Consider the following 144,179-nt stretch of genomic DNA (forward strand, 5'->3'; position numbering starts at 1 on the left):
CTTTATACTCATCTGTCACCCTGTACTCTGTTAATGGCCGGGAATAGGACTTTCTCTTACACACGGTGGCAGGGACACGTTTTCTCTCCTTCTATTTCCCTTCTAAAGGACGATCTCAAGAATCTGCCCGGGCCAGGTCAGAGAACGTTACATCAGAGATACTGCTGCTGTATTTACCCCCGCTTGCCTTCCAAGCAAAGCCATTATGTGATGAAAAACAGCGGAGGCAAACTGTCCTGAGTATCTTAAGAGAAGGAAAACATTAAATTTTAAAGCTGTGTATGATTTTACATTGTGGTAAATTTGTCTGGGGGCTAAACTTCCTTTTCCTCGTTCTTTATACTTTTAAAATTTTCTCTCAGGAGAGAGTTAAAGAAAAGTATGACTTCATCCCAGGCCCAGAGCACTGCAGTTGCTATTCAGGGTTTAATCCAGTTGAGGCTGTCACCATAGCCTTAAGACAAGAGACACTAAACAGACAGGAGAATGACAAGCAGAGTCATCACTGGTTTTGTTTTGGTCTGGAAGTTTCCAAATCAGCTTCTGTTGCATCCCCCATCCTCAACCGCTTCTGGACCAATTATGTTTATTCCCCAGGCCTCAGTTTCCTGCTCAGTAAAATAGGAAGAATCAATTCTGTTTCACTTGGAAAGGTATTGATAGGAGAATAAATATGAATAAGGTCTTGAGGGGGAAGGAAGGTTATTCAGCTCTGATTCAATTCAACAATCACTTTTCTTTGTTTGTTTTTGAGGAAGATTAGCCCTGAGCTAACTGCTGCCAATCCTCCTCCTTTCACTGAAGAAGACTGGCCCTGAGCTAACATCCATGCCCGTCTTCCTCTACTTTATACGTGGGACGCCTACCACAGCATGGCTTGCCAAGCTGTGCCATGTCTGCACCCGGGATCCGAACTGGCGAACCCCGGGCCGCTGAAGCCGAATGTGCAAACTTAACCCCTGTGCCACGGGGCTGGCTCCCAATAATCACTTCTTGAGTGCTACATATTAAGTGCTGGCAGAGGGTACCATCCAGAGTAAGACATTGTGCCTACCCTGAAGGAGTTAATCTGATAAGTGGTAAACCCCCAAATTTACAGAGAACCTTAACCTCAGGCAGTAACTGATAAGAGCCCCAAATTTCAGATGAGGGAATCCTCGGGGAATTCAGATAAGATTAGGGGAAGCTTCTAAGGGAGGAGTGGCATTTGAGATGGGAGGGAACAAGAGGACATTCCAGATAAGAGAGTAAAGAATAAAGAAAGGTAAGAGGAGCCAAAGCTCGGGATGTGTTCAGGGGACAATGAGGAGAGCAATCTGGTGCCTATCAGGGAGCAACGGGGGATAAATTGGTTTCGCCTTGGAGAAGCTAAGAAGTCTATGCTTAATTCCATAGGTGTCACAAATGTTTAGTTGAAGAGCAGCACGATTAAAGTACTGCTTTAGGGCAATTACTATAGGCAGCTGTGGTGATGGGGGGACAAATTTGAGGGATAAAAGGAATAGGTGCTTCAGTGAGGGTGATGGCACGGTGTCCCTTGACCTATCCCTCCCCATGAATCTCTGCTTCCAATGCCTTTAAAGGAAGAACTTCTTTCCTGGCACTTACATGTTAATAGTTATACAAATCTGTTTTTGGTGGGTCTCTTTCTGTCCCAAGCATGACTCCTGGCTCCCTGAGAACGGGGTCTTTATTTATTCTTTTCCTCTCCTCCTCTCTGTGCCAGCAGCCCAAATTCCCTCTGTGCTGTGACCAGCCTGGCAGTAGCCTCACTCAGGGTGAAAAGATTGGCACACACCCTTCGGACCCGGGCTACACTTTCCCTCTGCTTTTGTTTCAGGCATTTTTCAACATCATCCAAAACATCCAATTAATTCAGAGGGTGCAAAAAGGATAATAATTGGTAGAAAGATGGGGGAGGAGGAGATGTGCCTGTGTCATAGTGAAAAACTTAGTGTTATGCTTCTTTAAAAAATTTTAAGACAGCATTTGTTGAGCAGTTATTATATGTCAGGCATCTTGCACTTCTTTTTTTTTTTTTTTTTTTGAGGAAGATTAGTCCTGAGCTAACATCTGCTGCCCATCCTCTTCTTACTGAGGAAGACTGGCCCTGAGCTAACATCCGTGCCCATCTTCCTCTACTTTATATGTGGGATGCCTGCCACAGCATGGCTGGATAAGTGGTGCATAGGTCCGAACCCGGGATCACGAACCGGTAAATCCCGGGCCACTGAAGAAGGTGTGAACTTAACCACTGTGCCACTGGGCCAGCCCCCCTTTTTGCACTTCAAATACATTATCTCATTGCATCCAGTTGGCAATCCTATGAGACAGTTACTATTATTTCACAAAGAAGAAAACTGATGCACAGAGAAATTCAGTAGTTTGGTCAATAACCCATAACAAGTGACAGAGCTGGGATTTGAAGGGTGTCTTGCTGCTGTCCAAGCCCATTGTCTTACCCATTGTAGTCTGTTGGTGCTTCTGCATTCTGGACCTAGATATCAAGATCAACATATCTTCAACCCTTCAATCCACACTCTTCTCCTCCAACACAATGGTACTGTTGTTTGAATGTTTACTGAAAGAGTTGATCTCTTTGGATTAAGACGTTGTTACTGGAGATTAAATTTCAAAACCCTAACTTTTTCACTGCTAAGTAGCTCTCAGGGGTGGATCTCAATGCTTCAAGAAAGATTTTAGCCTGCAGGGCAAATTCATTTATTAGTTAACTCCATTTCCCATAAGACAACCAGGCCTAATACACTGAGTTGATGGACCTCCAGACAAAAACAAAAGAATCTGAGTAGCCTGAAAAGAATGGACAATTTCTATTATGCTCCTTTGAAATGGAGAGAACACCACTCAGACCTCCTTGGAGCTTCCAGGGAGCTCGTGGTAGGAGGCAGTGAAAGTCCTGGAGCGCCGTTGGAAATTTCCTGCTCCGACCTTTGATGTGAGACTGCTTGAGTGTCTGGCATTTTAGAGACTTCCATTTAGGAAGGCAGCTCAGAAAGGGAAGAGAGCAAGGCAGCTGGGGAATGAGGGAGAGAGGAAGGGATAGTGAGCGAAAGGGAAGGAGAAATTGAGGGGAAGAGAGCTGCTCTGGGTATTCTCCTACCTTGAGGATGATGCTTGTAGCTTTTAGCCAATTAACTAAATTAGAACCTGCTTTGATTCAGTTGAGAAGACAGTGTGCTAGGACAGAAAGATCATGGATTCTGAAGACAGGCACGTTTGGATTTCAATTGCTGCTTTTTCTCACTCCCTGCATAACTTCCGAATCTCATGGAATAAAATCGTTATTTCTTAGGATTGTTATATATGAGATACGATATGTAAAAAAAAAAAAAAAAAAAAAAAGACCCTGGTATTAATAGGCATTGAATGAAGGTCATTTATTAAAAGTCTTGAGAAATACCATTTTTTGTTGACTTAAGAGGCCTCAGAATTAGACAACTCGCATAATTCACACTTTCTTATGAGTTTCAAGTCTGTTGTCTCTAGGAAGTAATGGTTGAAATAAACTAGAAAGACCTCAGATATTTTAAGTAGACGATAGTGGACAGGCAAGCAAGAGCATGACCTTAATGAATCTGCTGATCCTTAGGGAAGATAGAATGTTGATGAAGGCACCAAATTGTCTGTCAGAATTTTTCATTTGGCTTTTCTAACATCATCTTGATCAGTTTTAGAAGTAATTATTTTCAACATAAAGATCACAAAGGACATACTAAATGGCATTATTTCAAATTGGATCTTGAGACATAATTTTTGTTTATTTCTGTTTTTAGAGCCCTCCTTCCAAGATCTACTAAGTTGGAGGCTTGATATTTCAAGGGTCTAGTTTTAGCTTCCAAGCTTCTTCCTGTTTTTTTTTTGTTTTGTTTTCTTGCTTGAGCCCAGATACTGTGCCCTAGCCCCAGAGTCTTATCCAAACCAATGGCCCATGTCTGCCATCTCTTCAGGAGATATGGGGGTGAGGGTAGAGGCTGGTTCTCTTAGCACTACTGTACGTGCCTCCTAAGCGAGGCTGGAGTGTGTGTGTGTGTGCGTGCGTGTGTCTGTGTGCGTGTGTGTGTCTTAAGCATCCTCAAGTGATTCAAGGATATTCTTGCTGGATTTCTGTGTCCCTTAATTTCAGAGAGTGTAAAATAAAATAAAACAAACTACCTCCGTTGTAACCAATTCTAAAATTCCAAGAATGAGCAAGGTGGCTGTATGTTGTCTCTCCTCACTGCCCCACAGGGAGCTGTCCCCTTGGAAACCGGTTTGGTTGGGTGGGAGAGGCTGGAGACTTCTTTCTCCAGTTCAAGGGTATTCCAGAGACGGGAGTTGAAAATCAGTGAATATTTGGCAGATTTCCCTAAAATTAGTTAGAAGCTCTATGAAACAGCCAGACCATCACATGGGCAGGCGAGTGCTGTGCCTGAGACATCCCTCCCTTTCTTCACTGGGCTGGAGTCAGCTCAGCCAACCCCTCCTCAGGGATGCCTTTCCTGTCGCTTCTTCCCGCATCCGTCTGGGTTGGGTGCAAGCTTAAAACTTCTTTCTCACGCTGCCTTAACCTCTTGTGTAGCATCGCAACGGACAGATTACAAGTTGATTACTTTGCCAGAGCATGTATTTTGCAAGAGATTTTTTTCACCCTATCTATAGAAATAGCGGAAAACCTGGAATATAATAGGTATTTAATACCAGTTTGCTTGCAGTAGGAAGGAAGGGCAAAGAAATCCCTTTCACTCCCTCACCACCCCCTCCAACACCAGCATAACAAAAAAGAAAGCAAATGCATTTGGAGTTCCCCATTCATCAAAATTTCTCCGTTTACTAAATCTCAACAATCTGGCACCAAATAATTGAGAGTGGCAGAGAGCCCACACAAAAACAGACAAAATGTTTATGCACCAAAATAGGAGGCTTAAAAACTTCTCCCATTCCGGTCAAAGCTTTTGTTCCGAGTTGAATCTAGCTCCATGAAGGAAGAGCTGAGAGTTCTAGCTCTGTTTGTTTTTTTTTATTGAGGTATAATTGATATATAACATTATATTAGTTTCAGGTGTACGACATAATGATTTGATATTTGTATACACTGAGAAATCATCATCACAATAAGTCTAGTTAACGTCAATCACCGTACATAGCTACAAAATTTTTTTGTCTTGTGATAAGAGCTTTTAAGATCTACTCACTTAGCAACTTTCAAATATGCAATACAGTATTAGTAACTATAGTCACCAGGCTGTACATTACATCCCCAGGACTTATTTATTTTGTAACTGGAAGTTTGTACCTTTTGATCCATTTTGCCCACCCCTCAACCCCTGCCTCTGCCAACCACCAATCTGGTCTCTGTATCTTCGAGCTCGGTTTGTTTGTTTTGTTTTTTAGATTCCACGTATATGGTGTTTGTCTTTCTCTGTCTGACTTATTTCACTTAGCATAATGCCCTCAAGATCCATCCACATTATCACAAATGGCAAGGTTTCCTTCTTTTTTATGGCTAAATAATATTCCATTGTGTGTGTGTGTGTGTGTGTGTGTGTGTGTGTGTGTGTATGTGTGTATATCTTCTTTATCCATTCATCTATTGATGGACACAGGTCATTTCCATACCTTGGTGGTTGTAAATAATGCTACAATGATCATGGGGGTGCACATATCTTTTCAAATTAGTGTTCTTGTTTTCTTTGGATAAGTACCCAAAAGTGGAATTTCTGGATCATATGGTAGTTCTAGTTCTAATTTTTTGAGGCCCTTCCATACTATTTTCCATAGTGGCTGCAGCAATTTGCATTCCCACCAACAGTGCACAAGGGTTCCCTATCATCCACATCCTCACCAAGACTTGTTATTTCTTGTGTTTTTGATAATAGCCATTTGAACAGGTGTGCGGTGGTATCTCCTTATGGTTTTGATTTGCATTTCCTTGATGATTAGTGACGTTGAGCATGCTTTCCTGTACCTGTTGGCCATCTGCACGTCTTCTTTGGAAAAATGTCTATTCAAATCCTCTGTCCATTTTTTTAATCATATTGTTTATTGTTTTGCTGTTGAATTGTATGAGTTCTTTATATATTAGGGATATTAATCTCTTATCAGATAAATGATTTATGAATATTTTCTCCCACTCAGTAGGTTGCCTTTTCATTCTGTTGATGGTTCTAGCTCCGTTTTTGATGCTGGTATTGACTTTGGGACTTTCCTTTTGCTTCAATTTCTTCATCTATAAAATGAGTCTGTGTTTAAAAATGTGAGTTGTGATCCATTAGTAGGCTGTATTATCAATATAGTGGGTTGCAACTGGCATTTTAAAATTGAAATCAGGGGCTGGCTTGGTGGCACAGCAGTTAAGTGCGCACTTTCTGCTTCGGCAGCCCGGGGTTCGCCAGTTCAGATCCCAGGTGCGGACATGGCACCACTTGGCACACCATGTTGTGGTAGGCATCCCACATATAAAGTAGAGGGAGATGAGCACGGATGTTAGCTCAGGGCCAGTCTTCCTCAGCAAAAAGGGGAGGATTGGTGGCAGATGTTAGCTCAGGGCTAATCTTCCTTAAAAAAAAAAATTAAAATTGAAATCAGACTGTATGTTTTGTAGGAAGGTAAGTATTGTTTCATGAAACTTAGTTTTGGTTATACTTACACAGATACTGAGTCATGGTATAAAATGTACTTCTTACTGTGTTATCACAGTCAAAAATTTTAAATTTGAACTGGATGATAAATGAGGCCCCTCTAATCTTAATTTGTGTGAATTTGGCAGGACTGCAGTGTGAGCATCTAAAACAGAGGAGAAAGAGAGACTGGCAAGAATTAAAGAGAGATCAATTAGAATAGCTGGAAATAGTAAGCAAACTACAGAATAGGAGAAACTGACAGAAGAGCACCAGAAAGATACAAAATAGAAATTCTTAAGAGAATTGTTCAGTTTGGCCCTTCCCCACCATCAGGGCCTTAAATCTCTGACCTGTCCCTTGCCTTTATTTCTCTGAATTGGGAAGAACATTGGCATTTTTATGGGTTGTTCCCTGCAGCCCACCCTGACTCTTCTCCTCCTCTGGTTACACATAACCCCTCTTCCTGCCCCTTTGCAACTCTTCCCCACCCCCATCCCGGTGCACCCACATATGTGTGCAGGTGTTGGGCCTAATTACTGCTGGGTGTCTGGCTCACACCTCTTTCTATTCATCTTTGGTGGTCTGCCGAATGTGCTCCATACACCCTTGGAGCCAAGAAGTGTGTGTAGAAATGTGGGGTCTTGGGAGGGGGAAAATGGGGGGAATGATTCTCTGCAGGCACCCAAACCTTCCCAAGGAGGTAGATCGAGGTAAATTGAAAACATATATTTTAATCCCAAACATTGTTTCAATTCACATTAAAGGAAGGTGTAAGACTTTATCATTATTATTACTATTATTATTTTGCTGAGGAAGATTAGCCCTGAGCTAACATCTGTGCCAATCTATCTTCCCCCACTTTATATGTGGGTCGCAGCACCTGCGAAGCTGCGAACCTGGGTTGCTAAAGTGGAGCGTGCCGAATTTAACCACTACGTCAAGGGGCCAACCCCTATTATTATTATTTTCGATCAAAAGGGATCACAACAACAGCAAACAAACATATAGATACAGAGAACAGATTAGTGGTTACCAAAAGGGAAAGGGGGTGTAGGGAAAGTGAAAGGTGTAAAGGTGCACATGTGTATGGTGACAGAAACTAGACTTTTGATGGTGAACAGGATGCAGTCTATAGAGAAGTCGAAATATACTCATGTACACCTGAAATTTATGTAATATTATAAACCAATGTTACCTCAATACAAAGAAGCATAACTAAATACATAAATGGATCATGAGTTTTAAAAGTTTGAAAAGCACTAGTGAATAGAGTCAGAAGTGCCTCCCATTACCCACCCACTCCAATCACCTGTCTTTGTTGCAGGGTGACTAGGCCAGCCAGGATGGAGGAGATCCACCTAGAGAGAGATGGAAATGCATCTCTGAAACTCTGGGGCAGAATGGCTGATGGGAAGGGGTTGGGGCTCAAAGCAAGGGCAGTCTGATTTCTAAAGTCCTTTCTAGTTACCAGATTCTTAAAAACTAAGATTTTTAGGATTTAATGAACAAATGAGAAGCAATAGGAGATTTTAGTAGGTACCTACTTTGTCCCGTTATCATCAGAGGAGCCCAGCCTCAGGACAAGGAGACAAGAGACCTTAGTGTATGAGCCTATGCCCCCTGCTCCAGCTGTGGATGCTTCTGGCCAGTGCTTAGTGGAAATCCATGAAAGAATGGACTATTCTCAATGCCAGTGTCAGGAAAAGATGTTATGGACCGTATCTCTTAATTCTTCGACAGAGTCACTGCTCAGAAATTAAAGGTGAATGGGCTAGATGCTAGCATTCCAGGGTTCTAGTCCTTTGCAACTGACCAATCAAATGAACTTTGACATCTGGCTTGACCTCTCTGTTTCTCATTTTTTCTCTTCTGTTAAGTGAATATTCAAGTAAACAATAATGGCTTCTATTGCCAAGCACTTTTTAAGGTAGCTTAGACAAATTAAAAAGTAGTGGTAGTAGAAGAAATAGAAGAAGCAGTAAATATTATTCTTATTTTATGTTAGAAAACTGAGGCACAGATAGGCCAAAAGCACCTTGCCCAGGGGCGTCCAGATATTTGTGTAAGTGGCTGAGTGAGCAATCACCCAAGGTGGTATGACTCCAAGGTGAGTAATCGGTGTTGGTTGCTGGGAATGGGGGTGGAAGTGGCGACAAGGAAGCTGAAGACTGGTCTAGCCCTGCCCTGGAAGAGTCTTACAGTGGTGCTGAGTCACAGTTCTGTTTCCACCTCTGGAAATGACGTTGGCCTTGAGCTGTGGTCTTCAACTGGTTTTGCTCCTGTGCCTTTCTAAGAGTTTTGAAAAACCATGAACCCATTTATAGATTTTAAAGTTGACAGCTAACATTTTTCATCATAAGCTTATGGAGTTGTAAGAGCAGTAAAACACTATTATTGGTCTTTTATAAATATTGATACAGTAAAACTATGAAATCACTCTTTTAATGAATCCAGAAGAATATAAATATCATGGTAATTTGATATTAGCATCATCAATTTAACTAATTCATGACTAAACTCTCTAAATTGGAAATTTTACATTGTTTCTTTTTTCTTTGAAATCATATTTCAATTCCCCTTCCTTGTAATCTTGTCTTAGTATAATGTAGTGATTGAAAGCATTTTATTGATCATTGTATTATACATACTTTTCAGTAACAAAAATACATAAATTCATTTAAAAAATATCTTCAAGGGGCTGGCCCAGTGGTGCAGTAGTTAAGTGCACGCATTCCTCTTTGGCGGCCCTGGGTTCACTGGTTTGGCTCCCGGGTGCGGACATGGCACCGTTTGGCAAGCCATGCTGTGGCAGGCGTCCCACATACAAAGTAGAGGAAGATGGGCATGGATGTTAGCTCTAGGCCAGTCTTCCTCAGCAAAAAGAGGAGAATTGGCAGCAGATGTTAGCTCAGGGCTAATCTTCTCCAAAAAAAATAAAGTTTAAAAAAATAGAAAAACATTTTCAGTGACAGATTCTAATTGTTTAAAAAATATTACTGTTATTAGTAGCATTCATCAAAACAGCAGATATAACAAATTTATATAATTACTAAGCATTGTTTCACTTCTTAAAAAGTGAAATTTTATTGAGAACTTGTCTCTTAAGGAGACGGAAAGAGTGGGGAGGTGTTTACGGTACCTTCATTAAAACAATTATGGAATCGTCCCTTTGATGTCCCAGAAGTTTTTATACCCTAAAGCAATGCATCATTTGGCAGGATTAGAGAAGAATGACAGGTAAACTTTTTTATTTTTTATTTTTGTAAAGTGGGAAGAGGGCAATCGAGAAAAAGAGATGGGAAAAGAAAATCGGGGCTGCAGATGACCCCTGAGCCACATCAGTTTTAGGGAAGAACACGACTGGAAACTGAGCGTCTGGAGGTGGATTCCTTTGAAAGGATCCACGTTGCTGCACCCCGCCTAGGGGAAGAAACTGGGTCATAGTAGCAGTAACCAAGCAATTCTCTTTGTTCCCTACTCCAGAGGATTTGCGCAACCTCCAGCCCTTTCAAGGTCCTCCTGAGTCATTCTGGAGTCCCTGGGGTGGCTTTCCTGTGCTCACAAACTGGGTTCCTTATCCCTTTTGTGGTTTCTGCCCATTCTGTCCATCCTCTGTAGCTTGGCGCAGCAAAGCTGCTAGCCCCTTAGCTGCCAGAGGCGAGCAGACTGTTCCAGATGAAGAAATCAAGCTTCAGACCCACGGGACCCTTCGGGCTCAAACTCTCCAGAAGGAAAGGTGTCCCCATCCCCACCTGGTGTCATTCCCTGGGATGAGGGGGATTTAGCAGGAAGAGCACGTCCTGCTGACAGTTCTCACAGGTCTTCTCATTTGGTCGCCCCTTCGGTTTAGGAGTAGTGATAATGCTCCAAGTGGGCCGAAGTACCAGTCGTTATGAGAGGGGCCTTGATCCCACACTGCACTTTGTATTTCAGCTTTACCTCAGTTTCCTTCACACCCCAGCACTCAAGGGGCTCATTCCCTTGTCCTTGCCCTTTTGTCCCCTTGGCGAACTCATATTCACCCTTCAAATCTCAGTGCAATCCCTTCTTTCAGGATGCCTCCCCTTCCCTCCCTCTGGTGGCCTTGCGGGTTTTTTGCTATTCTGCATGCTCTTACTACATGTTGGCACATTTGCTCTTACATATTTGTTAGTCTTTGTCTGCAATTAACTATGGGCTCCTTGAAGGCTAGGATTAAGTTTATCAGACTATTCATCCCTGGTATCTAACATGGGGTGTGGACAGAGTAGGTGCTCAAAGGATGTTTGTTGAATTGAATGTCGTGCCATTTGGAGAAACTTAGAGTGAAAAAAGATGATAGAAGCATCCCACTGATTTTGGCCTGTGTCATAATTGGGGTTGGGGAGGGGATAAGAAGTGTCCATTGAGAGTTTGCTCCCTCTTATTATCTTCTGGTGCATAAACTGAAGTGAGCTGCTCTCCTTAAGTCAGTCTAAGTGCGTTTGGGTGCTCAACTCTCTTGAAGATCCAGCTCACTTCCCTGGCCTCTGTGACTCTGGAGATTCTAGCGGTTAGAGGGTGCTGAGGAGGGGACAGAGGCCGCTAGGCACGAGCTGTTGAGCATAGCCCAGTTGTGAAGGTAGAATCTTTAATCTCCTGCCCAAAGGGTGAAGGAGGAGCCTATTGTGATTCTCTTGCCAACTGGGATGAAAGAAACAGTCCATGGAGAACCAGCCTATTATCTGAACTCAGCCCCCTCCAAACAATGCTCTGGTTGATACATTCTCTGCTCCTATTCCAAGAGGAGAGAACAGCACTAGGCTGATCTATGAAATCTTCTGGCCTGGACTTAGAAGGATCTGGACTGACTGTTCTTGAGGAGTTCATCTTATCAGGATTTTATTGAAGCAAGCCCCTGACCTAGATCAATTCACTTCATTTGGTGTACAGCAGTGCTTGCTCAAAGTGTGGTCTACCACCGGCAGCATTAGAATATCTTGGGAGTGTTAAGAATGCAAATTCTTGGGCCCCACTCCAGACCTAGTAAATCAGAATTCCTGGGTGACGCCCAGGGAGCTGTTTTTTAACATGTACTTCAGGTGATTTTTGTGTATACTGAAGTTTGGAAAGTACTGCTGTATTAGATACACACATTCTCTCTCCCTTTCTCTCTCTCTCTCTCTCTCTCTCTCACACACACACACACACACACACACACACACACACACACAGCTGCCTACAAGCTCCTGCAGCTGCTAGTGCCACTTGGTTGTTTCCCTGTGGTTTCCCTCAGCAGGGCCCTAGGATTTGTTTTTCTCCACTGTGGACCTTGTTCATTTCCTGCTGCTTCCAAGAGGTTGGGAGAGGAAAGAGAGCGAGAATGAAGGCAGCAGGGAGGGCGACTGGGGTTAGCTCAGGCAGTGCGGCTTTCAAGAATGAAAAGGAAAATCCTTAGTGACAATGTTCCTTTGTGAAGAGTTAGCTTTATGCTGATGGAGCTGCAAGTCATTAGCAATCCCGGCACACGGCTCGAGTTGACCAGGTCATTCTCCAGGGCCGAGATCGCCCTCTGCTGCCGACTGATGAATAATACTCTGGACTCGGGAATTGCCAGGAAAAAGAGGAAGAGTCCCTGGGGCTGGGGTGGGAGAGAGGACGTGACTAAGACCAAGAGGTCACAAAGTCACCGCTTCAGCCGGTAGAATAATCTCGTTATGTTCTTATTTGTAGGAGGAAGAAGTGGCCGGTTCAGTGGGTGTTTCCAGGAGCCTTCCAACAAACAATGAGGTTCTGCCAAGACCTCCACTGGCTCGCATGAGTCCAAGCTCCCAGCTTGATTTGACTCTGCAGCCATTCTTTCCCCTTCTTGCTCACCCTTACTTCACCTTGAAAAGAAGGGTTGTTTAAAATTGGAAAGGGGATAAAAAAAAAAGATGGATTTTTTTTGGTGTGGAGGCATCTAGGGGCAGTTAGTCAAGGCTCAGACTTTTTAAAAATCTCATTTCTCAGAGTCTCTTTTGTTTCTTTTGTCTCCTTGAAAGCACTATGTCTTTCTATCTTTCTTCTCTTGCCAGGGAGGTCTTATCCCACAGATGTGGAGTCAGTCCTTCTTTATTGCCTCTCTTTATTGCTGTTGGGAATTATGGTTCACGTGGGTCACTGGTGAAGAGAGCAAAGTTTTTTTCCAGAATAAAAGCTCAGGCACAGCAGTTGCTTCTGCCAGCTATGGGGCGGTGACCCATTTCCTCCTGGTTCTTGCTTTTGCCTCTTCCCAGCTCTCACTGGAGCTGGCCATGGTGGGTCATCACCCCTGCACCCCCGCCTGGGACTTCCGCCGAGTGTAGGACTCCTGCTGGGGAGATATCCGCATGGTCAAGTCTGGAAAATTACTTAAACTGCCCAAAAGGGGCTAGGATGGAGTGGAGGAAGGGAAGAGAAGGAGAGGAGGAGAGACTGGAGAGATGAAGAGTGGGGGATAGAAACGGGAGTGTAGGTGGGAGGACATAAGAGCAGCAGCCACATTTTTCCGAATGTTCTGGTGTCACAAAACCCTCTGGCCTCTCCCCCAAACATCCTCATGTACACAGTAGTCTATCTATGTGAACCAAAACAGATATCTTTAGATTAAAATGTGGTTGTTTCCTTGGTTTTTGGTCTACTTGGAACCAAATATCTGGATCTGTAGATAACCACATTTGGCTAATTTTATCTATATGACCCGAGATATATGCTGGTTAGCTATTGGTATTAAAATTGAAGCACCTTATACACTGCCTTGTGGTTACGATACTTGAAGGACAATTTCATCTCTTGTAAGTAATCTGCTTGGTTGTCTTCATTGTGAGCAGGCTTGTATCTCTGTAGCAATTTTGTGCCTAGAGTTGGACTAGAACTCAAAGTAGAAGAGGCATAATCGTAGCCACTTTGGCTGGTGAGAGTGATACAGCCTTTACAAACACAGGCAGGTAGGGGGTTAAGGAAAAGAATGGCTAATAGAGGGTGTGATTGTAACAATGTTTGGTGATGGATGTTAACTAGATTTATTGTGATCATTTCACAATATATACAAATATCAAATCGTTATATTGTACAACTGAAACTAATATAATGTTATATGTTAATTACATCTCAATAAAAAAAGTAGAGGGTGTGAGTAGCTACACAATTTGCAGGGCTCAGTGCAAAAGGAAAATACAAGGCCTCTTCAAAAATTATTAAGAATTTCCAGATGACAATAGCAGAACATTGTGTGGGACCCTTGTAAGTGTGGGGGCCAGTGTGATTGCACCGGTCGAAGGCCCATGGAGCCGGCTCTGGTAGGAGGTCCCCTAGGGAGGATGTGGACTAACGAATGCAAGGAGCTGTGACATGTCCCCTCCATTTAGGGTTCCCTCCATTTCAGTGTCATTCCTTCTGCAGTTGTCAAGACTTCTGTCAGGTTTTTATCAACACTCACTTCTGGTCTTAGCTGTATTTGGGGAGAGAAGGGTAGAGCCTGTGTCTAGGTTAGGGAGACACACCTGGGGGAGAGCAACAGCAGTATCAGGGAGGAGCCAGTCCCCAGATGGCGTCAGGTGGCTTTGGAGCTGTGGAGCGGCCGGGGGGTGGGGGTGGGGGCAAACGTACTTGGGGAGGAAACCTGCAAATGACAGGCTCATGTTGGCTTTTTTCCAGAATTCCTGCCACAATTGAACAAGAAAGAAGAGGGGAGGGATCCAATGAAAAGCAGCTTCTCATAGTCTAGAGAAGATGGCTTGGAGTCACTGAAATGTGCATATTAAAGAAATGTGACCTGATTCCGTAGTCTTGGGTGAATGAAGTCTTGGGACACTTGTGGTTGCATAGTCAGGTGTAACTGGCGTGACATGCTTTGTAGCTTGGAGTATAAATGTAGTCTCATCTTTTAATTATCCATTAATCACTTGAGTCCCTAAAATACCTTTAATGGCGGGAAGTGCAAGGTCTCCTTGGAGACCTTCCCATCACCCTTCTGAATTGTCCAGGAACAGGGGGCTTCTGCAGGTCTGGCCTTGTTTGGAAGGGGAAATGGCAGCAGGGAGTGGCTCAGAGAGTGGAGGAGACGATGCCTAAGCATCCACGGAGGTTCAGCAGCACCCCCCAAGTTCTACTTTATTTCCTTCCTCTCCTGGGCAGAATCAGTGCTGTATTGTGGGTGAATAACTACTGCACACTTCCTGACTTCTTTCTCAGAATTAGGAAACCTTGGTTAGCATTCAAAACCTCGCTTTCATAGACATTAGTAATTAAAATATCAAGACCTAGGCAACACACTGATCAAATTTGATATGAAGGAAGATGGTAAAATTTAAATATATTTAAAATATGTTTAAAATATGTATTTAAAATGTTTGTTTATAAGTCTCAATAATTGAAATTGCCATTTAAAGCAATAATTGATTGTTGCTGTTTCTTCTAGTGAATTATTGTGTGTGTATTTTTTTTGTTTTTGTTTTTGAGGAAGATTAGCCCTGAGCTAACTGCTGCCAGTCCTCCTCTTTTCACTGAGGAAGACTGACCCTGAGCTAACATCCATGCCCATCTCCCTCTACTTTATATGTGGGACGCCTACCACAGCATGGCTTGCCAAACGGTGCCATGTCTGCACCCGGATCCAAGCCGGCGGACCCCGGGCCGCTGAGAAGCAGAACGTGCAAACTTAACCACTGTGCCACCAGGCTGGCCCCTGTTTCTTCCTTCTAAAGAAGGTAACAAAATGCATGTTGATAGGGGAATAAATCTCTGTCTTGGTCCCCATCCTCCCAGCAGCTATTGGGGAAGGAGAAAGGAAAAGAGATTTCTAAGTGGTCCTGAGGGCTTGGCTCTGGGAAAATGCTCACAGGTTAGCAGAGCACAGCCGCAAGTCTAGCTCAGCAGAGGAGGCCTGGGGTTGAGCAAGGGATGGAGAGGTCAGTTGTTTTGCGTAACAGAGTGAGGAGAACCCAGTTTCTGGGAGATCAAATGAAGGAGGGCCTGAAAACTGGATTACCAAGAAGGCTTTGGGGAAGAAATGATGATCAAATTGAGTTTGTGTTGTTTGTGTTTCTATAATGTAAATTCCTTCCTCTCCCCAGATCTTCAGTAAAGTCTACCACACACACACAAATGCCTTGGGCTAACAATTAATAGAACAACACATAATACTTGCTGTTTATCACATGCTATTCTGAGTACTCTACACATGCAAACTTATTTAATCCTCATAATAATCTATGAAGTCAGTACTATTATTCCATTTCTATGGATGAAGAAACTGAGACACAGAGAAGGTAAGTAATTTGCATAAAGTCACTCATGGTTAATATATTTTGAAATGTCACTAGATATTAACATGCTATTACTTATTTGAATGCCAGTAATTAAAAAGTTTTAAAAAATTATACATCAAATACCTGATGAATAAATTTTAAGGTATCAAGTTTAAAATTAATGGAGAGATATAGCAAGGAGGAGTGTGGGCCAGGACTGATTTTTGTTTATTTGTTTGTTTTCTACTTTTCCTTCCCAAACTAAAGAGACACTGAGGCCAAAATTCTAGGCACTGCAGACATTACAGGGTAAAAAACGACTAGCAGAACAAGTGCAAATGAAGAACAATGCTGAGAGGAAACTGGAGTCGGAGAGAGTAGGCAGATGGGAAATGAGCTTTTTAGAAAATGCCTCCAAAAATCTCTGGGCCCAGAGAATGATATTCCATAGAAGTAAAATGATTTGTTGATGGGATCATGGATCTACCAGCAAATTTCTACCTTTGAGCATAAAGTTACCCATATTTTCACTTAAAAAAATCCTTGAGAAGTTGTGGTAAAAATAAAAGGGTGTCAGAAGGCTGGAAACATGAAAACATTATAAATTTCATAAAGGAGAAAAGGGCAGATTTCAGAACCTTATATCAGGAAGTCGGATGCTGATCACAGGAAAAAAAACCAGAATAGTGTATTAAATAGTCGTTTTGTGGAAACTTCATAAAGAAAGATGTTGACACTTGGAATGAGTATGAGTTTTCTGGAATACTTCATGTCAAATTATCTTTATTTTATTTTGTAATAAAGTTACTAGATGTGTAAATTAGGGGGATGCAATAGTTACACGCTATCTTGATTTTAGAAGGACATTTAAAGAGTCCTTTGGAAATCATTTCCATATCATAATGGAAAAGATGAAAAATGTGACAAGATTCTAACATAGTTTGCTGGATTGTATCAGTTAAACAGCTCATGTCACTGTAAACTGATACAGGGCCTTTGATCCTGGTCTGCTTGGTGTTTTTATTAAGGACTTAGGAAAGCATTTTTATTAAATTTATAGATGACAAATTTGGAAGCAATATTTAATGAATTGGATAAGAGAGTCAAGATCCAAAAAGATCTTGTTATTTTGGATAATTACCCTAAACCAATAAGAATATTATTGCATCCTGCAATTAAGTATAGAAACAGTGGCCGGCCTGGTGGCGTAGAGGTTAAGTTCACATGCTCTACCTTGGTGCCCAGGGTTCGTAGGTTCAGATCTTGAGCACGGACATAGTACCGCTAGTCAAGTCATACTCTGATGGCATCTCACATAAAATAGAGGAAGATTGGCACAAATGTTAGCTCAGTGACAATCTTCTTGACAAAAAAGAAAAATGAGCTTTTGCATGAATGTTTCAAAAGTAAATCCTATGAAAACTCCCGGGTGGGGTGGGTCTTCATTATTTTTAGTATAACTGCTAAATAAACAAATATATAAAAAACAAAAGAATTCTTCCCTGGGTGGCCACATCAGGAGCTCTGGATATGGTTCAGTATGCTATTCTTTAGGAGGATCCTAAAAAACTGGGGGATAGTCAATGATGATAACACTGTGCAAGAGGCTTTAGTAAACATTTTCTCATTTAATTCTTGCAACAATCTTGTGTAATAGCTATTACTGTCCTCATTTCACAAACAAACAAACTGGGTCATAGTAAGATTAAATATTTGCCCCAAATCATACAGCTGTAATTAAGATATGAACACAGACCTGGCAGACTTTCCCGCCCAAATGCTTCGTTACTGTGCACCCTACCTTTCAGAAGAATGATCGGGCAAGTATGGTCTTAAGTTAAACTGTGCCTTAACACAAATGGTTAAAGAGCCTGGGCTTGCGTCGTAGCTATTTTCAAATATTTTGAAAGTTTCATGTGGAAGATATGGCTCCAGAGGGCATAATTAGGACCAAAAGGTAGATCAGTATCTGCTCCACGTGACGAAAGACTTTCTAATTATTAGAACTGTCCACAAAGGGAATGAGCTGCTTAGAAAAAAATATTTGTGTGTGTGTGTGTCCAGGCTCCTGGTGCTGGTACATGGTAGTGACCAACGGTCCTGCTCTCAGGGCGTTTCTTGCCAGTGTTTCAAAGTATTCAAGATGTCTGGCAACTGACTCTGGATTCCTCCTAGAAGTGATGACATTTGAGTTAGATCTACACTAAGTGGGAACTTGGGCTGATGAAATCTAAGTTTACAAGCAATTCAATGATTCCTATTTGAAATATTTGGATTATTTGATGTTTAAGATTTTATGCAAATGTTAGCTACATGTACTAAAAAGGAATAGCTCACAGTACCACTATTGTTCTTTCCACGTCTCCTCCTCAGTCACTCACAGCTGTCGCTATTGCTCTTTTAACAGTTATTTAAATCAGACTGGTTTATATGCCTATACAGACTTGTACACAAACATTCACAGCAGTTTTGTTTGTAATACACAAAAACTGGAAATGGCTCAAATGTTCATTGATAATGATGGATAAACATATAGAGGAATATCCATACCATGGAATAATTACTCAGCAACAAAAACGAAGGAAATATTGATACACACAATAACATGATGACTCTTAAAATAATTATATTGCGTGGAAGAAGCCAGACAAAAAAAAGAGTACATGTTATGCTATCTCATTTATGTAAAATTCTAGAATACATAAACTAATCTATGGTAACAGAGGCAGGCCAGTGGTTGCCTGTGGACAGGCTTGGTGGGTCGGGGAGTGAGGGGTGGATTACAAATGAGCACTAGGAAACTTTGGGGAGTGATGGCTAGGGCATTATCTTGATCATGGTTATGGTTTCACAGGTGTATACATGTATCAAAACTCACCAAGTTGTATACTTTAAATACAGGCAGTTTATGATATGTCAGTTACACCTCAATAAAGCTGAAACGAGAAAATGTGTGAAAGGAGATACAGGTAACTATAAGCAGTAAACACCTCTAAGTTAGGAGGGGGGAAGGGATGACAATTTTCCCTTATTGTGTTCTTTGAATTTTTGTGAAAAAAACAATAAAAGGAAAACAAAATGTTTTAAAAATAAAACTATTCACATGAGCAAGAAAATTAGGCTGTTTTGAGCCCAGAAATTAATGGATTTGGAAAAACTTTTCAAAATGGCTGCATATAGAACAAAAAAGGCAGCCATACGGAAGAGTGTTCAGAGGTGGCTTCGTTCCTGAGAACTGCACAGGCTGACCTGAAGCTCTCTCAGAGTTTTCCTCGCGTTCCTCTTCCCGTGAGGTCAAATTACTTACTAAGCAGTAATCAGAGAATAGCATTCTGCCTCTCTGGGATTAAATTAGAGGTCTTTAGGTTAAGAAGTCGGGTCATTGTTCCCTTTCAACAACGTGTACTAGTACTTAGAACATACAAGGCACTAGGATGGGTCTTTGTTGTCAGTTATAATCATCACGGTCATAGCCATAGCCGACCTGTGCAGAGCTTTCTGCTAGAGGACTTGAGATGCAGTATCTTGTTTAATCCCAACAGTCATCTAATATAGATATTATTTTTAATTGCCATTTTACAGTTGAGGAAATTGAGGCGAAGAGAAGTTAAGTACCTTACCCAAGGTTATAGAGCTCATAAGTGGTAGAGCTGGGATTTTAATCTAGACAGCCTTCCTCCAGAACCGGTTTACTTAACCATCACTTTATACTGCCTCTCGAGGGATACTGAAATGAGAAAGACAGAGGCCCTGGTCTTGAGGCACCCATGGTTTGGTGGGTGAGACTGGCACAGAAACACATTCTCCCTACCACGTGATAAACACTAATGAAGCTGTGTACACTGTACCATGAAAGGACTGAGGAAGCACCCTCTGCCCTGCCTCAGGAAAATGGGGAAAGTGACGTTTGAGCTGGACCTTGAAGGATAGGTGGGATTTGCCATGTAGTGAGGGAGGAAGGGTATGGCAGGCAAATGGAACTGCATATACAGAAGGCACTGGAGGATGAAACATGAAAGCAGATCAGATTTGGAGAAAAGCAAATAGTTTGAAGAGAGAATAGAGTGGTGCAGCAGGAGATGAGAATGGATCCAGCTTGTGGGAACCCCTGATGGGTGTTGAGGAGCCACAGAAAGTGTGGAGCAGACTAACAAGGTCAGAGCTGCGGTGATGATCCTGGTGTAATTCCACCTCAACAACATAACAAGCAGAACCTAAGACTTTTGCCACAAGTTCAAGAGACTCTGAGCTCAAGCTGGTTATGACTTTGAAAGAAGAGGAGTTACTGCTCTGTTTATTTATTGTTTATTTGCTTCTGCTTAGGGAAGTCAGTCTTGGGCTGTTGGTTCTAGAAGGGGCAGGAAGAGCCTCTAGCAAAATACTTGCTATTTTCCTGTGAAATAGAAAGAAACACCAGGTATGCATCCTTGTCCATTGTTATTGATACTTGCATAAGGAATACCCTATCTGGATGCTCTCAGTTGCACCAAAAGAAAAATAGCCTTGAATGGAATTTATCAGCTCGTGAAGCTAAAGTCCAGAGGCAGCTAACTTTAGATGAGGCTTGATCCAGCAGCAAAACAGTGCTTTCTTTCTTCTCTACTGTCTTCTTACTGAAGCTGACTCCCTCTGGGGTCCCAAGATGGCTGAAAACAGCTCCCAGGGCTACTGCTTCCTCATTCACATTCAGCAGGAAAGACAGCATCTTTGTCCCAGTATTCTCAGCAGCAGTTCCGAGAGTCACCCTGATTACAACAGCTTTGGCTACATGCACACTTTATTGATATGATTATTATTTATTATTTTTTCTTTGAGGAAGATTAGCCCTGAGCTAACATCTCAATCCTCCTCCTTTTGCTGAGGAAGACCGGACTTGAGCTCACATCCGTGCCCATCTTCCTCTGCTTTATATGTGGGACGCCTACCACAGCATGGCTTGACAAGCGGTGCCATGTCCACACCTGGGATCCGAACTGGCGAACCCCAGGCCGCCAAAGCGGAACGTGCGCACTTAACTGCTGCGCCACCGGGCCGGCCCCACATGCATGCTTTAAATCAATCATAGTGGCGGTGGATAAAATACAATAATTTCCTTAGCCTTCAGGGGCGTCCTGCTTGACCCCTTAAGTCAAGGAAGGAGTCGGTGTTCCCAGGACTACGTGCATCAACTACTGGGAAAATGGGAAAGGACCCACCAACAGCCACCCTCTACAGCCGGGTGCCAGAGACTCAGAGGACTCGTTCCGTTAAAAAGCCTTGAATTTCACATGACCGCGTGCCGTGATTCTTAGGAGCCCTCAGAACTTCACCCTCATGGCAGCCTCTATTTCATCCAGAGATTCTCAGCACCTTCTGAGATTCTGATTTCATTGGCCTAGACATCAGTATTTTGTTTTCAGCTTCCCAGATGATTCCAGCGGGCAGCCAGGGCTGGTAACCAGTGCTTTAATCTTTCGTTGTTGCCACTTCTTCAGTCATACACTTGGTTTTATGCACAGCTGAACTCGGTTGATCCAACCAAAAGAACATAGACAAACACAAAATAAAAATTAATAACTAATACTTATGAGAGTTATATGTTCCAGGCACATTGCAAGGTATTTTACATGCATTATCTCATTTCATCCATCCAATAATCTCATGAGATAGAGAGTATTATCTCTTTTTCACAGATGAGAAAACCGAGGCTGGGAGAACTTAACTTAGTTGTCCAAGTTCATGTATCTAGTGTGTGGTTACGACAGGACTTGAACCCGGGTGTATCTAACTCCACATTTCCATGCACTTAACCCCTGTTACGCATTGGCCCAGAACCGTGACAATAAGACATCTCATTTATGGTTCACTTAACCCCTGTTACGCATTGGCCCAGAACCGTGACTATAAGACATCTCATTTATGGTTCATTTCCCCACCCTTTTTAGTCCCTGACACACGTTTGTTAGAGCTTTGTTGGAACCTGCCAGGGGACATTTAGGTGGGGTTTTGTTTTCAAACCACTTCTTAGTGTGTCTTGCTCATCTACCACCTTTTATATACGTTGTACCATACACACAGAGATTACACCTAGTATATCTCTATAGGTATAAAATGGGATGGGATCTAAATATGTGTTCACAAATTATATCTTGTGCACTTAGCCTTTATATCTATATACACACACACCCCCCTATATTTTACACACATATAAAAGTTATGGGAGTATAAAAGTATAAGGGAGAGAATACAAGATTACGAATTTAGAGTCCCACTTTTGATTAGCACTGTGACTTTAGGCAAATCACCTGAATTTGTTAGTCTCCTTTTTATCACCTCTAAAGTGGGGAGATAATGCTTGCTTTTTCGAATTGCATGATTATCTGAGGATCAAATGAGATCCCAAACCTAGTAAAGAATCTTGACCACACATTTTTTGCCAGCTAACAAGCTGTTCAAATGAACTCTAGCACATATATAGGGTTGGTTGGCATCACCTTTTACAAAGTAATGTTGCATCTCTGTGTATCCCAGTTGATGAGCCATAAACTCCCCCTCTCCTTGTTTTCTCATCTACTAATAAACCTTTGGAATTCTGTATATCGTGCATGTGTCAGAGGTTGTGAATTTAACAGAGAGCAGGGGAAAGGACAGAAGAAAAGGGAAGGAGTGGGAGACACATTTTTGCAATTTACATACCAGCACGGTTTTTTTTTTTTTTTACTAGAAAACAAGTCACTGTTGACTAGGATAGGAGGAAATGGGCTCTTTTATACACTGTTGGTGGGAGTGTAAACTGACATAAAACTTTAGAGAGTTAGTTATCAAATTGAAGATCAGCATATCAATCCCATTTTGTATAGATAATAAAAAATAAAAAATGTAAGCTCTTGGGGCCAGCCCAGTGGCTCAGTGGTTAAGTGCACACATTCTGCTTCAGTGGCCTGGGGTTCGCCAGTTTGGATCCCAGGTGCAGACATGGCACCGCTTGGCACGCCATGCTGTGGTAGGTGTCCCACATATAAAGTAGAGGAAGATGGGCATGGATGTTAGCTCAGGGCTAATCTTCCTCAAAAAAAAAAAATGTAAGCTCATATTTATACCAAGATTTAGCAGAAAAAGATATGAAAATATAGACAACAAATAGTTAGCAGCGGCTATCCCTAGTGGGCGGGAATGTCTGGGACAGGATGCTTCACTTTTTGCTTTATATTCTTCTGGATGATTTGAACTTGTGTACAAGCATTTATTATTTTTTGCAAAATACAAAGGAAACCCAGAGCAGAGAATAGCTCGATATACACACGTCCGCAGTGCTACTGTGTCCTTTGGCTCCACTTGGCAAGGCAGTCCCAGAGTCCCAGGAGGGCGCTGACCCCTGCCTGCCAGGCCCTCCTCGTGCTGTTTTGCAGTCCTTTACCAGCTGCTTAAGCAGCAGGTTCCCGGTGGCTGGTCAGCTGGAACTGCTTTAGGAGGACAAACAGGAAGGACACAGCTGCCAGTGCAGATTACCCCGTTGGCCTCATTGATAGGAAAAAGATTTAAATCTTAAAATGTTGAGGAAAATTTCATGCTCTCCACAACTCCCTCGAGCCTCTGCCTTGCAAAGCGGGTGAGCCGAATCTAGACTGCCTTGAAGGAATCCTTGCATTTGCCTGCATTACAAGCCTCCAGCCCCAGGTCCTGGTGACTTGTCCTCCACGCTTGGTTAGGGCTTCTGTTCCACAGGCTAAATCTCCCGGCAATCCTGATCCCCTATGTCAAACTGGAGCTTTTTCTATAGCAAAATAAAATGTCTCACCATTCCTGCAGCTAGCCCTGTCTTGTGCAAGATGCCTGCAGGAGCTCAGGGCAGAGAGATTAAGGGAGGCAATGAAGTAAGGTAAGAACTCAGGTAGATGGATAGCAGACCCCTGCTCTGACTCTTCCTAAGTGTGTGGCCTTAGGCAAATTACTTCACCACTCTGAGCCTAGATTTCCTCATCTGTAAAATAGGGCAAATAAACCTACCTGCCTTATAGGTTTGGAGGTGCTGCGACCTATAAAGGGCTTAGCACCTTTTGCCTGAAATAGAGGAATGCTCAGTAAGAGCGACATTTATTTATGCTTGGATCCTTGTTTCCTGTTACACCCTCAAATGGCAGTGGTTAAGAGTCTGGGCTCTGTTGTTTATTACAAGTGCGACTTTGAGCAAACCCTTTTGAGTCTCAATTTTCTCATAGGCAAAATGAATATAAAGATTCCCATCTCGTATGGGTCTTGTGAAGATTAACTGAGATAATGCACATAAAGCAGTAAAGTGCTTGGGACGTAGCATTCAGGAAATGGGGCTGTTACAATTTGCTGATGAAAAGTTAGCATGTTTTCTATAAAAAATAGGAGTTTCGTAAAACTGATACTAGCCCTGATATTGGTCCCCCTACATTAAACCCAGCATATATGGGGTTAAAACCAAAGCATTCATTCCCTGTTTACTCCCTGGCTTCCTGGCTCCAGAATCCACTATTCACAATGGAGACAGACAGCCAAGGACAGCCACCTGGATTCCTTATCATCTCCTCCTCCTCCCTGAAAGCAGTGTCCCAAGGCTGAACACAGGCTGATGGGAAAGCTCTGACCAGCAAGGCCACTGACTCCCCCCACTCTACAAGCAGCCACATTCCTCATCAACCTTTAAAAGCCCTCATGTCCCATCTTTTGGGGAGACAAGAAGAGACAAGACAAATCTGAAGGCTCACTCTTATCTCTTGGCTGATATCATCTGAAATAAAAATGTTTTCCTTGCCATAAGCCTGGCGTGCCAGTTTTTATTTGGCCCCTCTTGTGTCATGGGTAAGGAACCTATGTTTGTAGGCACTAACAAAACCATCTTCTGATCTGCCCACTCCCCAAACACTCAGGAAGTGAGCTGCTGGTTCCAATCTGAACTCTACTCCTGAACTCCTGTGCTGTAGGATATTCCTGTCTTCATCTCCTTCTTTCTCGCTCTTCCAGCTTATCGTTCACTCTTTCCTAGGCCTCTCATTAGTCCAATTAATAAACTGTTGCTGTCATTTCAGTTCAGCCCCAGGAGCAGGGTCCCTTGGGGATGTGTGTTATGCTAGGGAAGTAAGGCAGTGGGGGAAGTACAGGGACATCCTTATTTCTACAGGGGAGTGGAACAAGGAACCAGGGTTGGCAGCAGATGGACCTCCCTAGGCCTTGTCTCTTGGGACATCATCAGGATAATCAGTGAGAACTTCATTATACAGAGTGAAAGTCTGGCTATTTGGCAGAGCACCAGGGTCTCATTCAGGTTCTGGCCTAGAGATAATGACCAGCCAGAGGCCTCTAGCTTTCTTCTGTGCACTGGCCTTCAACTCTCCCTTGGGCATGTGCGCGCGCACACACACACACACACACACACACACACAGACGCATGCAGGCATGCACGCAAGTTCCCTGGGCTTTTAGTCAACTAAAGAGTTTGTGGATACATTCCAGGCCTGGAAGGCCAGTAAACAGGGTGAAGCTGGAGGGCCCAGAAACGCACGACTGCTCCTGCTGATTGCTGGGAATATCCAAACCCTGAGGTTCCCAAGAACCCATTAAACCATCACAAGTGCCTCATCCGGGGTGAGGGCAGGTTCCTTCCCAATCTTGAAAGGATAAAGGAGCAGCCCTGGAGAATGGCCCAGCTAGCTGAAAACAAGAAAATGGGACTAACAAGTTAGCTCAGAGGCTCAAGCGGCCCAGGGACAAGTTGGTTTGTTGGGTACACAATGGAGTCAGCATTTTCAACCCCCTCCCCCCCACACCATCAGTATGTGAAACTAGAGTTTATGCTGTGTGGGGTGGGGGGCCCCCTGCGGTGAAGGAGCATTGTTTGATAGGAAGTCAGCCCAGTTATTTCCTCAGCCAGTTACATCATACATACCTGTTCAAGCATATATTTAGGAAAAAAGGGGTTCATATCAAACGCATTCCACTGACACCTGACTCCTACCTGCGGCACTGTCAGCACTCTTACTCGCCACCTAGAATTATGAACTTCTATGCTGGCCTCAGCCCAAGGCGAATGTGGAGAATGTCACATTTTCTTTCACTGCTTTGTCTCCTAATTCCCACAACCACCAAAACATTTGTGCTGCGTATAATAGACTTGATGGTAGGTCTCAAAGTGTGATCCATGGACCAGCTGCTTCAGCGTCACCTGGGAACTTGCTAGAAATGCAAATTCTCAAGTATCACCCTAGACCTACTGGATCAGAAACTGGGGGCCAACCCAACAATTTGCGCTAACAAGCCCTTCAAGTGATTCTGATACATTCTGAAATTTAAGAACCATTGTTGTATATTTGGGAATAATGAAAAAACTGCAAGGTAGGGAAGGAGACTAAATTAAAACACAATTGTAAATAGGACTGTTTGCAAGTTTACAGGAATATAAAAAAGGGCCTTTCAAGGAGTTTTGCTTCCCTCCCTGGATGCGCACATGCAGAGGCTGATTTCTTCCCATATGAAGACAATCCAAAGCATGTGCTCTCTCTCTCTCTCTCACACACACACACATGCACACGAACCCATTTTTTATCCACAGAGGCCACAACATTCTTGAATTGGTGTTTATCCTTCACAAGCATATTTTTACCATATATTATTTTTTGCATATTTTTAACTTTGTGTATTTTGATCATACCATACCCATCTGTTGGCAATTTGCTTTTTTCCGCTTGTCATTAAGTTTTGAGATTTATCTTTGGTGCTGTTACATCTATCTATTTTCTTGCTGATGGACATTTAGGTTGATTCCAACTTTTAGCTGTTATAGATAATGCTGCAATTAATACTCATGTACACATATGCCCCCTTGCACCAATGTATAACAGTGTCCTTAGGATCTATACCTAGCAATGGAATTTTACTGGATCACAGTAATGTGCATCTTTAACTTTCCTAGATCTTTGCAAGTTATTCTCCAAAGTGCTTATATTGATTTAAGCTGCTACAAAAACAGGGTACAAGAGTTCCTGTTGCTCACCGCAAATATTTGATAGTTAGACTTTCATATTTTTGTTAATTTGTCAATTGTTGGATTTGAATGGTTTTTTTTGTTTGTTTTATTTTGCGTTTATCTGATTACTGTTAAAGTTGAACATTTTTTATATGTTTATTTGGCCATTTGGTTTCTTTTGTGATTTCATGTTTATTTATTTTGTCTATTTTTCTATTGGGTTTCTATCTTTTCTCCACTGATCTGAGGAATTTCTAATACACTCTGGTTAGGCATTATAAATATCATCTTTCAATCATGGCTGCATTTTCACATTATTTTCCATCTGGTTGGTGCTCTTTGAGTCATGGTTACAAAATATTTCTATGTTAGTGAAGACTGAGATGCTGTAATAAAGAACTCCCAAAATTCAGTGGTTTCAAAAAAAGAGACATTTATTTTTCTCTCACAAAACAGAACCTGATGAACAGTCTTGATTGCTGAGGTGGCTTTGCTGAACATAGGCATCTGGGTCGCAGGTTCACGGCATCTTGCAGCATCCTCTTGGGCATATCACCATCTCGTATAGTCAAAGCTGCGTCACTGCCGTATTCAAATTCCAACCAGCAAGAAAGAGAAGGAGAGCCTGGAGGAAGCATACCTAACGTCAAGTCCCAGAGCTGAAAGTGGCACCCATCATTTCTGCTCACAGCCCACGGTGAGAAGTTAATTTCATTACCAGACCCAACTGCAGGGCAGGCTGGGAAACGTGTCCAGCTACAATGCGATTATTACGGAAGAATGGGAGAATGGATTTCATGGGCAAGGAGTAGTCTCTGTCATGCCTTCTCTCCCCTGAGGTTTTTATTCTAGTAGGGTTTTTTTTTCATTATAGTGTGAATTAGGGGTCTAATTTTATTTTTTCTTATGTTCCAGCATATTTGTTGATTAATCCATCCATTTCTTCTTGCTTTGTAATGTGAGCTGTGTCTTACATCAAGTTTCCTTGTGTGCATGACTCGATTTCTGAACTCTCTGTTCTGTTCTATTTGTTTACCTTTATACCTCTTCCCCAGTTTCTTAATTTCTAGAGTATTACTATAAGCCTTATTATCTGAAGAGTAGGTTCCTTGACTTAGTTATTTTTTAATAAAATTAGTCTTGGTTCTTTTTGGTCCTTTGCTCTGCTCTACAATTTTAGAATCAACTTGTTACGTTTTGTAGAAGACTTTATTAGAATTGCATTGCACTTATGGATTCATTTTGGCAGACTTGTCATTCTTAACTTTTCTATTATAAAATACAACGTACAGAAAAGTGTAAAAAAAAAAACCCTACATTTTGGTTGTAAAGCAAAACCCATATAACCACCACCCAGGTCAAGAAACAGAATACTACTGGAACTCCAGACGTCCTGTGTATATTCCTTGCCAAACACAATCGTGCTCTTCCCCTGTGGGGGTAACTACTCTTAACTTTTATAGGACTTATTTTCTTTATAGTTTTACTGTCTGTGATTGCATCTTTAAATAAAATAATTTTCCTTGCTTTTAAGCTTTGTATGAGAAGAACAATACAGTACGCACTGTTTTGTCATTTAGATTTGGGTTCAACATTATGCTCAGGTTGTTTCCAGTCTGGGGCAATTATAATAATGCTGCTATCAACATTTTGTTACACATATCGAGTTGCGCAAGCATGCCTATTGCTAAGGTATACATCTGGAAGAGAAGTGCTGAATCGTGACATATGTACATCCTCACCTTTATTAGATAATGCCATGCTGTTTTCCAAAGTGGTTATGCTAATTCCCACCCCCGCCAGACTTGTTTTTGAAAGATTGGCCCTGAGCTAACGTCTACTGCCAATCTTTTCTTTTTTTCTTCTTCTTCTCCCCAAAGCCCCCCAGTACATAGTTGTCTATTCTAGTTGCAGGTTCTTCTAGTTGTGCTATGTTTGACTGGCCTAAGCACGGCTTGACGAGTGGCTAGGTCCACGTCCAGGATGCTAACCAATGAAACCTGGGGCACCGAAGTGGAGCGTGAAAACTTAATCAGTCCACCGCAGAGCCGGCCCCTCCCACCAGATTTTGATGAGACACTTCATTGCTCCATTGTCATACCAACACTCCGGATTCTATGATTTTTGTTACTTTGGTCAGGTTTTATAATTTTTTGTCAATCTGATTGTGTAGTGGTATTTCATTGTAGTTTTAATAGTCCATTTCCCTGACAAATAATGAGATTGAGCAATGTTTCAAGTGCTTTTGGGCTATTTACATATATATATCTTTTTCTTTTGAAGTGCCTGTTAAAAGCTGATGACCATTTATCTTTTGGGTTGTTTGCCTTTATCTCATTGATTTATAGGAATTCTTTGGGGCCAGCCCAGTGGCGCAGTGGTTAAGTTGGCAGTTTCCACTTCAGCCGCCTGGGGTTTGCCAATTCGGATCCTAGGTGCAGACATGGCACCGCTTGGCAAGCCATGCTGTGACAGGCGTCCCACATATAGGGTAGAGGAAGATTCGCGTGGATGTTAACTCAGGGCCAGTCTTCCTCAGCAAAAGGAGGAGGATTGGCAGCAGATGTTAGCTCAGGGCTAATCTTCCTCAAAAATAAAAAAAAGGGAATTCTTTGCAAATTCTGAATACTTTATTGGTTATGTGTGTTACGAATATCTTCTTTGGTATCTTTGGTGAATGAAATTTTATTTTAATGTATTCAAATTTAATGTTCTTTTCTTTTACGATTAACGATTTTTTCCCTTTCAAGATGTCCTATTCTACTCCAAAGTGAAAAAGATAGTCTTGACTATTCTCTTCTAAAAGCTTCATGGCTTTACCCTTCATTTTTAGGTCTTGAATTAATTTTCGTATATGGTGTGAGAAAGGATCAAATTTCATTTTTTCCCATACGATTGTCTAACAATCTCAGCCCCATTTATTGAAAAGTCTATCCTTTCTCCACTGAGAAGGACTCCTGTGTCATAAATCAAATGTCCAATTAAGTCTCTGTAGATATCAAAAGACTATTTAACTTTCTATGTGGCAATACTACACTTTTTAATTACTATAGCTTTAAAAACTATCTTGGTATATGATAAAGCAGGTTCTTTTAGATTTTTTCTCCCAAGAGGATGTTTGCTATTATTTTCCCCTTGTGATATCATGCACATTTAGGATTTTTATTGAGATTGCTTTAAATCTACAAACTAACCTGGGAGAATAATAACGATTCTTTTTTTTTTCTGGGAAAGATTCACCCTGAACTAACATCTGTTGCCAATCTTCTTCTCTTTTTTTCTCTCCAAAGCCCCAGTACATAGTTGTAAGTCCTTCTAGTTCTTCTATGTGAGCCACTGCCACAGCATGTCTACTGACAGATGAGTGGTGTGGTTCCACACCCGGGACCAAGCACAGGCCACCGAAGCACAGAGCACCAATCTTTAACTGCTAGGCCTTGAGGGCTGGCTCAATAATGATTCTTTCAGTCTAACAGCATAGTATAACTCTCCATCTACTTAGGTCTTTTTTTAATGCTTTTCAATAATGTTTTATAATGTTCTCTGTATACTTTTTCTCTTGCACTTCTTTATTTGACCTAGGTAACTCTAAGTTTTATTTTATGTATCTTTTGTTCTAGATATCTTTTAGCTTTTTTGCTATTGCATATGCTATATTTTAAACAATTATATTTTAAAATTGCTAATTTATTAGAATAATATAGATTTAGTATGTCACATACTATGTTTAGTAGTCACAATCTTATTGAACATTTTTACTAGTTCCAATAGTTTACTTGAACATTCTTTTGGATTTTTCCTTTAGATAAGCATATCCTGTGTGAATAAGGGTAATTTTATTCTTCCTTTAAAATCATTATACCATTTAATATCTTTGCTTTCACTGGTTAGGACTTCTTGCTGCACTAGTACAGTGTCGAATAGAAGCAATGATAAGCATCTTGTCTTGATTCCAATGTAAAATGAGAATTTTTAATGTTTCTCTATTAAGTTTGAAGTTTGCTGCAGGTTTTGGTAAATACCCTTTATCAGCTTAAAGAAGTTCATTGTATTCCAAGTTGGCAAAGAGTTTTTATAATGAGTAAGTCTGGAATATTATGTTTTACACACATATATATTAGATCTCATATGGTAGATAGTTACACATATCTTATTTGGTATGTGACCTATATTATATATCATATAGTACATATATATGTTAAAGAAGAAAAACCATACAATTATTTTAGTATATGAAAAAATATATATGATATATATTTTATATGATATATGTAATATGTATAACACACATGTACTATATCTGATAAAGTAGTGAGTTTCTGGCACTCTCTGATTTACCTCTTAAAGAGTTCATTTATGCTGTTTACTGTGTGGATAATTTTGAGGGGAACAAGATTGGAAAAACGAGTTCAGTTAGGAGGCTACTGAAGTGGTAGAGGTGAGAGGTAACTGTGGCTTCAGCTGATATGGTGGTAATGGAGATAGAAAGAAACAATCAATTTTAAGATACATTTTGGATTTGCTGATGGATTGGTGTGGAGAGCTAACAGTAGAGAGCTGATGGAGAATAAGGAGAAAGGAATGACTCAAAGTTGAGTTCCAGATTTCTGGTTTTATATTTTTAAAAAAATTTTGGTAAATTATACATAACATAAAATTTACCATTTCAACCATGTACAGTTCAGTGGCATTAAGTACATTTACATTGTTGTGCAACCGTCACCACCACCCATCTCCAGAACTTTTTTGTCATCCAAAACTGAAGCTCGGTGTCTATTAAACAATAGCTCTCCATTCCCTCCCCCTAGGTCCTGGCAACAACCATTCTATATTGTGTCTCTATGAATTTGACTACTCTAGGTACATCATGTAAGTGGAACTAACAATATTTGTCCTTTGGTGACTGGTTTATTTCACTTAATACAACGTCTTCAAATTTCACCCATGTTGTAGCATGTGTGAGAATCTCTTCCTTTTAAAGAGTGAATAATATTCCTTTGTATGTACCACATTTTCTTTATCCATTCATCTGTAGATGGACACTTAAGTTGATTTCACCTTTTGGCTATTGTGAACAACATTGCTACGAACATGGGTGTGCAAATGTCTCTTCAACTCCTTGCTTTCAATTCTTTTGGGTATATACCCAGAAGAGGAATTGCTGGATCATATGATAATTCTATGTTTAATTTTTTGAGGACATGCCATACTATTTTCCACATAGCTGCACCATTTTACATTCCCACTAGCAAAGCACAAGAGTTCCAAATTCTCCATATTCTTGCCAATTCTTGTGATTTTGAGTTTGTTCATTTGTTTGGTTTTTTTGATAATAGCCATCCTGATGGGGGTACAGTGGTATCTCATTGTGGTTTTGATTTACATTGCCTTAATGATTAGGGATGTTGAGCATTGTTTCATGTGCTTATTGGCCATTGCATATCTTACTTGGAGAAATGTCTATACAAGTCCTTTACCCATTTTCAATTTGTTTGTTTGTTTTTTTGTTATGGCATTATAGGAGTTCTTTATACATTCTGGATATTAATCCCTTATCAGACGTATGATTTGTAAATCTTTTCTCCCATTCCATGGTTGCTTTTTCACTTGTTGATTGTGTCCTTTGGTACACAAAAGTTTTTCATTTTGATGAAGTCCAATTTATCTATTTTTTTGGCTTTAGATTTTGCTTCAGTGAATAGTAATTATTATTATTACTCCTTCTTTGCTTTTGTGGGAAAAGGAGATGGAGGAAGGAAGAGACGGAAGGAGTCAAAGTTATTCTAAGAACACTTAGGCTTATTCAATAGAGAAGCCGTGAAGTTAACAACAATTTATTCAATAACAAATATTCATTTATTATCTCTTATATTCCAGACTCTGTCTGCATTTAGCACAGGGATATAAAACAAGTATGTAGATTTTTTACCTCGTGGGAGGCCAACCAGAAAAAGGTATTTTCAACACAATAAGATGGCATGGAAGTGATATTTATATGAATGCCATAAACGGTGGTTGTAGAGTTGAAGTGGAAGCCACTAAATGCCTGGAATAGTCAGAGAAATCATTATAAAGGAAGAACCTAGGGCCGGCCCTGTGGCCGAGTGGTGAAGTTCGTGCGTTCTGCTTTGGCAGCCCAGGGTTTCGCCAGTTTGAATCCTAGGCACGGACCTAGTACCGGTCATCAAGCCATGCTGAGGCAGCGTCCCACATACCAGAACTAGAAGGATTTAAAATTAGGACACACAACTGTGTACTGGAGGACTTTGGGGAGAAGAAGAAGAAAAAAAAAGGAAGAACTAGAGGGAGAGTAGGAAATGCCTGGCCATAGAAGGTGGAGAATGGCAGCCAGTAGAAGCAAAACATGTACAAATAAGTATAGACATGCACGGCCCAATTTCGAAGGGCAAATTGTTTCCTGTGACTGGAATACGGAGAAAATGATGAGGAGATACAGGAAATGTGGGAGGTAGTTAGGCTGGGGCCTGACTGTGGAGCCTTAAATGGTAGGACAAAGAATTTGGAATTTGATATTATAGGCAATGGGGAGTCATTAACTAAAAAAAAATTTCTATTTTCCAAAATAATCCATGTTCATTATAAAACATTCGGGAAAACACAAAGAATAAAATAAAAGCCACTGGAACACCAAATATTTTTATATAGGGAGAAGCTAACAACATACCTATATCATTATGCTTTGGAAAAACAATTCTAGTGATACTGGGAGAGGGGAGAGACTGGAGGACAGGAAATGAGTTCAGAGATTATTGCGTTAATACCCACGAGAGATGGAGATCTAAATAAAGACAGTGGCAGTGGGAATGGAGAAATGGGAAAAGATCTGGGACATCCTTGAGTGGAAATCAATAGAGCCTAGTGACTGACTGGATGCAGGAGGAAAGAAAGATGAGAAAGCATGGGTGACCCTGAGATTTCTAGTTTAGGAGAATGGAATTGACTAGATTAGTTAGCTATGACTTAGCAAAGAGTAAAGTCCTGAGATAATGGGATAATATGGGGTAGCTAAATTTTAAAGGGATGGTGTTATATGAAGGTCTAGAACAGGGAATCCAAAGTGAGCAGTTTTCTTTAGGAGTCTGGAGCTGCGCTATTCTCTGTTTTTGGGTTATGCTGAACTCTAAAAACTCTGCCCATGTACTTTGGTACCCAAGGATTTTTAGACAATTCTAGGGCAATGAATATAAAACTCTTTGCTCCATTGTTAATGAGAAATAGATCACTAAACTCTTTATTAAAAATGTGTATTAGCTAAATCAACTTAGATATATGAGTGCTTATTGTATTATATGGGTGCTCTTTATTTCTATGTATATTCACATTTTTCACAATAAAAAAGTTTTAACAGTAGAATGTAAGATAATATCTCATTATCTATTCATTTATCAAATATTTATTGAGTGTCTATTATTTGCCAGATGCTGTGCTAGCCCATAAGGAAAATACAAAGATATATAAGGTGCATATATGTGCTATCAGAATGGGAAAAATAATGTGCCGAAGGAATTAAGAGCTGGGAGGGACTCCTAGCTGGTATGATCTGCACTACTCATTGGAAAGGACACAGGGTAGAGAGTGTGAATTTCTAATGGGTTATAAAACTATAATACAGAGAGATACATACTAAAATGCCCCTTTTTTTTGTGGGGCTCCTGCCTATGCCCAGTTTCTTAGAGTAGGTGTTAAGCATGCTCAGCAGCCAGGGAAAGGAGGCTAATAGTAAGTTTAACTCTGCTCCCTTGGCTTTAAAAGTTTGGTTTAGATTGGAGAATTGTATTTGGCCTTGATTCCAAGAAATATTTCATTATTAAAAAATGGAAGAAGAATTTTAAAAGTATAATTGTGACTCCAAACCAGTCATGGAAAGATTGATTTCAGTTACTTTCTAGGACAACTCTATGACTTAGCATTATCGTTTTTAACCTGCTCAGGTTTCTAATTTACAAGACTCAGAAAACCCACAATAATGCCAGCCTGCCTCTGCCTCTGGGTAACTTATTTTAACCTCTAAACTTGTTTCCTTGCCAGCAATAACTGTCTTGCCAATTTCACAGTCATTGAGGGACCAAACAAGGTAACAGATGCAAAGGTTCTTTGAAAAGTATAAAAGCACTACATATAAGTGAACCATCACTATTATTCTTGTTAAAATTGACTATAGTGGAGTAATTTTAAAATGGAGTCAGAGCTGTCTTTCCAGAGAAGCTTCCTTGGTGTCTTGAACCTTGGACTGGGCCAAACTTTTGGACTGGGCCAAAATAGCAATTGTTTACAAGCAATTGTTTGAGAAGTTAGCAGGAGAATGAACATCTTGATCACAAAGACTGAGGATTAAGGACTTTCTGAAGATAGAATCAATAATTGACCAATGTTTTGCCAAGACTAGTGCTCTGCCTCTAACTCCAATTAAAATTCTTGGTAATACAACCTCTTTTCTTTGTCTTTAAAACCCCCTCACTTTTACTCTCTAGCAGAACACTATTTGGGTTCCTATCCAAATCTGTGTGCCTCAAATTGCAACTCTTCGACCAGAACATAAATGTCTCTTTGCCTTTCATTTTGGCTCTTTATTTTTAGGTTAACATTCTCAAAGTCTTATTTATAATCTTGGATATACATGGCTGAGTGAGCATAAAGTGGCCAGACTTCACCTTTTCTAGTAGGTTTTCCATAACCTTTGCTTCAGGATAAATAAAAAATTTCCTCAGACCCAGCCTTCACTTTGTTGACTGTTCAACACCCTCTTTCTCTACATGTCCCGCTTGCCTTTCTGAGAGTGACTATTGTATCTAGAACACCATTCTCCAAAACAGAGAAAAGAAGAGTATTTTCCTTAGAGACATGCCTAGCAGGTGCAGTCCCATCAACACGTACTGAACTCCGAGCTAGAAGAGAAGCTGGAGGTACAAAGATGAATAAACAGGGCCTCGGTCTACGTGAGATTAGGTGGCCATCAATTGATAGTGATGGATGTTTCCTGTCAGGAGAGTGAGACTTGCTGCCTATTTGTAGGACACCACGAGCTGCAGACAAGCAGAAGCGGGCGGAGGAGGGCCCAGCTCGGCTCAGGAGACCAACCGGTCCAGATGGAAGCTCCCGCGCCCCATTCGCATCTGCGACTTGGAAGGCAGCCCTTCTGCCATTCTCTTTTCTTGGAGCCTCTAGAGAAGAGAAAAGGTCCTTTCCTATCGCCCTAATAGATATACCCCAAGTCAGCACATTGGACTCTGCAGCACTACAGCACCTACTCCCTCTGAAGGAGCCACGGCGCCCTCCAGCGGAGGAACGGCGGCGGAACCCCGGAGGGACGCCGGAAAGCGCAGGACACCTTAAAGGCTTCCTCCTTAAGGAGCTCGCTATCTCCGGCCCCGCCCCCTCACGGAGTCCCGCCCCCATGCGATCTCGTCCTCTGGCACCGATTGGCTGGTTCCTGTGCGTGAAGACGTTGCGTCGCGGGGCGGGGCGGAGGAGCGTTGTCCGTGGGGCCTCAGCCGTGTGTCCTCGGCCGCCGCCCCCACTGCCGCGCCGTATCCGCCCCTCGCCTGCCTTTAGAGGGTGCGGGCGACAGTGGGGCCTCGGGTGGTCGCGCAGCCGCCAAGCGTCTCCGCCGAGCCGCCTTTTGTAGCCGGCGGCTCTTCTCTGCCGGGGCCGGGTCGGGGAAGAAAATGGCGCCGGCGCCCCGAGGCGTCCGGGAGGAGCCGCTGCTGGAGTGTGCGTCGGGACCGCTTTCCCGGCTCCTCTTCCTCGCCCAGGCGGTGCTCTTCCTGCTGCCGGCCGCCCGGGCAGGTGTCTGCCCCGCGCTCTGCTCCTGCCGCATCCCTCTGCTGGACTGCAGTCGCAGGAAACTGCCCGCCCCGAGCTGGAGGGCGCTGTCGAGCCCGCTGCCCCCTGACGCCGCCAGCCTGTGAGTAGCGTTGCCGGGCGCGGGGACCGAGGGAAAGGGGAGCTCCCCCTCCACGGGGGACCGGAGGGAGACAGGTCTGGGTGGAGGGGGCCTAAGTTCTCAAGGAAAAGGACTTTACGATGTCGTGAACTTTCGAGGCTGGCGGTGGTGGAAGCCTGAAAGCCTGGTGTTCAGGTTTTGGAGGCTTGTGTGAAGACCAGGATTAAGATTCTTAGGACCGGGGAGTCTGATTCCTGGGCTGGGGAGGAGTTGGGGCGGGGATGTTGTTAAGGGCTCACTGGTCCTGGGCAGCGGCATTGACTTTGCGTGTTTGGGGCTCCTTGCCCGCTTTGGGCTATATCATCCAGTGTATACCCAGTGGAATGGTCCCCGGGCACGTGATTTTATAACCAGGTTCGCCAAAGACATATGAACAGTCTTTTGTGCCCAGTTAGCGTTTTGGCTCATTTCGTGCTATAGTTTTGATACTTAACAAGGTTAAAATCTGTGTTAGGAGCTGCAGCGTTAGGAGATCCAGTACTACCGCGAACAAATGTCTTTATAAGTAGCATTCTTGTTCTAGTTTAAGATTCACTGTAAAGAAGGGAAGGAATAGTCTTTTCCAAAATCACGTGATGCTTTGATTGTTTTCGGTGCAATTCTGTGTGTCGAAGAACCTAAAAATCAGTCCTCTGTGTTTATGTATGAGAAGCAAGTACAATGTTTGGATGCATTCTTCGGGAGACTCCACTGCTGAGTGCTCATCTTGACAGGCCTGTGTTAGACAGTGGCCCTGGAGAGCTCATTAGTCTGAGTCAACCTGGTGGCATTAGGAGCAACAGTGGGTATTATATGCTGCAATTATGGAGCTGCTTAACCACCATCGTACAGTTATTTCTTTGCTGCTAACTGAGGGACGCATTTATTAATTGACAGATTTCTAGTCGTCACAAAAAAGAATAGCTTGAGGTGCAATTAAAATATGAGGGGCTCTTTGGATTTTCGTTGGAAGTAGAACACAAACAGAAGGCTCTGCTGCAGAGATTAAAGGATTAATACATTTGCAAATAGGATAGATGGGAAAGACAGCTACGTCATAAATCATTGAGAAAGTTAAGGTAACCAAGTGTTGCAGTAGCTTAGATGTGCAATATAATAAGACGCTTTCTGTCATTTTGTGATCGTGACACTTGTAGCTCATTCCAGTTCTGTTGACACAAATGCAATTTAAAAATTCACGTCAGTGTGCAGCATAGTCTAAATTAAACCTACTACAGCTGTCTTTGTTATGCAGCAGGTGCCTTTTTCTAAGAAATTCTTCGAATAGTTACCTGATTATGACAGCATAAATCTGGTGCAGGTTTAAAAACAACACAGCTTCATTAGCTGTAATTGAAGTAAATATGGCCTACTTTAAAAAAATTTTTTATTGAGGTTATGATAGTTTATAACCTTGTGAAATTTCAGTTGTACATTCTTATTTGTGACTCATAGGTGCACCACTTCACCCTTTGTGCCCCCCCTCCAGCCCCCCCTTTCCCCTGGTAACTACTAATCTATTCTCTTTGTCTACGTGTTTATCTTCCACATATGAGTGGAGTCATACAGACATTGTCTGTGTCTATCTGGCTTATTTCGCTTAACATAATACCCTCAAGGTCCATCCATGTTGCTGTGACTGGGATGATTTTATCCTTTTTTATGGCTGAGTGGTATTCCATTGTGTATGTATAAATATATATACTATATCTTCTTTACCCAGTCGTCAGTCCATGGGCACTTAGGTTGCTTCCGTGTTTTGGCTATTGTAAATAATGCTGTGATGAACATAGAGGTGCATGGGTCTCTTTGAATTGCTGATTTCAAGTTCTTTGGATAGATACCCAGTATTGGGATGGCTGGGTCGTATGGTATTTCTAGTTTTAATTTTTTGAGAAATCTCCATACTGTTTTTCATAGTGGCTGCACCAGTTTGCATTCCCACCAGTAGTGTATGAGGATTCCTTTTTCTCCACAACCTCTCCAACATTTGTTATTTTTTGTTTTGGTTATTTTAGCCATTCTCATGGGTGTAAGGTGATAGCTTAGTGTAGTTTTGATTTGCATTTCCCTGATGCTCAGTGATGATGAGCATCTTTTCATGTGCCTATTGGCCATCTGTGTATCTTTGGAGAAATGTCTGTTCATATCCCCTGCCCATTTTTTGATCGGGTTGTTTGATTTTTTGTTGTTGAGTTGTATGAGTCCTTTATATATTATGGAGATTAACCCTCTGTCAGATACATATGATTTGCCAAAATTTTTTCCAGTTGGTGGGTTGTGTTTTTGTTTCAGTCCTATTTTCCCTTGCCTCGTAGAAGCTCTTTAGTCTGATGAAGTCCCATTTGTTTATTCTTTCTATTGTTTCCCTTCTCTGAGAAGACATGGTGTCCAAAAAGATCCTTTTAAGACTGATGGCAAAGAGTGTACTGCCTATATTTTCTTCCAGAAGTCTTATGGTTTCAGGTCTTACCTTTAAGTCTTTGATCCATTTTGAGTTTGTTTTTGTGAATAGCATAAAAGAATGGTGTATTTTCATTTGTTTGCATGTGGCTGTCCAGTTTTCCCAGCACCATTTGTTGAGGAGACTTTCTTTTCTCCATTGTATGTTCTCGGCTCCTTTGTCAAAGATTAGCTGTCCATAGATGTGTGGTTTTATTTCTGAGCTTTCAATTCTGTTCCGTTAATCTGTGTGCCTGTTTTGGACCAGTACCATGCTGTTTTGATTATGATAGCTTTGTAGTATATTTTGAAGTCAGGATTGTGATGCCTCCAGCTTTGTTCTTTTTTCTCAGGATTGCTTTAGCAATTTGGGATCTTTTGTTGCCCTATATGAATTTTAGGATTCTTTGGTCTATTTCCATGAAGAATGTCATTGGGATTCTGATTTGGATTGTGTTGAATCTGTAGATTACTTTAGGTAGTAGGCACATTTTAGCTATGTTTATTCTTCCAATCCATGTGCATGGAATGTCTTTCCATCTCTTTATGTTGTCATCAATTTCTTTCAGGAAAGTCTTGAAGTTTTCATTGTATAGGTCTTTCACTTCCTTGGTTAAATTTATTCCAAGATATTTTATTATTTTTGTTGGGATTGTGAGTGGGATTGTGTTCTTGAGTTCTCTGCTAGTTCGTTATTAGAGTATACAAATGCTACTGATTTCTGTAAGTTGATTTTGTGCCCTGCAACTTTGCTGTAATTGTTGATTACTTCTAGTAGCTTTCTGATGGATTTTTTAGGGTTTTCTGTATATAAGATCATGTCATCTGCAAACAGTGAGAGTTTCACTTCTTCATTGTTCATTTGGATTCCTTTTATTTCTTTTTCCTGCCTAATTGCTCTAGCCAAAACTTTCAGTAAGATGTTGAATAAGAGTGGTGAGAGTGGGCATCTTTGTCTTGTTCCTGTTCTTAGAGGGGTGGTTTTCAGTTTTTCCCCATTGAGTATGATATTGGCTTTGTCATATATGGCCTTTATTATGTTGAGGTACTTTCCTTCTATTCCCATTTTATTGAGAGTTTTTATAAATGGATGTTGGATTTTTTTTTTTAGATTTTTTTTTATTTTTTTCATTTTTCTCCCCAAAGCCCCCCAGTACCTAGTTGTATATTTTTAGTTGTGGGTCCTTCTAGTTGTGGCATGTGGGACGCCACCTCGGCGTGGCTTCATGAGCAGTGCCATGTCGGTGCCCAGGATTCGAACCAACGAAACACTGGGCTGCCTGCAGCAGAGCTTGCAAACTTAACCACTCGGCCATGGGGCCGGCCCCTGGATGTTGGATCTTGTCGAATCCTTTCTCTGCATCTATTGAGATGATCATGTGGTTTTTCTTCCTCATTTTGTTACTGTGGTATATTACATTGATTGATTTGTGGATGTTGAACTGTCCCTGTGTCCCTGGTATAAATCCCACTTGATCATGGTGTATGATCTTTTTACTGTGTTGCTGTATTCGGTTTGCCAATATTTTGTTGAGGATTTTTGTGTCTATGTTCACTAGTGATATTGGCCTGTAGTTTTTCTTCTTTGTGTTGTCCTTGTCTGGTTTTGGGATCAGGGTGATGTTGGCCTCGTAGAATGTGTTAGGAAGTGCTCCATCTTCCTCAATTTTCTGGAATAGTTTGAGAAGGCTAGGTATTAAGTCTTCTTTGAACGTTTGGTAGAATTCTCCAGAGAAGCTGTCTGGTCCTGGACATTTATTTTTGGGGAGGTTTTTGATTGCTGTTTCAATCTCTTTACTTGTGATTGGTCTATTCACATTCTCTATTTCTTCCTGATTCAGTTTTGGGAGAGTGTAAGAGTCTAAGAATTTATCCATTTCTTCTAGGTTGTCCAATTCGTTGGCATATAGTTTTTCATAGTATTCTCTGATAACCTTTTGTATTTCAGTGGCATCCGTTGTGATTTCTCCTCTTTCATTTCTGATTTTATTTATTTGAGTCCCCTCTTTTTTTTTAGTGAGCCTTGCTAAGACACTGTCAATTTTGTTTATTTCTCGAAGATCCAGCTCTTTGTTTCATTGATCCTTTGTACTGTCTTTTTGGTTTTGATTTCATTTATTTCTGCTCTAATTTTTATTATTTCCCTCCTTCTGCTGACTTTGGGCTTTGTTTGTTTTTCTTTTTCTAATTCTGTTAGGTGTAGTTTGAGATTGGTTATTTGAGATTTTTCTTGTTTATTGAGGTAAGCCTGTATTACGATGAATTTCCCTCTTAATATGGCTTTTGCTGCATCCCAAATGAATTGGTATGGTATGTTTTCATTTTCATTTTTCTCCAGATAATATTTGATTTCTCCTTTGATCCATTGGTCATTCAGTAGCATGTTGTTTAATCTCCACATCTTTGCCCCTTTCTCAACTTTATTCTGGTAATTTATTTCTAGTTTCATAGCATTATGGTTGGAAAAGATGCTTGATATTATTTCAGTGCTCTTAAGTTTGTTGAGGCTTGCTTTGTTTCCCAACACATGGTCTATCCTTGAGAATGTTCCATGCGCACTTGAGAAGAATGTGTAACTTGCTGTCTTTGGATGGAGTGTTATATATCTATATCTATTAAGTCAATCTAGTCTAGTTTTTAATTTAATTGTACAATTTCCTTGTTGACTTTCTGTCTGGATGATCTATCCATTGGTGTTAGGGGGTGTTGAGGTCCCCTACTATTATCATATTGTTGTTCATATCTCCTTTTAGTTTTGTTAATAGTTGCTTTTCGTACTTTGGTGCTCCTGTGTTGGGCGCATATATATTTATAAGTGTTATGTCTTCTTGGTGGAGAGTCCCTTTTATCATTATAAACTTCCCCTCTTAGTCTTTCTTTACCTGTTTTGCCTTGAAGTCTACTTTGTCTGATATAAATATGGCAGCACCTGCCTTCTTATGTTCACTATTAGCTTGGAGTATCATCTTCCATCCCTTCACTCTGAGTCTGTGTTTGTCTTTGGGGCTGAGGTGTTTCCTGGAGGCAGCATGTTCTTGGGTCTTGTTTTTAATCCATCCTGCCACTCTGTGTCTTTTGATTGGAGAATTCAATGCATTTACATTTAGAGTGATTATTGAAATGTGGGGTCCTAATGCTGCCATTTTATTGCTCGTTTTCTGGTTCTCCTGCATTTCTTTTGTTTCTCATCCCATGCATTTTGGACTACCAATTCAGTTAGGTGGTTTTCTGTGTTGGTTTTCTTCTTATTTCTAATTTGTGTCTCCATTCTAATTATTTGTTTAGTGGTTACCATGTGGTTTGTATAAAACATCTCGTAGATGAGATAGTCCATTTTCTGATAGTCTGTTATTTCCTTAGACTAAGCTAGTTCCCTTTCCTCTTCCCCTTCTAGGTTGTTATTGTCACATCTTTTTGTCTTCTTGTGTTGTGAGTTTGTGTTTAAAATGACAAGGTTATATTTATTCTTGGTGTTTCCCTTCCCTTTTTTTCTTTTTTTCTTTGTTTGAGGAAGATTAGCCCTGAGCTAACATCTGCTGCCAATCCTCCTCTTTTTGCTGAGGAAGACTGGCCCTGAGCTAACATCCGTGCCCATCTTCCTCTACTTTCTATGTGGGATGCCTACCACAGCATGGGTTGCCAGGTGGTGCCATGTCTGCACCCAGGATCCAAACTGTCGAACCCCGGGCTGCCGAAGCGGAACATGCGCACTTAACCGCTGCACCACCAGGCCGCTCCTTCCCCCACACCCTTTTTTGAAGATTTTATTTATTTTTTATTTTTCCTTCTCCCCAAAGCCCCCCAATACTCAGTTGTATATTTTTAGTTGTGGGTCCTTCTAGTTGTGGCATGTGGGACGCCACCTCAGCGTGGCTTGATGAGTGGTGCTAGGTCCGTGCCCAGAATCCGAACTGGCAAAACCCTGGGCTGCCAAAGTGGAGCCTGCAAACTCAACCACTCAGCCCCCAGCCCCATCTTCCCTTTATCTTTAATGTTATCCTTTAGCATTTGCTAACCTGTTCTGATGGAGAGCTGCAATTTTCTGATTTTGTCTTTCTACTTATCTCCTTTGCTCAGGGTTTTGTAACCCCCTTTTTTTTGGTTTTTTTACATTGGTAAAGTTTGGAGATCTATTAACTTTTTTTTTTTTTAAGATTTAAAAATTTTTCCTTTTTCTCCCCAGAGCCCCCTAGTACATAGTTGTATATATTTTAGTTGTGGATCCTTCTAGTTGTGGTACGTGGGATGCCGCCTCTGCATGGCCTGATGAGCGATGCCATGTCTGTGCCCAGGATTTGAACCACTGAAACCCTGGGCCACCGCAGCGGAACACGCGAACTTAACCACTCGGCCACGGGGCCAGCCCCTGTTAGCTTCTGTCACGTGGATTTCCAACTGTCTCCTCAGGTTTGGGACGTTTTCGGCTATTATTACTTTGAACAAGCTTTCTGCTCCATTCTCCTTCTCTTCTCCCTCTGGGATACCTATAATCCTTATGTTGTGTTTCCTAATTGAGTTGGATATTTCTTGGAAAGTTCCTTCATTTCTTTTTAGTCTTAGTTCTCTCTCCTCCTCTATCTGAAGCATTTCTATATTCCTGTCCTCCAGACTGCTAATTCTGTCCTCCATATTATCAGCCTTACTGTTCAGGGAGTCCAGATTTTTCTTAATCTCCTCCATTGTGTTTTTCATTTCCAACATTTCTGATTGGTTCTTCTTTACAGTATCAAGCTCTTTTGTGATGTAGCTCCTGAACTCATTGAATTGTCTATCTGTATTCTCTTTTAACTCATTGAGTTTTTTAATGATAGATATTTTGAATTCTTTGTCATTTGGGTTATAGATTTCTGTGTCTTTGGGATTGTTTTCTTGGTACTTGTCATTTTCCTTCTGTTCTGGAGATTTAATATTTTTTTTGTACTGCTTGGTGGCATGGATTTGTGCCTCCACATAGAGATAGAGTTTGGTTACTGCTTCCAGTTGGGGGGAGGGGGCAGCAGCTGTGTAATCTGCACTGACCAGGATCCCTGTCAGCTGTCCTGACTGAGCCTGGGCCCCTCCTGGGATCGCAGTGGCCATGTGGGGTCTTCTGTCAGCTGTGGGAATAATCACATGGGGGCTTTGGGTTGCTGGTGCCTGCTCCCACAACCCGCCTGGACATGCTCCCTCCTTAGGGTCTGCAGTGGTGTTATGGGCTTTTGCGGCAGCCGTGAGCTGGTTCACCCAGACTTGCAGCTCTGCTCCCATCTGATACTGCTGGATCTCACTTTCCCACTCTGGGCTGCAGCAGAGCTACGGGCATCTAATGCAGCCAGTGGTTAGCTTGCCTGGCTGTGAAGTGTGGCCTACTTTTGAAGGTCCTTCATTGTTAGGTAAACAGTAATTAGAAATAGTTTTATGTAAGATACATTAATTTTGTGTCTAGGTTTTTGTTTAGTCAAGACAAATTGCCAAAAGCCAAATGGCATTCAAGAATTTTAAATGTCCTATAATAAAATTGACATTTTCAGTTGAAGTGAAATGCCTTGGAGATTAATTCTGTTGTAGAAATGTAATTGGATAGAAGCCTTATATTAGCAGAATAACTCTTAGAATATTAAAAGATGGGATTGTGCTGTATGAAACTGAGAAATCTAACATTCATCAGCAGTTGGCTTGAACTATAAAACCACTAGATACACATGGCTTTCTTTATGCAATTTTGAATTTTTAAAACACATGCAATGTTTTAAATATACTGGTAATTCAAACTCAGATAATTAAACTTGTGGCCTTTATCAAAAAGATCGTAGACAATATTCATTAATCCTGGTTTTTGAAATATTTATATCTGCCCTTGTTTCCTGGCACAGAGCTCTTGGAACCCTTCTAGTTTCCTAAGTGATAAGAGCACTAGGAGCATCTTTTGTTCTTATATTTGGTCTTTACCCTGATTTCTGATACAGAGCTTCTAAATCTCTTGGAATTTCCTGGGGGATAGGAGTGCTGTTGGATCTACAGAGGTGACTCTTGGTGGGCTGCTGGATAGCTTCAGGATAGGGGCTGGTCACCGGAAAGACCAAGCTATGATTAGAAGCTTGGATCTTTCAGCCGCACGCCCCCACCCTCCTGGAAAGGGAGAGGGGCTGGAGATTGAGTTAACAATTGATCATTCCTCTGTGAAGAAGCCTCCGTAAAAATCCCCAAAGTATGGGTTTTGGAGAGCTTCTGGGTTGGTGAGCACATCTGCGTGCTGGGAGGGTGGTGCACCCCAAGTCTGCAGGGACAGAAGCTCCTGCACTGGAACCTTCTGGATCTCGCCCGATGTCTCTCTTCATCTGGCTATTCATCTGTGTCCTTTATCACATCTTTTATTATATAATAAACTTGTAAATGTAAGTAAGTGTTTCCCTGAGCTGTAGGAAGTGATTGACTCCAAGGAGGGGGTCGTAGGAACCTCTGATTTGTAGCCAAGTTGGACCGAAGTTGTGCGTATCGTGGGGACCTACTATTTATGATTGGTGTCTGAAGTGAGGAACAGTCTTGTGGGACTGAGCCCTTATCTTGTGGGGTCTGCACTAACTCCAGGTAGTGTCAGAATTGAATTGAATTGAATTGAATTGTAGGACATCCAGCTGGTGTTGGAGAATTGGTTGGTGTTGGGGAAAAAGCACATGCGTCTGGTGTGAGAAATATTATGTGTGTGAGTAAAGGAAGAAACAAGTGGCAAACATTTTTTGCTTTACCAAACTTTAGTCAGACTCCTGAACCTTCTCCTAGGCCCATTTGTGCACATCCTCATAAAATGCAGTTTTAGCAAGACCCTGCCAAGTCAGTTTAGCAAGAAACCCCATCCTCGATATCTGAACACTCTCAACATCTGATTGGGTTTCTCATCCTCCACAATCCCCCAGGTGATGTCTGATCACCCTGGCCCGTCTTCAGCAAGAATCCTGTCAGATGTGTTTAATCGGAGCCCCCCTACCCCTGATATTTCCTCTTAGTAATTTTCCGTCTACTGACCCCATCCTGCTCCTTAGCTATAAATTCCCACTTACCAGTATTTGGAGTTGAGTCCAATCTCTTTCTCTCACTGCAAAATTTCATCGCAGTGGTCCCTATACCTATTGAGATAGGCCTCCCCCCTCAAAGTCTTCCTTACCATGTTTTAACGAGTGTCATTGAATATTTTTTTCCTTTTAACAGTTATGGTGCCACAACTCGGATAGGATCAGATTCATCACTGGACCCCCGGACCTCTCACCCAGGACCCTAAGTGTGTACCTTTGAAGCCTTTATCTTCACTCCTGACTGATTGATCGGGGATCCATTGGTGAGTCCGACTCCTGAACCATTGCTCCGGACAAACGTCCGTGGAAGCTGGTAAGGATAGATTTTGATTCTTAAGAGTCTGAGTGTACTCCAGAAGATGGGATAGAGTCCCAGATAAACACAGACTGGGTTAGAGTCCCAGGTTTCTCTGTTTATAAGAAGCTCAGTTAGAGTCCCAGGCAAGCAGCTGTTTGTAAGAAGCTGGGATAGAGTCCTAGGCTTCTTTGTTTGAAAGGTACCTACTGGGCTGGAAGTCTCTTTTTTTGATTATTCCTTGACTCTTTGTGCTGGAAGTCTTTCTTCCTTGCTCTCTGTGACACCTCTCAGTTTTTTCTACTGGATCCTGCTTCTCCCATGAGAACTTCTTCGTTGACTCAAACTAAGGGTTTTTGAACCCCTGCTGACTATATTCTCTGCCAGCTGTGTCTACCTCCACTCTTGTAGGCATGATGTTGCTGAGAATAATATGGAACTTCATTGGCCTCTTTGTCAAACTTGAGATCTCCCCGAACTGGCTCCTCTAATACTTTTCCCTTCCCATTGCCTCTGCTTCTCCTTCCTCCTCTTACCACCTTCGGTCTTCCCTCCAATTCCTTTGAATCATTTGGTATGTCCCCCTCCAAATGCCTTCCTCCTCTATCCCTCTACCCCTGCCAGACCTTTTTCCACCTCAGTCTGTCTAGCCACTTGGCTTTGGGCTCCCTGTCCTCCATTTGGGGCTGTCAAGGGCCTTAGGGACCCCTAAAAGCGACCACTTGAGGCTAAAAAGGAAAAAGCCTAATTGGAAATGGACTGGATGTTTTGGCCAGTTGGATGGGCTTTGGAGACATCAGGTAGCTGCTAGATGTCTCCTCGGTGACTCACCTAAAATTTGGTCCACAGCCTCCATAAGATTACATATCATGGCAAGGGAAGGTCTTGAAGGTGGTCTCTACAAAATTGGTAAACAGGTAACCTTAATTTGTCCCATTTTCCAGAAACAATTTGCATAAAAATATGAAGTGGAGAAAAGACAAGAGCTAATTATTTTGTATACACCAGTGAGTTTATATTACTATGTTTTGTTAACTCATGGCTAAAATTTTAGAATGAAAACCATAAGATCTCTATTTATGTCTGTATGTTTATTTATGTTAATATATATGTATGTTATAGATGTGTGATATTTTTGTACCTCTGGATGGTATTACCAAGTTAATTTATAAAATTCCTTAAATCGGTTCCATTCAAGTTGGCTTAGAGATAAACGAGCGCTTATATGAATTAAATATTGCTGAAACTCTCAGAAATAAAGAAACTAACCCAATGTTTTAAGTTCACATGATCAGGGGTAATTTTTCATAAATATAATTTTAAAATTGTTGGTGAAATAAAAACAGGTGTGTCTTCTGAGTTGTCAGCATTAAATATAATGCAGACATACACAGGCATACCTCTGAGATACTGTGAGTTCAGTTCCAGACCGCCACAATAAAATGAGTCGTGAATTTTTTGGTTTCCCAGTGCATATAAAAATTACGTATATATTATACTGTAGTCTATTGTGTTCAATAGCATTATGCCTTGAAAAACAATTTATGTACCTTAATTAAAAAATGCTTTATTGCTAAAAAATGCTAACCATCATCTGAGCCTTCAGCGAGTCATAATCTTTTTGCTGGTGGAGGGTCTTGCCTCAGTGTTGATGGCTGCTGACTGATTAGGGTGGTGGTTGCTGAAGGTTGGGGTGGCTGTGGCAGTTTCCTTTTTTTTTTCCTTCTTTATCTCCCCAAATCCCCCCGGTACATAGTTGTGTATCTTATCTGCAGGTCCTTCTAGTTGCGTAGTGGCAATTTGTTAAAGTAAGACAGCAATGAAGTTTGCTGCATTGATTGAATTTTCCTTTCACGAACAATTTCTCTGAGGCCTCTGATGCCGTTTGATAACATTTTACTCACTGTAGAACTTCTTTCAAAATTGGACTCAATCCTCTCACCCCTGCCATTGCTTTATCAACTAAGTTTATGTAATATTCTAGATCCTTTGTTGTCGTTTAAACAATTTTCACAGCATCTTCACCAGGAGTAGATTCCATCTCAAGAAACCACTTTCTTTGCTCATCAATAAGAAGCAACTTTTCATCCATTAAAGTTTTATCATGAGATTGCAGCAATTCAGTCACATCTTTAGGCCCCGCTTCTAATTCTAGTTCTCTTGCTATTTCCGCCACATCTGCAGTTGCTTGCTGTACTGAAGTCTTGAAACCCTCAAAGTCATCCATGAGTGTTGGAACCAGCTTCTTCCAAACTCCTGTTATGTTGATATTTTGACCTATTCCCGTGAATCACAAATGTTCTTAATGGTATCTAGAATGGTTAATCCTTTCCAGAAGGTTTTCACTTTAGTTTGCCAAGATCCATTAGAGGAATCACTGTCTGTGGCAGCTGTGGCCTTACGAAATGTGTTTCTTAAATAATAAGACTTGCAAGTTGAAATTACTCCTTGATCCATGGGCTGCAGAATGGATGTTGTGTTAGCAGGCATGAAAACAACATTAATCTTGTACATCTCCATCAGTCAGAGCTCTTGGGTGACCAGCTGTGTTGTCACTGAGCAGTAATATTTTGAAAGGAATCTTTTTTTCTGAGCAGTAGGTCTCAACAGTGGGATTGAACTATTCAGTAAACAATGTAAACAGATGTGCTGTCATCCAGGCTCTTCTAAAATTGAGAAGACTCAGCTTTTTTTTTAAATAATCAAAGACCTGATAAAGGTAACGTGAAACACAGGAAATTATTTTGATAAGACACAAAATCTTTGTTTCTGAGGCAGATTACTTAATAGGTAAAGAAAAACCTTTTTATAATTTCCTAATAAGAGCAGACCAAGAACCCAAGAAAACTTTGGCATTATAGTTTTGATTTAGTGCACTTTTGATATTAAAGTTCTGTGTTTTTTTTTTTTAAAATAGTGTTTCAGTATTTTTTTTTTTTTTTTAAAGATTGGCACCTGGGCTAACAACTGTTGCCAGTCTTTTTTTTTTTTCTGCTTTATTCCCCAAACCCCCCCCCCCCCCCCCCCCCCCCCCCGCCCTGGGTACATAGTTGTATATCTTAGTTGCAGGTCCTTCTAGTTGTGGGATGTGGGACGCCGCCTCAACGTGGCCTGATGAGTGGTGCCATGTCCATGCCCAGGATCCGAACCCTGGGCCGCTGCAGTGGAGCGCGCGAACTTAACCACTCAGCCACGGAGCCGGCCCCTCCATTCAGTTTTTTGTCCTATATTTTTCTTCTTTCTCATCCTGGAACAACCAGTAAGTCTACCTTAGAATGAAATTACTTTTTTTCTTTGAACAAAAACACATCTTTCATACCTTGCATACTTAGCATACAAAGTTGCTTCTCTTCATTCTTAGAATTTTTAGTAGTTTCATTTACACATATTTATATGATTTTTAACCATTAATAACCTTTCTTTTACAGAGAAAACTAGGAAGTAAACATCTGTGGTCTGTCATAGATCAGTATTCTGGAGTAGATTAGTAAATTTATGAATACAGCACTCCCTCAACTTATGATGAGGTTACATCTTGATAAACCCAATGTAAGTGAAAATGTAAGTCAAAAATGCGTTTAATACACCTAACCTACCGAACATCATAGCTTAGCCGAGCCTACCTGAAACATGCTCGAAACACTTACATTAGCCTACAGTTGGGTAAAATCATCTAACACAAAGCTGTTTTATAATAAAGTGTTGAATATCTCATGTAATTAATTGTATACAGTAGTGAAAGTAAAAAACAGAATGGTTCTGTGGGTACAAAATGATTGTAAGTGTGTTGGTTGTTTGCTCTTGTGATCACGTGGCTGACTGGGAGCTGTGGCTCACTACCGCTGTGGCTGCCGCTACCCAGCGTCACAAGAGTATATAGTACTGCATATCGCTAGCCCAGGAAAAGATCAAAATTCAAAATATAAAGTATGGTTCCCACTGAATGTGTATCGCTTTTACACCAACATAAAGTCAAAAAATCATAAGTCAAACCGTTGTAAGTTGGGGACCGTCTGTATACAATTTCACAATTTCTGGGGGCACGTGATTCCTCATAGTACAGTTTCTCAGTGTAGCAAACGACATGTTTACTAGCAAATCCAAGTATCTTTAGCTTCTTTATACCATGTAAAAACAAGATGCCAAAAATATATAAACTTAAACTTAGGTTCGATAATGAATGTTTCAGTAGTTTATTTTACTTAGAAATGACTTAGATTCTTATTTTAGGCAGACGTAAGACTAAACAGAGTTAGCCATCGTCTCAAATTATTTCCCTACTAATTATTTTTACAAAACACACATTAGGCAAACATCACAAAAGCAAAAACCTAAAAAGATTAAATACATGTTCCCCGCCCCTTTTTTCATAGTGCCGTGCTTGACATATATGAAGCAATTCATTTTTATTATACATTTTATTCGTAGTTTGGTTTTATAGTTTTATAATCTTAAACATCTTATAGAGATAGCATAAGCTTGTTCAACTAGTAAATCTAGGTAGAAAAAAAATTAAGGCATACACCCTTTTATTGTACTTTGCTTTATTGCACTTTGCAGATACCACATTTTTTACAAATTGATGGTTTGTGGTAAACCCACATTGAGCAAGTCTATTGACACTTTTTCCTACAGCATTTGCTCACTTTTTGTCTCTGTCACATTTTGGTAATTCTTTTACAATATTTCAAACTTTTCCATTGTTATTATATTTGTTATAGTAATCTGTGATCAGTGATCTTTGATGTTACTATTATAATTGTTTTAGGGCACCATGAACTGCACCCATTTAAGACAGCAAACTTAGGGGCTGGCTTGGTAGCATAGTGGTTACGTTTGCATGGTCCACTTTCACGGCCCAGGGTTTGCCAGTTCAGATGCCTGGTGCAGACCTACACACCACTCATCAAGCCATGCTGTGGCGGTGTCCCACATACAAAACAGTGGGAGATTGGCACAGATGTTAGCTCAGCAACAGTCTTCATCAAGCAAAAAGAAGAAGACTGGCAACAGATGTTAGCTCAGGGCCAGTTTTCCTCACCAAAAAAAAAAAAAAAAAGTGAACTTAATCTGTAAATGTTGTGTGTTTTCCAACTGTTCCACTGACCAGTGTTCCCCTCTCTCCCTTCCTCTCCTCAGGCCTCCCTTTTCCCTGAGACACAATATTGAAATAAGGCCAGTTAATAACCCTACACTGGCCTCTTAAGTATTCAAGTAAAAGGAAGAGTCACACATCTCTCACTGTAAGTCAAAAGCTAGAAATGATGAAGCTTAGTGAGGAAGGCATTTGGAAAGCTAAGATAAACCTAAAGCTAGCCTCTTGTTCCAAACAGTTAGCCAAGCTGTGAATGCAAAAGAAAAGTTCTTGGAAGAAATTAAAAGTGCTACTCCAGTGAACACACCAATGATAAGAAAACGAAACAGCCTTATTGCTGATATGGAGAAAGTTTTAGTGGTCTGGATAGAAGATGACATCAGCCGCAACACAACATTCCCTTAAGCCAAAGCCTAATGCAGAGCAAGGCCCTAACTCTCTCCAATTCTATCAAGGCTGAGAGGTGAGGAAGCTGCAGAAGAAAAGTCTGAAGCTAGTGGAGGTCGGTTCATGAGGTTCAAAGAAAGAAGCTGTCTCCATAACATAAAAGTGCAAGTGAAGCATCAAGTGCTGGTGTAGCAGCTGCAGCAGGTTGTCCGGAACAGCTAGCTAAGAGAAGTAACGAAGGTGGATACACTAAACAACATATTGTCAGTGTAGATGAGACAGCCTTGGATTGGAAGAAGATGCCACCTAGGACTTTCACAGCAGAAGAGGAGAAGTCAGTGCTTGGCTTCAAAGGACAGGCTGACTCTCTTGCTGGGGGCTAACACAACTGGTGACTTTAAGCTGAAGCTAGTGCTCATTTCTCATTCCAAAAATCCTAGGGCCCTTAAGAATTAGGCTAAATCTACTCTGCCTGTGCTCTGTAACAACTATGTAACTTTCTATATTTGCCTTTGAAATCTTTTGTTTGTCACTTTATTTAAATAGATAGCTAAGTATTGTTTCACAGTGACTTGTGATCTTAGTCAAGTGTTTAAATCTTTTGACATTTTTGTCACCTCCTCCAAATCAAATTCTAAAAGGAGTCTTTTTGACTACAAACTGACTTTGGGATATTCCAGAGGGCCTCTGGAAAATCTCAAAGGATTTGTCTCATCTTGTAAAAGAGATGTTAAACTAATTAGGTTTGTTTGGTATGTTAAATTATGTGGGAAGCATTGTCAAATAAGAAATGATAACAAACCTTCTTAGGTTATATGTGTATGGATATATGTATGTTACTAATATAGGTATTCCAGAAATATATGAGGTTGATAGAAATTTGTCAATACTGTTGTCCGGTTATTATGTTAAAATATTGTTTGCCACACAAATAACTAATTTTCCTTATCAAATGAACTCTCATCAGAACCTTAACCATGGCCATTTTAAGTCTGTCATTCACAGACAAATTGTTTTACTCTCATTCTTCTCTGAAAGCATTTACAATTAGCTACAGGCAAGAAGGCTCCATGATGGCATCAGTCAAATAACTTTTGACCATGCCATTGGACTGAGTAAGAATTTCCAGAACTAATGAAGAAGCTCATGGATTCATAAAACTGTTAACCCAAGGTCAAGCAGAACAAGAACTAACTAATTACATGGGACTGAATGAACTAATGAGGATGATTATAATTTTTTTATGATTCTGTGTTTGAAACATTGCAGGTTCTTTAATGTTTTGTTTTCCAGATTTAAAGAACCCTTTTTACTTTTCTCTTAAGCTGTCTATAGCTTACAGTAGTCTGGTAGATTATACCTTTATGAACAAAGATGAAACAATTACTTTTTCTCTCTACCTCATCTCTCCAGAATTCGGAAACTCCTAGTATTTTTATTGTCTTGACAATATAGTTATTTGCATAAGTTCAATAAGAATCTCTTTTTGTAACAGGATACAATTGGAAACATTGTTTCTATCACCAAGGCTTTGTCTGGAATGTTATATTTGAGAATGATGTGCAGAGAATCTGGTTTAAGGGACTAAGGTTGACTTCATGGAGCCAGTACTCTTGGAAAAACTGGCCTGGTAACCTGGCTTATAGGGTTTCCCAGCCTTATAGGTGAGTAAGGAAGGTCACTTTCTGGCAGGCTCCGGACCTCAGGATATCTTAGGGAACTCAAAAAGAGAGGAATTCACTCAAATCTATAGGTGTGGGAGGTGAAGTCTGGTGGCTAGTTCCTGGATTGGCTTCCTGTGTTTGAGAGGCTTTTTTAAAAGTCTAATCTGAGGGCCCAGCCCATGGCTGAGTGGTTAAGTTTGTGCGCTCTGTTTCGGCGGCCGAGGGTTTCGCTGGTTCCATCCTGGGTGCAGACCTAGCACTGCTCATCAAGCCATGCTGAGGCGGTGTCCCACATAGCAGAACTGGAAGGACCTACAACTAGAATTTACAACTATGTACTGGGGGGACTTTGGGGAGAAGAAGGGAAAAAAAAGAAGAAAAAGTCTAATCTGACATTCCTTGTGAAAAGGTCCAGCAAAGCAAACTCAAAAAGAGGCTATATGGTCAGTTACTATTCTTGCTGCACATATGTAAATAATCTGGGCAAATATAATAAGACCAGAATTATTTTGTAAACAAGAATCATAAAGTTGACTGAAGAGAGAAATTTTTTTGTTTCAATGCAAAACTTTAGTGCACCCTTTTGGGTTCTGTCTTGCACATTTTACCAGTCTTTACCACATTCTCAATTTTAGTTCCCTCTGTATCTGGTTATAACTCTCCAAACTAATGTTTCCAATTTTTTCCCCACCCTTCTGACTTGGTGCTGAGAACTAAAACTGTACTTTTCCTGAAACCCCGCAAGCTGAAGCTGGATGACTTGATATAAACGTAAAAAAAAATTACTACAACAGATCATGTATGGCAACCTTTGTGCCTTCTGCTCTGTGGACCACTCATGGAGTTCATCAGAACACCCACTGCCATCATCAGAGACATTCACACTGCAAACGAGGAAAATTCTTCAGATAACCACTTGCTGTCCTCACTCTGCCATCTCAATATGCTTCAAGCTCAAGTCTAAAAATCTTGAAACTGGCTGTCCTCTGGACTCAGAAACTGGATTTCTATCTATTAATTCTTGCTTGTCTTTTATTTTCATAGAAACTCCCTCATTAAATGCCTGACTGCTGGCACTATTGAGCAAATATCCTCTAATACCAAGCCCCAACAGAAGGTTCGCCTGGTCCTTCATAAGAAGAAAGTCTCTTCTTTCGTGAACAAGGGTGGGAACTCACAAAGATTCTCTGCTTGACCAAATTTTAGTCAGACTCCTGAACCTTCTTCCTAGACCCATCTGTATACTTCCTTGAAAATGCAGTTTTAGCAAGAACCCTGCTAAGTTTAGCAAGAAGCCGCCACCCCCTTAATGTATGATCAATTCCTCATCCTCCACCATTCCTTAGGTGATGTCTGATCACCCTGGCCTGTCTTCAGCAGGGATCCACTAAGGTCTGTTTAGCTGGATCCCCCCTACCCCTGATGTTTCCTCTTAGTAATTTTATGTTCACTCACCTTGGCTGACCTTAGCTGTAGGAGTAAGGCTCCTTCTTATAAGGTGTAAGGAGTAAGGCTACTTTTTAGCTATAAATTCCCACTTGCCCATGCAGTATTCGGAGTTGAGCCCAATCTCTTTCCCTCACTGTAGAATTTCACTGCACTGGTCCCTATACCTGTAGAGATAACCTGCACCACCTTGAATAAAGCCTTCCTTTCCGTGTTTTAACAAATGTCATTGAATATTTTTTTTTCTTTGAACACAGGGAGTTTTTCTTAGATATTTGGTGTCACAGGAGTGAGATTTGCTAGAATGGCCCTGGCTCAGGGAAACACGTGATTTGGGAAGAGAACAGATAAAAGGGTGGAGTATATAGAACCTTTGGTTCCTGGGTGGCCATGTGGTCACCCGTGGTATGGAACAGCACTTGTGCTGCTCTCAGTTACTAAAGGTAAAAGTTACCAGTGGGATTTAGAGATGGTTTGGTTTGGTTCAGCACTTTGGTTCACTGGATGCATAAGGAAATGGAAACTAATAAGAAAAAGGTGAAATGTTCAATCCCTTGGTTATTGTTACCTGTAATAGCTAAAATGAAATTAAAAGAGAGCGCTGAGTTGGAGTTTGATGTTAGCAAGTTCAGATTTCAGTGAGTCAGCTTAGGCCACTAGCCTCAAAGCTGCTCCCCAAGGGAAAAATTACACAAGGACAACAGAAAGCACCTCTAAGACCTGGTCACCAAGAAGGTAGTTGGTGTAGAGGAAGGCAAAACCGAAAAACTCTTGAAACCAAGGAGTATAGTGTGAAGGAGTTGTTTCATTTTGTGGATTGCTAATATCAACTTCCTGAAGAACCCTTACTAAAATGGGTTGTGAAAGTAACTAATTTAGGAGCAGTATCTGGTTTTAAATGCTGCAGTGGGGAAGAGCATGTTTGGGTTGATGTAAGATCCACAGCTCACTATGGAACAACCGCAGATGGCCATATGTGATCCAGACACAAAGCAGGTTATTCCTGAGGGAACAGTCAGCCTGGTGGACAGGGCAAAAGCCGCTGTAAGGTCTGTGTACCCTGAGAAAGGGGACTGCCTGCCGCTCCCTATGAATGCCAAGTGGAACTCTCCTGATGAAGTGATGATTTCTTTCCTATATAAACCATATGGGATTATCTTTATGTTAATGGGGGATATTCACCTAATGAATATGCCTGTTACCCAGTTCATGGTAAATGCTGTGGTTAAGGGGGACTCTTTTACATGAACACCCCATATGACCTCACTGCTGCCAAACCAGGGGGCAATTGGGAAAGCCTTATATATTTGCTGTCTCAGCTTCCCCTCCTGAATTTTACAAATGTTAATAAAAACTTTAGGTTAACAAGAGAATGAGGAAAAGCAAAGTAGAGGGTCAAGGGACTGGTCTTAACAAGGTGGAAATTTTTAAATGGTTATTAAGAAGGTATGAATAAAACAGATATTGCTAGGACCAAAGAAAAGGAAGAATCACAGGACTTGACCTAGCATAATGGAAAACTTTACATGGTTATTAAGGAATAGGATGAATAAAACAGACATTGATGGGATTAAAACAAAGGTTTTAGTTCAGCACTACCCAAGGTTGGGCTGGCCAAAGGGACCTCTTTGTGGCCGCCAACATTAGAGGGCCTCAAACAAGTCCACTCTGTTTACCCTAGCTTAGAGAAATTTAAAAATCTGAAGGCAGAGTGCCAGCCCTGATGGTCTAGTGGTTAAAGTTCAGTGTGCTCTGATTTGGCAGCCCGGGTTCAATTCCCAGGCATGGAACCACACCACTTATCTGTCATGCAGTGGTGGTGGCTCACATGAAAGAACTAGAAGGACCTACAAATAGAATATACAACTATGTACTGGGACTTTGGGGAGGTTTTAGGGAAAAAAAAAAGAGAGGAAGATTGGCAACAGATGTTAGCTCAGGGCAAATCTTTCCCAGCAAAAAAATAATGAAAATGAAAAATCCCAAGGCGGAGATTACAGTGAGAAACCTGACCAGCAATCCCTTGGGGCATTGGTTAGGCAGATTAAATGAGATCAAGATTGACAAAAAGGCCAGAGTCCCTTGGCTTAACCCCTAGGGAGGACCCAAAGCCTTTTGTGCATGAGTGGGTAAAATGGTCAGGAGGTGGCGAGAAGTTTTTAGCACTCCTTTATGTGGGAGCCCTTTGCACTGTGGTACCAAAAACCATTGGTGAAGCCCTGATGCAACTGTGAGAGAACTTCAAACTATTTAAGGTTTGACAGGATTATGAAAGTTGGAATGTTTCAACAGGCTTTATGTAAAGAGGTTGTGTCTCCTTTACCTGAATCTTTTGTGGGAATGGATGTTATGTCTGGCTGAGGAGCACTTCCCCTACCTAGTATTATAAAACCAAAACCTGTTAATGAAGTCCTAATGGAGGCTACAGTTAGGAATGTAAGGTAAAAGTTTGTAGGAGAACTGCTATATTTGAACAGGCTTTTACCTAACTATTATGGAGATGGATGTTGTATCTGACTGGGGAATGTTTCCTCTACCTAGTATAAAACAGAAGGCATGTAAATCCACCCTTCAAGCAGTGTTAATTGGACATGCTAAATGGGAACCAGTAAAATTGCGCAAGCCCACACAGTATAGAATAGAAATTGGAGTGCTGGTATGGACAAATTCTCTGTGTGATAGCCATGTGTGTACTGTGGACTGGGGCTTATGGCAAAAGCCGGCAATGACTACTCGGACTTTGGACTAGAGAAGTTCCATTTGAAAGGCAGTTATTGGCTTGCTATTGGACATTAATTGAAACTGCCACTATGACTAAAAGTCATAAAATAATCTTGAAACCTGAAATACTCATAATGTCTTGTATAATGACAGATAAACACTCAAATGGGGAGGGCAGTGCCCATAAGAGTTCCATAATAGGTGTGTACAGGATCATGCTGCCTGGGGAATGCAAGGAGGAGAAACTTGAGCAGGGAACCCCTTTTCCCCAGGGCTGACTCTGGAACTGTGTGAGGAGCTGCTGATTTCTTTTGTCACTTGGGTAGTGTCCTCTGTACAGCTCATAACTGACTAAAAAAGAGCTGCTTGGTTTGTGGATGGGAGTTCCAAGGTGAATGGGCAGAATCCTATTTGGAAGGCCACTACTCTGATTGATAAATATAAAGACAAATTAGCTTGGTAGGCTGAGTTGCATGCTGTTTTCTTAGCAATGATGGAAGAATTGAACATTGGAAAAAGCCCATATGTTTGGAGTTTTACTGATTCATAGGCAGTGGCCAGTGGTCTGGCCATAGGTCAGGCAGAAGAGCAGTGGAAACCTCGCCTATTAAAGGGATGCCCATATGGGACACAGTACTCTGGAAATCACTGTGGGAATTTGAGGGTTGCATTAAAGTAGGACATGTCAATGCCCATCGGAAGAACCCTCTTCCAAGTTTGGAAGGTGATTGGAATCAACCAGCAAATATCCTTGTGTGCGCATTTGTGGTGGCCACCTGGGTCCATGAAATGAGTGGATACAGGGGCACTGCAGCAATGCAGAGATGGGCTGAATCTAGACATATTCCTTTTGCACTCTCTGAGGCACAAAATGCCAGTAAGAACTGTTCTGTCTGTAAGCAAAAGAGACAGAGACTGCAGATGGCTTTGTGGGAGATACCCTGGTGGGAAGGCCCTGAGCATAGCTGGCAGGTGAGACTGATGCTTGTAGCCCTTGGGGGCTACAGATGGGTCCTGACAGGGATAGACACTGACTGTGGACTGAGCTTTGCTTATCTGATGGTAGATGCAAATGCTCACAGTGCTATAAAAGAACCGGAACAAAAGATAACATATGCCACTTTGGATGGCTGGCCATTATTTCTTCAGACCAGGGAATATACTTTACAGCCCATAATGTCCAACAATGGGCAGAGAGATATCCTCCTTAGAGTACTAGTTTGAGAACTGGAACAGGCAGTTAAAACATTGGTTGTCTAAAATGGGGGGAGCTAAAGACATGAAGGGCTGGCTTGAATACCTTCATGAAAGTGTGCTCACACTCAACATGAGTTGGGGTTAAAGGAATGGCCCTACTAATTAGAGTCCTCTTTTTCTGGTGGATTTGGGGAATAGAGGGTGAGGAAGGATGCTGGAATGACTGTGCAGTTCTTATCGGGGGAGGTGTATGCTGGTGGAATGACCATACTTTTTTCTTTTTCCCCATATCACTTCAACTTTTTTTTCCTAGTTGATACAGTGGTCATAGGATGAGGGCTGCACTTACAAGTGCCAGAAACAAGCATGATTCCTAAGCAAGAAACTGTAACTGTATTTTTAAACTTTGGACCAGAATTCCTAAGGCCCTGAAGGAGTGGATTGTGCCTTCACTCCATCTGGTAAAATTGAGGTTAACAGTGAATGCCGCTATATTGCCTGGTGGTAAAAATAACTCACTAGTTCTGTGCCTATGTAACCTTACCCTAACTGAACAGAGTGGATCGAGGGGGAGATATTTGCTGGATTATTATTGCTGTTTGCAATCTGGACCAGCACAGTGGCCGAACCTGATGTCCCTTCCAAAAGTGGAAGAGTTCGGATATAACTGGAGAGAAGGAGCAATAGTAGCTGAGGGTAAAGGAATGACTAAATGGGTTGTATAATGAGAGAAATCCAATATTAGCACCTCAGAAGAGGCTCAGGGTAAGAGATGATATGTCTCTTAACTCACTTATGCCACATGACTGAAAGGGTGAAACTGTGTTTGCCTAGACTGCTCCTGCTTTTGTAACCTGACAGGATTGAATGGAAGCCTGCAAACCTGAGTGGCCTTGTTCTGGAAGGCATTTTTCATATGAAATGGTGATGGACTGGACTTATTATTAATGACTGAATGGCATTCTAATAATGTGCTGGTATCTTTTGCGTTGTACATCATTTTCCTGTAAGGGGTCTGTGGCAAGAGACCAAGGAGCTGGGCTGTGAAATAATAGAAAATGTAGGTATTGGACTCTGGCCCTGTTTCCTGGCACAGAGCTCTTGGAACCCTTCTAGTTTCCTAAGTGATAAGAGCACTAGGAGCATCTTTTGTTCTTATATTTGGTCTTTACCCTGATTTCTGATACAGAGCTTCTAAATCTCTTGGAATTTCCTGGGGGATAGGAGTGCTGTTGGATCTACAGAGGTGACTCTTGGTGGGCTGCTGGATAGCTTCAGGATAGGGGCTGGTCACCGGAAAGACCAAGCTATGATTAGAAGCTTGGATCTTTCAGCCGCACGCCCCCACCCTCCTGGAAAGGGAGAGGGGCTGGAGGTTGAGTTAACAATTGATCATTCCTCTGTGAAGAAGCCTCCGTAAAAATCCCCAAAGTATGGGTTTTGGAGAGCTTCTGGGTTGGTGAGCACATCTGCGTGCTGGGAGGGTGGTGCACCCCAAGTCTGCAGGGACAGAAGCTCCTGCACTGGAACCTTCTGGATCTCGCCCGATGTCTCTCTTCATCTGGCTATTCATCTGTGTCCTTTATCACATCTTTTATTATATAATAAACTTGTAAATGTAAGTAAGTGTTTCCCTGAGCTGTAGGAAGTGATTGACTCCAAGGAGGGGGTCGTAGGAACCTCTGATTTGTAGCCAAGTTGGACCGAAGTTGTGCGTATCGTGGGGACCTACTATTTATGATTGGTGTCTGAAGTGAGGAACAGTCTTGTGGGACTGAGCCCTTATCTTGTGGGGTCTGCACTAACTCCAGGTAGTGTCAGAATTGAATTGAATTGAATTGAATTGTAGGACATCCAGCTGGTGTTGGAGAATTGGTTGATGTGGGGAAAAACCACACATCTGGTGTCAGGAGTTTGTGTGTGTGAGTAAACATAGAAAGAGAATTTTTCCTGGAGAGGAACCTGTTTAGATACTGTCTGTCTGCTTTTCTATATCAGAAACTCTTGCAAATTTTCTTTGGTTATTCAAAACTTGGCTGGATTCTCCATGGGTGCAGAGCTCTGTATGTAACATTGTTCTGATTTTACACACACGTGCTTGCGCTCATGTGCGTACACACACACACACACGAATTGGAGGACCAGGTAGATTAGTCAACTTCTTGTTTTGCTAAGGACATTAGAACCCCTCTCTTCCAATTATTTGTTGTCATGGTCATTTCATGATAGCACCAAAAAATTAGGAGTACATAATTTTAGAGTTAATGACAATTCTGTAGATTAAATAAACTTAGCTTTATGGAAAACTTGGAACCTTGTGCTTACTATTTTCCTTTTGGGCTGGTGAAGACTTATCATGGATCAGTATTTGGGAACCATGCTGTACTAGATTAACGGAATTTCATGTATATTTAGTTTCTGTAGTTTCTCAGTTCCTTCTGTTCTCATTATAGTAACTGTTTAAGATTTGCTTGCATTTATTTAGAATAGTTGTGAACACATTAGTTCTTTCGCATACACAGAGGACATTAACTTATATTGAATAACTCTAGGGACGTCTTTCCAAATTTGTATGTGACTTGAACCTCAGCCTCTTTAGCTGCGGCTCTGTATAACTGACATTGGCAGTTTTCACTGTTGGTTAATGGGTTGAGCCAGCCTTGACCCCTTCAAAAGTCCTGAGCGCACTACCAGTGAATTGTGTGACGTCAAGCAAAAACTGCATAGCTTTCCCTCTACTTCACATTTCCTTCCTAGAGGGGCAGATAATTTGTAGTATCCTTTCTTTCTGTATTTGTAGTGATATTGGTCAGGATTGAGAGAGACTTTGGAAAACATTCTTAGGTTTTAGAAGGATGGTATGGTAGGGGTGTTGATTTGAGGGCCTTTTAAGTTCATTCCGGATGTTCGTTTTTCTGAAAATGAACTCTTTCACTTTTCTATTGCATGTGGAGGATAAAGATTGTGAAGAAAACTGTGAGAAGGAGAAACATAATTTTGACATAACTTGTTGCTTTTCAGTCCCATAATCCAGCTGGAATGTGAAAAGAATCCACTTTAATTGGGTTAAACAACAAGATGGGGAACTGAAAATGAGTCCTTTTAAAAAAGGTACAGGTTAGATTTCTTTTCTACTAAGGTCCCTAATGTTTACTTAAATTACTACTATCTACTTTGTTTTCCACTTCTCCTTCCATCGTATGTCCATGATATTCATGATATGTCTTATAGAGAAATGAGATTGGCTATGGGCTGAGCAGACACTGGGTTTAGAAACCTAGTTTACTCTGTGATCAAACCCAGGTAGGATTTCCATCTCTTGGCCTGTTGGCCTCCGTAGGCGGGAATGTGTAGGAAGCTCTGCCTTCTCTGGATAATGTCACTCTGTTCCACGTTTACCAGAGTGGTAAAAAACTGTGCTTGTTCCTGGAAAGTTCCCCCCCTTCCCCTTAACCCTCATCCTCACTAAGAGGCAGTATCTGCCCCTGTCCATCAGCATGAGTCTCATTATGCCCTTTATTCTTGTTTATACGGTCTCTAGAAGCTCAGGACGTTCATGTTCTCTCCTCTCCCAGAGACAGCTTCGACCTCTTTCTTGACTTTATTTTTGTCATTAGCAGGCATCATTTTCTGACATGCTACGTATTTGGCTTTGTCTTCTTTTCAGTAGAATGTAAATATCACAAGGGCATGAATTTTTGTCTGTTTGTTCATTGCTGTAGATTGCGGTGACCAGTAGTAGGTGCTCAGAAATATTTGTTGAATGCACGCATTAAATAATTAAAGAAAGTGTGCGGCTGTGCTTTTTGAGGGAGATCAGGAGGAACTCTCAAAGAAATTAAAGCAGTGCTTTCTCATTTGCTTCTCTGGTCTTTTAAATATCTTCTTAGATGGTTTCTTTTCAAGGTACGTCATTCTCCATAGTAAACGTTGTGAATGAATTAGGGCATTATCTTGACTAGTTTTTTGCATTTTAAGATCATCTTAAAGAAAAAAGAAAAGAAAAATTCTAAATTTAGGTACATTAAGTTACTGCTAACTCTAGCTCCCATCTCGGTCTGTCTGGGATGTTTTGTCTAATTGCACCAAAATTCAGAAAAACTTTTGCATGCACAAATAATCTTACATTTATTCTGATCATCTTTGTTTTTATAGGGCTTTGCAGCATCTATTAGATATTTACTGAATAATAGTGAATAATCAGTTGCATACAGCATGTCATGGCTTGCAGCTGTAGTTTGGGGAATTTAATAGTGCACAACTTCATTCTAACCTGTACACCAGCCACCCATTTCTAAAGTTGGGATACTGCAAAGACAGGGTCACATAGCATGTCTTTCAAAGCTCTAGCAGAAATACCAGTTTTAATCGTTTAAATTACTGGTAAATCCTTAAAGCAGATTTGGGAGGAATGGGAATATGCTGCTATAGTATTTCCAGAATCCAATATGCATTGACCTTCGCTTGCATACTACTGTTAGAATGAGCTGTTTTGCTTTCAACATCATTTCAAAGCATGTACAATATGCTGTTTTTCATTGTATTAAGGATTTTAATATAGTTCATCTTCTTTATCCTGAGCCACCTGGGGAAGTGCTAAACAGATGTGACCTCAGGAAATCTGTTACAGTAATCTTCAAGGCATTTTTGTTAGTTCAGAAGATACCTAAACAAGAAAGCCTACAATGAGAGAGCCTTAAGAAATCTGATCTAGTGCATATCTGATACAGGTCACTTAGGGCTGGTTGTGAACATAAGTTTACCCTGAAATGTCTTGATATTTTATGTTGAGTCTTGCATAATTTACCAGTTTAAATTCCTTTTGGCACTGTGAGAGTGCCTGCCTGTCTTATCATACTTTTTCTAGTATTGGTTATCATTAAAATTATTTTTTTTTTTTGCTAATTTGGTAGGGGAAAAATTATCACGTTGGTTTAATTGCTTTTCTTTGCACAATCTGTTTGCTTCTCTTAATATTAACATTGCCTCCACTGGTTCCCTTGCCCTGAATGGCACTTAATTTTAGATGTCAGAACCACTTGGAAAGAAAAGAGAGAGTGTGCTATATCCCTAAGAATTTTTACCTTCAGCTTTTGCCTGTTTTGATAAAATCTTGCCGGGCATGGGAACAATAGTTAAGGGATTAGGAAAGACAAACAAGACTACTACTGGAAAGAGGTAAAGAAATCTAGGGTTGTTAGCCTCACTACCCAAACCCTGACTCTCCTCCCCAGTGAAATACCTAGCCCAGAATCTACCAATATGTTTTGCTGCATTTATCTAGGAATTTATTTTTAAAATCTTATTTGAGAAAACATACAGAAAGAAATTATAAAAGGGCTTATTCATGAGCATATGTGCTCTTTAAAAAAAATCATGCAAAACAGAAATGTATTAAATAGAGATAAAAGCATTCCTTCCTCTACCCCCTCTATCCCACCTGTCTGTGGTGCAAATAGTTAACTTGTTTTATAGGCATTTTATCTTGATAGTAAATATACTTTAATGGCATTTTAGTGTCAGTAAGGCTTTAGTGGAAGGTGATCCTATAAACTCCCAGAGTGATTGTGTAGACTAAAAATGTCTGTTTTGTTCGCTACTACTTAGTGCAATGCCTGGCATATAGTAAGTATCAAATCTTTGTTGACAGGCAGGTTTATTGTAAGGCGAGAAAAGGAAAAGAATTGAAAAAATTCTAACAGAGCATCCTCTGGCCATCAGGCTTTGGGTTATTAGATTTCTGGACTAGTGCAACGGTTCTCAGCACTGGCTACACATTAGACTGTCACTTGGAGAGCTTGTGCAAAATACCAGTGCTTGGGCCTCAACCCCCAGTGATTCTGATTTGATTGGTCTGGGGTGAGACCCCAGCATCAGTATTTTAAAATCTTTCCTGCTGATGCTGACGTGCAGCAGTGGTGGAGAGCCACTGAGCCATAAACAGTTGTTGCTTACTGAATGTTAATTGAGATCTGTGCTTTGCTTAATTCTTTAAAAGTCTTTTATGCTTTGGTGGACACTTGTATTTTTATTGAGATTATTGTCCTAATTATATTTCATTATATTAAAAATATTTTGCATTTCCTGATATACAACATATATAGTCACCACATGCATAATCAAAGAGTTACTTATATATTAAGGTAATCCTTTGGCTTCCTGATGCTAGAAAATAAATTTCCCTCATCTTAGGTCCATGACATTTTATGTGGTACACTTTACTTTTTGAAGGTCCTTCAATTCTAAAGGAACACAGGCATTTAAGCAGTAGAGAAAATACATCATATTAAGAGCTTAACAAAGATGTTTAAAAAAAAATCTGAATGCATTCTTATGCCATATTTTCTACATCAAAGTAGATGACTCAGTTTATTCTGTGTTATTCCAGATGTCAAAAATGTTAAGATGTTCAGCTGATGAAAATCAAAAAATAAAACAATTTAAGTAATTCTATCCCATCCAAATTATTAATTTCATGTTTGGCACAGAAACTAGATGGACAGAGTAGTTAATGCAAGCTTTACTTTGCTAAAAACCTGTTTGTTTTTAAGTGTGTGTTCTTTACCTCTCTTTCCCTTGTACTTCCCCAATTCCCCCCCACCCCCAAAAGAGACTGCATTTATGTTATTTGTAACAGATTTAACTGTTGGAATAGTCATAATAGTCATAATAACTATTGGTGGGATTAGCAGTTTTAAAGTTAAACAGTACACTTTAGTGAAGTGTGTTGTAAATAAATTTTAAATAAATGCTTTTTAACTTTGGGTTTCTCTTGCATATTTTTATTTTTTATGTATCTGTTTCAAAATCACCATGACATCTTGGTTATATAATCAGAATCTTGGCGGGTTGCAGCAGGAAAAGCATAGCCAACCCTACGTATAAGTATGCTTATTTGAGATGTTAGACTTGGTGCCAGGTTAAACTACATGGGTATTAGGGAATGATGGATTACATTAATAATGGTAAACCCTACTAATGCTTCGTTTTGATTAGACCTTCCTTCTCTGCCAGTAATGTAAGTGATACGACTTGTTTTAATATCCATTCACTTCTAAAAATCTTTAGAATAACTTAATAATTATAATAAAATATAAATAATCTGGTAGAAAGATGTGAACCCAGTTGATACCCAGAAAAGCTCACTAATGATGATGGAAAATGTCATAGTTTTCTGTATATTTTCATGTATAAGCAATAGCCTTTGTTCTGCTATTGCTGAATTATTATTTTATTCTAAATGGAAAAAAAGACATTAAAAACATGAGATTAGTGTGCTATAGTTTTGTACTCTTGGCTAAAAATTCAACTCTTCACTGGCTTGAAATTTGAAGGCCAGACACTAGGTTCTAAAATGGGATTTATTATTTCATAAATCAGTCCATAAGCAGTCTAGCATGTTTGCGTTTCCCACTGTTTTTCTGAGCTATATTACTGATTAGGAATATAAGAGAACATCTAGTTGTTAGGGGTTTTTTTTTTTCCCCTTGTCTAGGGTCATAATTAACCTAGTTTGGTCCATGGATGGCATTATTCTGAAAACATTCTGTAGGAAGAATTCTAATCTCTTAGAAAAGTAACAATTAAAATCTTATTCCCATCACATTCTGGGTTAAAGATAGATTTTATATGCAAGTTTATTTTATTTTGGTTTTTTTTTAAGGAAGATTAGCCCTGAGCTAACTGCTGCCAATCCTCCTCTTTTTGCTGAGGAAGCCTGGCCCTGAGCTAACATCGTGCCCATCTTCTTCCACTTTCTATGTCGGATGCCCACCACAGCATGGCATGCCAGGCGGTGCCATGTCTGCATCCGGGATCTGAACTGGCGAACCCCGGGCTTTCCAAGCAGAACGTGCGCACTTAACTGCTGCACCACTGGGCCGGCCCCTGAGTTTATTTTTAAGTAACACTTTCCCATGGTAGACTATTAGAACAGTACAGAAGCATATAAAGTGGAAAACTAACAAGTTCCTTTGTCCTACTTAAGGAAAACCCATTGTTAACTGTTTCTTGGGTATACTTATTGAATTTTTACAATATATCTTTTTCCTTTTCTTTAAAACACACACACATGTGAAGCCATACTATGAAGTATGTATAAATATTTATGCTATTCTTTTTACTGGGTGCAGAGATTTCCATTGTATGAAACTTTCATGAGGTATTTAATTGATCCCATTTTAATAAACATTTAGATTGCTTTTCATTTTGTGATTTTGCTGTTACAGTAACTTCCTGGTAGATACCTCTTCATAATAACATGAATATATATGTAGAATAGATTATTAGGAGTATCACTGGGTTATTCTAAAACATCAAATCTTGTGATATAGGTATGTTCCTCAATAACTTGAGCAAATCTTTGGTGGGCCGCCTTGTTATTGGTGTCTTTCTCATGAAATTGGGATTCAGAAACAATATTTAGTTTACTACTTTAATAAGATAATGTAAGGGAATAGTTCCAATTATTAAAGTTTTTCCTTGGCAAGTGGATTATGCCTGCATGTACAATAGATAAATACTCAGAGAAGGTGATAGTGCTGGACCATTATCCTATTTCAAATCCAGTATTATGTAATAACCTGTTTACACACTGACTTGTCTGCTAAACATTTTATTTATATTCTTTTAATCTTCTGAGCAATCCACTGAGGTTGGTACTAGTTTTCTCATTTAACTGTGGAGGAAATTGAAGTTAAAGAGGTTAAATGACGCACCCAAGGTCCCAGAACTTGGCATGTGAACACTCTTTTCTTAAATGGAACTGTAGAATCCATATTTCCTGTTTTTCTGTTGTTGTATTCCCCCAGTGAAGCAGTATTTTTAATCATTAAGAACCCAAGGAAAAATAATGGAAGAAAATAAAATATGCCTCTTATTCTTGAAATGGATGCTCCCATCTTCCTGCCACCTCCAGCTTTTTGGATTCATATAAAAGGTGTTGTACAGTGTATTACAAATAAGTACTGCAAGTGAAGGATAGAAAGTTTAATTTGGAGTAGCATTATGCTTCATGCTGTAATAAAATCTTATTTATCCTAAAGATATTTATCCAATATCTCTAGCCATCTCTAGTTCAACCAAAAAGCAAAAATGCCTCCAGGAAGCATTTATTCATAAAGGAGCCTCTCAGACTCTCACTCAGATCTCATTTACTCCTATTTCAGACAGTTCTAACAGACACTGGGGTTTCCTAGCCTATGACAGTTGATTAGAAGCAACAAATTAGAAAAATTGCAAGTGGCGCTTTTATAGACAGGAAGGCTGACAGCTCCAGGAATGGATAGCTTTTGGTGCCAAGCTGTTAGTGGTAAAGGAAAAGCAAACCTAAATGCAGACAGAAGTTTAAGAGTTGTTTGGAATCCTTGTGTTTAGTATTCTTCAAGAGTACTCAAGATCATCATCATGTTAAATCACAGTACTGTAATTGATCGTAATGCTAATCCTGAGTATTATTTTAAAAGTAAATTATGCTAGATATACATGGATTTCTATACATAAATGGCAAGTTATGCTGGATAAATATGGAAAGCATTGTCATACCCAAACTATTGGGTATAACATGTTCTTATTTTTTAACTTTTGCAAAGGGCCCCTGTATCAGAGGTTTCATATTATTGAAGTTTGCAGTTTGGCCTGTTAGCGCTGCAGATTTTCAAAAACAAGATTGACAGTGACTCAAAAGTGTATTTATGTGACTGGGTAGGAGAAAACCCCTGCATCTCTGTTGCTGCAGGACTTCTTTGCAATTAGCTTGCAGAACTTGATTCTTCTCCTAAAACTGTTGTGATTTCTCTGTACATCCTATAAATTATTTACACCCTGATGGTACTAAACGACTACATTAATGGCACCTCTGGCTCCACATGATATCAAGAACTTCAATAATTCATCATTTATTACAGCTCCATCCCTGTGGATGAGCACAAGTGGGAGCAGAGTTTGCAGCACTGAGATGAAGGCTCTCTGAGACCTTTACTCTCCACTCATTATAGCTACAAATATTCAGATATTAGTGGTATTAAAAAATAAAGGAAAGATTATTGACTGTTAGAAAGCTAGACTTTTTAGGTTAAGTTTATCAAGCATTAGATTACATTAAGTTTTTAAGTACATTTTAGGGATATTTCAATGGGAAAATCTTTGAAAGACAGTTTTCTATTTCAGGACTCTCACTTTAAAAAAACCCAGACAAACCAGTATTAGCTTATTCAAACTAAATGGAATTAATGATTGGCCACTGGAAGAATTGTGAGAGACTTTATTTGAAACAGTGATCCAAATTCTTAATCTCAGAGTTTTACACCTGATAGTTGAAGTCTTCAAATTTCAGTCTTCATCCTTTTTGGAGTACTGTAAGAAAAAAAAATAGGAAAGGCATGCTTATGGAGAGCAAGAGTGGTTCTTTGCACCCCCATAAGCACATGTAATATGATTCAATTCCAGAGTGAAATTTAAGTATAAAAGAAAGTTAATTTACACATTTCCAGTGAAGGAGAATAGTAGAGTTGATATTGAATTTGTGTTTACAGTTATAGGGTGATTCCACCTCGTGAGTACAGTAAGTGTTGCTTTCAAAAAAGACAAAGAAAAAGGTTAGTAAGGTTCACAGTGTTTGTAACTCTAGCACTTAGCACAGTGCCTGACATGTGGTTCACTAAATGTTTGTTGTCTGAATGCATGATGATCAAATCAATCTGTATAATTCTATCCAGACACCTGGTATTTTGGTAACTTAAATAGCTATTCTGATTTATCCTAGTTGCTTTCTATGATAGTACTAATTTGGGAGTCTATTTCAGTTCACTGTCAGTGCTTTTTAACATTCGATGTGGATGTGTTGCAGAAGGGTCCAGAGAGCCTTATTATATAGAGTTCTGGTCTGTGAGGCGTATATTCTTAAGGCAGGATTGTCCTGTAGAGAGGCTCCAAAGTATTTCAGGTATCCTTTGGATTTCATCAAAAAGCCTTAGAAGTTCTTCAAAGATACATAGAAAATTACTCTTTCTAATAGAGACACTAGACAGTTTTCACTGATACTAAGTCGTTTATAACAGGTGTATGTTGAGTTTAATTTGATTGCTTTAGATTTCTGAAATAATGATTTTCTTTAAAACTGGTTATCTGGCGATCATTGACATCTATGGGAGAACTGTAGGGGATGAGTACAGTCAAGAGTTAGACTGCCAGGGGTATTAGGGCTTGGAAAGGCATTAGAATCACTGTTATGATGAAAATGAAAGCCCTTAATCTGTAAAAGGAAAAAAAAATTAAATTTCAGCAAGCATGAGATGTAGAATTAAATCATACTATGCTGGGCTGCTACACAGATGATGTTAGCTCTCTATTTGCCAGACCCTCCACCTTGGGGCAGAATATGGAATGTCTAATTTAAATTACAACAGCTGAATTTCTCCTTCAGGTGAAATTTTACCACAGTAAATAAACATCTTTTGACTTGTATGAAATTCTGTGTTTGTTGTCTAGTAGCAAGAGTGAATTGGGTGAAATATCTGAATATAAGTTTTTTTTTTTTAAGATTTTATTTTTTTCCTTTTTCTCCCCAAAGCCACCCGGTACATAGTTGTATATTCTTAGTTGTGGGTCCTTCTAGTTGTGGCATGTGGGACGCCGCCTCAGCATGGCTTGACGAGCGGTACCATGTCCTCGCCCAGGATTCAAACCGACGAAACACTGGGCCACCTGCAGCGGAGGGCGTGAACTTAACCACTTGGCCACAGGGCTGGCCCCTGAATATAAGATTTTTGTGTGAAGCGAATTTGTATTTTTCTCTCTTACATTTCCCAACACACCCTTTATTCATGAATATCCTTGAGTTGATACCTAGTGCCAGATATCTTAGAATAAAGGCTTTAGAACTCTTGTGGAAAAATGATGGTTTGATTTAGCCTTAGTTATGTTATAGTGTAAATTAAGCTCTTAAATGCAGGTGGCTAGGTTTTACAGATGGACAGACATGAATCTGGCTGAGAACAAATCGTTCTGCTGTGATAGAGACATCGTTCAAACCCGCATGCATCTGTCAACTGCCTGTGGTGGCACAGTGAGATAAAGTGATCTGTAATGTTGCTCTCATATGTCCCTATTGCTAGCCATATTGTAATGTATAATACATCTCTTGGGCAGACAGCTTGTGTGGGCTGGATTCCACCTCAGCCTTGTAAAGATGCCAAGAAGCATCAAGGTGAATTTTTTAAGCCTATTTAAATATTTAGACTCATGACTAATTTCAGTGAAATCTCTGCTATATCTAATAAACTACTTGCTAGAAGTGAGATGGAATTTCAAGTTTGTGGCTTCTTCACTTATTAGCTGTTTGATATTGGCTTGACAAATTATTAATTTCTCTGTTTCTGTATCAGGAGAGTGAGGATTGTAAAAGTATTCACCGCATAAGGTTGTTGTGTGGATTTAGGCAGTTAATAGGTATAAAGTGCATAAAAGAGTGCCTGACACTTAATAAATGTTAGCTGCCACTACTGTCATCGTCATCATCATTAACATAATTTGGAGTGAGATTAATTTCCCTTCCCTGAAGCTAGATTGCTTTTTTTTAGGAAGACCACATCACTATCAAGGATGTGGCCAACCCTACTTCTGATACAGAAGCTCACTGTCTTGACTTTTGAAATCTACAAGTTTATCTACAGCTAAAGTGTAGGGTGTATTACAATATTATGTAATATATATTATGTAAAGTGGATGTTACTTTTAAAAGTATATAGTACTTTATATTATATTACTTTAAAAAGTGTATATTTCTTTTAAAAATGTATGAAGTATAGTACATTATAATAAAGAGTGATATCACTAAAAGGAATGAAGAAACTCTTTATAATACTGCTATGGAATGACCTATAAGATGTACTGTTAAGTGAAAAAAGCAAGGGGCAAAATAATGTGTAAATTATTCTACCATTTGTGTAAAAATTTGCTGGTACATGCATAAAATACCTGGCACACTGCACAAGTAATGGTACATTTTTATTACTGTTGCAGAGCAAAACTGGATGGCTGGAGACAAGGGCGGGAGACTTACTAATGTATATCCTTGTATACTTTTTGATTATTGAACCATGTGAATGTGTTCCCTAGTTAGTAAAAAGAACCTCATAAAAATGAAAAAGTAAAATAGCTATTTTGAATTCTAGATAAATTTTTATTTGTCCTTTATAAACATTTCTTCTTTTTGTCTATACTACACAAATTCACATTTGATAGGACTTCTAGTATTCCTCTGTTTGTTTAGTTGTTTTTTTAAGTTCCCTTTCCAACACTAAACTAAGAATGATCTCTTGTCTTCCATTAGGGACTTGAGTCATAATCGGTTGTCTACCTGGAACATCAGCTTGGAATCTCAAACATTACAAGAAGTGTAAGTTATTTTTATTTATTTAAATTTACGCTAAATTCCTTGAGGTGATTTGATGAGTTACGAATTTGAGGATGTTCAGTCTAGAAATGTCAAAAAATTGAAGGGAAAAATTTTTTTAATTAAAAGATGTTGTGTGTAAACCTTAACTGTTATCTTTGACTTTGTTGCTATTGTAGACTCTTTGGGCATTGTGCCATTGAGTTGGTGATTTCAAATTGCAAACCATGTAGACATACTGTTCTAACTCCTTGGGGCCAAAAGTAAAGATTTTTCCCCTCTTCAGAGTGAATATGTTCTGTTTTTTGCCAAAGTTTCAGCCAGTGAAACTCTGCTGTGTAAACTTTTTTTATGTCTTGACTTATCTAAGATGGAAGCATCATGTCTAAGGATTTATATGAAATACAGTATTTTTGATATCATCACGAATGTGGTGGTTAATATAATTCAATTTTTCACCTCAGTGAAGTTTTTCATTTAATATGGAGATGTATTATTATGTACTTTTTGGAGGGAATTTTCTAAAATTTTATTTTTGTCAGTTATTACATTGTGATGTTCCCAGAGACACAACTGTTGAGATATATAGGCCTGTTTGCCTCTACAGTGAACACCCCCAGAACCCTGAGATTTACTTTTCTTTTTAATTTCTTGCTGACAGGGGCTCCTTCTTCATGCTCTCGTTGTCTCTGCATTCTCTCCTGCCCCACATTGGCTACTTCTGATCTGCTTTGGACTCAGTAAAGTGACAAGCTTATTAGCTGAGAGTAGGCACTGAGGAAAGCCCCAAAAATGCTTCCATGGGAAGTACATGAGCTTTATTTCATGGACTTGTTTAGAGGCCATTTACTTCTGGTTTCTTTTCTGTATTCTGGATTGTTCGGTGATTGAAAACCAGGTTAATGAAATGTGATTGTATTAGATTAGCTATTAAGACATTTGAGACAATCCATTTAAAGAGCTTCTAGAATTAGATGGTGACATCTCATGTCATCTGTAAAATCAATTGTAGGTTTCATCTCTAGGTGGGCAAGTTAATTTCATCTGTGGTCTCAAGCAACCCTCCCCAACTTCGCTTAGCTTTGAAAAAATGTGTGTGTGTGTGTGATTGCACACCTTTTAAAAATTTATGTAATTAATTTATTATGTATTATAAATATACATATAAAGAGATATGATGGGTTAATTCTTCTTTGTTTAAGAAAGACTCAAATTAACTGTCATAAATGTAACTCTTCAGAGAACTTTTTGCTGGGATTAAAAATATTTAATGTGCAAAATATTTCCTAACCTTTCTAATTTTGATAAAAATTGTAGATCTACACAATGAAAAAACATTTCTTATTAAAATCTCTAATTTTTACTAACTATACTACATTTAGTCTTAACTCATTCTGAATCATAGGCTTTTTTCAAATTTTTACCTATCCTAAAGAATGTGTTAGCAAGAAACCAGAACTCAAGAGGTAACATTTCCCTCACTAAACTTTTAAATCCGTTTGTCCCCCTACCTAGGAAAATGAATTATAATGAGCTAACAGAAATCCCATATTTTGGAGAGTCAACTTCTAATATTACTCTACTCTCATTGTAAGTAAATAAGATTTTAGATCTTTTACTTAAATTATAAGTACTACACTGTCTTTTTGTTTTAGGTACACTTATTAATTATTGATCTTAATTATTTGACAACCTTGTGGCCTCGGGTAGATCACTGGCAATAGCTTCAATATAATTTTTGTTTTGTAGAGTCCATAATATAATCCCAGAAATAAATTCAGAGACATTCCAGTTTTACTCTGCTCTCGAGAGCTTAGATCTCAGCTCAAATATAATATCGGAAATCAAGACATCTTCATTTCCTCGAATGCAGCTTAAATACCTGTAAGTGAAATAAAGTTTAAGCTAGATTTACTTTAAAGTACATGTTTATTATTCATTGATACTTTCCAGAAATGTCTGTTATTTATTGTGATTTTGATATGCTTATGTGAAAGAAGCCTAGGGTCAGTTTTTTAGTTTTTTTGGATTGTTGGTTTTTTCCTCCCCTTAAAGAAAGAGTGGACTATTGTCAGAAAATATTGTTAAGTATCCAGGGTAACTTTTGAGATTTAATTCTGGATTGCTTTTTACTAAAGGTTTTGTAAAAGGTAAATAGGAGTGATTTGTTAAACAGCAGCTTACCCTATATAACGATGATAATTAGCATGTGCCAGAGTTTTCACAGTTTACAAAAGCATATTGACACATACTGTTTCAACCCAAATGAAGTAGGTATTGTCCTTATTTTGTAGTTGAAGAAACAGACCAGTTAAATGATTTGTAAAGTCGTATACAGTTTTAAGTGGTAGAGCTGGGGCTCATTGTTGTTACCTTGTTCATTTTAGGAATTTGAGTAATAACAGGATAACCGTCTTGGAGGCTGGTTGCTTTGATAATTTATCGAGTTCCTTATTAGTGGTAAAGTTAAACCGGAACAGAATTAGCATGATTCCACCCAAGATCTTCAAGCTACCTCACCTCCAATTCTTGTGAGTAACTAAATAAGTGGATTATAAGAAGATCATTTTTTTCTTACAGTGTCTTTTTCTTTTTAATTATTATTAGAGGAAATCAGCAAAGCAATTTTCTGACTGTAAAACTATTTTTGTTAAAGGGAGCTTAAAAGAAACAGGATTAAAGTTGTGGAAGGTCTAACATTCCAAGGGCTTGACTCCTTAAGATCTTTGAAAATGCAGCGGAATGGAATTAGCAAACTTAAGGATGGAGCTTTTTTTGGCTTGGATAACATGGAAGAATTGTAAGTACTATGAACTAGAATTGGAGATTGTTAGGAAAGGAATCGGACTGGGACTTTTCAGTGCCATATCGCTAGGATTATTGCTTTAATTATCCCAAAGTACATTGATTCTTTCTCCCATCTCTGATGTGAAATAAGTGTACACAAATCTCTTTTGGCTTTGTTATCTAGCTGATATTTTTGTCGTCATTCTTAACAAATATTTTATTTAAAAAGTTTATGTTCCCTTAGTGTTTTGGCTGATGAAAATTATCAGAATTTATCTAGAACAGGCATACCATAACTCTTGGTGTGTTGATTTTATAGATCTGATATTTTAGACAGTCTTACTACCTTCTAGCAGTAACTCTTAAGTAAGATAACAATATTTATTGAATAGAATTTGTTCGCTCATTTGGGTTGAACAAAGATATATGCCTCTCTGAGCAAGACTTAATGGACATTTTTGGAGTCTTCTCATTGCAGTGCCTTATTCTGAAACATATTTTCTCTTCTCTTTCTCTAATTCTGCAGAGATCTGGAGCATAATAACCTTACAGAAGTGAACAAGGGGTGGTTGTATGGCTTGCGAATGTTACAACAGCTCTATGTGAGCCAGAATGCTGTTGAAAGAATCAGCCCTGATGCATGGGAGTTCTGCCAGAGACTGTCCGAACTGTAAGTGTTGGATGGCATTTCAGTGGAGGCTGTGAGCTTAGAGCAGGTTGGGATAAATCATCCCATGGCCAGTAATGAGATATTCCATCCCTCTTTATTAGAACTTTATTGAAAGCTCTAAATTTATCATATAAATGGAATAAAAGTTTGACAATTGAACTAAAATCCAATGCATTCCTTACCTTGCATGTTTTCTGTTTTCAGTGATTTGTCCTATAACCAGTTGACCCGCCTGGATGAATCTGCTTTTGTGGGTCTGAGCCTACTGGAGAGATTGAATTTAGGGGACAACAGAGTCACTCACATTGCTGATGGTGTCTTTAGGTTTCTTTCCAATCTTCAGACACTGTAAGTATGTGTGTCCTTTTTTTTGCTAATTTTTTTAAAGCAATAAAGCAAATAAATTAAAACAACTAATCAATCTGCAAATTTATGTATTTTAATATTTTGTGGTTCTTCTATGTTGTGTCTCAGGACAAGATAGCTTTATTTGTCTCTATCCCCATACATAAATCATACTTAGCTCTAGCCAGTTCAGCTTCTACTTTAATTCTGAGTTAATAACCAAACAATAAAGCATCTCTTATTGTGCCAGTTACAGTGCAATAAAATATAGTTGCTAGTGTTAGGAATGCACATTTTCTTGTTCCTCTAACCTTGAACTACCAGTGGTGTACCAGCACTACTACTTCTCGTTCAAAAGGATGCAGGATGTGTACAGGGAGCAGCTCTGGCAGGAGACCTGTTCACTGTTACTAATTTGCTCCATAACTTTGGACAGAAAAAATTAACATTTATTAATGATCTGATATGTGCCAGCTGCTTTCAGAATACTAGGATATTGTTGCTTTTTTCTGTATCAGGAGGATGAGGTTCAGAGAAATTGAAATGATTTGTTTAAAGTCACATAGCTTGTAAATGTTTGGGCCAAGATTAGAACCCTGTTTTGTTTGATACTGAAGCTCATGTGCTTTTTACCATACTGACATGAACAAAACCACTTAGCTTTTCCTGGGTGTCATTTTCTTTGTCTCTTTGTCCAGTGAAGAGGATTAGATGATTGCTAAAGGCAATTTCAGTCCTAAAATTCCATGGTTCTGTAAGTTTAATATTTTACCCTGATCATAGAATATAATTGTATGATGAGGTATTTTAATGAAATAATCTCAAACATAGAGCAGAATAAGAGAAAAAGAGTAATTAGTAGAATTTGTGGATTGTTAAATTTCCTGAAGAAGGGACTTTCTGGCCATTGAGTTCAGAATTGATAAAATGGTCTCAGAAAAGAGCCCAGCTCCCAACTTTGCGACCTAACCATCAATGAGGAAGAAAGCATGATAATTTTGTGAAGATGTATATACATGCACAAATGTGCATTTGGTCTTTTTTTAACTTAATGAGGTAGTCTTCCTTTAGATTTTGCCTTATAAATTCAGAGTTCCTTCCCCCCCTTTACATTATCAGAGGTGAAACTAGATCAGTGCCAACTCATTAACTTACATCAGATGCACCTGCAGCCTTTTGGCAAGTCAAGGGATGGCAAACAGGTTCTTTCAGTTCACCACTGATTGTTACTTTTAATATTGAAGTTTAGGAAAGTAATTGCAGTAGTAAATGATTATCTAATGCCACAGAGATAGTTAAGGCAGAATTAGGATAAGATCTGAGAAATTTTGGCTTTAGCCCAATGCTCTTGCCAGAGTGGATAATACTTCTTACTCACTTTGGTGAGCTGAGTTCTGTTTATGTTGTGCTGTGGAGGAGAGGGGGAAGTGCTCAAGAATTGAGCCATCAGTTGTTTCAGTGTTAATACCTTAGCAAAATAAAATGAGTTTTATTAGGTTTTTACTTCAAGTAAAGATACAGCTAAATAGGAAGAGTGATCTCCTATCTCCTTACTGTAATTTCTTTTCTTTTTTAATAATAGGCTATATTTAAAATAATTACATACTAAAAGATATCTACAAAATGATGGAAACTTGGCTATAAAATTTTAACATCAGCAATATTAGGACATAATACTACCTTATTTAAATGAATATGTTTAAAACAATTTTTTAAAATTTTTTTATTGAGGCAACATTGGTTTATAATAAATTTCAGGTGTGCATCATTATATTTAGACTTCTGTGTAGACTGCATCGTGTTCATTACCAAAAGTCTGGTTGCCATTTATCACTGTACAATTGTGCCCTTTTACCCTCCCCCACCCCCAACTGGTATTTCTTAACCTCACAACGTGGTATGGTGCAGTTGCGTTTCCTCTGAGAATGGAACAGTGGATTTTAAAAGATCCATACTTTTCCTTTTAAAGAAACCAGAATGATCACTCTAGCACATAGATATATTATTTTTGCTTCCCAGGGGGCGTGTTTAATTGCTGTCAAGCTGTGAAGCTCTGTATTGACATTACTCTTTGTCAGCCATCTTAGATTTAAGAGCCCAGGGGAAGGCTTGGGTCACCTAGAAATCCCATTAGGCTGAAATCATATTTGTAAGCCATATCCCCTGCATCTTGAAATCATCTTGCTTTTTCAGGACACTGACTATAATTTTTAATATGCTAACACAATTAGGGGCTATTAGATAGGAAGATTAATACTCTTAACAGATTGCTTGATTTAGTTACCAAGGCCAGCTTAAATCTTAGCTCGTGAGAATCAGTTCTTACATGCTTATTGCAGATATTCTTTGAAAAGGAGAGTTGTCTTCATCATAAATAACTGATAAAATAAGAATCAAAATTAGCATGTGCATCTTGACATTGCTGTGCCAGGTTGATACCCATGGTATAATGGTCATGTTGACTAACATAAGCTGTCTTTCCCTGACATTTTTGTAGAAACTTAAGAAACAATGAAATTTCATGGGCCATAGAAGATGCTAGTGAAGTCTTTGCTGGACTCACAAGTCTCACTAAATTGTATGTATTTATAATATTTATGTATGTCTACAAATGTGTATTTTCAGGAACCAATTATAAGTGTGATTGGATTATGTCCACTTGCTATGGCTAACAAGTCTGAGCCTTCTGGCTCATCCACTAAAGGGAGAAGCTTTGTTGTCATTATTTGTTTGTTTTTTGCGGTGTTTTACTTTTGTTTTTTGTTGGGGGCACTTTCTGTTGAAAGAACATTCCTATGGGCACTTATAGAGAAATTATTTGTGGAACGAGAATTTCTATTCAAGTGAAAGAGGTGCGCTGAGAAACCGCAGTTGAACTAGTAATCTGTTTAATCATATGAGATTTATGGGTAATTTATCTAGCAAGAGAGTATTCTCTCAAGTAAGATCTTAGATCTTCTCCTAAGAGAATTTCTGCAAGCCTTCACACTTGTCTGAATTTCTTTGACCTGATGATCTTTTGCTAAGAAGGGAAAAACTGGAAATAAAATCCAGTTTGTCACATGAAAACTACCAAGTGTATCAGTGGTCAGGATGGTTGTTTACAGGTACTTCACTGAGCTCCAGCATCTTAATAGAAGCCTTCATTCTGTGCTTTGCATTGGTTAATAATAAAGGTTTGCAAATTTCTTACAAATGCATGTTAAGCTTATTTTCACCTTTTGTAGGTAAATGTTTAATTTAATGAATGTAATTTTGTTTAGTGAAGAGCTTTATTAGAAAGATCTGTTTGTATTTCAGAATCTTACAAGGAAATCAGATTAAGTCAATTACAAAGAAAGCATTCATTGGTCTTGAATCCCTGGAGCATCTGTAAGTATTTTGCATACATTTTGCTCGGTATATAAATAATCTTTGCTGTTAGTAGAGGTTTTCATGACCATTTAAAGTGTTAATATAACTTAATTATAGAAATGGTGACTGTTAATGTTTCATTTCTCTTCATTTCAGAGATTTGAACAACAATGCTATAATATCTATCCAAGAAAATGCTTTTTCTCAGACTCACTTGAAAGAACTGTACGTAACTTGTCTTTTCTGCCACTAATTAGATTATTATCCATGCTTGTTGTGCTTAAAGTGTGATGATGTGACCCAAATGTTTCCAGAAGCATACGGTTCATTTAAGGGGTCGTTAAAAGAAAACACTGATTTTTCAGATATATTTTATAAGCCTATTGTAGAGCACAAATAATTTTTCAGTGGTTCTAAGTTTAAGTTGCAGTTCACATTACCACATGGCTGAAGCGTTTTCATTCTTGGTGAAATAATTTGAAAATAATTATGTCCTCGCCACAACAAAGATGTGTCTATGCTCCATTATATTTAGTAAGCTTTTACCCAAACTTTTCTGGGAAAAATTTTAAACCTCAAAAATTTAAAGGAATGAGCAATGAACATCCGTTTACTCTTTACCTAAATTCAGCAATTGTTAGCTTTTTGAAAAATTATTTTTCTCCCTCCCTCCCTCCTTCCTTGCTTTCTTTCCTTCCTCTTTCTCTCCCTCCCTGCCTCTCCAAACACACACACACACGCATATATACACACACACTATTATTTTGCTTTGCGTTTTGAAAGTTGCAGACATCATGACACTTCCCTCCTAAATATCTCAACATGTATTTCCTAAGAATAAGTACATATTCGTACATAACCACAGCACTGTCATCACACCCAAGGAAATGAACATTGATCAAATAATATTATCTAATTATCCAGTCCATAGTCAAATTTCCCCAATGTCAAAAAATGTCCTTTGTAGATATTTTTTTCCCATCAAGAGTCGCACTTGTATTTGGTTGTAATGGCTCTTGAGTCTCCTTTAATCTAAAATGGGGCGCTTGCCCTTGTCACCCTCACTCGTTTTTTAGTGTGAAAGACACTGACATATTTGAGGAATTGAGGCTGATAGTCTGAATTTGTTTTCTCATGGTTAGATTCAAGTTAAACATTTTTTGGCGAGAGAAATGCATAGGTATGTAGTAAGATTTTAATGCTGAAGAAACTTAGAATGAAAAGTGAAGGGGTCTTTCTTTTTTCTTTCTGCAGGATTCTGAACACAAGCACTTTGCTCTGTGACTGCCATTTGAAGTGGTTGCTTCAGTGGCTGGTTGATAATAACTTTCAACATTCTGTGAATGTAAGCTGTGCACACCCTGAATGGCTAGCAGGGCAAAGCATCCTGAATGTGGATCTGAAAGATTTTGTCTGTGGTTTGTATTTTTGTTTTGAAATTCTGTACATTATAATAACACTATCGTAATAACAGAATTAAAAAAAAAATTAAAGCAGAATGCTTTCCCACCAGCATATCTATTTCTGTTTCTCTCTGTTCTTCTCCAGCATTTTTATATTTTTGTAGTTGTAGGTTAAATTTCATGTTCTTTAACTTAATAATGTCATAAGCGGTTTTTTTCCTCCGTGTTCTTAAGTGATCATTTTTAAAGTCAGTATAGTAGCATCTTTATGAATCTAGGCCTTTCCCTTTTAGGAGGATTGTTAATCTTAGAATAAATATCCAATAGTAAGATTCCTGAATCAAAAAGTATGATTTTTTTTTACATGAATTCATTCAAAAGTATAATTTCAATTTTTTTAGTAGATCTTGAAAAGTGCTACCAGGTATTTTCTAAAAAGATAGCACTAGTTTATGTTGTCACCAGCAGTGTATGAATGTACCAGTTTTGTATGGTTTCTGTTTTAAGTGGTAGGGGTTTGGAGTCTTTTGGAGGGTAAGGGGGACAGTCATAGACAAGTTATCTTGATTCGAGCATTTACTTATAATTTCAAGCATATATCTATTGTTCTCTCTCAACTTGAAAATTTTTTCTTTACATTTAAATTTCCTTTAAAGTAGAATAACTCATTCTTAGCTTTACATGGTGGAACTTTTAGAACAGTGGGTCTGTGTTGCATATCACTAGTATGTCTGATCATTTAGATAGCTGTATATTGCCAGGTCTGTTTCCACAATGTCCTTCACTTAAAGATGCTTGGGACACTTGGAAGTTCAGGCCCACAACATATTTATGTTGTTTTTACACATTTTAAAGAAGAAAACAAAGAATCTAACAACACTTAAATTTTGCTTATATTGCCACGAATTCTCTTCTGACTTTACTTAGTTTTAAATGTAAACATAGTGTATATTTTATCCTTTTTTCACTTATCACTTTTATGGCACAGTGAAATGTTATCCAGTGAAGATACAGGTAAGGAATTCATACACCTGCTTCTGTGAATCAGTCTAATAATATATTATTTATAAATCTGTTAGCCAGTCCTAAGCCAATCTTTAGTTAGATGTTTGACATGTTTGGAATTTTTCACTATTTTAGGTCAAATTATGCACATAGAAAGTACTTTCAAATAATATGTTTTATTAATAGATATTCCCTGTAAAATATAAGTTCATAATCCCCATTTTCTATGTTGGCATGGAAAGGATAACCGGTATTATATACATGTATATATATGTAACGTATATAAACACACACACGGGGTAATAGGATTAGAACCTGTCTTCATTCTGATAGAGGTTTTTCTTTCTTCCAAGTAACTGGTACTGCTTCAGAAGTGCATTCTAAGCACAAGTGACAGTAAGGGATAGTGGAAAGAGTGCTAAACCCTGAAGGCAGACAACCTGGGTTCCAGTCCAGGCTCACCTGCTGACTTAGATGTCTTTGAGCAAGTCATTTGACCCTTCTCGGCCTCATTTCCTCATCTTTAAACAAGGGAATTAGATTCTAGCTCTATAGTCTCTTTCAGTCATAATAGGCAACACAATGTTACATGATTTTTAAAAAATTGAATCTGTAGTAGCAAATATAAATAACTGACTCTGTTCCTGCCCCATTTTTTCCGCTTAGATGATTTTCTGAAGCCACAGATAAGAACACATCCTGAAACTACAGTGGCTCTAAGAGGCATGAATGTGACTCTGACGTGCACTGCAGTGAGCAGCAGTGATTCACCCATGTCCACTGTGTGGCGCAAAGACAGTGAAATCTTGTATGATGCCGATATTGAGAATTTTGTTCGTTATCAGCAGCAAGCTGGAGAAGCTCTGGAGTATACTAGTGTCTTACATCTTTTCAATGTGAATTTCACAGATGAAGGAAAATACCAGTGCATTGTTACTAATCACTTCGGTTCTAATTATTCTCATAAAGCCAAACTGACTGTGAATGGTAAGGAGTTATGCTCCCTGATGATTTTGTAGTTAGAAGGATTTATCACGTTCAATTTTTGAACCACTTGGCCAAGAAAATTAGGCCAAATTTGATGTTTGAGGGAGGATCTTAACTGTTTTTGTGTTTAGGGTTGTGATAATGTATAGACTGGATTGCCAATTAGCCCACTTACTGTCCCTAATTGGTCTTTGGTCAAGGGGTAAAAGTGAATTCCGTGGCCCCAGGAGATAAGCTGCTTTCGAAAACTATGAAATTTATTCCTGAACACTGGTCATAGGACCTTCTAATAACTGGAAGTTTTTAGGACATTTCTGGGTCCAGTGATCATTATCATCATCTACATGTAGTCACACAGCATCATTTTTGAAATTGATGCTCTTCTTTACTGTGGCTGTAAAAAAACTTCTTCAAAATAGCTTGATTTATCTATCACCTATCAGATTGAATAACTATACCATTTTAGGCTTTGTGCAACCAAAAGATGTACTTATATCTTGTTTCCTTGTTGTTTTATGAGGTTTTTGAAGGCATACATTTTTTTTTTTTATCATGCAGTTGCCTTGACAGTTTTGTAGATGTTAGTTTGGGAAGCACTGTTTAGTCTCTTAAGTGAGGGAGTCATAGTAAATAACAGCTCCTAAAATATGGAATTCAGAAAGGTTTGTGGGTTTCTGCTTTCCCTTTTCCCATCAGGGAGATCGGGTAGGTGTGTGATGCCATTCTAGAAGAGTTAGTCAGCGCTGTACTCCAAATGCTCTGAGGTTCTGAGAGAAAAGATGGCCTCTGAAGTTGTATTTACTATCAGTCCCGAGAACGTCTTCTCAAAGAAATGGAGCATTAAAACAGTTGGTATTTTGCCTAGCAGATTCTCCTGTGTGTGTGTGTGTGTGTGTGTGTGTGTGTGTGTGTGTGTGTGTGTGTATTTATATATGTTTTTTCTTTTTTCCCCACCCACCACTTCTTGGTCATCTTTTTTGGAACAGAAATGCCATCTTTTCTGAAAACGCCAATGGATCTAACTATTCGCACTGGTGCCATGGCCAGATTAGAATGTGCTGCAGAGGGGCACCCTGCACCTCAGATTTCCTGGCAGAAGGATGGTGGTACTGACTTCCCTGCAGCTCGAGAAAGACGCATGCATGTCATGCCTGAAGATGATGTCTTCTTCATTGCAAATGTGAAAATAGAAGACATGGGAATCTATAGCTGCATGGCACAAAATATAGCAGGAGGCCTCTCAGCAAATGCCTCCCTAACAGTGTTAGGTACGTTTACTGCTCTGTGGGTCCCTGCTTTCATAGGAGCCTTTTTATTAGGGATTTACTCTTGATCTGAATGGCAAGAAAAGTCTAAGTTTGAGATTTCAGTTGTGATTCTTATATCTTTGTCACCTTATTTTGCCAATTTATTTGGGGTTATATCAGCCTAGGATATTAGTGGATCAGATAACTGAAACCTGGGGAAATGCTGAGGGCAGAATTAGAGTTCTTTATTGCATGAATTGAAAATTCAAATTCCTTTATCACTTTATCCTGATATCTCTCCCTTTGTAAGGTTTCTGCTTCATATATTTGTTTTATCTGCTATTCAGAAGTGAGTTTGCAGCTGTTTTATACTACTTCACATACAGTTTCACAGAGAAACTTGAAACAATTTAACTGTTTTCCCTCCTAGTACATTTAAAAAAAAGTTTAGTACAAAAAAATGACCTGTCTTCTGATTAGATTTCCTGTTTTTCTTCTGGTGTGCTCCTCTTAATTCTCTGCTCTGGTAAAATGTTTTTTCTCTAAAGATTTCCCCTGATAGGCCTGTATTTTTCTTATGAGAATACTTTTCTTCATGGAACTCAAATCCAAGGCAAATTCTGTTTTCTAGTTCTCTATTCCCCTAGAGGTTATGGTTTTAAAAAAATTTGTTGATTTGTGTTATTTACTTGTATAATCAGAAAAATAAGGTCATTCTATGAATTTAGGATACGCAGAAAATTAGAAAAAAGGAGAGGAAGTCCCTCAAACATATGAGTCTTGGCGTATTCCCTGCCCTCCCTTTTTTTTTTGAGGAAGATTAGCCCTGAGCTAACAGCTGCTGCCAATCCTCTTCTTTTTTGCTGAGAAAGATTGGCCCTGAGCTAACATCTGTGCCCATCTTCCTCTATTTTATGTGTAGGTTACCTGCCACAGCATAGTTTGATAAGTGGTACATAGGTCTGCACCTGGGATCTGAACCGGCGAAACCTAGGCTACTGAAGCGGAACGTGTGAACTTAACCACTGCACCACTGGGCTGGTCTTGGTTCCCTACTTTTTTTTATACTCATTTTTATGTAATTATGTATACCTACTTTTTTCCACTTAATATTGTATCACAAGGGTTATCCTGTTGTTAAGTCTTCATAAAATGTCATGTGACTGTATTATAATTTACTTAATCATTTTCCTGCTAGATTTTTTCCTTTTCTTTTTTGAAATTACAACTAATTTCATAATAACCATCTTTGTGTATAAATCTTTGAATTCCTTGCTTAGGATAGCTTGCCCAAGGTGGAATTACTGAGATAAGATTTAGATTTTTTGAGGCTTTTGCTTTTCTGAAACATTAACTTCTAATCTTCCCATGAGTATATGAAAGTGCTTATTCCATCATAACCTCATTAGTCTAATTCATTAGGACTTAAGGAATAAAATTGCTAAATGTGATTTTTTTTTAATATATCTTTCTGTTAGAGACACCCTCATTTATTAGACCTCTGGAGGACAAGACAGTAACCCGAGGTGAAACTGCAGTATTACAGTGCATAGCTGGAGGGAGTCCTGCCCCTCGCCTCAATTGGACCAAAGATGATGGACCACTGCTGGTGACAGAACGGCACTTCTTTGCTGCAGCCAATCAGCTTCTCATCATTGTAGATGCTGGGCTAGAAGATGCTGGGAAATATACTTGTATTATGTCTAACACCCTTGGGACAGAACGTGGTCACATTTACCTAAATGTCATTTCATCCCCTAATTGTGACTCTTCCCAAAGTAGCATTGGGCATGAAGATGATGGCTGGACCACAGTTGGCATTGTCATCATTGTTGTAGTCTGCTGTGTTGTGGGCACCTCTTTGATCTGGGTCATTGTTATTTACCACATGAGAAGGAAAAATGAAGACTATAGTATCACAAACACAGGTGAGTGGTACCCATTTAACACCTGTGGCTTGTACTTGAGTCAGGGATGTAGTATAGGATTTATTGTAAAATAGGAAAAACTAAGGAACTTTGATATTTTACCTTATGTGTGGTAGAAAGAAGAGTTTTTCTGTAAAAATGTCGTACTCCCTTGATAAAATGGAATCTCTTTGATAAATAATTTGAAGAATTTGTAGACCTTTCCCCCAAAACTTTGCTCTTATAAGCACAATACCGGTGCATCTGTTTTCATTAATGTTTATGGCTAATTTCCGTTGTAATTTCCTTATAGGCAAGAGTGGAGCCCTAGTGAGTGAGATCAGTCTTTCATGCCCCTCACCCTGAAATCCTGCAAGAGAAGACGTCCAGCCAGACAGATTGTGAAAGTGTGTCTGTGGATAAGATTTCAGACTTTAGGTTTTGTTTCTTTTGGTAATATTTTTTAAATGAAGCTTTGAGAAGAATTCTAGTGAGAAATAGTTTTAGGAGAAAGTTCTGAGAGCCATTGAGTACCTGGGTACATAACATTTTCCTGGCCAAAAGTATCACAGTGGAACACATTTGCAAAATAGTCTTCTGAGTGTTGACTTAAATTACCTAACTTTATTCGAGAGTTACAGATGTCTCTTTTACAGAGGAGCTTAATCTGCCTGCAGACATTCCCAGCTACTTGTCATCCCAAGGAACACTGTCTGAGCCGCAGGAAGGCTACAGCAACTCTGAGGCAGGCAGTCATCAGCAACTTATGCCTCCTGCCAACGGATATTTACACAAAGGCGTTGATGGTAATGACTCTTCTATATGTTCACAATTTCAGCCTACCCTATTGAGTTTATTTTTCAGTGTATAGTTTTCCCTGTTAACCTGAAGCAATATTTTAAAGTAAGATACTCGGTGAGAACATTTGGCCCCAAGCAAAATAGGGTGAAAATTGGCCATAGTCTTCACAGAGATGAAAATCGTGTGACAGAAAGGGGAAACACATCCTTAAACAAGGGATTGGAGTATGTAGCAGAGGCTCTCAAATGAAAATATCATAGGAAGGAGATGCTTTAGAAACTCTTTTCAGGTGTCTTTTATCCTTTTCAGTCATGAGCACCCTTCAGGCCATATCCAGGGGAGGTTTGTTGCTCTTGCTGACAGGTAGATATTCACTCAAGCTTAAAGGGCAATCATGATTCTCAGCATATATTGGAGAACATCAGAGAGAGATAAAATGTGCCCTAATTAGATGAACTCTACTTCTCAACACTGCTTCTCTTCCCCACTCCATTCTTTCCACAGGGAGGTGAATTAAGGGACAGAAGAACTGGATTTGATTCCTAGTTCCTCTTTCCAGCTATGTGATCATGAACAAGTTACTTAAGATCTGAGCTTTAATTTCCTCATTTTTAAAATAAACAATATTTTATGAAGGACTCCTCTCAAGATTCTCACAGATCCTTTCAAAAAAATCTGTGTAGTACATCAAGTACCATACAAAGGAATCTCTACAGAAATTTTTTTGGGGCTATCAACAGAACTTCTCTACTTAATTGATAAATTGGATTTTATTTTGCCTTTCCATGGAAAAGAGGGTATTTCTAACTCTTAAAAGAATACTCAAAAGACTCTACTCTTAGAAATTTGTTGGAAATAACACTGCTTTCTGGGTTAAACTAAATTACTTCTAGGTCTCTTCCAGTTCTAACATTCTTTTGCTTGATTATGAATGTCGCTCACTCTACTTCTCACACTTTTTCCTCTCTTTCATCATTCAGTTTTCAAAGTACAGAGCAGTCCAAGGAGCTCATTATTAAACCTTTACTTCTGCCAAACACACATTTGTCAGACAGGACGCTTGACTGCCAGAGGCTTTCTCTAGGGGTACTTTTAGTAATTGATGTTGCTTAACCTCTTGACTCTCAAAGGTAAAATGGGCTTTTGTGAAGTGAAGTCATCATAACTCCTTGTTCTCTGCTTTAGTGTACTTAAGCCAAACATGTGTCTTGTAGCAGAGTGCCAGCCTTATCTTGGCTCCCTTGATTTGAGCATGACGTTATCCAGGTTTGACAGGGATGGTTTCATGTAGTATTCAAGAGCCTGGGCCCTGGAGCCAATGTCTATGAGTGAGATCAAATTTCTGCTCTCTACTCTGGCGGTATATCTTCGGGCAAGTTAACTTCTCTGTGTTGTAGTTAGTTACCCTATCTGTAAAGTGGGGATAATACTACCTACTTCATAGGGATAGTGTGAGGATTAAATTAGTTAATTCACAGAAAGACCTTGAAACTTCGCCTAGTTTGTAAAGTGGGTGTTGAATAAATGCCAGCTATGATGACAATGATGACAGCTGTTGCAGAAAACAGGATTAGCAAAGCTGATTCCTAAACTGAAGGATGTTTGGCTTCTTTCCCATGTTGTGATTAGGTGGCACTGGTACCCGGGTTATCTGCTCAGATTGTTACGACAATGCCAACATCTACTCCAGGACCCGAGAATACTGTCCGTACACCTATATTGCCGAGGAGGATGTTCTAGATCAGACGCTGTCCAGCCTCATGGTCCAGATGCCCAAAGAGACATATTTGACATATCCTCCCCAAGATGCTACGACCCTGGAAAGCCTGGTATCGTCAGCAGATGGAGAGATGTCTGCCTTTCCCACCAACCATGAGAGGATAAATGACAAGAAACTTTCATCCTCACAGATGAGCAGTGGTAAAGGGCACAGTGTTTTTTGTTTATTTTGTTTTGTTTTCACTTTTATGTACATGATTTTTCCTTCTGCTATATAGGTAACACTCTCATTTGGTGGGAGGCAAACCAGATGGTATAAAGGAGTAATTATGTACTGTAAACTGATATAAGCTAGAGCCAGAGATTTTTAGAGATTAGAGTTACAAAGAAGTCTGTATGTGTAGAATGAAAATGGCCTTTGTGGGAATAATAAGCTCACACTTTTAAAAATTCACAAGCCATATAGAAAAAGCTTTAAAAAAGTTTCATGTGGGTGTTAACAATTTTCCTTCCATATTTATTTAAATAATGGAGATTCAAAATGCTAAGAATATAATTTTGGGCATAATCTGGTGAAGCCTTTTACTTAAGAAGTTTGAAATATTGAATGTCAGTATTGCTTGGCAGGGGTTTGCTCTCATCTGTGAGGTGTTAAGGTCAGGGCCGTAAGTGGGAAAGCAGTTTTGGGGTAGTGTCCTTGGTCCCACATGGCCCAGGAAAAGAAGTACACGTTTATATTGTGCAGATGAGGCATTTGACAGCAACTCAGTCAGTAAAACAAAACAAAACTTTCTAGACCATGAAGGGCACTACTGAGTATGTCTTCCTGTCCATCCAGGCTTTTCATCAGCTATTCCCCTCCTGTCAGCCTGAAATGGAAGAGCACTGGAAATAGAGTGGGGTGAGAACCGCGGGTTCATAGAGCAGTCTTCCAGGGGTGGTTCTAGCAGGAGTAAATGATCTGACATGGGGCTTTTAAGATGTGCTCTGTTGTTCTTAATTAAGAGACCGACTAAAGATTTCTAAAGAGGGTCCAGGTCAGAGAAAAATATACTGTTATTCAGTAATCTCTTGTCTTTACATTCAGTGTCCATGAAAAAAATGCACCAACACTAAATCCATTTTCCCATGTCCTAGAAAGGTTACATACAAAAGAACTTTAAGTAGAACCCCAAATGTGGTGTGCATCTTTTTCCTAACCTTCAGGCTATCTTAATTGTTAATCTGGCCTGTAAGTGAGGAAATCATCAATTGAGGGCTTTTTGGTGCATTGGTCATCCTTAACTAAGGTTCTCTAGCTCCCTGCTACTCAAAGTGTGGTCTGTCAGCATCAGCATTACCTAGGAGCTTGATAGAAATGTAGATTGTGGGTCCCACTCCAGACTTACTCAACCAGAGTCTGTATTTTAACAAGATCCCTAGGTTGTTTGCATTTTAAAGCTTGAGAAGCCCTGTTCCAGCTTAGTTTTCACATGGGTTTTATTTTTATTTCTGAGTGTCTGTTTCCAGAATGGTTGGTTAGCTTTTTCTAGAATACATCCCCATGAAGTTAATATAACTTTCAGTGAAGGATCTTTGAGGAAACACCTCATCACTGAAGTAAATCAGGAGAATGAGAATGCAGATTTGGGAAACCAAAGTACAGATAATCTGATTTAAAATTACTGCTTTTGGTTATTATTTTGTTGTTAGAATTATTGGCATGCTAAGAAGCTGGAGAGGAATGATTTTTAAAACAATTTTTTAAACATAAACATTTAATTGTTTAGAAATGTATTGGCTACGTTGAATTAATCTTTTTTATCTGTGTCATGCAACTTTCATTACAATATGGATACTATTAAGTCTCTTTTAGACTTTTTTCCATGTGTCTAAAGAGGTTTATTTGTCAATTTTTGTTGCAGCAGAATCACTAAGAATAGGTGAAAGTAGATGATATGTAACATGGTTTCAGTAAATAATTGGTTAAGTTTGTTGAGTAGAAGGGTTTGAAAGACGATGGATCCAGTTTTTGTTTTCTTTTTTTGGTTGTTGCTAAGAAGATGGGAAGTATACGTTTGAGCTCAGCATCCTTATTCAGGAATATTGGGCATCTTTATTTCTTTGAGGATCTGGGTAAAAGAAAATTAAGTTTTAGAAAATTAATTGTGAACTTCCATTTGTCACTGATAATCCTGTCTGTCATTCTCAGAAATACTGCAGCGGCCTCTGTGGAACATAAGCAAAGAATTAAGCCTGCCTCATGCTCCCTTTTCCCAGCAGCCAGTCCTTGAGTCACCACAACTCCGTCGAAATGAGGGCCTGGCAGAGAGTGATCCAGACTGTTCTGCTTCCCCCATGCCCTGTCACCGGTTACACGACCACGCTTTTGATTTTAGTAGGACTCAGAACGTTCAAGACGGTAGTGAGGGCACATGAAACTTACTCCAGGATGAAATCTGGGCAAAGACTCAAGTAATTTTATATTTACTACCTCAGAGTTCAGCAGAAACCCCCAAGTCAGCATGTGCTTTACTCTTTGTCTACAATTACATCTGACCACACCAGGGTGGGCCAGGCATTTGTTTGGGCTTATATCTGATGAAGAAGGGTAACGGCTGACAGAAATGAGTATATCAAATAAAAAATGTGCAGCATGGGCACAGGAAGATACAGGACAGACGTGCTTCCTGTGGGTTCCACGGCAAAATGCCCAGGTGTGCACTGCCTATTAGGAAGAGTCTGATTGTCTCAACCCGCTGAATGATCCTGAGAAGACATCACTGTTCTATTTTGCCTTCCTAGGAACAAAAGTAACTTGGGAACCTTCTAGGAAGTGTGCCTGGGATTCTTCGCTGGTTTTAAGCATATAGTTAAGACCGGGGCTTTGATATTCAAGGTCTTTGACAAGAATCCCAAGGTTGACCAACTGTTACCAGGCCAAGGGGTTTTGTATTCTTGTGAATCTTTTTTTTTTTTTTTTTTTTGGTCCCTGTTGACCAGGCATCTCATTGTAAATATATGTGCATTTATAAATAATTTTTGTATTCGTTGACTTTATGTGTTGGCTGCAATGTAAATATTTTTGATATGCCAAAATTATATGTAATAATCCAGTTGTAACACTGACAGCAGCTTCTCAGACCACAGACAGATTTTGTATAACTTGGTTTAGTGAGATCTAAAGACTTTTAACTTTTAAAAACGTATTTGTTAAGAAGTATGTGTATAGAGGCAGGGTACCTAGTGATTGCGTACACAGAAACACCATCTTGGTGTAATTAACCACTTTCTTCATACCCAAAGGTTCGTACATCTAATCGTTTGCCATCTGCTTACAAGTGCCAGCTGATACCACCTTTCTAGCATAAAATAGCTCTTGTAAAAGCCTAGCAGTCTAGTCATAGCCATATACAACTAGATAGAGGAAAACTTGTTTGGGGAGTGTCTTCTTTCAGCAAAGTACTTAGTTGACGAGTAAACCAAAGATTGTGTCTTTTCTGTTTGTTTTTTGTAATATCTCTTCCACCAATGCACAGTATATCTTAAGAAGGGAAGAGTGCTTTGGGGAGTGGAAGAATGTGCAGAAATTCTTATACTATGAAGCTTTGGAGTAGTCCTTGTTTTGTACAAGTGATTATTTAAGCCAAAAACTTTTCTCCAATTTCTGATAGCAAAAAGCCTTGAGTAAACAAAGGACTTAACACTCTAATGGAATGTAATGGACTGAAGTTCTTCTTTCTTCGTGCTTTTGGATTTCCTTACATAGGCTTTCACATTCTGTCTTCTAAATCTAGTAAGTGCTAGTTAGTTACTAGATAACTTCCATCACTTACATGAAAATATCTATTTCTAAGTCATTGTGCATTTCAAGGGTTCTAAACCCACCTAATTCCTTAGCTTTTTTCAGGAAAATTAGCTGAATTTGATACTAGTTTTCAATCCTAAATTTTCTCCCATAGGCAGCAGCACTTCTTTGTCTGTTTTGTACCACCATGCCTTTTCTTTTTCTTCTTGGTTTTTTTTTTTTTGGTGAGCAAGATTGTCCCTAAGCTAACATTTGTGCTAGTCTTCCTCTATTTTTTTGTATGTGGGACACTGCCACAACATGGCTTGATGAGCGGTGTAAAGTCTGTGCCCAGGATCTGAACCCATGAACCCTGGGCCGCTAAGGCGGAACACATGAACTTAACCACTACACCACTGGGCCAACCCCTCTTTTTCCTTTTTAAATTGTTAGCCTCTGTTCATTTTCACTTTGACCTTCTTAAATATCACTATTTTCCTATCCCTTCAATTTGTGATTTCTCCTTTTACTTACTAGATCGTAGTGTGATTTGTACTGGACTGACTTAGAATCAAGGGACCTGATTAATTTAGTTCCTAGCTTTCCTGCTTACTGGTTGTGTTATCAAGGGCAAATCCTTTTACTTCTCAGCCTGATTTTCTCATTTATGAAATGAGGGCATTTTTCTAGATGCTTTAAAGCCCTTTCCAACTGTAACATTCTATGAATCTGTGAGCCCTCCAGGAACCAAAGAGGATTATGCTATTCTAATAAAAAGCTGCTTTCATCAAATGTGTGTGAGAATAGAACAGGAATGATGCTGCTTGCTCTGACTTGAGCCAGATTTATTTCCTCTATAGCAAGAGTAATGGTATAAGAAATACTCATGAGGGGAAGAAATATTCTGCTAAATGGTATCAGTAAACATAAAGAATCTTGACTCAATTGAAAATCACCCATTGCTCTCCAGAATAGCAGGTCTGAATGCTAGTGTTACAGCACACCAGTGTGTCAGAATCAGCTGAGAGGTGTGCCACAGCTAATTTGTAACTAGTTTGTGACTCACTTATGTTTCTAATGTATTCAAGGTTATCCCTATAATTATGGTACTCTCACTCAAATTCTGAGAAACTTTCTTGAATGAAAAAGGGGGAGTTAGAGGTAGGCTGTGAGTGAATGTCAGCTGTCACATGTGAGAGACAAAAACAGGCTGTGAAGCAGCGCTCTAGAAAACTTACAGTATATGAGTGCTGCCTCTGTGCTGCAGCTGTGGGCGATCTCCTGCCAGTGGTGTCAGAGTCTGGTCTCCTGCATGGCCAGCTTCTCTATTATGTCAACTTGGATGGTTGAGATGCCCTCCCAGATATTGCTAGCTTGCCTAAATAACTAAAAAACTATCCCCCCAAACTCATCAGGAATTTGTTTAAATGTGAATAGCCTACCCCTGGCCTTAAAAATATAGTAATAAATTTAACAAATTCTAATCTTAGGAGAAGGAATTCCTGATGCTTTTCATTATTGCATATGTTTTTGACCAAGCAGCGATTTAACCCTCTCCCATAAGCAGGATTCTCATCAGTGTTTCTTCCCAACAGTGTAATGTCTGCCTCCTGTCCCTTCAATCAGGGATGTTGCAAAGAAAGGCAAACTAAAATGCTGAGAGAAATATTCTCTGTCCCCTCCCAGTTACCATTTCACATCATTAGGGATACATAAACTCTGTTAATTTGTTTGTGCTCCTCTTAGACGGATTCTTCAAGTCTGCCTGGTAGAAGAAATAACCTTTTCCTTGAATCCAAGCCTTACTAGCACAGGGTCTACCCTTGAGCTGTTGGCTTTCTGTCACTCAGCAGCGTCTAAAGTGCTTTCCCTAGTATGCAAGTTACTCTGTAGAATAGAAAATATCAGAAACCTAGCCCAATGTGCAGTTCCCTCTAATGTGCCATCTCAGAATGCTTTAAATGTATATTTTTCTGTAAGGTAACTTTCATGTTTAAAAATAGTTGCCTTTACATTGCCCATTGGGAGGTTGTAAAAGGAGCATTAAGATGTCAAGCAACTTAGAATCTGTTAGCCATTTTCCTAAGAAAAGGGAGGTATGATAAAAGTCTTTAGTTACTTAAAGGGTTGCATGTGAAATAAGGATTAGATTCACTCTTTTTATTCCAGAGGACAGGGGTCATATCACTGGGGTAGAAGTTACAGGGAGATGCAGTATATACTTGCTAATAAATCTATATAAACTAACTCTCTAACAATTAGATCTGTCTGACAATTGGAATGATCAGCCTTCCATGGGAAAAGTAAATGCAGAAACTAAATAATCGTGTGTTAATAGCACTGAAGAAATTTTTGCATTGAGGTGGAATATGGGCAAGATAACTTTAAGGTCTCTTTCAGTTATCATTGGAAGTCTCAAGAAGCAGTCTGACAGTCTTAAAACTTTGTCCTTCAGAATCCTTTATATATAGGAAGTGTAGAGCACTTTAGAACTTTTAAAAATTAAGTAGTTTTGGTGTTTGTTTGATAAAAGGGGCCTGATCTGTGTTAATGGCTGAAAACATGAAGCTCTGGGCTTATTCTTCTGAGGAAATCTATAACTAGTTACTAACACAATTGCCATTACCATGGTAAAAATTTTAAAAGCCTGTAATGTATTATAACCCTCCCTTTTACTCTTTGTTTAATTTATATTCCTGTTTCTTCTTACCCCTGGAACTCCATTTGGAATGAGGTTGGAATTGTGATGTTCAGTTTTATATCCAATATTTTATCCAAGTGTGTTATGGCCTAAAATGATTAGAAAAAATCATTTTAATATCCCCAGAAATGCCAGAAGGGTAATGGAGCAACAGAGAGGTAAATTTGCTGTCATTTTATGCTACATCCTCCATTTTTTATTTTGCTTCTTGATGCGATGACTGAGGTAATTGTGAAATAGTTGGACCTTAGAAGGCTGAGCTAAGATTTTTTGGCAACCTGCAAGTAGTGTTTTATTTTTCTATTACATGGTCTCTTTCCCAGTTCAGTTTGGCAGATGTTTTGCCCTCCTGCTTCTTCTAACTTGGAACTTTTTTGTTTGGAGTAATATAATCTAAAGCAGCATCAGTTAGCCTTAATTTTCTTTCTTTATACTTTGGACAACTGCCTGGTTTGTTGACAAAAATAACAAAGTTCTGAATTAAGAAATATATTACAAGTTGCTCTTCACAAAACACCAGGAAGTCCACAACTCATCTGAAGGTTTTGTGAGTAGTGGGGGTGTGTGTTTGTGTGTGTGTAATATTCGGCTGTGTGTGTGTAATGTTAGGGGGTGTGTGTGTAAGAGTGATATTTGGACCTGCTCCCTCAAGGCTGTGTTGAGTGTTTCTTAGGGGGTGCAGGTGAAGAAGCAGCTCCATGTGAGCCTGGTTTTCAGATGCCAGGAGTACAGTGACCTTATATCAACTGTAACAGTCTTGAAAGAGAAATTGATCATGAGGTGTCAAGTGCTCTTGGAATATCTCTTGGCTGCTTAAAATGGCCCTTGATTACTAGAGACAGTTTCTACCCTGTTTTCCCCACTGTTCTCCCTTTCTTCCCCTATCAGAAGATGTCCATCTAGCAGCCCTGGTACAGATACACCTAAAGAGAGTACTAAGCCAAGTTGTTCAGTGTGGCCCTTTCCTAGTATTTATTTATATTTTCTCAAACGTGAAAATGTTTATTTTATAAAGCATGTGTTTGTCCTATTTGTTTGTCTGCTGTAATATGTCTTCAATAAAGCTAAAATACATTATGATTTTCTGGTCTTGCCTAAAGTACAGGAGTGAAATAGTGCATTTTTTAAGATCGTAATCTTTTTGAGAGGTCTCCAAATAGCTGTACAAGTTAAAATGGGGAAGAGTTGCCCTCCTCTGGTTCCTGCCATGTTGGAGTCACATTCTGCCTGGAGCCTGCCACTGGCCACGCCTTGCAGCTGTGAGCTGCTCAAGGGCTGGCACTGTGTGCTCTCCTGCTTCCTTCCTCCTGGTGTCCTGGCAGGATGGAAACAAATATACTTAACAGTTCATTCGAAAATAAGAGTGCTTTCTGCACAGGGAAGAATTTGAAGGCAGCATATTCTAATTGGTAAACCTTGGGTTAACAGAATATCTGAAGAATGGCTGTATTCCGGTCAGCTTCCATACTGCACCGTGTTAGGGGCTGTTTCTTTTGCGACTGTCAGCTCTTTGAAGGCTGGGCTCAATACTGATCCCGTTGTGTACTTCTGTTGCACTTTATTCTTTGTGAGATGATGTTCCACAGACATCATCTCATTTGAATCTCACAACGCTCTTAAGATGTAGATCGGGCAGGTAATTTTAATCTCCACTTTTTGTAGTTGAAACTGGCTGGGTGAGATTATCACTTACACAAAGTCAGAAAGCTTCAGGCAATAAAGGCAGGGTTGAAATCCAGATTTTCTGACTCATATTCAGGATTTTCCCCCACTGTTATATCTTCTGGTTCTGAGTAAAGTATTGTGTCTGTAGCCTTCATAAGCATTTCAATAAAAAGTCCTCCGGACGTTGGTCACTTCTAATATAGCAAAAGTTTGGACTGGAATATACACTGGAAGCTGATTTTTACTATATTCCTGATAGGAAAACAGACTATCATTTTCATCTCTTGTAAAATGCAGAAAAAGACCATGGTTTTATTGTTTCTTTTTGTTTTGGAGTGGGATGTGCTAGGGCCCAGGGAGTAGTATCCTCCCGAGTTATGAGAAGGATTTGTTCACACTGAGCTATTTGGAAGCTTGTAACGGAGTGCTTAAGCTGGCTGTGCTGCGGGACTAGTTACTCGGGACCAAACCTTTTGTAAAATACAATAAGAAGGAATTTCTGGAAAAATGAAAAGACACGAAATACACGCATAAAATTTTTATTGTACATTTAACAGATATAAAATTACTCTGTCAAACTGCTGTTCAAGTTCCTAAATGCCTACTCTTGATTTCTGTGTTTGTCATGGACCAAACAGTAGCAAACAGTTTGCAGATTGGCACAGATCTGCAGACCACTTTTGGAGTAGCACCGCTGTAACTGTGTAATGCTGGTCGTATGTCATGGTGGGGATTAGTTTTACTCGTTTCTGGAGGTCCCTTTTAACCTTGCTGGTTTGGAATGGTTGAAACTGAGAACTGGGCTTCTGTCTAGAGACCTCCCTGACTAGAAGCAACAATTTTCAGCTCAGCCACTTCCTGCATTAAAGCTCCTTACTTGCTGGGTTGAGTCCTTTGTAGCATGATGCTTGTTTTCCAGTCCTCCCATCTTTCTGGCCAGTGCTCTTGGAATGGGCTGCCTCTGACTTTTGTTTTAAGGGAACTTCTGTCATTAGGGTAAGGGAAGAGGAAGTACATGGGTCATCATACTGGGAGGGAGATGGGGCCTGATGTGGCCTTGTGGGTATTCGCTAAAGTAAGGCTTCTTGGGGGATGTGTCATCTACCACCTCTGCTACTGTCTTTGTTCAGCCAATCAAGAAATGTTTCTGGAAATCACTAGGACAGAGATTTGTCACTTTGTTTATTTAGTTCACAGACCATCGCCAAGGCTGGTTGCCAAAGCACTTGGACAAAAGGCAAATAAGAAGCATTAATCACAATTACTGCTAGGAAGAAATAATGCAGTAATAGCCAATACATTCTGCCTACCTCTTCCAGATACTGTTAAGCACTTCACGTACTTAGCATTTTATCCTTAAAACAATCCCTTTGAGGGAGATATTCTTATTCCCATTTTACAGATGATACAGAGGATAAGCAACTTGCTCTGTTGCATAATTAGCAAGCAATAGAACCAGGAGTTGAAATTATGCTTTACAATTCTAAAGCACAAGTTCTTTCTCTATGCCAAAGAGAGGAAAAGTGTGAGCCTTTATCAAGCTCCTACTTTGTCATTTGGTCTTTCTTACAGGCTGAATTGTGTCCCCCCCAATTCATATGTTGATGCTCTAACCTAGACTGCCTCAGAATGTGACTGCATTTGAAGATAAGGTCTTTGAAGAGGTTGTTTAACTTAGAATGAGATCTTTAGGGTGGGCCCTAATCCGATCTGACTGATGTTCTTACAAGAACAAGAGGAAATTCAGACACCAGATGTGAGGCACGGAAGAAAGATCATGTGAGGACACAGCGAGAAGGCGTCCATCTCCAGGCCTCAGAGAGAGGCCTCAGAGGAAACCAGACCTTCTGACACATTAATCTTGGACTTCTAGCCTCCAGAACTGTGGAAGAATAAACTTCTGCTGTTTAAGCCACCCAGTCTGTGGTATTTTGTTAAGGCAGCCTTGAGCAAACTAATACAGTCTTCCAATAACCCAGCCAGGTTGGTAACTCAGGCTATGTGATTTGCCTAAGGTCACATGCTCCAAAGCCTGTGTTACCGAGCCATACTGTCCTCTGACCCCAGTCGATGCGTTGTGTAAAGCACTGTAGAGAAACTGGAAATGCAGCTGATGGACATGCTGGCTGGCATGCGTGCAATTCTGACACACTGCACATCCCCGACCTCACAGAAGTTCAAACAAAAGACGGCTGCAGCCCTGAATGATGCTCGCCAGAAGGCAGGAAACCAGCATGTGTTTAGGGCATAAATGATTGTAAGTTGAGTGCATCTGGGAACACAGAAGCAAGGTAGTTGGAGCATTCAAGAGTAAGTGCTTTTAAGCTCTTATTTTATTCTCTCCCAAGGAGGAACCAGGTTTTTAAATCAAGTAGAATCCCATATGTGGAATGACTGGGTGCTCTCGAGTTATATGCCAGATCAAGTAGTTTAATTTTGTGTTCTTTTTAAATGCTCCATCAAAGCCAATGTGAATTCTGTCTCAAAAACAATAGGCATGTGGTTAAGGTTGGCCGTGATAGAGGTTAGCTTGAATTATTCATTCTTCTGGGCAAGCTCCGGAGACGAGTGCATGGGGCTCTGTTCCATGCCAGAACAGTGAGGAGAAGGAATAGAGTTGTCATCAAACTCAATTACTGCTGTTTCCAGGGGCCTGTTTTCTTATACTTGTGACGTGGGGGTGGCTCAGGGACCACACAGATACACTCTCACTGAAAAGGAACTAAAGGTTAAGATTCAAATGTATAATGTTGAGAAGTTTTGACTTGGAGAAGCACAAAAGCACACTAAATTGCAGCTTTGGGGGAAAAGCAATGCACCACGTTGGCAGGAGTTTTGCCTCCTGGGCCCCACCCCTCCACGAGCACCAGCTTTCTCTCACACCCTTTCTAGACCTTAGTGGCCTGTTCCACCTACCAAGTGTGTACCTTTTCCTGAGGGTCCCTTGAGCATGGAAGACTTTAATACCCACGGAAGTACTAAGTTTGAAAACTAGCCCCATGTCTCCCCTGTTGAAAGTCTTGGTGTCTGTTCCTTTGGGCAGCCCTAATTTGGAGGTGTGTTCATTGCCTTCCTCACTCCAGCAGAGGGATTCTGTGAAGAGAAGTCCCAGTTTACAGAGATGACTGGTTCATTTTGCACAGAAGTCCTTTCCTGTGTCTAATTTAAGTTCAAGCTGATGCAAGACCTGTTAGTGAAATGGTTATTGAGGATGGTAGAAGAATTTACTAAGAATGGCAGAGAATCCTTCTGTAGCTCTTAAAGGCAGGGTGTGGCTTTTAGAATACCTTTGGTTTAAAAAACAAACCTGGGGGGGCCGGCCCGGTGGCGCAGCAGTTAAGTTCGCACGTTCCGCTTCTTGGCGGCTTGGAGTTTGCTGGTTCGGATCCCGGGTGCGGATATGGCATCGCTTGGCACGCCATGCTGTGGCAGGCGTCCCACATAGAAAGTAGAGGAGGATGGGCACGGATGTTAGCTCAGGGCTAATCTTCCTCAAAAAAATAAAATAAAATAAAAAACAAACCTGTTCTCAATTTTCTTTGTCCCCGCCAAACCTCCAGTCCTGAATGTTTCCTTCCTTCTTGTTCTTCCTACTCTCCCCCGACCCCTCAAAGAGTTTGGGCAGAAGCAGCAAGAAACTAAACTCCTAAGTCCCCCAATCTGCCAGCCCTGGTGGAAGTCCCCTTTTTCAACTAGGCAGGGCCTGTAGTTTTCTGCAGGGACAGCTGGCTGGTGTATGAGGATTCTCTGTGCTCAGCCAAAACTTAATTTGAGTTTCCCTGGGTCCTGCATTTACCTTATGATTTTTAAATGTCAGTTGTTTGGAGCCCTGCCTTTGATGTACAACAGAGCTGGACTCCAATCCTATCTCCACCTCTTATGGATTGTGGGAGCTTAAGCCAGTCATTAGGTGCTTTGTGCCTCATTCTCCTTATCTGTAAAATGGAAATAATCATGTCTACCTTCTATGGTTGTTGAGAGGATTAGACAAGCTAATGCATATAAAGTATGTACTAAGCACAGAGTCCAGCACAGAATTCAATACATTTTGGCTGCTATTAGCTATTGTTCTGGGTGCTCAGAGTAGAGCGCTCTCTTTCCCTTCCCTTCCGTATCTGGAACAGCTCAAGATGGGGAATGTCAGCAGTTTCCCCCAAAGAGTCATTTCAGGGGTAGCCCTGGAGATTTGGGTTCCTAGCTGGATTTTATTTAGAAACAAGAAACAATCTCCTGAAACTGATTCAGTGAAAAGTGTCTTCAGCTAGGAGCCAATTGGACTGGGATTCTGACCAGCTCTGCCACTTACTCACTGTGTGATTTTGGAAAGTCACGTGATTGCTGGGGCTTGATGTCATCTGCCAAGAGAGCATTCGGACTGTCATCGGATGCTCTCGGAGGCCCCTTCCAGCTCTGAAATACTGTAGGTTTTCCAGGCACAGAGAGCCATCCTCCCCACTGTCCCCATTGTGTCTTTGTTTCTTCCCATTGTTTAGTGGTTCTTCTTAACTTTCCCAGGAGGGAACTCACTTTATCAGAAAAAGAATAATTACAAACACTTGCATGGGATTTTATAGGGGACAAAGAGCCTGTCTGGCTTAAATGAAAGGAATGAAGTGGGAAACAAAGGAGAAAACTTTCTGTCTAAGTGAGAAGCTTTGAGCCTCCCAGAAGGTGGATTGTACGAACTGACCTCCAGTGAGCATTATTCCTGAATGAGGGTCATCCTTGGTCCACAAATTCCACCTTACAGTGTAGTCCTAATGATTGTGTAAGAATTCTTGCAACAATCTGTGGCAAACTAAATTGCTTCTCAGAATATTCTCTTTAGTACTTAATATGTCGGCTTCATGCCAAGGGAGATGATGGCATTGGGAAAACTGGAACTCTTGGCTACTTACAGGAAAATTACTCAATTTCTTTTAGCCTCTGTTTCCTTTTCTGCAAGACGGTGGTGATACTACTGCTCATCTCAAGATCTCACGTCAAGATTGCTGTGAGCGCCGAGTGGGATTGTTTCTACTGGGGAGCAGCAAACACTTCAGATGTAGTAAATCTAACTTATTTGGGAATATAGGTAAAGGAAATGGCAGCTTCACTTGCTCTGGGCCCAGTCAGTGCCTGCATTTTATCCCTGAGGAACAGTGGTAGCTTGTTAATAGATTGAAAAATCATTCCAGTTTTCCCAAGGCTCCTCAGGGTTGACTCTAAAGGGAGCCCCTTGTTTGAATTGTCGTTGGTCTGAAGAGGGACCAGCAGCTCCTGGCAGGCAAGGACGTGTTGTCTCTGCACTCCCTGGGGACTGCGGACAGCTGCTGCCCCCAAGCTGCCGAGGACTGGGTGCTTTGATGCACAGTGAGAGCTTGAACATTTTATGTATCTTGTTTTCCAGTTATATTTAAGAATTCAATAGGCCTAGTAGTAGGAAGCTAAATTGCTGGCCTGGCAAAGGAATGAACAGAAAAACCTAAAGGAAGAGTATTTTTTAAAAAACTTCTTGCTCAGTTTGGAAGCTTGGCTTGCTCTTCTTGATACTCCACCACCATCTGGCTTGGATTTTCTTCAGGCAAAAATAACTCCATGCTGATTTTGAACTATTGGCTTATCTATGATGCCTTTGTAGACTCATCCAGCTACTTCTGAATAAATGGGCCATGATAAATGTGTGTTCATGCTCAGTGTAAGGCGGCTGATTCCAGAAATGTAAGCAGAATCAGCAAACTCCTCAAAAGGAGGCCTTATCCACTGAAAAACTGTTTTCCCAAGCACCCAGAGTCTGAACTTTGGAGTAGGGAAGAGAAGCAGATGGGGCAGCGTCTGGGCTGCAGGGCCAACTGGAGAGTTTTCTTGGCATGCTTGCTCTTCACATCCGGATTTTTAGGTTGTGTGAGAAAGTGACATTCTCACACTGGTCTGTAGCCATGGAGGAAGTCCTGTTCCAGTGAGAAGCTGAGACATTTCAGTCCTTGAATATCTCATCAGCAAACCACAGGGGGCTGGGGAAGGGGCTGACGGAGTGCTGTTAAGGGTCCTCTGCCATTTTCTTGCTTTTGATACTTTGAACATGTCTTTTCCTCGTTTCCCCCGCCGAGGCAAATTCTGAAACTTGCCTCCACATTCGTTTGAGCTACAACTGGCCTCTAGGTGGCGCTTCAGCACAGAGAATGGCGGTGGCTGGCGTCGTCTCGGGCCACCATTTCTCAAGGATAGCATTTATATAAGGGGATTCATGGAAATTGGGCCTCTCAGGCTGCACAATGGTGGGAAGACCTGGCCTTTGTCGCTGTTCGAGCTGGGACCCTGAAGAGGTCAGTGGGTGGCGCAGGGCTGCAAAAGCCCCTAGTCCTAAGCACCGTAACAAGTTTAGGTTCCTGCCAGGACCAAGCCCAGAGCAGCCTGGCCAGGGCAGCAAGGTTTGGACTTGGCCTGCTGCAAGAGTGCAAGGGCTTCAGGCTTTGTCCCCTCACGTCCGGGAGGCCTTGCCCAGGCTCACAGCCCCAGACCCAGCACTTAGCTTGGCCAGCTGCCTGAGGTCTCCAGACATGGCTGAGAGCTCCTGGGTTTAAGGTGTGTCCCATTCCCCAACCCCGCAATCCCGCCACCTCCGCACCTCATTCTCACCTTCTGCTATTTACAAAGCGCTGTCGTCTGTGTGATCTCATCTGCTGCGTGCAAACTCCCAGGGAGGAGGAACAGGGTGGGGCCCTCCCTTGGGGCCCTCCCTTGTTCTCCGGAACGCTAGGAGGGCACAGTGCATCATAATCATTGCTGGTCTGTCTCTGCCAGCAAATAGCGAGTTCCTCGGGGGCAACTATTGAATTCATCTTAGTGGTTTTAGGGCTTAGCACACAGTGCTTGGCATTAAAGAGGTGCTCAAAATTGTTTGCTGAATAAATATTTACAGATGAAGAAAATAAGGGACGGTAGCTGGTAGAGTCCAGTCTAGAAGTTAGGGCTTCAGGCTTCTAGGACCAGCGACACTGCTGCCGGAGGTACTAATTACATCATGTGGTTTTCCAGTCAAAAATACAGCTTGCTCATACATAAAGGGACCCATGCAGATCTGTCTCCGTGTCCAGCATTCAAGAACATGAAAACTGTGCTCTGGGTCAGGCACTGGGGCACCAGTCTGCTGTCTGTCAGGGGGTCACTAGGAGATGTGACTGGTTCTGGGGGAGTGGCTGGCCTTTATGAAGCCTTCTTTAAAAGTATGGAGGGATGGCACTATCAAAACGCTTCTGTCTTTAACTGGTAGAATACCTTGGGGTGAAAAGCTCCATCCAGTTATTATCCATCCAATCCCACTCCAATCCAAGAATTAGCACTTTCTTTGTTGTTTAAATGTACGTGTTTCATTTAAATGCACATATTTCATTCAGAGTAACTTAGACTCTGCAATGACACTGCATAGGTTCACATCCCAGCTCCATCACTTCCTAGCTGCTGGCCTTGGCCAAGTGTCATGTAACCTCTTTGTGCCTTTACTCCTCATCTGTTGAATGATGATGGTATATTTAACTCACAGCATTATTGTGGGGATTTGGGGAGTTAATATATATAAAACAGAGTCATCCCCGGCAATAAGTAGAGGCGAGGAAGTGTTCCACTGATTTGTCTTTATAGTATTCTGGATTTGAGAACTGGTTTGTGTTCTCCTATGGGAGCTCTTCATGATCTTGTAGAATTCCGTGGAATTCGGGCATTTTAGCTGCCAGGCTCTCAATTTTCTTCCACTCAGTTACAGCTCTTTTGAGATCTGAAGAAGAGAGGAAACGACTTGAAGTGCATTTTTCTGCTGATCAGAGCAGTGACATTATTTTTGTTTAATATACAGTCTCCCCTGGTGGCTCCAGTCAGAGTTCAAGGGCTTTCTTCTTTACAACAGTGCTCACTGTATAATACATAGTTGGTGTTTAATAAATGCTTATGGCAGGAAAGTAGGAAGGAAGATACTGTACAGAGGATAATATTAGCACAGAGTAATTTATACAGATAAGGTCCCTATGGAATTCACACTTGTCCCCTAAGACCTACTGCCTAAGCATGAAAATCACCAAGGAAATGTGATCAGCTTGGAGGAGAAGGAGGGGAAGGAGGAGAGAGAAGAAACTGGAGCAGCCTGTTATCTGACCAAAAATATCAGTCTTTCCATTGCACACGGTTCCATTGGCTCAGGCCAAGTTGAAAACCTTGCCGCTGCTTGGGGACATCAAAGGCATCTCCAGTTGCTCTCTGCCCCAGACATACATCTTTCTAAGGGTAGTTTGTCATTTATTTTGTAGCCTCTCAGATCTCTTCCTTATGGCTAGGGACCAGCCAGCTCACCAGACGCTTCTGTGGGTTTTGGCAGAAGAAAGAGATGGGAGGTGGACAATGCTCCAGGACAGTTCTTAGTAGAAGCTTTTCTGACCTTGGCAGTCTTATTCTAATTCTTATGCCAAATTAGACTTCTCATAGATCCTCACCCACAACCCAGATCCCCCAGCCTGAAAGACTTGGCATAGATAGAACGTAACTAGAGATGACTCTAGTTTAAGGTTCCATCGGGGAATTGAAACTAAAACTCAACAGAGCTTTCCTAGTAAACACATTAGCTATTTAATCAGCTAGTTCATTGATGGTAAGTAGGACTGTCTCAACTGGCATTCCAACTCTGACTGATGGATAATACCTGCCTGGAGAATTGTGTTAAGAAGGATTCTGAATCTACATCGTCACATCTGGGGTTTAGGAGCAAGTGCTGTGATCAACCAACAATGTCACAGATGCAGGAATGGGAAGTAGCCCCAGGAGACATAGATGTTTACCTGCTTGAGTTGCTAATGAGAAGTGGAGGGTATTTATTTGGAAGCTTGGAAACAAAGATGGTTGAATGGTTGAACAAAGATGGTCAACTATGTTCATTTAAGTAAATCAAGACGTACCTTGGGGAAAATGCAGAACCAGCCCAGGAAGGAAGGCGAATAGGAATAAGGGTGGGGACAGAATAGTGTTCTGGTTCCGTGTCTCTCTAGAACCTTGACAGTATTCAAAAACAGTCAGATGGAGAGCTGGTAGGCATGACAACGTTAGATGGTTGTTCTGAGTTGGAGTTCAGGACCTGGACAGATCCCAGAATAGAGAGTGAAGGCATTGGCAAGCAGATGGAAGAGCATAGTGTTTCCCAAACTGAGTTCCGTGAATCACTTAGCATCCATGAGTATCCATGAGATGTTATAGGTATTTTGTGTTGAAAAATAAGCAGTGATGGCGAGGGAGATTTCCACGGTATTCAAGTTTGGGAAATCATTTGTCAAAAATATGCAAGAAAGTTAACTATAGCCTAAGGTGGCTCTTGGCCAAAGGGGGTTATGGAAGACAAATGTAGTAAGCTATGAAAGCAAAAATGTAGGTTGATTCAAGCTCTGAAAGGCCTTGAATGACAGGTTGAGGAGTTAGGTTTTGATTGGCAGATGTGGAGAATTGAGGGCTGGAGACGTAATGCTGGGGTTAGGAAGATAAATGCTGATACTGTGAAGAAAAGATTGAAGAGAGACTAGAGGGCAGAAGATTAGCTAGGAAGCTGTTACATGGTCCAAATAAGAGGTGTTAACAGCCTGAACAAGGGCAGTAGCAATGGGAATGGAAAGAAAGAGTCGAAGTCAAGAGCCATCTTGCTGGTAGTATTGTTGAGACCAGGCACTACAAGTTCATGAAGGTTGAGCTGATGGGCACAAAGCCTGCAGAGTGGGAGGTAGATTGCTGAGATGGAATATTTGATTAGACGGAAAGTATAACTTCCTTCCTCCTGGGATGATTAAACCCTGGCAGAGCACCGAGGGCACCAGCATTACTCTTCCGGAGCTCTCTCACAGGCAGCGGCCACCTGCCCCAGACTGCTAAGGCACACAGCTACTCCAAGACCTCGTCTGCTCCATGAGTCTGTAATTAATCTTAGCATGTGATATTAGAGGGGGCCTTAGAGCTCATCTGGTCAGTGGCTTTCAAACCTGACGAAACTTCAGGATGATCCAAGGAGCTCATTGAAATGCAAATTCTCAGTCTCCATTTCCAGAAACTTGGATTCAATTGGCAGAGCCTGGGAGCCTACATTTTATGATGTCCTGAAGTGATTCTGATGTATAGGAGCATTTAGGAATGATTTACTCCCATCACTTCACTTTATAGGTGAGTAAGCTGAGGCCTAGACTGGAGCATAGAGCTTGCCTAAGGTCACACTGGCAAGCGTACCAGTTAGTTGCAGGGCTGGGGCTGGTATCCCATACTTAGGGCTCCTCCTAAGTATGAACTGATACTTGGTCCCATTGCTTGGCTCTAGGTTGAGGGTTACACAGTGACTAAAATGTTCAGATGCCTTTTCCCATCACTGCCGCCCACCACGCCCGCACACACATACACTGCGATCTCCTTCAGGAGATGTGATGCTTGAGTCTAGGATATCCACAGAAGGATGCTGAGGGCAAAAATGGTAACAATAATAGCAGCTAACGTTTACTGTGTGCCAGGCATTGCTTTGAGCACTTTACATGTAGAACTCTTTTAATCTTCACTATAACCCTATGAAGTCACTATTATCCCCATTTTACAGAAGAGGAAACTGAGGTTGAGAGGGCAAGAAGCTGCTTTCACCCTGTCATGTTCAGGTGATCGTTCACCTGTGCCCGGGGCACTCTGAGCCTCCACTTCCTTTGTTCCACACACTCAGAGCTGGCCCTTTTCCCTCTCTGATCCCCCAAGGGGGCCATTCAGAACTGAGCAGTGCAGAGTTTGGCTCCAGCATGGCCTGTGCCAAACTCTGCTATGGGCCTCCCTCTTCTAAGGGGCTGCAGCCAGAGACCCGAGCCAGCAGGACCATTTAGGCAGCTGGCAGCGTGTGCTGGCGACCAGCCCTGCCAGTCAGCTGGAGGGGCCTGCAGGTCAGCCATGCAGGCAGGGGAGAGAGGCTGCTGCTTCTGCCAGCCACAGCTTGCTGCTAGAGGGGCAGGCATTTTCAGGGAACTCATTTCTTGGTGATGGGTGGGGAGACACATTCTTGGCTAGAGCAGAGGTATAGAGTCGTGTGTGGTGCTTTAAATAAGCTTTTATTGCAGCTGAGGCACATGTTACATCACCTCAGAGTTGCCGTTGCAACTTTGTCTGCTTCTGTTACTCAAGGCCCTTGTGTTAGGACTTGGGCTTAGTGAACAAAGTTGATCTCTTCTGGAGGTCCTGGCAGTGAGTTCTCTTGGCCGTGTTTTTATTTTTGCAGTGGCTGCTAGGAAGCTCAAGATTCTATTTGTTGCTTAAGTGAACATTTCATTTGATTTTGAATTCTTGATAAAATTAACTTCCCCCTCTCTAGTTTTTCCTCCAGTGTTAATGGTTGTTAATCTCTGAATCAGTTTTAATTTGCCATGTTTCTAACTGCAACATATGAGAGTGTCAGTTTCATTGCCCTCTTAATCTGCTAATCTGACATTTTTAATAAGTTAGGTTTGGTTGCTATTTAATTATTTTTTATGTCTTTGTTGAGCATTTCTCCACATTGTTTTCTCCTATAAACTTTTGTGCTCGTGTCCTGTCCTCATTAATCTAGGTGACATTAGTACTCTACTTATTGATCTGTATGAGTTCTTTAAATATTAAAATTATTTGTCCTTGTGTTATAAAAAAATTTTTTTAATTGGCCATTAATGTGTGTGGTTTTATTTCAAGCTGCCTCAAATAGTTTACCAGAAATAAGCAGGGCAGAAAATGAACAAATAAATTTCTTGTTTCTATACTACAATGAATATTTATGAAGCAGTCTTTTCAACCATCCCCTTTATCTGCATTTGGTTTCTGTGATAAGAACAGTAGCTAGCATTTATTGAGTGCTTATTATATGATAGGCGCTGTTCTTTACACATATTAACATATTTCATAGCATCTTATAAGGTAGGTATTATTCTTATCCCCATTTTACAGGCAAGAAAACTGAGGCACAGATTACTTAAATAACCTGCTGTGTTCACACAGCTGGCAGATGGCAGAGTCAGCAGATGTACAGCAGTGGTTCTTAACAATGGATGAGTTTACCCCCAGGGGACATAGGAAATGTCTGAAGACATTTTTGGTTGTCACAACTGTGGAGTTGCTCACTATTATGCAACGAGTAGAGGCTAGGGACACTGCTAGACATGCTGCATTGTACAGGGCAACCCCCTACAACAAAGAATGATCTGGCCCAAATGGCAACAGTGCCAAGGTTGAGAAACCCTGTGTAGACCAACCATTGTATCATCTCCTTAGTCTTCCTGAAGGTCTTTAGCCTGATTCTCCATCCTTGACCTGCCTGGACAGCTGAACACGCCTCAGAATGCGGTGGTAACTGTGCACACTCCACAGGAGGGAGCACAGGCATTCCAGAGGACACGCCCTGGCGCTCTGGTAGTCTGAAGAACAGAGGCTTCATCGGGAAAGACTGCTGAAGGCAGGAAGCCAAAAGCGGGAAGCCTTCAGGTCTATAGTTCTTGCAGGTCCAAAGAGGGGCAGGGGCTGCAGACAGAGCTTGTGGGCTTGTTACATTAGGGAAGAATGCCCCGGCCCCATGGCAAGAACCAGCCAGAAAGCCCCAGGTTACTGAAGCCCCAGACAGAGCACTTCATGTGCCCTGCACACCTGCTTCTCCCTCCTTCTGCTCCTGGCTCCCCCTCTCCACTTCCCAGGCACTCACCTCGCATCCTGCCTGGTGCAGGTCTATGAGAGCAGCTCCCTCTTATTCCCTCCATCTCATTTAGGTACTGACCCAGCCGCCGCTGGATGCTCCCTGGGGTGGGGTGAGTCCTGTTTGCATTGAACCCTAGCACCTAGCGCACTGCAGGCCCCTCATGTAGCAATCTCAGTTGCAGTCTCCTACAGCATACTGCTGGAAGAGTGCTCCTAATCTTGGCAGCGGGGGCATCACTTTTGGAAGGCAGTGCTGTTGGGGAAAGAACACTGCACAAGGCATTGGCAGGCCTCGGCTGGTGGATTTGTGTACTCAGGGGCCCTGCATGGGGCTCAGTGGCGGCCTGAGTTACATTTGTCTCCTCCAAGGTGCCTGGCACCGGGCTTTGCTTGGGGCTGGCTGCCCACGGTTATTTGTTGGATATTAAATGCATCACTGCTCTGCTCTGCTCTCCTATCTGGATGGATTGAAAACACCTCCACAGATAGACCCAGGTGGCTGCCACAGCATCCTGCTCCATGGCAGAAGATGCAGGATACACGTCGATCCATGTAGGGTACACAGCTGAAGGGCTTACCAGCCTCTTCTGACCTGCTGTGCAGGCGCCTGGACACAGTGGTGAATCCTGCCCCTTGCCTGCGGGCTTGTCTCAGCCCACCCCCTTCCACCTCCCAACCACACATCCTGGGCTAGAGGCTTTGTGCAGTGAGGGGCTGTTAGCTAATTAAACTGAAACTTATTAGGGGCCTACTCTGTGCTCAATACTGGGTTAAGTGTTGCAGACATAGTGATGAATAAGAAAGACATGGGGCCGGGCCAGTGGCGCAGCAGTTAAGTTCCCACATTCTGCTTCGGCAGCCTGGGGTTCGCCGATTCGGATCCCGGGTGCGGACATGGCACCTCTTGTCAAGCCATGCTGTGGTAGATGTTCCACGTATAAAGCAGAGGAAGATGGGCACAGGTGTTAGCTCAAGGCCAGTCTTCCTCAGCAAATAGAGGAGGGTTGGCAGCAGATGTTAGCTCAGGGCTGGTCTTCCCAAAAAGGAAAAAAGACATGATCCCTGACTAGTAAGGAACAGAGATTTTTGAATTAGTGAATATAAGTGGGATGTGTGTAATGAAAGAACTACAGGGGAGTTTGTTGCTGCTTGTTATTGATATACAGACATGCTAGAAATTCAGTGGATAAAATTTTCATCTTAGAAGCCACATCTGTGTCCCATTCTTCAGTGATGATCCTACCCAAGGGCAAAGGTGGCAGTTATGTGTTTGGCCTGATTTGATGGCAACTGCAGATACACCCACCCTAAAATGTCTGGTCCCATGGCCTATTATGTTATGGTTAAAAGAGTAAGGGAATTTTGAAGAGTCAGGTTTTGAATCTTGTCCCTTCCTCTTCTGGTATGTTAGTTAATGTTCCTGAGACAGTCTCCCCCTCTGTAAAACTAGAATAACAATAAGCATCCCCAGGGGCCCAGAAAGTGCCCCTTGAGTTACTAAATGAGTCAGCCTTGGGACAGCCCTTCTCTTCTATCACACCAGAAATCCCCACCACCACAGTGAGGTTAGGCCACAGGTCAAGGCCATGTCCCAAAAGCAATGATTAAAAGTCCATGTTAGTTGAGGGAGGAGCAAAGGCAAGGCCTCGTCCTCCACAGGAAGGGCTAGTTTGTAGATGAGCCTTGGAGACCCCTAGGCCAGGGCTCCCAAATGGCAGAAATGGGACTGGTGACCTGGGGAGTGGATGAGCAATTCTAATTTTATGTTTTCTGATTTTATGCATTTTGGGAAACCAGCATGGCAAACCCACGATTTTATGAGTATTTTTGGTTAGAATGATGCTAGATTTTTTTAAAAAGGTGAATTAATGAAAAGAAATAGGTAAATAATTGTTCGGTTGGCACAATGATACAGCAAAAATCATGAAGGTGGTTCACAAATGACTGGAGTTTGGGAAACATTCATCTAATAAGCCTCTTCACATTAGTGAGGAAGAAATGGAGGTCCAAAAGGGTGAAGTTAAGGTTGGCAAGAAACAGACCTGGGATTAGAACTAAATCCTCCGGAGCTCCAGCTGGTGGTGTTAGCAGCCCAGGCCGCCTCCTTCCATTGCGCTCCCTCCCCTAGAAGGTATTTGATTAGGGTTCTTTTCTTTTTAAATAACAACTTTATTGAGCTATAACTCACATACCATAAAATTTACCCTTTTAAAGTGTACAACTGAGTGGGATTTAGTATATTTACAGAGTTGTGCAATGAACAGCACAATTTTAGAACTTTTCATAACCCCCTCCAAAAAAAAAACCCGTATGCATTAGTAGTCAATTACCCTCCCCCATCCCAAGCCCCTGGCAACAACTAATCCACTTTCTGTCTCTGTGGATTTCCCTATTCTGGACATTTCATTTAAATGGAATTATAGTGTGTGTGGTCTTTTGTATGTGGCTGCTTTCCCTTAGCACAATGTTCTCAAATTCCATCCATGTTGTAGCATGTATCAGTACTTCACTCCTTTTTATGGCTGAATAATATTTCATTGTATGGATAGACCACATTTGACTTACTCGTTTATCAGTTCATGGACATTTGGGTTGTTTCCGCTTTTTGGCTATTTTGAAGAATGCTGCTGTGAACATTGGTGTACAAGTTTTTGTATGGACACATGTTATCCTTTCTCTTGGGCATATACCTAGAAGCAGAATTGCTGGGTCATATGGTATGATTGGGGTTCTTGACTGCAAACAACAGAAACTGCCCCTGGCCCTCTTGAACAAAGAAGAGATTCTCAGCAGCATAGTGGAGGCTTCCAGGGTTCACAAGGAAGAGGCTAAAGGGCAGGGCCTGGAAAACGAGATGAGAGCCACAGGTAGGTTAGTGGCCAGGCCATGGAGCCATAGGCAGGGCCACTCATGGAAAAGCTTGGGTTTGAGTACCATTGCAGCCTATCCTTCTAGCTCTTACCCAAGAGTCAAAGTCCAGGAGAGAGGCTCCAATTAGTCAAGGCTTATATACCCACTCCCCCTCTCTGCACCAGCTCTGGGCCAAGGAGAGGAGTGATCTGATCACTTTGGCCTCCGTGGCATAAGGGAGGCATTATACAGTGGGCAATTTCCCCCAAAGGGAAATTGAGGCAACAATATAAAGTTGAAGTTGGAGGGAATAATGGACACCCTGCCCCCCCCCCCCCCCCCGCAAAAAAAGACAAACATCTACTACAGCAGGGCTAGATTATGAGGAGGAGGGCCAGGCCTGCGGGAGTAGCAGAACGTAGCAAACCTGGGACAGGAAGGGCAGGTGGGATGAAATGCAGACATAGGAGAAGGCAGGCAGAGCAGGTGACAGAGGCTCCGTTGTAGGATGGCCCCAGACTGGTCTGGAAGGGGATAAGGGTTTTCTGCCTCTCCATTTCTCTCCATCTCTACCTTCCCTCCATTCTTTCTTTCTTCTCTCTTGGCTTCTTTTGGCAAGATTTTAAAGACACTGAAAGTGATATATAGCCACACTGGAAGAATTCACTAGGATGTAAGCTCCATGAGAACAAGGAACCAAATCTGCCTTTCTCCTGACAGCAACCTCAGTGCCTAGAACAGTGCCTGGCACACAATAGTGCTCAATAAATACTTGTTGAAATCATGAGTGATTCTGGCCAAAAGGTAGTTCAGAAAAAGAAATCCCACATCATATAGAGATCAGATTATTGTTCCCAATTCTTTGCTCTTTCCCTGTTACAGTACTATACGTCCATATCCTTTGCCATTTGACTTTGCACTACTCCTTACCAGAGTGGGTGAAGTGTGTTTCCCTGCTTGAATGATGCTGGGCATGGCCACGTGATTTGCTTTGGCCAGTGGAATGTTAGTGGACATAAGGTGAGCAAAGGCTTGGTGCGATTTTCTTGGCCCCATGTGCTCGAACATCCTTCTTGAGAATCTGGGGAGCCCTGAGTAGCCACTGGTCCAAAAGAAATGAGGAGGTTTATGGAGCCAACCTAAACCCAACCTGCAGCTACAGCCAAATCCAGTGGGTCCCAGGAGAGCCCACAGCTGACCCAAGACCTGTGAGTGAGAAAATAAGTGTATAAATGACTTTAGAGTCAAGTAGACCTTGTTGAATTCCAGTTTATTAACTCTGTCATCTTGTTACTTAATGTCTCCATGTCCGAGTCCACATCCATAAGGGGATGGTAACATCTTACCTTATGGAGTTGTGAGGCTGACCGTGTTTAGCTGCAGTCTCTCACGCAGCAGGGCTTGGTAGATGTTGTTGGCTGCCCATGAAGCATCCATACTCCCTTTTTCAAACAACACGATTTTATTTAGGCTTTGCACATGTCCCCTTTGCTTCCTGGAAAGCTCACCTCACCCTGAACTTCGAGCTTGTCTTGATTGGTGATGCAAGAAGAAAACTACAGAGTATGCTTCTCCTCCCTCCTTTTCCCTCCCCTTCCCTCCTCTCCTCTCCCCTACCCCTAACGCACAGTGGAGGCAGTAGCGGTTGCCGTAAAGTTTGGCTTAAGGTCAATCCCAACTCCCTTGCCATCATTATTGGCTCAGGAACTCAGGTGTAGGCCGGTCAGCAGAGGGCACGGGTCCAGCCCCGGCCATGTGCTCAGGAATGGGCGTGTGCATCAGTCAGGTTCTTAGCTGCAATAACAGAAGCTGACTCTGGGGTGATTCAGCACTTCAAAGGTTTATTAAAAGGACAATGGGTGGCTCACAAGATCATAGGGAGAGCTGGAGAGCCAGGCTCCAGGCCAAGTTGTCCCGAACCACTCCATAGATCAGAGGTGACAAGAAAACTGCCACCGCCACCAAGCTCTGGATGCAGGAGCTACAGACCATACTCCAGCTACTTCTGTGCCAGGAGCTTGACTTTATTGCAACCACGAATGCCTCCACTGTGCATGAGGGGGAGGGGAGGGGAGAGGAGGGGAGGAGAGGGAGACGGGGAGGAGGGAAAGGAGGAGAAGCATGCTCTGTAGTTTTCTTCATGCATCACCAACTCTGGAGTAAAAGTCCATGACTTTGTTGGGAGAGCAAAATCTGGCTTCTACCCTGGGAGGTGGGATTTATAATTTCAAACTTGTTCTAACAAAGGGAGAGCAAAATTGGGCTTTTACCTTGGTGGGGTGGAACTTATAATTTCAAACGTGTCCTAACAAAGGAAGAGTGTTCCAAAGAGCCGGAGTGACAAGTATGACAGATGTCTACCACAAGATTTGTTTCAGTTTGAGAAAATGTGGCACAAGGAGGTTGTTTCTTGGGACTGCTTATAAAGAAGCGTCCTTATTCACAAGAGGGACACAAGAAGAGACTCTCTTTTCCTCTGGACATTGTGATGTGTTGATGTGGAGTTTGGAGCGCAGTAAATCATTTTGGCAGGAGGGAAGCCAGCCTGAAAATGAAGCTAATACAAAGAGGAGGATAAAGGCAAGGGAGCAGAGAGAGTGCAGAGCCACTGTCTTCAGCTGATTCTGAAGCCGTCCAACCTCTGGATTTCCAGTTCATGAGCCAGTATGACTTGGATTGTCTGTGCTGGCAGCCAAATGCATCCTGCATCCTAACTGATACAGCAGCGATTACACATAAAAGACTGCCAGAGACAGCGAAAGGCAAGGCACTCAGTGAGGAGACTTGGGTTCTAGCCCCATTTCTGCCATGAGCCTCAGAGCCAGAGCATTTCCTCTCTGAACGGCAGTTTCACAGTTTCGCAGAGTTGTGGAGTGACAGGAAGGATGGAGAGCCTGTACAGACTGGTCTAAAGCTCAAAGGATGATTCTTTGTCCCCACAGGCTGTTGCCATCAACGAGACAGGGGCAAAAACATGGTAATGAATGAACAAACAAACAGCTGTTTTCTCAAAGGCTTTCACATTCCAGGTTCCCATTTGGCCCAAGTTTTCCTGTATTCTCTATACTTGGCAGCTGGGTGGGAGGCGGTGGGAGGTAGGAAAGAGAAGGAAATGCTTTGCAGTAGAATTAGGTCAAAGCTGATCATTAAATAGCGTGTAGTTGGGGGGCGTTTCCTTTCCCTTTCCTCCGTGTTCTTAAAGAAGCGCTGGGGAACTGGGGGCTCTGGTGGAGCAGGGGAAGGAGGCAGGTTGCTAGACGTGCCTGACGTTCTCCCTTTGTTCTCATCATCCGTGTCACCCTCACAGCAGCCCTTGGAGGCGAGGATGTTTGCCTCCAGTTGTCAGATGCTGAAATGGTTCAGAGGTGACGTCCCCTGCTCTCCGTATGAACCTGAACTTCGTCCCCTCAGATTGCAGACCCCGCTCTCTTTTCAGTGCACCTCACCAGCTTCCAGGAAAGCATAAAAGCATCCTCCATGCGGTCTCAGAGCGCCACAGGTTTAAAGCGAAGCTTAGAGAGGGCTGAGGGAAGCATTGCTTCCTCGGGTTAGCTTCAAACATTCTTTTTTTCTGAGGGAGGCGACTGTGGTATCAAAGCACCGTGGTCACATGTGTAAACACCAAGGACATCTTTGAGGGACACTCAAGAACTGGTCCTAGTGGGTGACTGAGGGTGGTGGGAAGGGAACTAGGTGGCTGTGGGGTGGCAAGAGACAGAGACTTTCCACACTTCGCCTTTTCCTTGGGAAACATTGTACTGTGTGAGTGTATTACCCATTCAAAAAGTAAGTAAACTAAATGATTTTTGGTGTTTAGGTCTTCGATCTGCAGCCTCCCAACAGTGACCTGGGCTCATCACTCTGTAATGTTTCTTCATTTGTAAAATGGGGATAAAAATGCCTGCCTGCAGGCCTACTCGGAAGGTCAGATCACATAATGCACAGGGGAGGGCGTGGCACTTGGTAAATGTTGGGTAAACGGAAGCCATTTTTCCAGAGTGCAAAGCTCTAGCCACATGAAAACTACAATTAATAAGTCATTATTGCTTGTCCTCCAGGACATTTATATAAATAATTTTTGAAATATTTTAATTTTCAACCTGTACTACCTCCTGGGCCTGAAATAAGTTTGGTAAGTCCACCATGAGAATAAGCCATATGGCAGAGGAAAGAACTTAGATGTGGGGTCAGACAGATCTGATTTCAGAACCTAAGGCTGTGTAACCCTGAGCAAAGCACTCAACCTCTCTGAGCTTCAGCTCCCTCGCAGCCCTGGGATGACTGGATCCTTATGGGCGATCTTTGTTCCTTGTCAGATGCCCACCTCCCAAACCAGATCCAACTGCTAACAAGGTAACTAGAAATCTCCTTTGGAATTTAGGGAAGAAGATACAGAAGACACACCACACAAGAGAAACTAAATCAAATTCTCCATTGGACAACTTTCTTCTGCACCTCCCCTCCCCAATTCCTCTTTCCTGCCAATCATTTTCTCGCTCTCTCCTTCTTTCACCTCTACAACTTCTTAAAACTCCTCTGTTTTCCAGAGCGGTTCATCTCTACCCTCAGCCGGTGTGCCCCACTCAGCAAAACAAAGACCAAGCCGAAGCCACCTTTCTGGTTCCTGAGTGTGTCTCTTTGGAGGTGGGACGGGGGCAGCCTCAGTCCATCCTGCCCCATGTAATTGGGGGATAATAACACTTACTGTGCAAGGCTGTTGTGAGGATGAGCAGAGCTGGAATTCACGTCCAAGTTTTCTGACCTCAAGTTCAATGTCCTTTTCCATAGCCATCTCAAGGCGACAGAATATTATAGAATCTTGATTACTAGAAACTTACCTAGCTTGAACCCTTGATTTGTTGTTGTTATATTCAACTTTTAGAAGAGACAAAGAATTAGGCAGGAATTTGAAAATAAAAGTTCAATTTACAGAATATGTGCCGGGTCAGTACAAATTTGTGCCAAGTTGTTATTCTCTCTGTATCTGTGAAGCCAGCTAGAGAGTCCTGAATTTAGAGTGATGACACCTGAGGCAGAGTGACATCCTCCAGTGTCAAAGAGCCTTCTTATTATATTCACGGACCTCCACTTAGGCGAGAACATGGACTGAGATGTTTCAAAATTCATCTGCAGAACCTGAGATGTGATGAGCTTTTCTGCTTAGCCTGACTTCCCACTTCCTAAGCCTCCTAGTGAGTTAGGATTTCATCGTGTCTGACCTCCCAGGAAGGGAAGGGAAAGGAAGGGAAGAAAATCAGCGTGGCCAAGCCTATCAGCAGGGTTGGCAGAGGGGCCAGCCGGCTGAGGGAGTCAGCAGTAGGGCTGGGAGTAGAGTGTGTACTAGTTTCCCAGGGCTGCTGTAGCAAAGTGCCAGAAGCTCGGTGTCTGGAAACGACAGAAATTCATTCTCTTGGTTCTAGAGGCCGGAAGTAAAAAATCAAAGTGTCGGCAGGGCCATCCTCTCTCTGAAGGCCCCAGGGAAGGATCTTTCCTTCCTCTTCCAGCTTCTGGTGTTGCCAGCAATCCTTGGCACTTCTTGGCTGGTAGACGTATCACTCCAATCTCTGCCTCCCACATCACATGGCGGTCTCCCCGTGTGTCTCTGTGTCTGTGTCCTCACTTCCTATAAGGACACCAGTCACTGGATCAGGCCCACCCAATCCATTAGGACCTCATCTTAACTAATCACATCTGCAAAGCCCCTGTTTCCAAATGAGGTCACATTCACCGTCCAGGGAGTTAGGACTTCAACTTCCCTTTTCGGGGGATGCAATTCAACCCCCAACAGAGGGCTCTTCCTATTCTCTGAGTTTGTCAGCAAAGGTGTCCAACTGAAATGGTTCAATAGCGAGGACACAGCGAGGAGAGATTGGAGGGAGGAGGTGGTGGGAAGGTGAACACGCGTGCAGCCACTTCCCCGTTTCCAAAACTGGGACGAGGGAGGCCTTGAGCTCCAGCTCGGTCCTTAATCTCCCCCATCCCTGGAGGAGGCAGGCCTTCAGAACTAACATCTGAAGCCAGGATACTTTGTTAGCCTTAAGCTGACACACAGCTTCAAATAGATGCTGGCAAACTGTCCCGTTCATCATTTACGAGATACAGTTTTACAAGGGGGTTAACGTCCCCTTCCAAGGTAGATGTGCGTGTAATTCATTCCAGTTTTTAGGAGCAATCTCCCAGAATTCTACCCAGATTTATTATCAAATAATAGCTCTGAAAAATTGTATCTGATGCTGACTCAGGCCTGGCAGGGGGAGTTGCCACAGGCACTGAGCTCTGGCATTGAATTGCAACTTCTCAGCAGGAGAAACTCAGGGGTGGAAACCCACAGGCCTGATTGCCCTCCTAGATTAATATTTAATAGGATGACCGCCCCCACCCAGCCTGCCTGCCCGGATCAGTGCCACAAGCCACAAGGGCTGCGAGGAAGACTTGGCAAAATTTTAATTAACTGAAGATAAACATACATAGGGAGCGTGAGTCCATTAGCTCGCACCACCACCCAGAGAGAAAAGGCCTCGCGAATCACAGGCCACAGCAGGTGAAATGACCTGCAGACCGGCAGTGTCCTTTGGCTTTCAAATTAAAAAACATATTTTCAAAATAAATATGCATGGGGTCTCGGTTTGTCATGTTGTTTCTCCTGAAAAGCAGGAAAACTGGGATGTGAATGAGCAACAGTTTTCAATATTTCAGCCCAGGGAAGCTGGAAACAACAAGCACAGCAAAACAAAGCTGGGATTGCCCTTCCCTGGAGGAGAGAGGGAAGTTGTGCCGGGAGCCAAGCAAAAGCAATCAGAAATGGAGGACCTGTCCCCAAGGAAAAATTCAAGAAATATAGTCAGCCTGGGCTGGATCAACTGAATCTAGAAATGGGTGGAAAATCAGGAGGGGCAGATGTATGCTCTTTGCTCAGAGTCAAGGAGTCAGCAAGGTTAGATCTTAGAACAAGTATACAGTTCACCAACCTTGGTTTGGATTGCAAGACGGCCAAGCAACAGGAATGGACCTAAAGTTTACAATACTCTAAAAGGAAGATTTTGCACAATTTTAGAACCTGGTCAGAAAGTGAGTACTTCATTCATTCATTATGATACGTATTCATCACTTCCTATGTAATAGGTGCTGTGGGGGTCTGGAGACACACAGTGAAGGAGATTTAACAGTCTCTGTTTACGAGCAGCTTAGATTCTAGTTGGGGGAGGTAGATGACAAATAAGCAAGAAAAGATCAGGTGGCAACTAAGTGCAGAGACGTGAATGGTTAGAAAGAGCTGGCCATGCAAAGACTGAAGAACCGTCCAGTGAACAGCAAGTACAAAGACCCAGAGGGAGGTAGGAACTTAGTCTGTTGAAGGAACAGAGAAAAGGCCTGTGTGGCTGAAGCTCACTGAGGAAGGAGATGAGTAGTAGAAGGAAAGAACAGCAGGGCCAAGGTTAAGGAGATAGGATCTTATTCCAAGTGCAATTATTTATATGAAACCTGTCATTCCCACTACATTATAAGCTGCAAGGGAGCAGAGGCTGTATCTACCTTGCTCACTCAATACCTTGTTTGCTTCCCAGGGAGTGTACTGTCTGCCTTTTCTTTGTTATTATTATTAGTATTATTATTAATCGTCTTAGTATTACAGGTGTTTAAGATTTCTCCCCCCACCTAAGTTGTATGCTAGGTCGAGCCTGGTCCTCTTCTTCTGACCCTTCCATAGCTTGGTGGGCCAGCCTCCAAGATGACCTCCAATGACCCTTACCTCCTCGTGCAGTCCTCTTTCACACTGATTCAGGGCTGGCCCTGTGTGCCCAGTAAAATAACGTCGAAGGGATAGTGTATGACTTTCAAGGATAGGCCATAAAGTCATTGCAGCATCTGGCTGCGTCTCTTGGATTTCTTGCTCTGCAGGAGGCCAGCTGCCATGCCATGAGGACACTCAGGCAGCGACGTGGAGAGGCCCGTGTGGAGAGGAACTGAACCCCCAAAAAGGGCCTGCAACGATGTGCCTGTCCTGTGAGTGAGCCACCTTGGAAGCTGATCCTCCTGCCCCAGCCAAGCCTTCAGATGATTGTAGCCCCAGCTGACACATGACTGCAACCACACGAGGGATCCTGGGCCAGGACTGCCCAGCGGAGTCCTTCCCAAATTCCTGACTGACAGAAACTGTGAGAGAGTATAAATGACTGTTTTTTTAAGTCACTAAGTTTTGGGTGATTTGTTAGGCTGTACTAGATGACCAGGTCATGCATGCAGTAGGGGGTGGAAACACAGCTATGAGGAAGTCCTCAAAGGGAGCCCTTTGCATGTGGCCCATGGGGTCAGGGAACACCTGAGACAAGGGGTGGGTGGATGTTATGCCCTGAGGGCCTCTAAGAGTCAGGTCTCAAAGAAAAGACCATTGATGACACCATTTAAGAATAAATGTGGAGAGCAGAATTCATAATCCTGTAAAGGAGACAAAAGCCAGGGGATTCAACCAAAATATATCTGCATGAATCTAGAACCTGTGTAACTTCCCCGAGTTTGTTGTTTTTGTTACCCTGGTCTAGTTTTACTGAGTGAAAAGCTCCAACTGTTTGGGGTAATGAATAACAAAGAGCCGTGGAGAGGGCTGGGAGAGACACTGTCCCTCCTGCAGGGACGCAGCTACCAGGAGGGGAGGTAAGGGGTGAGGCCCTGGGACCTCTGAGGGAATCCGGTCAGGATGGAGGCCACTGGCCTGAGTCAGGCCCCTGGGGCTTAGCAGTCGAAAGTCCATCACGCGCGTTGCACTAAGTGAGACCGTTTCAGCAAGTTCCTGGGGCAAAGGCACAGCCGTCCTCCAAATCTGGTCTCTTCCTGAGACTCTCCCCTCGGTCAGCGCTGGTACCTCACAGATGAATGCATGGCATCTTCTCAACTAGCTGTGCGAGGCTTACACCCAGCAAGTTATTTATTCTCAACAACTCCCCCCTGACACATTTATCTGGCTACTTATTTCTCTAATTAACTGATGTCGTTCAACTGAGGTTGTTGAATTCTTATTTCAAAATGAATTTGATCTGGAAGTCCCTTGTATTAAACTAATAAAAACAGAGCTGTTGCAGTTAAGGGGGGAATGGGAGCGAGTGCGGAGCCCCGGCTCTCCTCAGCTTCTCCTCGCCCCCCTTAGTGTCCCCGAGGCCCTTCCCAGGCACCCTAATGTTCGGAAGATCGTACCTTGAAAACCACAGGTTGAGGGTATTCTAGAGTCTGCCACATAGTTTTATAATAATCCTCCATTTGTGACTATTTGTGCTGCTGTTTTCTTCCATGACTGCAAATAAATAATCTTCCTTAGATAGCGTCTCATCACACACTTCCCGTGCTTAACACCTCTGGGGAGATCCCGCTTCTCAGAAGTTCAAGTCAAAACTGTTTTCTCGGGGGTGTCTCTGCTCCTGGACACACTCCCCCGACCCCAGTTACATTCCCTCCTTACTGTCCCCATGTGTCCCCTCTCCAGGCCCGACGTTTGCATTTCCTCCACCTGGAATACCATCTCCTCGCCCTGCCCATTAGGCACTGCTCAGATCCCACTTTCTGTGAGACTTCTCCCCGGCCTGAGGGATTTTCCTCATCGGTATTCCATTAGCATACACTATCTGGACCAGACACTGACCCTTAAAATTACTGTGGATCAAAAGTCACAGAAACATGAAGGCTGCCGGGAACCTGAGGGATGGTCTAGTTCAAGCCTTTATTTCATAGATGAAGAGAGTAAAGCCTGAGAGTTGAAGTGACCTGCTCAAGGTCACACAGCTAATTAGTGCCAAAGTCACATGGAGAGTCCAGTTCCCCAGGCTGAGGTAAACACTCTGGGGCTTCTTGAAGGCAGAGACTGTGTTTTGTATTTCTTTGAATTCTCTACAGATAGTAGGTGTCCAGTTAATATTTGTGGAGTCATTGATTGGTTAGTGACTAAGGACTCCCCCTCACTTTGCGGTTAATCAGAAGCCAGCACTGAGAATGCATGCTGAGAGGTAGCAGCTGTGGAAGACAGCGTCTTTTACTCAAAATACAAGCGCCAGGGACCTGCCCCTGCCAGATCCTGCCTCTGGGGGTACATAAAAGAAAGTCAAAGAAGCATGCCTCCACCCTGAAGTTTTGTTTCTCTGAATGGTAACCTTCTGGTCTGTAAAATCAGGATAATATGAGGGTCGGGAAAATGTACGTAAAGCACTTGGTACTTCAAGGCACCCAATAAATGGTTGCTTTTTTTATCACATCCCTCTTATTTCTTCCATTTTATTGTGAAAATTTTCAAACACACAGTAAAGTAGAACGAATTTTACAGTGAACAGCTGTCTACTCAACCACCTAGAGTCTACCATTAACATCTTAGAAAAATTGCTTTTTCATATAGCTATCCATCTCTCTATCCCTCTATCCATCCATGAATTTATTTTTAGTGATGTATGTCAAAGTAAGTTACAGACATCAGAACATTTTCCTCTAAATACTTCAGCATGCATATCATTAACTACAGTTTAATATTTGTTTAGTTTTTCATTTGATATAAAATTTAGATACAATGAAATGCACGAATCTTAAGGGTACATTTGCTGAATTTTAACAAATGCAAACGCCTGTGTAATCCAACCCCCCATCAAGACATATAGAACATTTCCATCACCACAGAAAGTTCCCTCACACCCCTTCCCAGTTCATCTCTCCCCCCACCCAGAGAGGCAACCATGGTTTGGATTACCTATTACAGAACATCATACAAATAGAATCATATAGTATGTCCTCCTTTATGTAAGGATTCTTTCATTCACATATGTTTTTGAAACTCATCCATAATGTGTGACTAGTGGTCCATCTTTTTTATTGCTAAATAGTATTCCATTGTATGAATATAAATATACCACTGTTTTTTAATTAGTTTTTAATAAATTCTAGTTGACACCCTTCTTTCTTTGTTGTCGCTCATCATCAAAGACATCAACCACCACAAAACTCAACTTGAATGGAATTGGAACCTCTGAGATAAGAAAGGCCCTGGGCCAGTGTGAGAAGATGCTCCCCACAATGGTTCTTCAGCCCGTTCTTTCCTGGCTTAAGTCAGCGCACAGATAGAGCATCATTTTGATAGAAGATTCGATTTTAATTTCCTCCTGGGAGATCTCTTACCCTGTCTTATTCTTATTCAGTGCATTTTTCCCAGCTTCCTCCACCATGAAATGAGTTGGAGCCAATTAAGGGCCTTCTGCTTCCTCATCAGTGATATTTATGACTATGGAAATATTTATGATGCATGGAGAGGACGGGGGTCAGAGAGGAGACCGAGCTTTTGCTGTCCTTGTACATGGGATTTGTCTCCCACTTGTTTTTGCCAGGTTGTAAAAAGGAAGAGTGCTCATCGCTTAGTTTAGGGTTGCATTTTTTTTTTTTTATCTAAGCTTTGCATTCAGGCTGTGGATTAATCGGTGATAAATGCTTTTTTATTACTGACCTCTGTGCTTGGAATGAAGGAGGCATTTTGGTTTTCTGGACACTTTGGGAGTGTTACCTCCTTTTTCTGAATCCGCCCTCTAAGGCCCTGTCCAGGCTTGAGCCATCACGTCCTAGGGAGGCATTTTAAACCCAATGACAGAAATTCTGCATTATCTGAGAGTTTCTGGAGCTGCTGGAACCTCCCTCAAGGCCTCTGCATAAATAAGAAAAGGTCAGAGTTATTTCATGTTTTTGGTAAAATTGACAGGGAACAATCATTTCACTTCAAAATATCCTTTTATTTTTTTTGACCCTCTCCGCACGCTGTCGTTCCTGTCTCCCAGGAACGTGGCTTTCCTTACCAAGTCGAAGGCTTCCCCCTGGGTCCCATGCTTTCCTACCCAGACCTGCCCGTCTCCATCTGCAAACTCCACTGCAGGGGATTCTTCCCCCTCTGCCCACAAACACTGTTTCCACCTCTCCTATCATATTCAGACGTATTTATAAAAATGAATGTATGTATTGATTACACATTTCTATAAACAGATTTATCTATGCAATGCCTCCCATGTGCCAAGCCGTCCTTTCATGGGACTGCCCTCTCTTCCCTTGCCTTCTGAAATTCTGGAAAACTGCACTCTCTGCCTCAGTTTCCTCATTCCCTAGCCCCTTGCAGAATGGTCCACAATCACCACTACACTGTGAGGGCCAAGAAGGCCACCATCGACTTCTCAGCTGACACGAGCGGCAGCTTCTCCTCTGTCCTGCCTTCCTCCTGGTCCTGGTGACCTGTCCTCTTCCCATCCACGTGTGTAACTCAGCAAAATTCCCATCACCTCCCACAACCCTGTCATTCTGCCTTTTCCTTTGTTGGGCTTGTATTTCTCCCACATTCTGAAGGTTGTCATTCCTCAAAGTGCTGTCTTTGGACCAATGACATATCTTCTCTCACCACAATGTCAGCGTCCCTGTGGGCAGCTGCATCCCAAATCTGTGTCCAGCTCTAACCTCGCCTTTCACCCTCAGACCCGCAGTCCAAGTTGATTGCTAGATGCCTCTTCCTGAGTCACCTTACACCTAAAACCCACCTTGTCTTCTCCCTCAAGGAAAGAGGAACAAAACATGGGTTCTGCCCTCTGGGAGCTTATAATTTAGTCAGAGACACAAATGCGGATTTTGAAATGTTCTGTAACAAACCCTGAGAGTTAATTAATATTAAAGGTGATGATATAACAAGAGTCACACCACATGACAAAATGTTAAATGAACGGGACTACCGATACCGTTTCTTGCTCAGAGTGGGGAGGCGCTGTGGGCTGGACTGCCCAGGGATGGTCTTGAATGTGGGCTGGCAAGTTCAGGATGGAGGGACAGAAAGGACATAAAGATGTAAAGAACAGGGGAAGGAAGGACATTCCTTCAACCTGCATTCAACCACACAGGTCAGGACGCTTCTTAACCTGAGGTAGTACTGCTCCCTTGGGAAATTTTGGAGGCTTTTTTTTTTTTCAAATTGTCACAATGACTGAGGGGTGCTATTAGCATTTAGCGCCTGGAAATCATAAATGATAAATGTCTTGCAATGAGTGGGTTAGTGTCATGCAAAGAATTGTCCTGACAGTAGCACCAAGGTTGAAAAGCACTTGTCGTGGCAGTGGGGAATTGACAGCCCTTGCCACCTCCATCCTCCCAAGAAACTGGGAAAGAAAAAAGGGTTATCTTCCCCCACTCCCACCTTGGCTTGACTTTGCCAAGTCGAAGTAGTAAAATCCACACATAGTGAATGGAATTACCCTTGTATCATGGTAACTAGTGCCCAATGGAGACTAAACATGTGCCTGGGGCACCAGCAAACAGAGGGACAGAAGGAAGGGTACGTTAGCTGCGATGAGCTTATTCATGATTTTGCGGGCAGAAAATCTAGAAAGTTGCTTTTTAAAATTTTAGTATAAATTAATGTTTATTGTTAGATCAAAAAATTAAATCTTATTTTGAATTTCATGTGAAGTCAGTTCTTGCAAGCTTATCAGCACTTAGAGCCCATAAAGACATTCAATGGGCCCAGGGAATGTCTCCAAAGAACACTATAAATGTACGACAGAGGAGTTGCTGGGGATATTCACGATGCTGAAGAGGCTTGTCTCAGGGAGACAGGACTGGAAGGATTGTAATTAGAAAACCTGAAGCCTTATCAATGGTGCGCTATCTTGTCTGGGAGAAGACTGGACACAGATGATGGGAGGCCCGTCGTAGGTCTGTTGGGCAACAAATAGCTATCCAGTAACTGCTCTGTCCCAGGCACTGGGTTGGGCACTGGGACACAGCATAAACAAGGCAATACCCCTGCCCTCGGGATGGGGAGGGGGACAGAGGCAAAATACTACAGACATCAACACACATATGTGTTCCGAGACTGACACAAACAAGACGATGACCGGTCAGCAGGGAACCTAGAGGATGGTGAGTCTGAGAACAATTTGACAGGTTTAGCCAGCCCTGTCAGGAAAGGCAGGAGGGGATTTTGGTCACTGATCACTCGATGACTGGCGCCCCCAGGGCTGACGAGAGCTGGGGGAAAGACCGGAAGGGCTGGACCAGGCGACCAAGCGCCAGGGAAATCCGAAGGGCAGAAGCTGGACTTCACCCCAAAGAGGCGCAGGAAGATCCTGATTGGTCACCAGGGAAAGGGTCTTACCCTTATTGGCTGTTGGGCTTGCGGGGGCGTGGTCTGACTTAAAGGAACAAGGCATTGTTTTATGAACCACAGCCTGGTGGCAGGAACGTATGTATGTGACTCATTCAGGGTCCCAAGAGGAACCACATGACACGCTCAGGAGAACAAGTCAAGAAGGTGAACGTACAAAGGTGTGGGTGAGGCGTGGGGGAACCTCAGGGATGTTGGGGTGATTGCTGGGAAGTGGAGCTGTGATCACCCTAGGCCCTAAGTGAAGGGGAGGAAGTGGATGCAGAAACCAGGAAGGAGAAGAATGTCTTAGAGATGGTTAGAGATGAGGAGGTTGTTTTGAGGGAGCCTAAGAGGTGCAGCCGGCCTGGGGAATAAACACACAGGGAGGCCTTGGGGAATAAACGCTGTGACCTTACTTTCCTGCTCTCCAGTCTTCCGTCCGTTCTCTGAGGCCAAAGCCAGGGAGAAGTGAAAGGACAGAGAGCAGGATCGAGGGATGAAGCGAAGATGTGCAGCAAAGACTGACTAGTAGCCAAGGACACAGGCAATCCTGGTGCTGGAAAGAAACCCTCCATGGTCCAAAAGAGCCCAGTATCCGGTGGGATTGGCTAGCTTCACGAAGGAAGAGAACTATGACCAGCCTGCACCTGCGCTGATGCGATTCTTTTTCCTTGCCTGTCTAACTGCATCTGGTTCCACAATGTTCGGCCACCACTGTCTCCTGCCTGCATTTCTCTGACAGCTTCCTGACTGGTCTTCCTGCCTTGCCCCTCATCCAGTCCTTTCTCCACCCTGCAACCTGATCTTTCCAACGTGCTGATCTGAGCATGGCATTTCCTTCCCTGAAGCCACCTTACCATAGCCTCCAACATAAGTCCAAACATCTCACCATGGCTTATGAGGCGTTTCATGGTCTGGCCCTGGTTTACATGTCCAGCCTCAGTTCTTGTCAACCCCAATTCTCCCCCCTTCTACTCTCAACCTCCCCTCAGCCAGACCTTCCTCCCCAAATCCAGCATACAGAACTGCTCTGTGATCTCTGATCCCAGGGTCTTTGCACATGCTGTTTCTCTTCCTGCGAGTCAGGAAGTCAATTCTAACCTAATTTTTTCTTATTTCTCATTCCTTCATTCCTAGCTGCCCTTGGCAAGGGTTCAGTGCCTCTCCTATGTGCTCCCCTAGCACCCTGGCCATGCCCAAATCATAATATTTATTTTTTAAATGAATTCAATAGCTGTTTACTGAATATCTGCAATGCACCAGGCCCTTCCCACCCTGAGGTGGTGGCCATCACTCCTGCTCTTCTTTCTGCTTGGCGTATTCTTCTCTTATTCTTCATCTGACTAACTCTTAGCCTTTGGGTCTCAGCTGAAATGTTCTTTCCTACAGGAAGTTCCCTCCTCTTATTCTCTCCCTCAGCATCCTGTGAGATTTGGTGTCCCCCTCTCCACACAGGAAGGTGCCGGGTCCGCTTCATTCAACTGCGTGTGCCCCTCCTCACTCAGAGCCTGGCATGCAGCGGGCACCGATCACAGATGCGGTGAGGCAGGGAGGCAGTAGCGTTCTCCCGTTAGACCATGACAAGGAGTAAAGGACCAAGCCTACGTTTTGTGGGACCTGAAACCTAAGACAATCTGAAGAGCCTTCTTGAAGAGAAATAGAAAATTACAAAAGCAAAATTAGGTGTGAAAGTGAATCTTTATTCAGATTGAGAAGAGAAATGATAACAAATTGTAAAGCTTTTAAAGCTGAAAAATTCCACAAATATCACAAGACACAGAAAAATAATACAATGTTTTATTAATTAACTGCCTAGCACATGCTATACTATTTTCTTCCTCTGCATTTTTTGGCTAAATTGTCTTTTATCACCTCTTCATATAACAACACTTTTATGATATTTTCTATATAGAGAAGGGAAATTGAATTAAGTCTTTCCTTCAGCCTAATAAAAAATTGTGTTTATTATTGATGGTTGGGATGCATAAACCATGTGACCTCACAACCAGACATACTTGCTGTTTGTAGGACTGCTACAGTCTGTACCCTACAAACATCAGAATTCTGATAATCCTATTTCGCATAATTCCCATCAAAAAAAGAAAAAAAAAAGTATAGCGTAGAATTGTATCACTATATTACTGAATATTCCTAGTATATGTGACTAGGTATCTGTGAGAACTGAATCCTACAATTTTACACATCTGACGACTGGAAGAATTTTCCATAGACTAGCTTTTGGTTCTGTATGATTCAAATCTGTTTCTCCTCCGCTACCCACATACTTCCAGTGCTTGGCTCCATAGGACACCACAAATCTGAGATGATCTTTGGCCCTGCCCCTCAGGGCCACAAGGCCGGGTGAGTAGACACCATGGACACTGGAGGGTTCCTGGAAGCCGTTTCCACACTAAGATGGCTGCAAAAACTTATTTTAGGGGCTGGCTCCATGGCCTAGTGGTTAAGTTTGGCAGGCTCCAGTTTGATGGCCCGGGTTTGCTTCCTGGGCGCAGACCTACACCACACATTGGTGGCCATGCTGTGGTGGTGACCCACATACAAAATAGAGGAAGATTGGCACAGATGTTAGCTCAGGGCGAATCTTCCTCAGCAAAAACAAACAAACAAATAAACATTACACACAAAAGCGACTGCAAACCACCTAAATATATTCCACAAAACACAAACCAAATTGTATCCCCAACTTAACTTCCCCTTAGCCAGATCCCATAAATGCCTGTGGCCATTTCAGTGCCACCTTACACTAGGGGAAGTGTGACAGAGTCTGAGTAGAAGGAGACAGCATTCTTAACTAAGTGTGGTCAAAATAGTTTACTTTTGAAAAGTTTACAAAGACATGTCTGGGTGAACATGTTGCTAAGGCCCCTGTCAGAACTCGTGCCCATGGAAGGACCCTAAAGCTTAAGCTTCATTAACTTCATGGTAAATTTGCCTCCGTCTGTATCTCATTCTTTATTATGTGCTGCCCCGGCACCACTCCTGGCACATAGTAGTTGCTTAATAAATGGATGCTGCGGGAGGGGAAGTGTTGCTTGGCTTCTTTATCCAGCAGATATCCATGTTCCCCAGTAGACCTCGTTGCCTTGATTTAAAGCTGGCGCTCAGGGCAGAGTGAAGTGGTTATTGGAGCCCATGGAGCGGGGTCACCGCTTGAGGGGACCAGCTTTCCCATCCCCTCGTCGCTGGGTAGATAAGCCAATGCCAACACGTCAGCCGCCCTCATTAGCAACGAGGCTGCCCCGGCTGCCCTCTCCGGGTGATTCTAATTGGCTCCAATCAGGGAAAGCCGCCTCTGGGCTTTATTAACAGTGACAGCAGCTGCATCGCTAGAACTGCACGTAGAGAGGTCACATTGGGACCACCGTTTCCCAGCGCAGAGTAATTATGGACAGCGCTAGCTCTAGCTTTCGCTGCCGTGCAGAGGAATCCTTCTTTATCCAGCCGCGGCTGGGGACCTCCGGGCTCCCGCTTCCATTTCCTTCCTTGTTGTGAGCGGGGCTGGCCTGAGGGGTCCCACATACCGTTTTCTTCATGGTCTTGGGTTCAGCAAGCAGATACAGTCTGGATTCCCACGGCGGGCTATAGGAGTCTCCAGTGCTGAAAAATTAGAGTCTAAAATTCCAGGGTAAGGAGAGTGGCCTGCATTTCAGCAAAAGGTGGTCGTCGACGGCCAGAGGTTTACGCGTGCTGGTGTCTGAGAACCAGGTGCACTTCACAGTTGTTTGCAGCCACTAGCATGCTCGGCTGCCCCTCTGCGCTCCTGGAGCTCCCCCCCCCCAACCCCCCCCCCCCCCCCCGCCCCCGCCCACCACCCTCGGGCAGCGCGCGCTGCTCTCTCTGCCCCCACGGCCTGTGGCTCATGTCTCTATTACAGGACTCATGGCGCTGTGCTTTGTTTGCTCAGCCATCTGTCTTCCAAGATGGACTGCCAGCTCCTCGAGGGCACTGACCAAGTCTTATTCGTATTTATATTCTTGGTTTATTCCTCAGCACGGAGCCTGGCACTTGACAAATGTTTATTAAATGGCTCTCCAAATGAAGGAATTGGAAGACGTTGGTAATAATAGATGAACCAATGTGGGCACAGAGTTTTTACAGTAAAAATAGTGTGTCGGAGTGGTTAAGTGTGGCCTCTGGAGTCAAACTGGTTTAAATTCCAGCTCCTCCACTGTGTTAATTAGGATTAGATCTGGCTGTAAAGGACAGAAAACCGGAAACAATAGTGGCTTAGTCACGTTAGACTTTTGTTTCTCTTTCATGTGAAAGTCTAGAGGTGGTCCCCTCAAGGTGCTGAGTGGATCCACTTCCTTGGAATCCTCGGGGGCCCGGGATCCTTCTACCTTGTGGCTCGGCTCTTGGTGGCCTTGGTCATGTCACGGCTCGTGTTGGTACCCCTCCAGCTCCAGCTCTCGAGGCAGCATTCCACCAGCAGGGAGGAGGAGGGGAGGGAAGGCTGACGATCCCAGGAAGTTGCACACGCCACTCATGCTTACATCCTAGTACCCACAGTTTGGTCACATGGACATACCTAGGTTCAACAGTCTGCAGAATGTAGTCTTAATTCTGGCAGGTCACATGCTCAGCTAATAATGGGAGTCTATTATTCCACAGGAGAAAGAGAGATTGGATTTCAGAGCAAAATTGCCGTATTCAGTTACTAACTGTGTGACTTTGTAGAAATGAATTAACCTCTCTGATTCTCAGTTTCCTCACTCAAGAGTTAAAGGAATGCAAGCAAATGCCTTAGCAAAGTGCTTGGCATTTACTAAGGGTTCAATTATCATTCTTTTTACTGTGGTGTGGCTAGGCTGGCAGGAGGAGGTGTCCCTAGCAGGGAGCTTGAGAGTGCACTCAAGTCAGCCTGCCTGAATCAGAGTTTTAACTAGTACCACTTACCTGCTCTGTGACTTGGGGTTAGTTACTTGACTTTTCTGAGCCTCAGTTTTCTCATCTATAGAATGAGGGTGAAATAATCCTTTCTTCAGAGGGTTGCTGTGAGGGTTATTTGAGATACTGTATGTAAAGCATTTAGCGTCGTACCTAGTGGTAAACAGTCTGTCAGTATTGTCATCTTCTATTATTACTAATCAAGGCAAGCCTTGAGTGACCTTGAGACTGACCCTGAAGAGGATGAGGGAGAAGATGCCACAGCATTCTGACCAGCCACCAGACTCTGAAACCCAACTTGTTCTGAGAGGGCGGGACCGATGCAGGAGGCGGCACATTAACTTGGCCCACAGTGACTGCGTTAGCATGCTTGCATTTGGAATTGTCTCCAAATGAAGCTGACTTTAAATGCGAGGGGGACACCCTCTGCCTTTCTGCTTGTTTTCATTTTCCAAAGCTGTTAGCAATTCTCATCTACAGTGTGCTTTTCCCAAAGGGGTCGGTCAAGAAGCTCCAGGATGAGGAATCCCAAGAGCCAAAAGACATTTCTGGCCCCATCACGACCTGGGAGGCTGCACCCAGGCTGTGTTTGGATGGGACTTCTGTCCCCTCAGGCAGAAGGTGCAGGGGAGCAAAAATATGCCAAGATCAGGTCGGAATGCAGCTTGATGAAATGAGCAAAACACACCATTTCTCTTCTGCTCAGGCTCTTGGCGTCAGCAGCTAGGTCCCCCGAGTATCCTGGGGGGTTATTCTCAAGAGAGCCAATGCAGAGGAGTGGGGAGAGTTGAAGGCACAGAGCCTCCCCAGTAGCTCCTTGTTGGTTCTGCTTCCTGCAGGAGCGGAATTGAGACCCTTTGTCACTTACCTTCTGTGATCCCACCTCAGTGTCAGCTGAGTAGCTGCCAGGGGTCCTCGGGAAGCAGGAAAAACTGAGTGGGAAAATGCATGATCATGGCCCATCTCCAGCTTGCTGGGTCCCAGGATGCCCTCCCCGCTCAGCCCTCCCTCCATGTTGACTGCTCCATCAGTCACCACGGCTGCGGGCCAAACTCCTGGGTACCCACCTGTGAACAGAGCCACTGTTTGATACAGAAAACTCCCAGCTAAGTCAAGAATCTGCTGCTTTTCTGCAGTCTGCAAGGGAATGTATCACTTGAAGCGAAAAATTAGAAACAACCTAAATGACTAAGGAGAGAATGGTTGTGCAGATGATGGTTCCATCACTTCAAGTGATATTATGCAGCCATTAACAAATATAATCACGAAGATTATGTGGTGACTTGGAAAAATGCTTGGATTATAAATGAACATATAAAATCTCATCTTTGCCGTGAGTATAATTGTAAAAATTATATGTGCATCTGAATAAGATTGGAAAGGAAAGACCAAAAGAGGGAAAAAAATGGGCTGATAGGGTTGTGAGCACAACTTCCCTTTCTTTTATGTATTCTGACACCGACTCCTGCTGTTTGTGCACGAAATAAGAAAATCATTTTAAAATCTTGCTCTATCCTGCACTTCTACCCCACATCCAAAAAGGCAAAAGAACCCGACCTGCTGGAATTTGCTAATCTGGCTCCTTTGCTTATTTTGATATCAACTTTTCAATCAATATTCTCAGGAAAAGACATCACTACTTTAAATAGAAAGCAAAGCCCAGAAGAACCCGGTTCCCTGTTCAATTCTCCTCCCAGTGGGTGGTGACTGATGAAAGCTGCTCCTTAAGGGCCAAATCAATCACACCCCTGCACTGAGGCCTGTCGACAGGGTGGGATCCTTCAGGCGCTCAGCATCTGACTTCCGGGATGGCCTAACGCAGGCTCCCCGAGGCTGGCGGTAAGAGGCGGGCCTGGTTACTGTCCCACACCCAGAGCACAGCCGCCCACTCGAAAGCCCTTGACTCTGGATTTGGCTGAGTGAATAGAAGAAATAAGAAATCATCACTTAACAATGACCCAGAATTTCAGGAGCCACTTTAATACCATTCCTGCCACCAACGCATTGTGTAAACGGGAGCGAATCACTCAGGCGCTCTCCAGATTAAGGGGATGATTGTAACCTGCCTCTAAATGGCTGAGGGGCAGAAAAAGGAATGACAACAATGGCCCTGAGCACTTTGCAAATAGGAAGCAAGTCTATTGGAATGAACTTGGGATCTGGAGTCAGAAGGTCTGGATTTGAGCTCGGGCTCTGCCACTCAGGAGCAGTGTGATGTTAGGCTAACAGCTTCTTAGTCTTACTTTCCTCATCAACAAGATGAGGCTAAGACTCTCGACTCAACCAGATTGTTGTGGAAATTAAATGAGCTCGGATCTGAAGAAGCTTTGTAAATTGTGAAGCATATGTAATAGTGTGCTAGGGCTGCCGTAACAAGATACCAAAGACTGGGCGGATTAAACAAGAGAAATTTATTTCCTCATAATTCTAGAAGATGGAGGTCTGGGATTGAGCACTGATTTCTTCTCGGGCCTCTCTCCTTGGTTTACAGATGGTCAGCCTCTCTCTGTGTCTTCACATCCTCTTCCCTCTGTCTGTGTTGTCTGGTCTTAATCTCCTCCTCTTTTTTTTTTTTTTGAAATCAGTTAACTTCAATGTAGCTTTTCTTTCTTTTCTTTTTTTTAAGGTATGCTTTTTGATGAGGAAGATTGGCCCTGAGCTAACATCTGTTGCCAATCTTCCTCTTTTTTTTCCTCCCCGCAGCAGCAGCACATAGTTGGATATCCTAGCTGTAAATACTCCTAGTTCTTCTATGTGGGATGCTGCCACAGCCTGGCTTGATGAGTGGTGTGTAGGTCCACACCCAGCATCCGAACAGGGGAACCCTGGGCCACCAAAGCGGAGCGTGAGAACTTAACCACTACTCCATGGGGCTGGCCCCTCCTCCTCTTCTTATAGGGACACCAGTCCTATTGGAGTAGGGCCCACCCTAATGACCTTATTTGAATTTAATTACCTCTTTATAGACCCTGTCTTCAAATACAGTACATTCTGAGGTGCTGGGGTTAGGACTTCAACATATGAATTTTGGGTGGATTCAGCCCATAACAGCACAATATAAATATTTTTCTGGACCCTCCCAGGACTACCAGTGATGGTCATTTAGAACGCGGCAGGAAACAACCTTGCTGACCGTTTTCCGTTACGACATCAGGGCAAGAGGCAGTAGGAGATACCTGCCGAAACTCCTAGCTTATTCCTTGCTGCTGCGGGGCTGGCATCTTCTGAGGCTGCGCTTCCTCCAGTCTCGTTCAGCAAGTAAATAAGCTCTCTTCCCTTTGGGTTTGGAACACTTTTTTAGGAAAGGAGTTGTCAATACTTAACAGCTTCTAACTCAGGGGGAAGCAGGTGTGTATGGGTTGTGGGTGTTTGTTTACGTGTGTGAGTGTCTCCTGAAATACCCCATCCAGGTCCTATAAGGAGCTCTCATCAGCTGACGGATAAACTACCGACAGGGAGGTCAGGCCACTTTTCCTCCAAATTCTTCCCAAAGTATTTACTTTCCCCTGCTGGGGAAGGGCCTCAAACATTTATCAAGGACCTCCTTGGGGCCTGGGGCTGTGCTAGGGAGTGGAAGGAATGTAAGGCCTGTTTAGTAAACACAGACGTTCACCCACAAGAAGGAGAGTGAGCCTGCAGTGGTGTCCAGAGCTGGGAATGCACTTCTGTGGGCACTACAAGCAAACGGAGGAGAGTCCTTGTCACGAAGGCAGGCTGCCTGGGTCTGCTGCATTCTTTTGGCCCTTAGGGATGTAAGGAGGAGACGTGCCCAGGTTACCTGCGAGCTGTCCCTGAGTGGCACAGAAGCCCATCCTCTCAATGTTGCAGTCACTCTGGTGCCAATGCTGCCAAGGAGGTGGGGGTGGGGAGAGGTTTCAGCACTCTTCATGGAAACCTAGATTCCAATTCAAGCCAATAGAGTCACCCTCTGTCTGAATATCTAGAATTTATTCTAGCAGGGAGAGGGTCCAGTTGTGCCAATTTGTGTCCCCCTCCAAAGTGGAGCTCTCCTGTTGACCGGAAGTGGAGGACTTTTGTGTTTTTGCCTGATCAGCTTACCTCTCGCTTCTCCTAGAAACAAAACCCCACTTTCTTTTGGGGAATCCGTTCCATGAGGTTCAAGTAGGGCCGACCTCACCTCCTCCAACACAGCGAGGGCACCTGTCCTCAGTCTGGGTAGTGAGAGGAGCTCTCACCCTTGACACAGTGACTGGCACAGAGTCGGGCGCATGTCTTGAGCCCAGCCACTCAGAGTCTGCGTCAGAGATTGATATGGAAGCCCCGAGAGAGCAGCTCTGCCCTTCTCTTGGATAATAAGCCGGAAGGATAATTTTGGAGCTGCATGTCACCATCTTCTCCAGCGCACAGAGGCACAGAGGAAATCTCATCATCTGGAGAAAATGAAGCCGATGTGCAAACAGAAACAGCCGAGAGGTGGAAAGCTAAAGCGAACCTCAAAGGCAGTGTTTGAGCCCCCAAATCCATCTCTTCACAGGAGCCAATACGTCTCCCGTCGTGCTTCCCTCCTGGGAGCGGGGTTTCTGTCACTCACGATGGGAAGAATCCTGACAGTTGCAGCAGGGTTTGTACCAGGCCTCCTGGGAGCCAGTCAGCCGTTCTCATGCTCAGCCTACCGTGTTTCCCCCAAGCTGGAGCCCTGCTTCCTATAAAACTACTTGTGGGCAGAGTATGGGGACCAAATTCACTCAGGGATTATCTCACCAGTGACAGTAACATTTGCACTTGGGTTGGGTTTGGGACAGGGGCTCAAGATGCACTGAGGGGTGTGGTTTCTCTCCCAATATTCAATTTTATTTAGGTTTGTTGAGTGAGAGCCCATTCTGACTCCACGGCCTTAATGAAGCTTTTCTAACTCAATTTTCGGAGGTAATAAACAGACTCACCCCCTGAACATTCGATCTGCAGGATCCCGTGTTTCCTTCTGCACAAGGTACTGGAATTGTTTCTTCTACACTGCGTAAGCCCGACAGCTTGGGTTTCTCTCCCTGTTATGTGACACAGCATGAGAGTTTGGACAGCAGCCCGACTATTATTCTCTTCTTAATGTTTTTGTTTGTGTTTCTGTCAAATTGTACCTTCTTAAAGGTCGCTTCCTGTCCTTTCTTAGAAGCAGATAAAAAAAAAAGTGTCTGTGTGTCTTATGCCCTATCCGTATAAAAAGTCTTTTATTATTGATGAGGATATACTATTCCAGAAGGCTCACCTGCTCACCCAGGTCAAGAGCTGGGCCCCTTCTCCAGGCCGTGTTTCAGCCTCTGGCCCCACAGTGATGTGAATACAAAGCCGTCTTTATTGCAGGTGTTCAGCTCACAGACCTGAACCCCAGGGCCATGTATGGCGGACCGCACTTTCTGCTCTAGCTTCTGGAATTCTAGCTCACTCAGAGAAGGAACACCAAGGGAAAGACCTGGACTAGTACCCCTGCATTCTACCCTCTTCATTCTCCTAAGAGTGCTAATGATTATAATTTATTGAGGATCTGTTAATGTGCCAGGTACTTTAAGTGAGTTCTTGGCATATGTTATCTCAAAAAAACCTCAAAAGAATTGTATGGGGTAGGGAGTATTATTCTCATTTTATAAATTGACAGGCTCAGAGACATTGAGAGAATACCTGAAAGAAATTAAAAGGCTGTTGTGAAGTCAGAGGTGGCCCTGGGCTTTTGAGAGCTTGCAGGTGGCCAGCACACAGGTGGGAGCTGCCGGGTGGCCTGCAGACCCCCAGAAGTTATGAGACAGGGATCCTGGACAGGCTCTAGGAAGGTGGCCTGAGAACCTCCCTAAGCCCAGCTCCCCTGGGGGAGACAGCTCAGCCACAAAGCCAGTCACATTCCCCGGTGGGGTGCAGGTGAGGGGCTGTCTCACTTTCCTGAAACACCTGCTGAGTCAGTGTTAGACTGCATAGTTTGTGTTGATTACTTTTGTTAATATAATCTTGTGCCCATGGGTCTTACAAGATGTGGGCCTGAGGTAAAACTAGCCTTTGGTTTATTGTAATAGTTATTCCCAGGCATTACACATACTAAACAAACATACTAAAATTCTTAATCTGAGCCCCTTGGGCCAGAGGTTACAGTCCTTTCCCAGTCCCACTGGTGAGCTAAACTCTTGAATAGCTCTGAGTTATCAGCATGTAGATTAAATGTCGGTCAGCCAGGGTGAGATGCATGCTGCAATATTGACTCTTAGATCCTAAAGCAAAAGCCCTTTTTAATTGTTTTGCCAAGTACACGGGAGCCAGGCAGCACAGCGCAGGCGTGGGAGTTAGGGCCTGCCACTGATCTTTATTTTTCAGCTTTGAGAGTCTCGTAGCCTTATGGAAACCACTTCTCATTCTCTCCACCCACAGAATTCATGTCAGAGTCAGAGACAGGAATGTGCAAAGGGAAACAGCCAAGAAAACACCGTGGTTCCAGGCTTACCTGGGAGGTGCACTGGCGCAAGCATTTGCTAGCGTAAATATGTTCACGTGAATTAGTGATGATGACTTGTCAGCGTGGGTGGGGGAGAGGCACCGTCGCTGTCGTAAGCATTCACTTTACCTGATTTTACTCTCCAGTTACAGTGAGGCTAGAAATGAGACCACTGGCAGCCAAGGGCAAAACGGTGTGCCATGTGCCCTTGAAAATCCTCCTTATCTTGCCCTACAGAGCGACAATGGCTACATTTTCTCTTTGTTTTAGCCCATGGATGTGTCCTGGAAGTCACTTATGGTTCTCTTTTTTCTGGGGGACACACTTGGGCAAGGATTTGAACACATGTCTGCCCTTGGGTGGTTTTTATATCTTAATGACGTGGCTGCTCTTAGTCCTCAGTCTTGTTTCTCTCTTTCTTCTTTCATTCTGCTTTTCATTCTTACCCTGGCACAAGACTTTGTGCAAACTAGAAGAAGCCCCCTCTGGGCAGGTGTAGCCTGTGCTGGGCTGCAAGACTTGGTGGGCAGATAATGGGCTGGATTTCAGCCCCCAATTTCCCGCTTGGTGGGTGCTCTTGTGCAGTGATCACCCTGCACAACTGAATGTGGTGGCCCTGTTAGTGCTTGCCATTTTCTTACATCTTGGTAAGCTGCAGAAGTTGTTTCCAGAGCAAGGTGAGGTGTAAAATGAATGGGTGAATAAATGAATGCAGCATATCTGAGTAGGCTGTTCCCCTACTGCTCAGGTGAGAGGAGCAGGTGGCCCTGGTCTGAGGGTATCCTATACACCTGATGGAGGGAGGGGTGAGCAATCATGGAGGAGGCTGCTTGAGAAATGCACATACACTGAGCAGGGTGGGCTAAATGGAAACGGCAGGCCAGGCCCCCAGAGTGAGGGTGAGCCCAGGTCTAGGCAGGAATTCAGCATGGATTTTGAGAGGCCTGAATGTGATGATTTTGGAGCAGAGGCAGTGATGTGATTTGATGCTGCCAAATGGCAGCTTAAATAGACAGCAAAAGCTGTCATTAACTGACCAAGGCCAGTGTGTTAGGAAAGGCAGGAAGGAGAAGAGAGGAGGGGAGAGGGGAGAGGAGGTTAATAATGGTATATTTCCCAAGGTCTGGGGGAACCAGTTTCATCTATGCTGACTTTATTACAGTTTCTTCCCTCCTCTGTTCGGTAAACACTTACTGAGCTTCTCCTGTGTGCCAGGTGCTGTGATACACAGACCATAACGGAGAACACACGCATGTCAAACAGCAAGTACTGTTTGTCTGATAGGTGGTGTTTCGGCAACACAGAGTGGGCTGAGGAGTTAACAATGAGGAGAAGTGAGAGAGGGCACCATATTTCTGTTTTAGGAACTGCATGCATAAGAGTGCTCTTTGCTAAGACATGGAGCACAGGTGCCACAGAGATGAAAAAATGTAAGTGAAGCAAGTTTGCTGGGTGTAAGAATATGAGTTCGACACTGAACATGTTGCATTTGAGGTGGGACACTAAGAGGTGGTCAGTAGATAGACACGCCACCAGAAGGCAAGCTCCAGAGGGACAGGGCTTTCTGCCTACTTTGTCCAACTCTGCATCCCCAGTACCTGTAAGGGCACCTAGCACATAGGAGATGCCCAATAGATATTTGTGGAGTAGGTATATAACGCGGACATGGGGTACCCCCAGGGAATTCTTGACTGTTGCCCCACACCCATCCTGATGCTGTAAGTAGTACTTTATTGCACGATCTGCCACCCTCACCCCCCAAACAGAGCCAGCTCCACAGTGCGTCAGTGAACTGTGCCTGTCACATACGAGGTGCTCAGTGAATATTTATTAATGATAAATAGATATTATATAATGTATTATAAGTAATATATTCATTAGTATAATAGATATTATATTCATGATAAATAGATATTATACGTAGATTAACAGATAATGTGCCAAAGATTTCAAGGGGAGTTAGGGTATAAAAATGACATTACCCACCAGACAGCAGAAACATAAATATTTCTTCACTCCAATCTCCTCTTTCCCTTTCCCCACGAGACCTCTAAACTCTCCCGTTAGCTGAGCTGTTCAACTTTGGCTCTCAGCCTGCACACCCCAGTGAGCATAACAAAAGCCCAGTGGTTCACCCAGCAGCGGGCTTCAAGCCTTCTCTCTGTGGGGGTCAGTTGTCCCACCACGAGCGGAGCTGAAGCTCAGTGTCTGGGCCAGAAGTACAGATTTAGGAGCCGTGGGAGTGCATGAGGGGGTAGAGGGAGAGAAAGAGCTGAGGCGGAGACCCTGCGAAACCCCGAAGTTGAAGGAAAGGGGAAAGAGGAGTCTGAAGAAGACAGAGAGCTCACGTGTCCAACTTCCAGTCAGCTCACCTTCCCTGCCTCGGGGACTGCGTGCGCCTGGCCCATCACTGCTGTGTCAGGTAGCAGCATCGTGTCAGGAACAAAACTGCAATCAATAGCTTTTAAATTTAAAATTTTAAATCCCACCAAAATGGACCTTCTGCTGTAGTCGTTCCAAAATAATTTCAGTTCCCAGAACATGTTCTTTTTTATCTGTTTTCATCCACCCGTCCACCCGTTTGTTCATTGAACAGGCCCAGGTCCAAAGCCATTTCCACATTTTAGGTTTTCGTTATGGCAACACTCCACTTCCGGGTACCAAAAATATGTGGACGTGTTTTAAAGTCACACACGCCCCTACCAGACCGGAACCTCCTTGAGGGGAAGGACAGAGGGTTGGCCTCTGTCTTGCCCTGAGGCCCCAGCCTGACTCCATGCTGATCCTGTTGGAGACACCACAGTTGCAGGCCTGCACCAGCTCGTCAGACACCCCTTTATCCCGGTATCACCATGCATTTGCGGACAACTTAGCCAAATCAGCAGCCAAAGAAGAGGCACCACTGCAAAAAGGCAAAGATCCGAAACAGAAGGGGAGAGAACGGCTCCGCGCAAACCCTGCCGGGAATTTAAAAGGCTAAGGAAAGGTTTCAGGGAAGACTGGTCTGGTGGTTACAGAACCAAGCCCAGCATTCCCTCCTGGATCCTGCCTTTTCAAGAACTAATCTGACTGAGTGTTGGCAGCTGTCCGCCGAATGTAATTTCAGGGCCTTCCCAGGGAGACATCCTGCCCTCCTGCTGTTCCCGTACTGTCTCTCAGATTACCTAACCCAGCTCCTCCAAAGACTTCACAGTTAGAAATTCATTCCTTACAGGTGAGCCTTTTTGGCTCCTGGAAACTATAAATAGCTCTGGAAGAGGTACGCTCTAGGCCTCATGGGAGTCAGGGAGAATTCATCTCTGAAGTCCTCTGCTGGGGCAGGTTGACATGAGAAAAGAACAGGAAGCCACTGTGGGGATGTTTAGAGGAGAGAGTGAAAAAGGCGCTGGCTGGAAGGGACAGCAGCACCAAGGAGCAAAAACAGTCAGGAATTGGGGGGTTTCAGAAAAGCCATGGCTCTGTCCTTCGTGATTCTGGGGGAGGCTGGCTGAGCGCTGCCGCCCGCTCTCCAGCTTCTTGGCAGTTACTTTGCCCGTTGCTCACTTTGCTATCAGCAAAGTAGTAGACATTTCACCCATTCGGCAAGGACTGTGGCTAGGTCAGGCAGCACCAGGGGCCATGGAGACTCAGACAGACTCAGAGACAAGGACCAAACATCTGTCACCCCAGAGATCCAGGTCAAGCTTGAAGCTGCGCTTGCCCTAGGCTGCCTGACAGATTTGGGAAGTACACAGGCTTTGTAGTGGGACAAAGCTGAGTCTACCCTGGCCCTGCTCCTCAATAGCTGTGTGACCTTGGACAAGTTTATTACCCTCTCTGAACCATAGCTTTCCCACTTGAAAAGTGAGGATCACCATACTTAACCCAGCAGGTTGCTATGAGAATAAATGAGAAAAGGTTTGTAACATGCCTAATACAGGGTCTGGGATGCAGTTGATGCTCAAAGACACCCGGCCCCTCCCCTTTCCCTCTTGGCTCTGTCTTCTTGCTTTTCATTAGTCAGATCCCTGTGGTTTTCCGAGAACATCCCTGCCTATGAACCATTCACTAAAATCCTCAAGGAGGGGTGAAATGTGTAATGAGGAATTTCTAGGGACATACAGGTTATATCATTGTTGGATGCTTGGGTAACTGTCAATCAGTTTTAGTAAGAAGCCGGCTTGCATAGCTGAGCAGACACCACCAGCTTTCTGCAGCTTCTCCAGATTGAATTTTATTTTTATTAAGAGCAGAACAATGAGTCTGATTTTCCTCCTTGGATACTAAAGAAGAAAAATTAACGAAAAAGAAATTCTGCTGAAACTGCATGGGGTCCTTGAGATCCTGAGCCCCAAGCTGGAGCCTCCTGTGTGACCTTGAGGAGCTGTGTGCACACCGTGGCACCGTGGCCGGACCCCAGCCTGATGTGGTCACAGCTGGGCCAGCAGCGCAGGAGCCCCAAGGCCGGTCTGGGGCCTGGTCAGCAGAGCAGCCGAGCAGCACATGTAAAATTAGAATGACCCTGGGCCTTCATACCCGATGCGCTGCCTTCCAGAGTGGCACATGCTGCCTGGGGACTCGTTGCCACCACTGGTTGTGGGGACTGTCACCGACACTGGCTCAGTTCAAATCAACACACAGGCACGGAGAGCCTACTCTGTGCTAGGTAGTTCAATATGGAGGGCGTGGTCTCCATCCTCCAGAATCATGAAACCCTCTCTAGATCAGGGATTTTCATCTTTGGAAGTCAGAGGAAGCAAGGAACTCTTCTCAGAATGTTTTTCAAATGTGTACAATGACATAAGATAACAAAGGAAACCAGTTAGATCAAAATACATGGGTCTCACACGCACACGTGGAGGAGCATATTATTGCTAACGTAGAGGGGTGAGCAGACCGTCCTGGTGGTGGGTGTCTGGAAGCTTTGTGGAGGAGGTGTTAAGGACTTCCAAGGACAGAGATGGGGGAAAGGCATTCCATACAGAGGGAACCGCATGAGCAATGCTTGGAAACAAAAGAATGCAGGTGTGTTGAGGGAAACAACAGTGCCATGAGGCTGGGGCTTGGCAGGAAAGGCTGAGCGCTTGTAAGTGGGTCCTCTCTCTGGCTCTCAGAGTCCTAGCCAGTACTAGATGTGCACGGAGCTTGCAGTGAATTACCCGTCCTGCTCTCAGTGAGGCCTCTAGTAATGGGAAAGGGAGCCCTTGGCATCTGTCACTTCGCAGCAATCCGCTAAGGAAGTTCAGAAAAGTGGATGGGGATGAGGGAGGCAAGAACGACCTGGGAGGAAGGTGCCTCACAGCAGCTCCGTTTAGCCCCGGGAGGACGGCCGTGTGGGGAGCGCCCATGTGCAGAGAGAGAAGCAGCCACCCGTCGGCAGCTCTGCGGATGATGCTCATTCACCAGCGAGCCACTGTGCTTCTGTTGGAACAAGTGTCTGGCAGAACTGTTGGAAGGGAAGGAATTAATTCAACATTGGTTGCATGAGCATATCAGCCCTCGGTTACTCTAGGAGACCAGAGTATCCCCAGATTAAGTTTGTGCCTAAATTGGGGCGGTCTTTGAATCCAGGCAAGCCCAGAATGACCACGGGTCCGGTGAGAGGGCGGGCCTGCCAGGGCTTAGGGGAGCTGCCTGGGGAAAAATATGTCCCAAAGGCAGGAGTCAAGCACATTTGGTTCAGACACAATGGCCTAGCCAGCAGGAAAGGGTGATTTTGAGGTCTGCCACCAGGTCTGAGGGCCTCAGAGACTAGGCTGAGGGGCTGCAACCCAAAGATGGGGTGAGACCCACACTCACATTGCAGAAGCCCTGAGGTGGCACCTGGCCCTGTGCTCAGCATCATTAAAGGCCCATGCTGTTGGGTGTGCACTAGTAATAGCTCCCTTTTCCAGGTAAGGAAACAGGTTAGAGAGGTTATGTCACTTGTACAAGGGCCAACAGCTCACTGCAGAGCCAGGCCCATGCCTGGGCCCCTCTGCCAGGCTCTTCCTCCGGGCATCAGACATGCATAGGGGCAAATAAAACAAAGAACCAACACAAAACACAAGTGTCACTGAAGCCAGCAGCTGCTAGTGGTCGGGTTCTGAATGAGGGGAGCCAGGACTCCCGTGGCCTTGGCTGAGGTCAAAGATGCCCCGCTGGGCTCCGAGCATGGGCAGCAGTAACTGGATGCTCCTCACAGGGGCGTGAGCAGGGCAAGGGGACGTGGATGCCTCAGAGCAGCCGAGAGGAAGTGTCTGTAGTCTGCAGACCACTGGAGACACCACCAAAGGACTTCCAGGACCACGTTGGTACTTATACTGTATGAGTTCTCTCATATAATAGACCATACGTACGTTGGAGAAAGGTCATGGGTTCAGGGAAAAGGTGCCTGGGTGCTTGGA

The 144,179-nt window shown here is 42.1% G+C and overlaps 1 protein-coding gene across 5 annotated transcripts; it reads left to right on the forward strand.

Annotated features, from left to right (window-relative positions):
* The first annotated feature begins 36,269 nt into the window (after positions 1-36,269).
* Positions 36,270-96,220, forward strand: LRIG2 (leucine rich repeats and immunoglobulin like domains 2). Of its 5 annotated transcripts, none has more exons than XM_014837194.3 (19): positions 36,282-36,741; positions 46,387-46,563; positions 72,386-72,451; positions 73,964-74,038; positions 74,198-74,332; positions 74,836-74,979; positions 75,105-75,248; positions 75,762-75,905; positions 76,110-76,253; positions 78,748-78,828; positions 79,551-79,622; positions 79,761-79,829; positions 80,859-81,022; positions 82,679-82,999; positions 83,986-84,267; positions 85,725-86,174; positions 86,810-86,959; positions 88,584-88,874; positions 90,865-96,220. In XM_014837194.3, the coding sequence occupies exons 4-19, from the start codon at positions 73,968-73,970 to the stop codon at positions 91,089-91,091; spliced, it is 2,889 nt and encodes a 962-aa protein (XP_014692680.1). In that variant the 5' UTR covers positions 36,282-36,741; positions 46,387-46,563; positions 72,386-72,451; positions 73,964-73,967; the 3' UTR covers positions 91,092-96,220. The 5 variants fall into 5 exon arrangements, with proteins under 5 accessions (XP_014692678.1, XP_014692679.1, XP_014692680.1 ...); XM_070487058.1 differs by having other exon boundaries at positions 36,303-36,741; positions 46,387-46,513; positions 86,831-86,959; XM_014837195.3 differs by having other exon boundaries at positions 36,602-36,741; positions 46,387-46,513.
* Positions 96,221-144,179: the final 47,959 nt, after the last annotated feature.

Source organism: Equus asinus, chromosome 16 (genome assembly GCF_041296235.1).
Source record: "Equus asinus isolate D_3611 breed Donkey chromosome 16, EquAss-T2T_v2, whole genome shotgun sequence".
Taxonomy (NCBI): domain Eukaryota; kingdom Metazoa; phylum Chordata; class Mammalia; order Perissodactyla; family Equidae; genus Equus; species Equus asinus.

What these genes read in the sequence shown, in the direction of transcription:
- LRIG2 (XM_014837192.3), top strand. Translation starts at nt 36,503, where the DNA reads ATGGCGCCGGCGCCCCGAGGCGTCCGGGAGGAGCCGCTGCTGGAGTGT. An exon ending in CTCACAAGTCTCACTAAATT is followed by an intron (nt 78,829 to 79,550) that starts GTATGTATTTAT and finishes TTTGTATTTCAG; the next exon opens with AATCTTACAAGGAAATCAGA. An exon ending in TTTACACAAAGGCGTTGATG is followed by an intron (nt 86,960 to 88,583) that starts GTAATGACTCTT and finishes TGTTGTGATTAG; the next exon opens with GTGGCACTGGTACCCGGGTT.